General features: G+C 39.5%; 1 protein-coding gene across 2 annotated transcripts; it reads left to right on the top strand.

Annotated features, from left to right (window-relative positions):
• The first annotated feature begins 41,519 nt into the window (after positions 1 to 41,519).
• Positions 41,520 to 121,747, top strand: SMAD1 (SMAD family member 1). 2 transcript variants are annotated; one of them, XM_087437569.1, is made up of 7 exons: positions 41,520 to 41,763; positions 77,983 to 78,554; positions 104,471 to 104,728; positions 107,209 to 107,325; positions 111,045 to 111,266; positions 116,957 to 117,213; positions 120,391 to 121,747. In XM_087437569.1, exons 2-7 carry the CDS (start codon positions 78,155 to 78,157, stop codon positions 120,532 to 120,534), a joined length of 1,398 nt encoding a protein of 465 aa, XP_087293695.1. In that variant the 5' UTR covers positions 41,520 to 41,763; positions 77,983 to 78,154; the 3' UTR covers positions 120,535 to 121,747. The 2 variants fall into 2 exon arrangements, with proteins under 2 accessions (XP_087293695.1, XP_087293696.1); XM_087437570.1 differs by lacking the exon at positions 41,520 to 41,763 and adding an exon at positions 42,687 to 42,928.
• Positions 121,748 to 144,179: the final 22,432 nt, after the last annotated feature.

Genomic DNA, 144,179 nt, shown 5'->3' with positions numbered 1-144,179 from the left:
ATTTCAGACATTGTAGTCTTCACCTCTAGAAGTTCAATTTTTTTTTTTAATAAATCTTCCTTGTCTCTAATTCACTTTTTAAACATATGGAATATAGTCATACTAGCTATTTTAATGTCTTTGTTAATCCTAATATCTGTGTTAGTTCTGGGTTGGTTTGGATTGGTTAATTTTTCTCCTCCATGTGAGTCACATTTTCCAGCTTCTTTGCTGCCTGGTAATTTTTGGTTGGAATGTGAGTTTTACCTTGTTGGGTGTTGGATATTTTTAAAATTTCTATAAGTATACTTGATCTTTTTTCTGGGATGCAGTTACATTACTTGGAGACAGTTTGATTTGGGGCAGGTGGGGGAGAGGGTCTTGCTTTTAAGATTTGTCAGGCAGGTCCAGAGTAGTGTTTAGTCCAGGGATAAGTATTCCTCACTACTCAGGTAAGACCCTTCTGCCCCATGAATTTTGAAGTTTTCCAGTCTGGTTTGTGAGAACAGGCACTTTCCCAGTTCTGTGTGAACACCAGGCACTGTTTCCTCTGATCTTTTCAGGTGGTTCTTTTCCCAGCATTGGATGACTTCTTCCCATGCATTCATGCAGGTCTCTGGAGTTTTCTCTTTGCACTGTTCTCTCTTTTCTGGTTCTCTGCCCTATGAACTCTAACCATCTTGATCTACCTGGACTCTCAATATCTCCCCAGTGCAGAGAGTCTGTGGGGCTCCACATGGGTTTGCCCTTCCTGCACTGCAACCTGCAGTTTCTCTCAAATCAGTAAACCAAGGCAACTGCAGGGCTCACCCTTTTATTTCCCATGTCTCAAGGAACATCTCTGCTGTTTTGAAAAATCATCATTTCATATATTTTGTCTGGTTGCTTCAAGTGGCAGGGTAAATTTGGTCCCGGTTTCTCCATTTTGGTGGAGAGTATAAATACCATTTCATTGTGTTTTAAAGGTACAATATTACAGCAGAACTGCAGGATACTTCACCAAAGTGTGCATATTTATTATTCCAAAGTAACAAAGAGGTACCTAAGATGGATATGTAAACCCCAGCAATTATATCTTATTCACTCTTGCATACTTAAGCATCTATCACAGTTTCTGGCCCATAGCATGAGCAAAATAAAGTGAAAATATATTGGAGGGACATTATATTCAGTTGTTGCCTCACTGACTTCTGGATTCTCTATCTCTCTTTGTGTATGCTTGAGTTTTAGTCTTTCTTACACAGTCAGTCTTTCTCCATATATCAGAGAAGACATTTCCAAGGAGCTACATTTTCACATCTTTCCAGTTATGTGACTCTAGAGATATGACTCCCTGCTCCTCTAGCTCCAAATGGAAAAATCCTAGAGAAGGACTCTAATCAACCCAGATTGGATCATGTGCCCACCCACGTGCTTAGGGAGAGCAGGATACTGTGTTACTTTTTAACAAAGCATTTTTTCCATTAAAACACATGTCATTTATAAAAATTGTGGAAGTTTAGACAAGCAGAAGAAAGAAAATATAAGTATTTCACCATCCATAGAGAGCCAGTATTAACCTTTTGGAACATTTCCTTCCTTTCTATGGATACTTTCTCTTGGAAAACAGGGGAGGGGCCAGCAGGGTCAGCATGTTGTTTAGTATGTTATTTCAGTTTCTGTTTGTGAATGCTTGATTTCACTCTTTCTGAGGAAGGTTAAATGGAATTGGAAACTAATTAGACCCTATAATTTGCCCGTAAACACAATAAGGCTATGTTCTGTTTAGAAAATAAGAAAGGAATGATTCTACCTCTTTGCCTGTATTGAGAAATATTGTCTCTTTAAGAAACTCAGAAACTATTTTGTTCCCATTGCCAGGCTTGACTCACCTGTGTCAAGAAACACCTGTATGCCTTCAGGGTAGTCTCTTTTGAATACTTGTATAAATTAAAACCTATCTTTAGAGTTCCAAAGTTCTGTGTCAAAAGTTACATTAAAGGAGAGAGTCTCAGAAAATCAACAATAGTTCTCAAATGGTGTAGGCCTTATGGTACAAGTTTTTAAAACAAACTCTCTATTTCATCTGTATGAGCCATTAACCAAAGTTTATTGTAGATCTGCTTTGGGCACAACACCATACATGCTGCTTTGGAGATCATAACAGAAGTGGACACATGATTCTCATCCTTAAAAAGCCAACTACTCATCTAGTTGGGGAGGCAGGTAAAATAGATTGATCAACTTTGTTGTAAGCGTACCCTTGGAGGCAGATACCAGGATTTTAAAGCCACAAGTCCCAGTTTGACAAACATTCAGTTCAAGAAACTTGTATTTTATTGCCCATCACCATGTCATTCACTGCACCTGTCATGGAGGGTTAAAATATGAATGGGACAATGTCCCTTCCCGCAGGGCTGCTGCTAGAACATAAAGTGCCTTTTAACAGAGATGGAAACCTTGTCCAAATCCCTCTGGTGGGGCTTTACAAAAATGTGTCCCCTTTTGACTGACCAATTAGAAAAAGGTGCCCCTCTTGTCAGACTAATTAGAAAAATGTGCCCCTTCTCCTGTAGCCTTGGCTGAGCAGATGGGAGGCTGGAATTTGGATACCATTTGTATTCCAGTGGCACGATCTACATGAGGAACGTGCAGTTTATCCTCATTCTTCATCCTTACATTTTCTAATACGAAGCAGTCCTAATTCCCTGAGCCAGGTAAATAAGGGATGCTCTTATAGATGTGGAACTCTGCTGCCTCAAGTTGTTGCTATGACTTCTTGTTAACCTCTTGGATTTCCTTCAGATTCCTCAGTCCTGGTGCTATGCTTGTTATTTCAAGAGATATAGGTATCTCTGTTTTTCCCACATATTGTTAGATATGATGGCAGAAGATCTGAAGGGCTTGTCATAAGAAGCCCTGGGCAGCTAGTGTAGTTTTTGCCAATACATGCATTTCAGTGCTATGACTTATAGGCAAAGACAAGAGGGTTAGAGTACCTTTGAGCAAATACACAATCCTCCAGTGACTTCTCTGGCAATACATCAGAGGTTCTGCAATAAAGCTCCAGGCAACAAATGGAGGCCAGCCAGAATTGATGGAGGAGCCTGCGCAATGCTCAGCTTTTAAAAATACCTGCACTACAGTGCACGACAACTGGCTTCTGCTTAACTGCATTTGATGACTCCAAAGTGGGCCTGATTGTTATTCAGGCTGGACTGATCTCAGGAGTACTTGGGGAATATTATTATTATTGTTTGCAAAACTTTCTTTTGAGTCAGAGTTGTCTCAAGGGTATAACCAGAGTGTTCCCATAATTGACTGAATAAATGGAAGCTTAATGCTAAGAACCTTCAGCCTTTTTACAAGCCTCGCTATAAATTACCTGGGATTCGTTGGGACTACCAATTTTACTAAAGTTTGAATCTTGAAAATAAATATTGTATTGTAGTGTTATCATCCTTGGTTAGAAAATAATTGGATTTCGGGCCAGCCCAGTGGCGCAAGCAGTTAAGTATGTGCACTCCACTGCGGTGGCCCGGGATTCGCTGTTCAGATCCCGGGCGCACACCGATGCACCGCTTGTCACGCCATGCTGTGGCGGTGTCCCGTAAAAAGTAGAGGAAGATGGGCATGGATGTTAGGCCAGGGCCAGTCTTCCTCAGGAAAAAAAAAAAAAAAGAGGAGGATTGGCAGATGTTAGCTCAGGGTTGATCTTCCTCAGAAAGAAAATAATTGGATTTCTAGCCTTCCTTCAGGGCTGGTATCCAACAGCTATTTGAAAAGCATGCGATTTGTCCCTCTTTCATCTATACTTGTTTATTCAAACTTCACCAGGTAAATAATAATCTCACCAAATGAGAAGGATAATTTAGGCTCCTAGAAAGAGAATTAGATTGTTTGTTGTGCAGTATTTGTAGTAGTGGAGAGCTGGAGGTAACCTGAGGATCAATTATTGCTGAGTAGTGAATGCACGGCTAGGAATATTGTGCAGTGGTGAGAAACAATGACTTAAATGTACACATAGCAACATGGAGGGACTTAAAACACATAGTACTTCGTGGAAAAAGTAAGAAACCAAGGTACATATAGCACAAAAACATTTACATAAATTTAAAAATATGTGAATACAAGACAACAATACCTATAATGCAAAAATACATACAAACGAAAAGGCAACATACAACAAACATTAAAATGGATGGACAGGAGAGGAAATGAAATGAGGTATGAAAATGAGAGAGGATAATCAGCATAAGAGTGGGACCTAGCATACACCAAAGATTAGCTGGATCTTCTGTTCCTAAGGGTCAACAACAACAACATAATGAGATTACTACCTTTCTCCCCTGAAGAGTTTCAGAAGATATGTTGGGGTTCCGGGAATTTGTATTTAACAAGAATTCTCGTTAAGTCTCCTGATCAGAAAAGTTTGAGAAACATTGCTCTAAAGTCTAGAGCAATTATTGGAACACTTGATGGCAGCCTGTTATAAAAGGTGAAGATGCTATAGGGGATGGTGACACAAAAAAAGTAAGATCTAGTGGCTTCCCTCAATGAGCTAAGACCAACACACCCCTAAAATTATATGGAATGAGTAAGTAGAAAGAAGTTCATACTAAGTGTAAGGGCAGTTTGGAGAAGGGAGACACTGGAGTGTTCTAGAGCACCTGGGGAAAGCCTCAATAAGGTGCTGGGAGGTCTAATGTTCTTTGTAGGATGGGTAATATGATGAGTTAGAAGGGGCAATGTTGGCATTCTAGGAAAGAGAGTATTGAGCCAAGTTTCAGAAGTGGGAACTGACATAGTGTGGGCAGCACAGAATGAGGCATTCAACATGAAGGGTGCATTTAGGATTCGCATGAGGAAGGCAGTTGAACAGAAAGGCTGAGGAAAGATGATGAAGGATTTTGAAACCTAGGGAGGAGGTTTAGACTGAGCCCAGAAGAACAACACTTAGAGATCAGGTAGAAGAAAGAAATCCTAGGAAAGAGTTTGAGGAAGTGTAGCCAGAGATAGGAGGAAAACCCAGGGGAGGAAATTTCAAGAAGGTGGGTCAACTATTTGGAATGCTGCTGAAATGTCAAGTAGGAGGAGGACTGAAAGGTCTCCATCAGGTCTAAGAGCATGAAGGTCACTGGGGACCTTAGTAAGAGCAGTTGTGTGAGGTGGTAAAGGAAAGCCAAGGTGGAGTGGATGGAGATCAATGAGGCTTTGTACTTGGAGAGCTCTAGGGAAATCTCCCAGTGCAGAACTGCTACCCTACATGGGACACTTTGTCCGAAGCATCACTGGTCTCAAAGGAAGTGGGACAGGTCTCCAAAGTTCATCCTCAAAAAACAAGTGAACTGAGGTAGAGCAACAGGGCACTGGGTCTGGAGAGAAGCTGGCTTGCACTGAGGGCACATGATGGCAGCAACACAGCTATCAGGATCCTGAGCCTAAGGGCCAGCAAAGAGGTAGGGATTAGGGAGACCAGGACTCTCCGGAGGAAAATTTCTCCAATTTAGGCCCTGTGGCAGAGACTACTAGCTATCCTGTTAAAATCCATTCCATCTTTTCTCCCAGACATACAACTAAATTACACTTCCCAGCCTCTTTCAGCTAGTTGTGGTCATGTGGCGAAGCTCTTCTCAATGTGAATGAGAGTTCTGTGGACAACTCTTGCCTCATTTACTTAGGAGAAAACCCCTGGCCCTGGATGTCCACTTTCATGTTCTTCACACTGCCTGAAATGACAATGACTACATTGACTTTGGAAGCAAGATGTTAAAGATGAGAGAGCCACTGTAAGCCCAGACCTCTGAATAATTACAGCAATGACTGGAGCAAAGATGTCCACTAGCTCTAATCATTAACCATGAAATTCTTATGCAGGAGAGAAATAAACTTCTTCCTTCATTAAGGCACGTTGTTGAGTTTCTTGCTACAGCAGAATTGTTAGCCCGTTTTCCTAACAGAAAATTGGTACCCAGAGCATGGTGAGTGTGGTGCAACCAAAACAAAAAACTAAAATTATGTTGCATTGGCTTAGCAGACAGGTTGCCAGTGGTCCAAACATAGATATTGCAGTCCGGAAAGCTGGTGACCCCTTTTATGTCATGGCAAAATATTTAGTAGAATTGTCTCCTGTGATAACTTGGAAGGCAGTCAAAAACTCTAGATGAATGAGATGGTAATGAGCCAGAATGAGAATTTCTATTGCCTGCTTCTCACAGGTGGATTTACCATGAAGCTATTGAAGCTTAAGCTTCAGGACCCCTCCCTGGCATGTGCCCCTTCCAAGGACCTGGGAGCAATATGTTCACATAGGCTTGTTTTGGTAAATTTTTCAGAACTAAGATACTTTATTCACAATCAGTTAAAACTATTCTCTTTCTACTCCAACTTCCCCTACATCACATGTCCCCTCTCTTTAGGTAATGATGGAGTGGCTGCATTTTAGGATCTGGTAAGGGAAAGCTGAGTTGATGATACTCCATTTTGAACAGAGTGAGACACATATATATGGTGTGCTGTTACTTGCATGTATGGGCAGGTTGTAGCTAGCCATTCCCGTGTAAGAATGGCTTCTAGGATTATTACTACTGCTTAGTGGGCCATCTCACCAAGAATCATGAGAGGAAGACTTGGGATTACTTTATGAATGAATGATCCCTACAGCACTCAGCATCATATGTACGTGAATAGTCAAGAAGAAGCAATGTATGAAGCCAGAAGCTAGTCTTTGGGAAATTCTTTCAATCATCAGGCATGTAAAATTGTAAAAACAATACAGCTATGTTTGGTATGGAAAATTTATTACACTTAAAATGTGTGCATTATTCTGTATATATATTATATGTAATTTAAAATTTTAAGTATTTTAAGCAGGAGATTTGATTCTTATTAATGCCTACTCAAAACTGAAGTTCTTTTCTGTTAGGAATATACTTGCTAATACAATTTATATAATTTAAAATGTACTGTACAGTTTTTTTCTTTTTCATTTGGAATCCACATGTCATGGCCATGAAGATACAGTATTCAGATCATCTGCTGCAGAAATCATAACTGACTGATAGCCCCAACTGCTGTTCCACTGGATCTACCACTGCATTCACCAGCCAATGAGTGGGCATGGCAGGGTGCTCAGGGGTGCTAAGGCAGGCCCATTCTGGGAAAGGTAGGACTCCTTCAATGAGTGACTATGGCTTGAGGACTACCATAAGCCTGGACAAACCTTACCTGGAACTGCACTGCAGTCCAAGACTTTTCCCTTCTCTTCCCTCCCTTCCACTCCCTTCCCTTCTCTTCCCTTCCCTTCCCTTCTCTTCCCTCCATCTTCTTCCTACCCTCTCTCCTTCTACAGATGTCATGGTCTGAAGGCTCTCCCTGTCTTCTCCTGCTTCCTCACCTAATAAATCTCTCATACGTCTAATCTCATCTTAGCATCTGCTTCTCAGTGGACCTGAACTAAGGCAAGTGATCATGAAAGTGGTTCAAAAACCAGGCAGTAAGATGGAGATTTGGGACTGGTTTACCCACTTGTCCAGCAGAGAAAGAGGACATATCCTGAATGATAGGTGGGTCACCCTGGCCCAAGGTGGCAGCTCAAATGTTAAAGATTTTAGTGGTGATAACCTGGGAAAATGTCCCAGTGGAAGGAGAGAAACTTGCAGGGCAATGATTCAGACAGGCATGGAATCCAATAGAACATAGCATATAATCAAGAGGCCATCTTCACAGTGAAGAAGATATGAGAGTGGGCCCACGACCCTGGCCGTGAGATCCACTAGTCTTTGCATATCATCATCCAGAAGCAGCCAGCCTCATGGTATACTGGAAGAACATTTTAAAGGTATAACTTCAATGCCAGCTCTGAGATAACACTCAGGCAGGATTAGGTACCATTCTCCAGGGTATAACATATGCATTTAATAAGAGAGCTGTGCTGCCCCCATTAGGAAGAAGACATGGTCCTAGAAACCAAAGGGCAGAACATAATGGCCCCACTTACCGTTATTCCCAATGACTCACTTGAGATTTTGTCTTTCTCATCCCACAACTCTGGGCTCTGCAAGGTTGGAAATCCCAAAAGAGACCATTCTTGGGGTCCCAATCTTGCAGAGGAAAAAGCAAGGGTCCTATTGAACTACGAACTTTGGCTACCTCCAGTACACTTTGGATTCCTTGTGACTAGGGACAGGCGGGTGATAATTCAATAACATGGCAGGGGTAATTGACTCTGATCAGGAGGAGGAGGAAGGCTGCTCTCACACAACAAGGACAGAAAGGAACACATGTGGAATCGAGGTGGTCCATTTGGTGTCTCCTGGTATTACCTTACCCTTTTGTAACTGTGATCAGATAGGTGCAGCAATTCCAGGCTGGGAAGGGTGTGATTGCCAAGAGCTCACACTCCTCAGGAATGAAGGTTTAGATGACATCATCAAGGAAGCCACAAATACCTGCTGAAGTCATAGTGGAGAGTGAGGGGAATTGGGAATGGATGATAGAGGAGGGTGAGGATGAGCCCAGTTATGGCCCTGAGTCCCACTGCAGCGATGGAGGCTGTAGTTCATCCCACTAACCTATCACTTCTAAGTTTGCCCCAAAGAGGCCCATGGAAACCATGGAGGAGTTCCTCTCTGAACCTGCATGGAGAAGTGGATCTGTGTGGCACAAGAGGTGATGGTGGCAGCCCTGAGAATTTTGCTGCAAGGAGCATAATTGACTGACATCCCCAGCTCCTGCCCCTCTGGACCCAGCACTGTGTTCGTGCTGAGGCTATACTTACCACAGGCCATTCACAACCAACAACTGACCACAGTGGGCCCTAAGGCAGGCCAATTCTGGTGAGATGTGTGACTCTTCCAATGGACAATTGCGTTTAAGGACTCCCCATCAGCCTGGCTGAACCTCCTTGGAACTGCGCTGGGGTCTGAGAATCTTTCTATCTTCTTTCCTTCCCTCCCTTCCTCCAGACCTACATCACAATCTAAGGCTCCATCCACCTTCTCCTCCTTCCTCCCTAAATAAATCCCTGTCACATCTACCTGGCATCTTTTTCTCAGGGGACCTAGACTACACACAATGAAGTAAAATTTATCAGAATTCCTATTTTTGTAAGCAATGCTACAAACAGCAAATACAACTCTGTGAATCTATACATTTTATGCATCCCATCTTGGTCTTCCTGACACAGCTGGTCCTGTTACAGATCTAGAAGTTACAGATGAAAATTACTACTACAATAGCAAAATGGCCTAAGGATCCAAATATTCCAATAACAAAACATCTTCCCCTATTCACAGTAAATCAACGTATATATTGTAGAAGTAATTTGATTATATAATTATGTAGCTCAACATAGCATGGTAGCAATTTTAAAACACACTTATAATGCACTTATGTGTGCCTTAATTTCTGATTATTACACTTTTCAGAATTATTGATCATACCAAAATGCAAATATGGTGGGAAGTATCCTAGTGAAAACCAAAAATAATCGTTATTTTATTCTCTTATAAATATCATGGCAAAATTAAAGTCTTTGGTAGTCAAAATCACAAGGAGAAAGAAAAGAATCACAACAGCCAAGAATATAGGTAATATATCAAGAATATTGGTAATGAAAATGACAACAAAAGAGATAGATGACTATGAGAATCCGGATGCTCCTAAAGGGAATAAAAAGCGAGAAAGAAGATAAAGGTAATAGTAAAGAAAAACATAATTTCTTTTTTTTTTTTTTTTGTGAGGAAGATCAGCCCTGAGCTAACATCTATGCCAATCCTCCTCTTTTTGCTGAGGAAGATGGGCCCTGAGCTAACATCTATTGCCAGTCCTCCTCCTTTTTCTCCCCAAAGCCCCAGTAGATAGGTGTGTGTCACAGTTGCACATCCTTCTAGTTGCTGTATGTGGGCCGCGGGCTCAGCATGGCCGGAGGAGCGGTGTGTCGGTCAGCGCCCGGATCCGAACCCGGCCCGCAAGTAGCGGAGCGCGCGCACTTAACCGCTAAGCCACGGGGCCGCCCTGAAAAACATAATTTCTTAGTTAACAGAGCATCCACAAAAGTCAGCAACAGTTTTATTTTGGTGAAATCATTGACTTTAATGAGAACTGTGGTCTTTCATATGGTGATATGGTGAGCAATAATTTCATTCACTATTTTTTTTTTTTGGTGATCAGCGCTGAGCTAACATCCATGCCAATCCGCCTCTTTTTGCTGAGGAAGACTGGCCCTGAGCTAACATCCATGCCCATCTTCCTCCACTTTTTGTGGGACGCTGCCACAGCATGGCCTGACAAGCAGTGCATCGGTGCGCGCCCAGGATCCAAACCCCTGGGGCACCAGCAGCAGAACATGTGCACTTAACTGCTACGCCAGGGGCCGGCCCCTCATTCACTATCGATTAATGAGAGACAGTGTGGCTTTTTTTTTTTTTTTCAAAATCAGGATCCCAATAACATTTATAATCAAATAGAAGATGCACTGGACAAAAGGGGTGCTTCTCAACAGGTACTTGAAAAAATTTTAGAAATGGTGAAAGTGTTAGGAGATCTAGCTTACTCCAAATCTAAAAGTTACATATATTGTTTTGTTTGCAAACTTTTTCAAGAAAATGGATGTACTTACATCAGACAGATTTTCTGACTGAATGTTATACTGAGAACTCCCTCAAAAGTCATTTGGATTCCACAGAGCAAAAGAAAGCAAGTTTACCTGGATTACACATAAAGCAACTAAAGATGCTCTGGACAGATGAGCAGACCGGGAAGAATATCCAGTTTTATTTTAAAGTAAAAAGAGTAATTGTGGTTATTTAATTTTAAGTGATAGAAGTTTGCCTTTCAGAGATCACAAAGGAACGTGGTGTACTTTGAACAATGGAAATTTCAGGGTCTACGTCAAACCAATTGCTGAATTTGATCTTTTTTTTCCCCATGGGCACATGGAAACATGTCAAAATAAAAACTCAATGCGACTTATTTATATAAAATAATTTAAGAAGAATTAATAAAAACAAGGTGGAAATATGTACAAAATGAAACAGCAAATTCAATAACAGCCAGACAACAGATATTATTCCATTCTTGTAGATGCCACACCAGATGTGACAAATACTAATCAGATGGTAATTATTGTGTCACACAGTTATGATGGGAAACTCTAATAGCTATTTTTAACTTTCTTTGCCAACTGAAAGCCATCTTTCTGTTATTTTATTCAACAAAGTGAAGCTATGGACAATTATAACCTGCCATAGAACAATAGCCATTGTCAGTCTTAGGACAACACTCCTGTTGTGACAGGATGAAGGAGCGCAAGTACAGCTTAACACATTAATATGTTTGCATGTATGCCGTGTAAAGCTCATTCCTTTCATCTCACTCATGTTTTGCAAGGTTATATGTCTTTCCAGGTTGCCCTAAAGATAGACTGTTTTAAATATGTAGGCTGTCGTGGGCTGAATTAGGGACCCCCCATGTTGAAGTGCTTGATTCTCAGTACCTGAGAATGGAACTGTATTTGGAGATAGGGCCTTTAAAGAGGTGATTAAGGTAAAATGAGGCTGTTATAGTGGTCTCTAATCAATTTGACTAGTGTTCTTATAAGAAGAGGAGATTAGGACACAGACACACACAGAAGGAGAATCGTGTGAGGACACAGGGAGAAGATGGCTGCCTGCAAATCAAGGAGAGAGGTCTCCTCAGAAACCAACCCTGCCAACACCTTGATCTTGGACTCCAGAACTGTGAGAAAATAAATTTCTGTTGTCTAAGCTACCTAGTCTGTAGTATTTTATTATGGCAGCCCTAGCAAACTAATGTATATACTAACTTGGATTTTTCTTTAAAGAAACTAAATGTGTTAGAGATCGTATGCCCCCTATAAGGCTGTTCAAGTCTTGCATTGTAAGGATAACCTATATTTTCAAGTATTTAGAAGAGAAACCCAAATCCAAATCTATTTTCCTTTTTGAAAAATGGTTATTCTAAAAATTGATACAGCCAATTATACCATTTTTAACTACAATTTGTACAGACATTTGGAACATTAAAAATGCTTAATTTGGACATATGTGAAGGGTATTTTCATTTGTCATCTATAAATGTATATATTCAACAACAGAAGAAAAACAATTAAAATTACTAGAATGTGAAAGTGATAAATATGATGAAATCAATAGAAATTATTTTGACATAAAGCAAATCATAACAAAAAAATTTTCAGGTCATACCAAAAACCATAATTCATTAAGAAAAATAGATCTGTTTCAAATAGAAATTATGGATAGTTTCTTTGATTGTTTGGTAATGCAATTAATGAAGAGAATGACACATGCAACCACATGGGGAAAAATATAAATTTCTTGCTGATTTGACAAAATTCTTATATCATCTGAGATAACATAAAATTCATAATGCTCTGCTAAACAAGTATATCATCAGTCTTCCATGACTAACTGCTTATCAAGTGTCGTCTATTCAAAGACTATTTAAAATTTGTCCTGCACTAGAAAACTTGAAATGCCCAGAAATCTCAGAGCCCATACATAAAAGAAACTGGATGAAGGTTTTCCCAAATTAGACAACAATCCTAAAAATTTATGAAACAATATTGATAATGAAAAGATAAATAAAATCTACATACAGTTAGCAATTAAAAATAGACTACTAAATCATGGATCAAAAAAAACAAAATTAAATTTTAAAATGCTTAGGAATGAATGAAACTTGAACATATCAAAACTTGTGGAATGATGGGACAAATGGCACTCTGAGGGAGTGTTGTAGAAAAGAGTGGAGATTGAAGATAAATGTGTTCGATGTCTAATAAGTCAGGAAAAATAAAAGTATAAGCCTTCAAGAAGGAAATAATAAAGATAAGAGCAGAAATTAACAAATTAGAAAACAATTACAGAAGAGAAAATCAACCAAATTAAAATTGGCTCCTTAAAAACATTTACTAAAAGGTCAATCTCTTGTGAAATCCATCAAGGAAGAGAGAGCAAGAGAGAGCACACCCAAGTGATCAATACTAGAATTGAAAAGGGAGGCATAACTTATCTCTGTTGTATCCATGGTTATAATATTAAGAGTACTATGAATAAGATTATGTCAATATAAACTTGAAAACAAAGACAAAATGCATAAATTTTTGGAAAAATATATCCCCAAACTAACTCAAAACAAATATGTATCTATTATATACAAGTAATAGGCAAATTGTACCAAACTTTATGAAATGAATAATTCTAGTCTCATACAAACTTACACAGAAATGTAAAAAGAGGAAAAACTCAGGAATGCATTCTCTGCGGCATTTCAACTTTGATACTAAAACTAGAAAAGAATGGTACAAGAAAAGAAAATTATAGGTCAATCTAATCTAGGAACATGATGCAAAAATGTTAAATAAAATAGTAGCAAACTGAATCAAGCATGTGCAGAAAAATAAAATATATCATGACTAAGTTGTGTGTTTATCTCAAGAATGCAAGAGTGATTTAATGTTAGAAAATCTATACTTATCAGTTACCACATAGATATATTAAAGGAGAAAAACCATGTGATCATTTCAACAGATGTAGAATAAAAATTGTATAAATATATCACTCATTTTTTATAAAAATCCCTATTAAATTAGAAACAGAAGAGAATTTTCTCACCCAGATAAAGGATAACTACCAAAAACTTATACAAACTATCATTTTAAATGGGGAACGTTGAAAATGTTCCCTATAAAATCAAGAACAACACAAAATTCCACTGCTACTCAACATTGTCTTAGACATCCTAAGCCAGTGCAATAAGTCAAGAGAAAGAAAAGATACAAGAAACGGAAAGGAAGAAAAAAAACAGTCATTTTTCACAGATAATATATATACATTAAAAAGCCAAAAGAATCTATAGACAATTATTGGAATTATGAGTTTGGCAAGGTGGTTGGCCAAAAGATCAATACACAAAAATAATTTGTATTTATATATACCAGCCACAAAGAGCAAATGGACTCTAAATATTCATTTACAATGGCAACAGCAACAAAAAAGATACTTAATAAATCTCACAAAAAATGTGCAAGACCCTTATGGATAAACTATAAAACGTCTTTATTGAAAGACATTAAAGAAGAACTAACTAAATAAGAAAGATCCCATATTCATGAACAGGAAGACACAGTATTCTAAATATGTCAATACTCCCCAAGTTGATCTATAATTTCAGTGCAGCACAATTAAAATTCCTGCACTGCTTTTGGTGGAACTTGATGAAATGATTCTAAAATGCGTACAGATGAGCAACGTGCTTGGAATCACCAATACTCCTGATGAAGAGGAATAAGGTGGATGTACTTGCCCACCAGATATTAAAACATTATAAAGCTCTAATCATTAAGACAGTATTGTCCTGTAATTTTCCTTTTTTGTGTTGTTCTTGTCTGGTTTTAGTATCAGGGTAATGTTGGCCTCATAAAACTCCTAGAAGAAAATATAGGCAGTACGCTCTTTGACATTGGTCTTAGCAGTATCTTTTCGAATACCAGGTCTACTCAGGCAAGGGGAACAAAAGAAATAATAAACAAATCAGACTAAAAAGCTTCTGCAAGGCAAAGGAAACCATGAACAAAATGAAAAGATAACCCACCAACTGGGAGAAAATATTTGCAAATCATATATCTGACAAGAGGTTAGTTTCCAAAATATATAAAGACCTCATACAACTCAACAACAAAAAAACAAACAACTCAATCAAAAAATGGGCAGAGGTGGGGCCAGCATGGTGGCATAGTGGTTAAGTTTTCGTGCTCCGCTTCTGCGGTGCGAGGTTTGCAGGTTCACAGGTTCACAGGTTCAGATCCCGGGTGCAGACCTTGGCACGGCTTATCAAGCCATGCTGTGGTGGGGTCCCATATAAAGTGGAGGAAGATGGGCATGGATGTTAGCTCAGGGCCAGTCTTCCTCAGCAAAAAGAGGAGGATTGGCAGATGTTAGCTCAGGGCCAATCTTCCTCACAAAAAAAAAAAAAATGAGCAGAGGATATGAACAGACATTTTTCCAAAGAAGATATACAGATGGCCAAGAGGCACATGAAAAGCAGTTCAACATCACTAATTATTAGGGAAATGCAAATCAAAAGTACAATGAGATATCATCTTACACATGTCAGAATGGCTATAATTAACGAGACAAGAAATAATAAATGTTGGAGAAGATGTGGAGAAAAGGGAACCCTCATACACTGCTGGTAGGAATGCAAACTGGTGCAGCCACTATGGAAAACACTGTGGAAATTTCTCAAAAAACTAAAAACAAAAATACCATATGATCCAGCTATCCCACTACTGGATATTTATCCAAAGAACATGAAATCAACAATTCAAAGAGATTTATGAGTTCCTATGTTCATCGCAGCATTATTCACAATAGCCAAGCTGTAGAAGCAACCCAAGTACCCATCAACAGATAAATGAATACATATATATATATATGTGTGTGTGTATATATATATAATGAACTATTACTCAGCCATAAAAAAAAAGACAAAATCATGCCATTTGCGACAACATAGATGGACCTTGAGGGTATTTTGCTAAGCAAAATAAGCCAGACAAAGACAAACACCACATGATTTCACTCATGTAGAAGATAAACAAACACATGGATAAGGAGAACAGCTTAGCGGTTACCAGAGGGGAAGGTGGTAGGGGGAGGGAGAAAGGGATAAAGGGGCAAAAATGTATGGTGACAGATAAAAACTAGACTACTGGTGCATTGGTGTACAGACAGACTGGTACATTGCAGTCTGTACAGAAACTGATATATAATAATATACATCTCAAATTTACACAATGTTATAAGCCAATATGACCTCAATAAAATAATAAAAATTGTGTTAATGTTGTCTCGGTAAAAAAAAGAGAGAGAGAAGACAGCATTGTCTTGGTGCAAGAAAAGACAAATTGACCAGTGGAACAGAATAGAGAATTCAGAAATAGAATATTTGATATATGGCAAAAGTTGTACTGCAGTTCTGTGGGTAGAAGATGAGCCTGTCAACAAACACGTTAGGATAACTGGTCACCTATAAATGAAGTTGGATCCCTACTGCATTTGTCTGCTAGGGCTGCCATAACAAAATACCACTGACTGAGTGGTTAAACAGCAGAAATTTATTTTCCTCACGGTTCTGGAGACTGCAAGGCCAAGATCAAGGTGTCAGCAGAGTTGGTTTCTGATGACTTGCAGATGGCACCTTCCTCCTGTGTCCTCACATGGCCTTTCCTCTGTGTGTGCATGCTCTCCTGGTGTCTCTTCCTCTTCTTATAAGGACATCAGTCCTATCAGATTACAGCCCCACACTTATGACCTCATTTAACCTTAATTATCTCCTTAAAGGCCCTATCTCCAAGTACAGTCACATTGAGGGGCTAGGGCTTCAACATACAAATTTGAAGGGGACACACTTCAGTCTATAACACCTACTATGTATCATTATAAAGAAAAATAGATTCCAGATTGATTGAGGACTTAAATATGAAAGGCAAAATTTTAAAACTTACTAAAAGTGAGCATAGATGCGAAGCAACAGTTTTCAGACATTGGACATCAGGCAGCACAGGTCAGCAATCCCTGAGAGAATGGAAATTAACAAGCAAGCCCTGGAGTTGCCCCAACTTAGTGCTTAAAGAAAGTTTCCAGGCTGCAGTGCGGGAAGGAGGAACCCACACAGAGCCTGGTGGCTCCCAGAGTTAAGGAAACAGAGTTGAGGATTCAGGGAGGCGAAGGCAGCTGGAATTTGTAGGGCAGAGTACCAGAAAGATTGCTGCAAAGAGAGGAGAGACCTGCATAAAGAGAGCTCCAGCGATTTGCAGAGGGTTCCCCATGAATCTTCAGCTGATTATTGATCAGCTCATGTGTGTGCTGAGAGCCACGGAAAGAATCACCAGAAAGGAGCAGTTGGAATAATCCCCAGAGATCACACAGGGCTAATGCAGCCAGAATGGAAATACCTCATATGACATAGGGCAACAGAGTACTCAGAAAAGTATTGCTTCAGTAATGGTGCCAAATTAGCCCTAGACTAAAGGCTGCTCTGGTCCCACCTAAACAAGCTTAAAAGCAAGCTTTGAAAAGATCAAACTGTTTCTAAGGAGCTTAACTGCATCCTAGAACAAAGTTCAAGAATACTTAAAGGAATAAAGATGCATCCAGCATGCACAATATGAAATTCACAATGTCTGGCATCTAATCAAAATTTCCAGGCATGCAAAGAAGAAGAAAAATATGCCAAAGAAAAAGGAAAATACAATCTATAATAAGGGGAAAAATCAATCAATAAAAACAGACCCAATGAAATGAATTATAGAATTAGTGGAAAAGGATATTAAAAGAGCTATCATAAATATACACCATATGTTCTGGAAGGTAGAGGAAATCATAATCATGTTAAGAAAAGACATGAAAGAGATAAAGAAAAAGACCCAAATAAAACTGCTAGAAATGAAAAATACAATATCTGAGATGAAAAATACACTGGATGGGATTAACAGAGAACAGACACTGTTTTAAGAAAAGATTAGTAAATTTGAAGACATAGCAATAGAAACTGTCCAAAACGAAACACAGAGAGAAAAATGGCAAAAAAAACCCACAGAGCATTGTGGGTGTGTGACAAAGTATAATTGTAGTCCCCGCAGGAGAGGAGAGAGGAGGAAAAGGGGAACATAAAAAGGAATTGAAGAAATAATGGCTGAAATTGTTCTAGATTTTATAAAATATATTGGAAATTTATTCCAAATTTAATTAAAACTGTCTGCAAATCAAGAAACTCACTGTGTCCATCGATGGATGAATGGATAAAGAAAAAATATATATATATATACACATACACATACACACACACACACACAATGGAATATTATTCAGTCATGAAAGAGGAAGGAAATCTTGCCATTTGGGACAACATGGATGAACCTTGAGGGCACTATGCTAAGTGGAATAGGTCAGAGAAAGACAAATACTATATGATCTCCCTTGTATGTGGAATCTGAAAAAACAAAAAATGAACTGACAGATACAGAGATCTGGTGGTTGCCAGAGGTGGGGGTTAGGGGGTGGGCAGAATGGGTAAAAGTGGTCAAAAGGTACAAACGTGTTCTAGTTATAAGATAAATAAGTCCTGGGGATGTAATGTACCGCATGGTGACTATAGTTAATAATACTTTATTGTATATTTGAAAGTTGCTAAGAGAGTAAATCTTAAAAGTTTTTATCACAAGAAAAACAAATTTGTAACTATGTGTGGTGATGGATGTTAACTAGACTTATTATGGTAATCATTTCACAACATACACAAATATTGAATCATTATGTTATACACCTGAAACTAATACAATGTTACATGTCAATTATATCTCAATACATATAAAAAAGAAATTCAACACAGGTTCCAGTGGGTTCTTTCTTGAGACTGTTCAACACAGTCATTAGAAACTGCAAACACAGAGACCCTGATTTTTCATGCATTCATAGAAAGACAGCAGTTTGTAGTTAACTGAGACGGGGAGAGGTAGACATAGGATTGAAAGTGGCCGGTGTTTCCTACTGCTTCAGAATAGACTTCAGATGATTTAATTCCAAATCACTGATGATTTTAGAACTGGAACAACTCCCAGAGATCATCTTATCTATTTCCTCTGTTTATAAATGCAAGAACTGAGAACCAAGAAGTTAACCAAATTAAATAACTTGTCCTAGGTGACACAAATGTTAGTTACAGAGTTGTTGCTAGCATTTAAGTTCCTTGATTCCCAGTCTAGCATGCTTTCCAGTAAATCAGAGGAAAAATCTTATCTTTTTTTTTTTCCCACTAAATCTCTGTACCATGGCAAACCATAGGGTACTCCCAATAAACAAAATAAAATTGTTTATCAAAATCCTTATTTAGAGAATAGCCATGAAAATGTGAATATGTTTAGGGGATAAAGAATGGTCTAGTTTAACCGGAGTATGAGGTATGGTTAGGAGCAATGAGAGAGAAGGGCATCACACTACTTCTCAATGCGTGGTCTGGTAACCTGGGACCCTTTCAAAGAGTCTGTGAGGTCAAAGCTATTTCCCCATGCAGACTGAGATGTTATTTGCCTTTTTATTCTCCTTCTCTCTAAGTATACAATGGAATTTTCCAGAGGCTACATGACCTGTGATGTCACAACAGATTGACTGCAGAAGCAGATAGGAAACTACAGCTGTCTTCTATTAAGTCAGACGTTTGAGAGATTTAAAAAAATGTGAAACAATGCCACTCTCCTCACTAATTTTTTTGTTTTAGAAAATAGTTATTTTTTCATAAAATGTGGAATTTTGTTAACATATAATGGGTTTGGTACTGTCACTTTTAAATATATAAATATTTTTAAAATTTCTTCAGTCTTAACTTCTAATACAGAAAATAGTGATAGATATAGCCCATGTAAATTAAAGGTCTTTGGGGTCCTCAACAATTTTTAAGAGTGAAAAGGGATCCTAAAACAAAAACGTTTGAGTATCGCCGTTACAGAAGATTTCTAAAACTATATTGGAGAATTTGTCTTTCACTGAAGAGTTTTGAGAGGGAAGTGCAGGATTAGAGTCAGGCTTTCAGGAAGACCTATCAGGCAACTTGTGGGTAGATAGACAAGGAGCGGGGATGAAGGTAATACAATCAGAAGGCTATAAAAGTGCAGTTGAGAAGCAGTGAGATGGTGAGACTAGATAGGAGAAGTAAGCAAAGAGATATGGCGGCAGAATTCCTGGAAGATACCATCGATGACGCTGAAGGAGCACAGGAGAAGAAAATGACCAATACGTTCTCTAGTTGATCAAGACAGTGGTGGTACCTTTAACAGAAATGAGGAAGTCAGGAGGAGGACATGTTTCTAGGCGATATGACTTTAAGCTTTGACATGTTAACCCTGAGGTAAAATTGTGAATCTGACTAGCAGATAGTTGGAAACGTGGAACTGGAGTTTGCGAGAGGTTAGCTCACATTGGACACGCGGAGTTGAGTGATGTTTGAGATTGTGGGAGGTGAAGACATTCCCCAGGGAGATGCCAGGAGAGACAGAGAATGGGAACAAAAGACCCGAGGGGAAGCAATAGAATGGAGGGGCTCCAATCCTAAAAGCAAAGGAAGATCTCAGATTGTGCAAGGTCTCAGAAGCCAGGGAGGGAGTGCTTTTAAAAGAAAGGAGAGTGAATGGCACCCAGAAGCCCACGGCGGGGGTTGGGGGGAGGCTAAGAGACTTTCTGTGATGAAGCATGTCTCAGGAACCTTCAAATGTAATTTTATTGGAGTGGTGGATGTGAGTCAGATCACAAGGGGCGGAGGAATGAGTGTGGGCTGAGAAAGTCTACAAAGAAATTTGGCAGCAAGAGAGTGAGAGAAGGTGGTAGGCTGCCCAGAGAACAGATAAACTTTGAGGATGAAGATATTCAGAGAAAGAATAGAAATCCCAGATAAACTCACTGTTTGGTGTCAGAGAAAAGAAGCCTGATAAAAGAGGAAAAGGAATGGTTTGTGTCTAGAAAATGGGAGTGGCTAGAATGTGAAAAAAAGAATGGGTAACAGTGTCAAAGATGGCAGAAGTCTAGGAACACGGGGACTGGGGGAGATCAGGATCACAGTGGATGCCAGGATTCTATTTCTGCCAAAACCAAAACCAAAACACAAAAAGCCTATATGTATAGAAACCTTTGGAGGTTTTATGATAGTAAACTTTCCAGAGCAGTTTCCTCTGAAAAGTAGGACTTAGGGAGATTTTATTTTTGTATATTCTTCTGTATAATTGGAAAGTTTTCAATTTTTTAATCATGAGACTGTATTTCTTTTATAATTAAAAACATTCATAATTTTTAACAATCTGTGTCAAGGCCACAATTTTAAACCATCTATCCCTGACGGATAGGAAGGAAAAGAGGATATCTCTCACTTACTACTCTATGTATTTATACTTTAGAGTTTCTTAATGCGCATAAACTTCTTGTATAATTTAAAAAATTTGTGATTTGCAAAATATTGTCACAAAGAGGAAAAACAAATAGTTGGTGTTATAGTCTACCGTGTTCAAAGTTTAGTACCAGGCACAGGGATACAGAGTCCCTGCCCTCGAAGAGGAAAGAGATGGGACATAATGTAAAACAGCTTCTAAGTCCCAACCCAATGCCATGGGACAAATTATGAGGCCATTAGAACTGATAAGAAAAAAGTAATTTGAAACTTTCAAGAACAATGTCAGTCGGCTATTGGGGACACCAGGTTTTAGAAGTCAAGGAAAGACTGGATGGTGATGAAAAGGGGGCATCAAGTGTAGACCACTCATCTGAAATCGTTGCTGGGACGAAAAGCACTTATAGTGAAGTGGTTGGGAGCATGGGCCCTGGAGCTATAATTCTTGGGTATGAGTCCTGGCTATACCTCTTTCATGTTGTGTAGTCTTGGGCAAATTACTTAACCTTAAATGGGGTTAACTATAGTATTTGCCATAAAAAGTTTCATGAGAATTAACTACGATGCTGTATGTAAAGCATTTAGCAGGGTGCCTGGCATATAGTCAGCACTCGATAAATATTAGTTGTTATTATTACTCATCACTACGTTTATATCTATTATATTATAAAATATAATTGTAGTAACTTGGGCCTCTAAGAATTCAATTAATATTTACAGTCTACTTCCAATTATTTATGCTAGCGGTAAAATAACATAACATGAATACATAAATTCATTACCCATAACATTTATTGAGAACACAATGCCTGCTGTTGTGCCAGAAAATGAGATATTATCCTTTCCTTAAATGCTAATTTGCAAACAAAATATATAAAGATACACAGCAATGCAGGTCAGCATACACCACGTTCCAGATATGTGACCCAGACCAAAGTGGTTCTGGAGTTTGAATGTTAGGGAAATCACTGAGGACAGGAACAATTAGGAAAGACATCGCAGATCTAAGATTTGAGTGGACTTAAAGAATAGATAGGACTTAAATAAGTCGGGAGAGGAAAGAGCATCCTCGGGAGAGAAAACGTAATGAACAGAAGCTAGAAACAAGAAATGTGTGTGGTATAAACGCAACATGGTGTCCTGGATTGTATTCTAGAACAGCCAAAGGACATCAGGAGGAAAACTCGTGTTTAATCAACAGTAATATATCAATGTTGTTTTCTCAGTTTTGGCAACTGTACCAAGATAACGTAAGATGTTAACACTAGGGGAAGCTAAGTGAGGAGTATATAGGAACTCTCCGTACCATCTTCTGCAGCTTTCCTGTAAATCTAAAATTATTCCAAATTAAAGTTTATCTTTAAAAATCTGCATGGTAAGTTCATGAAATAGTGTGTAAACAAATATAACTGACACTTAGAATTTGATTAGGAAAATAGTGGTAAATAAAAATGAACAGGTGGATAAGGCCCAGATTGTAGAAGACTTTGAATACCTAGCTAAAGATCTTGGACTTGATTCTGCAGTCCATGTAGTAGCATTGAAAGTAAGAGAATGACAGGGTGTTTGAAGGGCAAAGGAGCAGAGCTGAGCCTTCAGATGGGTGCTCTGTCCCTAGAGAGTCCTGAATGTCATCATCATAGGTTTGTATTTGTTCAACACCGTGCTCCCTAAAAAGCAACAAAAATAATACACTAACATTTCCCCTTTAAAATTTTCTTCAGTTATTAAAATGCCATGCTCAGCTAAAACTACCAGATGTTACAGGGAGATGCAAACAGTCTAGTTGACTCTCCCCCCACGAGCACTCAAGCCCTGAATAACGATCACTTGGCCTCGCTCAACAGCCGTAGTCCTAGAAGCAGATCTTTATGAAAAGTTAGTTTTAGAATGAGGTGCCACTCTTCTACTGTATCTCCAAAACCAGTCCCTTGGAGGATAGTGCTTCGTTGTAGAAAATCATTTAAAAGACCCTCCAAGTTATGAAAATTTAAGGCAAACAGGTAATCCTTGCCTATGAAAGTTTGTGTGTAGGTGTGGGTGTAGGTGTGCAAAATAGGCATGTGTTTGTTGCTTACCGACATCTGCCTTTCCCCTTTATGAGCAACAGGGTGATCCCTTGTTGGGATGTGCCAAGGTGATCCTGTGACAGGAAGAGATGCCATGGTGGACTGAACCAGGCTTCACAGGGAAGACTTACTCCAGTATGACAGGAGGCTGGGGCTGGATTCTTCTCCAGCTGCGGCCCACCTAGCACTGTGCTAAGCATTAGTGGAAAATGGCTGAGCATGTGACTGTGATCTAAAAGAGATGCGGAAGGGGTGGGCCCCATGGCCTAATGGTTAAGTTCGGCACACTCCACTTCAGCAGCCCGGCTTCACTTCCGGGGCGTGGACCTACACCACTCGTCCACGGCCGTGCTATGGCGGCGACCCACATACAAAATAGAAGAAGATTGGCACAGATGTTAGCTCAGGGCAAATCTTCCTCAGCAAAAATAAATTAATTAATTAATTAAATAAATAAAGGAGATGAGGGCTCAGAGCTCAGGGAGACGCTGATGGGAAGAAAAGAGCTGAACCAATAGGAGTATCATAGCAAGCACAAGCAAATTTCCTGATGTCAGAATGTGCAGGACCCACCTGTAACCTCATGTGGCATAGACCCAAGCCACCGCATTAGTGGACTGGTCATAATTCCCGGTTTTCTCTCTCTTCCTGGCTTTTTGCAGCATGACCAATCTTTGAACTAAGTCCCTAGTGTTCCTTCCTAAGTAGGGTGGCTGGGGAGGCCTTGGGAAATAAGTGGACTTCCTGTGACGGAAGGCAGGTGGGTGCTCAAGCAATAAATTGAATAAATAAAAGTAAGGCGATTGTGTTTGTACTCCAAGCTGGTAAAGTGGATCACTTCAGATGCACTATTGACGTGGATTGCTACAAAATGAGTCATTTCCCTTATGGTTTTTCTTAAAATTTCTTAAATGTATTCCCACAACACCTGCGGTTAAGCCCAATGTTTCTGGAAATATAAGAAGCAAAGCACGGAGTCTACCTATGAGAAAAATGGACCCAGAGAACAGGCAATCTGCATGCGCGAGTCTGGTTCTTTATGCTTCTTCCTTACGTACCGGCATGCCCCCTGTTTGCAGCCATCTCACAGGACATTTGCAGGATCCACTAGATTGGCTATTCCACAAAAGCAAGAGTTCTGCATTGGTTATTGCCCAAAAGAGGGCATGCTAGATGCTCAGTAAATATTTATTGAACAAACAAATGAATCTAGTGAGCTAACGGACATGAAAGTATCCAAACACTACCATATAGGATTGAAGATTGATGAGGGTTAATCTCTGTCCATTGAAAACACTGGCAGGGAGGGAGAAGTTTCCTGGGAGAGGGTTGGAGAAAGGAAGGAGCACATTAATACAAATGCACTGGGGAGAAAGCTTGTGTGATGGAGGTTCAGTTTAGGTCCCTTTAAGCTAAAGTAAGCCAAAACACATTTGCTTCCCGATGTGTATCCCTACCTAGAGGAAGTAGAGAGTTTCAAAGAAGAGGAAGTAAATCTCGATTTTCTGGGCCTGTTGCCAGATATCCCAGCACATTAAAGATGACAGACAAAGGAGACAACACCTTAAGACCTATTCCAGATTGTATATTTTCCTCCCTTTGTGGGTTAGCGGCATTGAGTAATGTGTGTCCAGGAAGTAATAGAGAATGTGGGGAAAGAAGTTTTCTCCTGCTCTCTATAATTTTAGGAGCCACACTGTCAGAGAGGCTTGAGGTCTAAGTCATATTGTGATGTCTAGACTAAGAGAGAAGAGATGGGAAGACGGAAAGATGTACCTTATCCAAGGATTCTTGTGACAGAGCATGATTCCCCCAAAGAGTGACTGAAAAGGTCAGGGGAGCTTCTACTTACAGGGAAAGAAGAATATTTTATCTTTGATTTAGAAAAAATTGTTATCCTGTCAGAAAACTCTATTGTTGTAGCTTTTCTGGGACTTTGTACGATCTTATTTTTTCTTATGCTAATACTGAGAATGATCTAGTGAATCAATGTATCTCGCTACTTGTCGTGTAGGAAGAGTTTTGAAAATGTAGAATTTTGAAAAGACATGGGGTCCCTCTGGCCTGAAAAGTTTATATCTAATTCAGACAGAAAGGGGAGGCTTTCTGCAAAAGTGAGAATTTCAAAGCATAGGAGTTTGAAAGACTAGAAGAGCCACAGGCTCCAGAAATCCTGAGTGGGAAAACAAATACATTTAGAAAATTTACTCATGCAGGGCTGGGTCCTCACTGCTGTGAAAGTGGAGGTAAAACTTAGCGGGTAACAACATTTTACAAATTGATGCATTTGCTTGTTGGTGAAAGGACTATTTAAATGTGTGAAAAGCAATTTTGCCAAAAGAATAGACTGTAGTGAGATTGTTTTACACAATTAGCATTACTGACATTAAGAAAACTTAAGTAGAATAAAGTCAACTAAATTACAACATGTATTTGTCATAATTTTCTGTTTTGATTCCGTGTATTACTCTATCAATAAATGTTTCATCAGAAACAATATATTGATCACTTAGCAACAGAAACTTAAAGCCCAACCATTGAGTCTTCCATCTGAATTTAAAGTAACACTTGGGAAATTGATGCCTTTACAAATACGTATTGAGCACCTAATATGTGGCAGATCCTGTGCTAGGTGTTTTGAACCCATTGTTTTTTTTTTTTTTTTTTTTTTTTTTTTTAAAGATTTTATTTATTTTATTTTTCCCCCCAAAGCCCCAGTGGATAGTTGTGTGTCGTAGCTGCACATCCTTCTAGTTGCTGTATGTGGGACTCGGCCTCAGGATGAACGGAGAAGTGGTGCCTCGATGCGCACCCGGGATCCGAACCCGGGCCACCAGCATCGCAGTGCGCGCACTTAACCACCAAGCCACAGGGCCGGCCCGAACCCATTGTTGAATAACGCCCAGGCACTCACCCTGTAGCAGCTCATAATCTAGTGAGGAGATGCACACACAAAGATAATTCATAAAAATAGGTAACGCTGAGCTCTAACCAAGCACCAGGCAGCACTACATGTAATCTCACAATCTGAAAATGTAAGGCCTATTAATCCAATTTACAGATAAAGAAACAAAGAGCGTGAGTTTTTTGCCCAAATTGACACAGCTAATCTGGCTCCAGAGCCCTTGAAACATTCCTCCGCTTATATGTGGCTGTACGATGACGGACATTCAAATGATGCACACACGCACAGTATTAGGAAAACACAGAAGTAGTGCTTTTGACTAGAGTGGAGATAACAATGAGGGAAATCTTCCTAGAGGAAGTCAGGCCAGAAGTAAACCCTAGAAGATGAGTGGGCATTAAGCAGATGGTTGAGATGAAGTAGGCAGAAGCCAGATCGTGGAGGGCCCTGTGTATCTTCTCATGGAGCTTGGCGTTTTTCCTGTATTCAGAGATTCTACTGAAAGGGTGTAAGCTGGGAAACTACATGGCCAGACTTGCATTTTAGATAGATTTCTCGGCTGGTTTTTTAGAGCAGTGGATCTCAAACTTTAGCATGTGCATCAGCATCACCCTGACAGCTTTTAAAACAGATTTCTGGGCCCCACTCCCTGAGTTTCTCATTCAGTAGGTTTGGTGTGAGGCCTGAGAATTTGCATTCCTAGCAAGTTCCAGGTGATGCTGCTGTGGCTGCAGGCACCGTATTTTGAGAACTACTGTTGTGAAGGATGTATTTGAAGGGGGCAAGGCTGGAGACCTCTTAGGAAGCTATACCAGTAATTTAGGAAAGAGAAAAGGAACATCTAAAGGAAAATCTAGAACTAGAATATAAACTCTATGATAGCAGAGATTTTGTCTATTTTATTTAATTCTGTGTTTCCAGCACCTAGGTTAGTGCCTAGCACATAGTAGGTGCTCAATAAACATTCACAAAATGCATAAATGAATAATAGATTGAAGAAATACGCAGGAGACAAAATCAATGCTACCTGAGCATGTGGGAGATGAGAGAGAAAAACAAGACTGACTTCCAGGATTCTAGCTTGGATGACTATGAGTGATGCCACCAATAGTGGCAGACACTACAGGATGAAGGGCAGGTCTGGGGTGAAGATGATAATCTGTTTTGGATATGTTGCATTTGAAGGATGTATGAGAATTTCAAGAGAATTAAATCACTAGACAGTTGGATGTGAGAATCTAAAGCTCAGAGAAAGCTCTGGGCCAGAAGTACCAGTTTGGAACCCACTGGCAAATAGATAGGTGGTAGTTAGAGCCATGGGATTGCTGAATGAAACTGCTCAAGAAGAGCAGTGAGCTACGAATGAAACACCAAATTTTATGGAACAGGCAAAGAAGAAGGAGCACGTGAAAGAAGGAAAAAGGAAATGGTTAGAGAGGTAGGAGAGAGCTGGGGGAGTGCACTGTCACGGAAGCCAAGGGTTTTTATTTGTTTGTTTCACTTTTTATTCTACAAAATTTCAAATGTAAAAAGAGTAGAAAGCATAGTACATATAGTAATTTCCCACAGAGCCATCAACAATGGTCAACTCATGGCCAATCTTATTTTACTTATATCTCCATCCACTCCCTCCTGCCAACTAAATTGTACTATTTTGGAAACAAATAGTAGAAATCATATCAGTGCTTTAGCAAATATTACAGTATACATCTCTCAAAGATAAGGCCTATTTTGAAAAATATCACGACAATATCATTATCTCAACAAAGAAAATTAATAATTCCATGATATCATTAAATTTTCAATCAATATCCAAGTTTTCCCAATCATCTCGTCATTATTTTAGGTTTTACAAATTTCTTTTGTCTTCCTTTTTTTTTTTGGTTGAAGCAGGAGCCACATAAGGTCCAAACGATGCAATTAAGTTGATATGTCTCTTAGGTCTCTTTTAACCTACAGGTTTCCACTCTACCTTCCTACTTGCTTTCTTAGCTTCTTATTTATTGAAGAGCCTGGGTCCTGTACAGTTTTTCACGTTCTGGATTTTGCTGAATATGTTCTCCTTGTGTAATTTAATATGTTCTTTTATCTATATGTTTCCTATGTAATGGTACTTTAGATCTAGAGGTGAGGCTTGACCAATTTAGTTTCCATTTTTTGGGCAAGAATAGCTTCACAGGAGATATTGTGCACCTCTTGTTATCTCTCTTTTTGTGATATGACGGTCATTGATGATCATTATCTAGATCCATTATTTCATTAGAAATCACAATAGTCTGATTCTATCATTCTTTTTCAGTTATTCCTTTTTTTGGTTATTAATTGGAATACTTTTATAAAGAGAAAGTTTCCCAAAATCTATTTGATTCCCCTGAGGTATAGTTATAGAAAGGCAGAATAAATGCTTCATCCTTTATTTTTATTTACCAGTTTTCAGTATAAGTTTGTTCCCTAGCATTTAATGTGACCAAATGAGGGATGTTTTCAAAGTATTATCGTAAAGTCATTTATTTTTGATGTGTTTCAATCTATTGCAATTATTATTATTATTTACATACAAATTGTTCCATCTTTGGCCCCTAAGAGTTTCTTTAAGTTAGTTCCTGAGTTTTCTGAAATAACTCCAGTAGCATTTTCCAGCTTTCTGGTATGACACGAGGATCCATAGTCATCCTGCACATTTGTTGCTCCAGATCTAGATTCAGTTATTTCTTCAAAAAGTTCTAGTTTCTTTTAATGGGAAACAGTATTTAGAGACTATAGCTTGGGTGTTAAAGGTGCTCATTGCCATTGCATTGGTAATTGTTTCTTGGATTTTCCCTCAAAAGAGCCAGGGAATATGTATTTTTAGACAAAATACATCATGAGTTCATAGTGATGTTCCCAATTCAAAAGTAAGATTAAATCATCTTTAGTTAAATTAGCATTTGTATTGTTTTTTTCTTATGCTGAAAATCTTGGTTTGCAACAATGTTAAAATAATTACTTTTTAGTATATATTTTTATGATAATTTTAGGATAAAAATGCCAAATATTAACACTAATAATATAACTACTGAAATAGTTCAAGATTTTGTTTAGTTCTTTTTGTCCTTAAATTATATCCCAGTAGGAATTTACAGTCAGATTATCGTATTTTTTAAGTCATTTGAAATAATTCCTCTCTGTGTGTTTATGTCACAGGCTTGATTTATAGTTAGGTTCATTTGTTTCATTTTGATTTCAGTTTTTATTGATTATTTTTAAAAATTACCTTTGCTTTATAATTACATAAAACATTTCCATGGTTTCCAAGTCAAATCCACAAACATGGCCTATTTAGAGAAATCTAGCTTCCGTCCCTGTTTTCTCCACCTTATTCTCTCTCTCCCCTATATGTAACTTTTTTTTAAGTTTTAGTTTATCCTTCCATTATTGTATTGTTAGGAGCAAATATATATAGACATATATTCATATCCCTCCACTTTCTTTTTTTTTTTTTTATTTTTGTGAGGAAGATCAGCCCTGAGCTAACACCTGCCAATCCTCCTCTTTTTGCTGAGGAAGACTGGCCCTGGGCTAACGTCTGTGCCCATCTTCCTCTACTTTATATGGGACGCCGCCACAGCATGGCTTGCCAAGCAGTGCTTTGGTGCGCGCCCGGGATCCGAACCAGCGAACCCCAGGCCGAACCCCAGGCCACTGAAGCGGAGTGCGCACACTTAACCGCTGTGCCACCGGGCCGGCCCCTCCCTCCACTTTCTTAAAACAGATGATAACGTATTATCATCATACTTTTCTCCACTTTACTTTTTTTACTTAACAGGATATCTTGGAGATGACTCCATGAAGACATAGAAAATAGTCTTGATTCCTTATTACAGCTTCAAAGTTTCCTCCATTATTTTAATTCAACTAGTCCTCTTAGAAAGGATATTTGGGTTGTTTCCAGTTTTTTTGTTGTTGTTGTTGTTGTGAGGAAGATCAGCCCTGAGCTAACATCTACCAATCCTCCATTTTTTGCTGAGGAAGACTGGCCCTGGGCTAACATCCATGCCCATCTTCCTCCACTTTATATGGGACACCACCACAGCGTGGTCTGACAAGCGGTGCGTCAGTGCGGGGTGGGGATCCGAACCTGGGCCGCCAGCAGCGGAGCATGCGCACTTAACTGCTACACCACCAGGGCGGCCTTGTTTCCAGTTTTTTACAAAGCCAAAGTTTTTGAGAAGGAAGGAATGACTAGTAGTGTCCAATGAATCTGAGCCATCCGGTAGAAGACAGAAAAATATTCATTGGATTTGGCAATATGAAGGTCAATGAAATCTTAACCAGGGCCAACTGGTGCAAACTGAAATCAGATTATAGTGGGTCAGGGAGTGAATGTGACATAAAAAAGTAGAGACAGCAGGAAGTATAAACTACTCTTTCAGGAAGTGTGGACGAGAAGGGATACAGAATGGATATAACTAGAGAAATATTTGGGAACAAGAGGGGTTTTTGTTTTTGTGGCTCTGTTTTATATGTTTACAAATGTTTGTGCAGATGTGTTTTTAGGATGAAAGATATTAGAGCATGTTTATTGTTTGGGGAAGGAGCCATAAAGAGAAAGAGTTAAAACGAGAGGAAAAGAAAGTGTTGCTGGTAGAGAAATTCTGTAATTCATTTCTGAAGAGCAGACTCTTGAGGTTGATGAAAGTATTGTTGTAAAATATTAACATGCGACAAGCCTCTTTTAAAGAATACATTTCTGGGACCAGCCCGGTGGTGCAGCGGTTAAGTGCACGCGCTCCGCTGTGGCGGCCTGGGGTATGCAGGATCGGATTTCGTGAGAGCACCCGATGCACCGCTTGTCAAGCCATGCTGTAGCGGTGTCCCATATAAAGTGGAGGAAGATGGGCACAGATGTTAGCCCAGGGCCAGTCTTCCTCAGCAAAAAAGAGGAGGATTGGCATCAGATGTTAGCTCAGGGCTGATCTTCCTCACCAAAAAAAAAAAAAACAAAAAACATTTCCTAAAATTTACAGGAACTCCAGTCACCATGAAAAAGCAACTTTCACTGGCCTGATTCTTATCCTCTTGAAGCTTATAGTAAAGAACTATTTATCCTCACTACATCATTCTATCCTCTTTGGCCCATCACTATCACTAACCCCAAGTCCAAGCCACCATCTTCCCCTCTGACCTCTGTAGCTGCCTCCTAACTGGCCTAACTGCTTTCTTTCTCGAACCTTTGTAGTTCCCACTTTTCTACAGAGAAGCCAGGGAAACGTAACTCAAATTCTGGTCTCTCCCCTGCTTTAAACAATTCAATGACTTCCTATTGCAGTTAGAAAAAACTCTAAAGTCCTCGTGAGGGTCTACATGTGATGATCCGTAACTTCTTCAACCTCCTTCTCATTGTCCACATCTCAGCTCAAAACTCTTCCCTCGGAGAGGCCTTCTCTGGCTGCTCTGTCTATAACAGAACCCTGCCCACTCCATAAAGTCACGATCTATCACATGGCCCTGTTTTATTGTCCTCATAGCTTAAATGATCACATCATAACTTATCCTGTGTTCCTGTGTTCATTGTGTGTCTCCCCAGTTAAAATATGTGCCAACCAAAAGTAAAAGCTCCTGTTCACTGTAGTAACCCCGGGGCCTTCAACTGTGCCCAGCATATAGTAGGCACTCAATATACATTTACTGACTGAATTAACATTGTTCTTTGACTTTTTCCAGGACCTTCTATACTGATCTTCTCATCTTTTTACCTATTATTTTCTCTCCTTTGGTTTTACACAAAACATTCCAATTTCACAGCTATGGCTTTTGGTGTCAATACAACCGCAGAATCTTTGAAATGGACAAAATTTGAGTTTGAACTCCTTAAAAACAAAATGCAAACCTTAGGGAGCTTTATTTAGGCAAAGTGGAGTATCCCTGGGTTAACTGGAGAAAAACCTGATCACCTTGTCTCAAGCGGAAACGTGCTACATCAGCCTTTCTTTTGAAAGATGAGATAACTCAGGGTATATGCTGATGCAGAGTGGAAGAATCCTTCAGGAAACCAGAAGAAGGGCATTGTCTGTGAGGGAGTGACCCTTCTAATCCACACTTGTACAGGTAAACTGCAGCCTGAGGCTGTCCCACTGTGCCAGTGCCTAAGACTTTCTAATTTGAAGATAAAATATTAGCAAGCCAATTTGGCCACAGATCTATGGCTAAACATTCCAATCCACTTTATAGATAATAAAGATCATATTTTGAGTTCCAAGTGCCTCACTTCTCGGTTTGGTCCTTATTTGTCTCCATACTCAGGAGAGGAAGTGGGTATTATTTATTGACCATCCGCGGAAACACCCTGAACAGACAGCACTCAAATGTGGTGGATTCAGTTGGATACCCGGGCCTTAAAGTTTGATCACTATTGATCATTGTTTTTATTTTCGAATAAGATTCTTCATCACAACTGCTACAGTTGGATAACATTAGCTAAAGGAAATCATCCAAAGCAAGATTTTTAAAAGAAAACTCTTTTGGACAAAAAAGAAATTACTATCTTTATTTATACAATGGACTCGAAAGGTGACAAAACAACACTAAAAATTCCTGTCATAAAAAATATTATCCAATGAAATAAAAGAATCAGGAAAGATCATGAAGTGTAAGGAAGTGTCACTCTTGCCAAGGCCAAGATTATCTGCACCATCTTGTTCCCAATTACTACGTATGTGTGCAGAAGCTGGACAGAGAAGAGGCTGAAGGGAAAAAAAAATCTATTCTTCACTAGGCCTGCATCCATTGGCAAGTTCGCCCAAGTTAAAAGACTGGCTTTGGATGCCTTAACATCCAAGGAGAGCTCTACGGATTGGAGGAGAGCTCTACAGATACCCTGGCCTTCCAGACAGATGAACAAGTCAGTCTTAGAGCAAATTAAACCTAAACTATCGTTGGAGGAAGAAATGATAAAACTGAGGCTGTCCTACTTTGGGAACATCATGAGGAGGCAGGATTCTTTGGAAAAGACAATAATGCTGGGAAAAGTAGAAGGCAGTAGGAAAAGAGGAAGACCAAATATGAGATGGATTGAATCCACAAAGGAAACCATAGGCATGAGTCTACAGGAGGTGAGCAGGGCTGTTGAGGACAGGACATTGTGGACATCACTCATTCACAGGGTCGCCAGGAGTCAGAGCCGACTCGACTGCAGGTAACACACACACAAAGATATTAAAAGTTAAAGGAAAGCTTACTGCAAAATTTCAGTCTTCTTTTTGTCAGTCCTGACCATTTATCACAAAGAATGAAAAAGAAAAAAAATCTAAGGTACATTTTACAAGTCTAATTTATATGTGACTTTGTTTCTGGTGCTCATTTCTAAATACCCTAAATTCTATTTTGGAGGCAAAATCCCTTATACGGGGTCATGTTCACAAGCCCTTGAGATTAACTTCTCGGTTTCAGGCTCAGCTCCTGAAATCATTCTTCCTACCTCCCTTCATACCAAAGGGAAGGCATTCTTGTCCCGACCAGAGCTGTGTTTTTAAGTGCCTGTTTATGTTCAAAAGAAAAGTGAGAAAGACCTACCTAGGGAGCCTCCTCCATAAGAGCAAAACCATTGATTCCTCCTTAGAACCAAGAGGGAAAACTCTTTTTCCAGGAATAAATTTTGAAAGAAGAATTATTTTAAAGGATTTTTTTTATACCTCAGTAAAGTTATGCCTTAACATAGAAGAGCTGGGCTGTGTTAGCAACAACTGGATATGACAATTACCTCAAATGTAAAACGCAGAGGCTGTTTCTGCACGTCTGAATCTTACCAGAACAGAATATTTTTATGTAAAATTTTTCAAGTTCCTGAACAGAAGTTTGTAATAATTTCATGACATCCCTAACCTAATACCAAAGAACTTGTACATTCTCTGAGAAAAGACTAAAACCCCATATAAATGGATATGCCTAACAGCTTTATGGAATAAAGAGAGAGGGATTATTAACATACCAAGGACTTCAAAAAATTACCTGCTTATGTGTTCACAAGTCTCAACTACTATAGTCAGAGATAAATGACACATGTAATAAGGAAAATGAAAAGCCTTCTGTGGCCAAGACTCCTAGTTACCTATCCAATATTCACTGGCGTGCTGGTAAATGTTTAACAGCTGGCTCTCAAAAAAAAAAGGTCTTAATTTGTGGTGTTTGCCAATTTTTGTGGTGTAAATACTCCCACTGTGACCAATTTCAGGCTACCAATGTGTTTAACAACAACCTTGTAAAAAACCTGAAAATTTAACCATCGGCTCTCACAAGCCAGAGTGAGCCATTTGGAACACATCACTGCCCTCATCTTCCCCTTCTTCATCACCAGCAGAAATTCCATTTTGTTGCACTGGCAATTTTCTAAGATTGAAAACAAAAAAATGACATTTCCCAGCCATCCTTGCAAATAGGTGAGACCATAAGACAGCATTTACTGATGAGAAGTAGGCAGATGTCATGGTAATGGTGATGGCCTACATAGATGGCAGTGGTAGTGGTGTGTTCCTTAAAGAGGCTTCAGACTCAGTTCACTCCTTTTGTCTTTATCCTTTTCTTTTTCCTAGCTGAAGTGCAGGCATGATGGCTGGAGCTGCAGCAGCCATTTTATAATCAACAATGAGGGAGAGGACAAGGAAATCACAGAGACCTTCGCCTTGACACCTTTGGTTTGCCTCACCACCCCTGGAATTCCTGTTCCTGATCTTTTTACAAGAGATAAATTCCTATATTGCTTAAGCCACTATCATTTAGGTTTTGCATTCAAGTCAGCCAAAGCCAGTCTTTCAGCTTGGGCAAACTTGCCAGCAGATGCAGGCCTAGTGAAGAGAAATTGCTACAAGGAGAAAAACTGTTTAAGAATTTTTTTCTGGAAATCATATAGTTGTTAAAACTTTTAAAAACTGACCCATCCACTCAATATTTTGTCGGTATGAGTCTACCTAAAATACTTGACTTTGGAGGCAGAAATTGTATTCTCAGCACAGTGCTATGAACATTCAGTGAAAAGAATATTGGCTACTTTTATTGAACACATACAGTATATCAGATACCATGTTAAGCACTTTAGAGGCATCAGCATACTTGCTGTGTGACCTTGGGCAAGTCGCTTAACATCTTGGTGCTTCATTCTTCTCATCTATAAAACGGAGGTAACATAATAGCTATATCATAGGGCTGTTTTGAAGGACAAAGGAGTTCATAACATGTATGTAAGGTACTCAAAACAATGGCTAGCAAATAGTAAACACTAAATGTTAGCTATTATTATCAGGATTATTATTCCCCGCAAACTCTATTAAATAGGCACTGATATTACCAGCAGATGAGGACAATGGTGTCTGTCTCATAGGGAGGTTCTGAGACTATAAGGAGATGAGGCCTCTCAAGTGTTTAGATTGTCCCAGGTAAATGCTCAGTAAACTCTACCTATTATGAGTTTGATACATAACTGCACTTGAATGAGGCTCTTTTAGTGAGATTTGTGTCAAAATATTGTGTCAGTGAAGAGGAAAAAACCAGCTTTTTGTGGGAGAGAAGTCTAGTCACTATTCATCCGTCTCTATGATGTGCTTATGGGGCCTCGTGATGTATAATTAATGAGTCAAAGGATGAGTGATATGTGACATGAAATGACACAAACCAAGTGCATGGGGCACAGTAAGAGGAAGGGAGCAGAGAAGGCCCCGGGATGAGGCTTTGGTCTAGAGGAGACCTGGATAACTCTGGATTAGGAGACCTGGAACTGGGCCTGATTCTGCCATTTACTAGTTTTTTAACCTTGGGCAAAGTACTTTACTTTTCTAGACCTCATTTCCCTCACTTGTTGAAAGGAGAATTTTGAGCTCAACAAAACCATTCATCCTTTAAATAGCTTTAAAAAGTATTTTTGTTTGCTTGTTTAATATCTAAGAGATGATGTTGGACCTTAAAGAATAGGTAAAATTTTGAAAATTGGAGATGCTGGGATCATACACCAAGTGTGAACAAAGATATAATAGTTACATGCTTTGAGAGAATAACATTGCAAATTTGCCAGCGTTTGTGTGGGAATATGAAGGAGACCAGGTGGGAGATGTGAGTTGGGGACATACTTTGAGGGACCTTGGGTACCAGGCCTTGAGGTTAGAAGTTTATTGGGAAGCACTGCTAAACCATTGAACTTTTCTGAGCAGGGGAATGATGTGACCAAACCACAACACTTGGGAGATTATTTCAGGAAACAGAACAATCTGAGGGTCACCCGAGGCAAGGAGGAGAATAGGGGAGCCATCCTGGAGGTCTAGGCATGAAATCAAAGTAACTGGGGCAGGTGAAAGGAAGGACATGAGAGAGTTTGAAGAAGGATGTGAGTATCTTATGGAAGGAATGGACCCACGGAAACTTCTCCCCATATGATTTGACTGGCAAGGAGCAGATGTGACAGTCCAGCAGTTCAGTACAGGGCCATTCTTGGCACAATCTAGGAGTCTGAACATTTGTTAGGTGAATTGGAAACGATAGTTTGAAAAATAGGTAGTAAACTCATAAAATTAGGGGTCAGCCTTTGTTAATAGTAGTTGAATTAATAGATGTCAGATAAGCAAAGAGAACGTTGTCAATATATTATTAGGAGTTCAGTAGTGTTAATATTACTCACTGTGAGGTTTTTGGGAATAACACTGAAGTCGTGTGTGGCAGGAAAATGGAGGAAGGAATTGTCCTCCAAGGCCTGTGTCTAGATGCTGCAAATACTGCCTGCCCCTGACTGGAAATGTGGTCCCAGAGAAGAATTCTGTTAAGCAAAGATTAAAGAATGCCCCCCAAACTTCAGAAACTGTGGAAATTCAGATAAAATTCTACTGTCACTGTAATATTTACCATAAAAATTTCACATAGAACTTGTAGTATACAAACTGTTATGAAACTCTTAGAAAAAGGGCTAAACACATTTTGCAAATGCCCAGAATTTATAATTAGATCTGAAATTCAGGCCTGAGAGTGAGGGCAATCACGAGAAAGAACCATTACTGTGAAGTATGCTTTACTTTAATGAAAACACCAATTGGAATTTTCCCAGCAGTTCTATTAGAGATTTATTCCTTCAGTAAATATTTGAGCGTCAACTGTGATAGGTCTGTGCAAACTCTGGGCATGCAGGAGGGAACAAACCAGATATAGCTCCCATCCCCATACTACTCAGAAGGCTGGTAGGGTCTTCCCATGGATATTCAACCACATGCCTAAATATGTTTATAATTACAAACAGCTAAAAGTTTTCTGGAGGAAAGGGTGTGACGAGAGAATAAGGATTTCAACATCAAAAATTCATAATTTATACCTTTCCCCCCACCATAGTTATCACTGGAACATTCCTTTTTAAGGCGAAGAATGCCACATCAGTGATCCTTGGCAGGATTCTTCCAGGGAAACTGATTCACTTAAATTCACTTAAGGAGCTGATGCACAAACCTGACATTACATTTATTTTTCCATTGAGTAGAACCATCTCTCAAAATAAATTTTGGGGTTCACATTTTGCACCTATAAAATTTGCAGCCAATTTTAAGGGTTCTCCTTATTGTAAATGATTAGTAGTTAATTTTTTTGACAAATGGTTAATTTGTCAAATTAATTTGAAGCGTAATTAATTCGCCTTCGGTTCCTTGATACCCTCTTTTCTCTGAGGATCTTGTCCTCCTCCCTACCTCAGCCATCCACTTTATCTGGTCACACTGCTAGATCTTGGCATTACGCAAAATTGTCCCAGTTCCATGATTTCAATTTCAAGCATCCCGTTCTCAGACTGTTCCCCAGCTTTTGGGAGTGGTTCCCAACTGAAGCAATTCTTGGATCCCACTGGGACCTTCTATCCATCGATCTTATCACCTTTCCATCACCCCCCACTTCTTTATGTCCTCACCTCCCTCCTTATCCCAGTCCCCCCACAGTCACTCCCTTGCCTACACCCTCCGCTCTCTGACCCTCTTTCCTTCCATCACACCCACTTGCAAAACCCCAGCTCTGCCCCCTTAGGCTGACCGAGGCTAGAGAAAAATCCACAGCCGTGCTGACTGGTCTTGCTTTAAATTCATAACCACTAACCTCAAATGGGCACTTAATAGCACTGCCTGGCTATCCTACTACATTTCCGTAGCTCATGTGCTCTCAAACTCTCCCAGAAGATAACTGTTTGATATCCACTCCTTTCTCTTCCAACCTGCAACGTCTCTTCTACACTCACCATTCTCAGGAAGTAGGGTCCGTGGCTATTTCACCAAGCTAACAGAAGCAGAGAGAAGACAATGTCCCTCTGTTCCCACCTCTGCAGCCACCAGCCTGTGCGCACCTGGGCCCACACACTGCCTTCCCTCCTGCAGTCGGCTCCTCCCTGCGTCAGTGCACTGGCCTTCTGGCTCTTCTGTGAATGGGTGAAGACGACTCAACTTCAAGGTCCTTGCACTTGTTCTTCCCTCTGCTTGGGAGGTTGGAAATCCTCCCCTGATCATGTGGCATGCTCTCTGTCTTCCTTCAGGATCTCTTCTCAGTGACGTTTTCCCTACCCCTATAGAAATAGCAGCCTCTCCCATTCGCAATCCCTCTTACTTTGCTGTTTCCATCCCGTGTACACCACCTAGCATACTTGTGTATTTATTCATTATTCGTCTTCCTTGATGAGAGTGGGGACTTTTATCTGTTTTGTTTGCCACCATATCCCCTGTGACTTGAACAGTGTTTGATTCATTCATTCACTCATTCATTCATTCAACAGGTGTTTAGTGAGCTATTAGGTGCCAGACACTGCTCTAGGCACTGAGAGGTTAGCAATGAACAGAACAGACCTACACTTTTGGCTAAGTAGAAAAAGAATAATAGAACAGAATAATAGAATTAATAGAAATAATAAAATAATAATAGAAATAATAGAAAATATAAAAATCCTGCACTTTTGGCTAAGTAGTTAGGTAGTGATAAGTGAAACATCCATACAACACAGGGGAAGAGGATATAAAATGTATGTGTTTGGGAGTGGTATGGGCGGGGGGTGTTAGATTTTAGGTAGAGTGGCCAGGGTAGGCCTCATCCAGAGGGGAACCCTGAGGGAAGACCTGAGGGAGGTTAGGCAGAGGGCCATGTGCACATCTTGGGAAGGGCTTTCCAGGGAGGAACAGCTGGTGCAGAGGTCCTGAAGTGAGAGTATGCCCAGGTTGTTCCAGGATTTGTGAGGAGGCCAGGGTGACTTAAGGAAGTGAGCAAGAGAGAGAGTACGTCAGAGTGGTAACGGAGGGCAGGGAGGAAGGATCGTGTAGACTCTTGTCCACATTGTGAGAACTTTTATTTTGAGTGAAATGGGAAGTCAAGGGAAAAATTTTTTTTGATATAATGATAATAATATACAACCCAAGGCCGGCCCAGTGGCTTAGCGGTTAAGTGAGCGTGCTCCGCTATTGGTGGCCCGGGTTCGGATCCTGGGCGTGCACCGACGCACCGCTTCTCCGGCCATGCTGAGGCCGCGTCCCACATACAGCAACTAGAAGGCTGTGCAACTACGACATACAACTACCTACTGGGCATTGGGGGAAAAAAAAAAGGAGGAGGATTGGCAATAGATGTTAGCCCAGAGCCGGTCTTCCTCAGCAAAAAGAGGAGGATTAGCATGGATGTTAGCTCAGGGCTGATCTTCCTCACACACACACACAAAAAAATACAACCCACATTCCAGTTTTCACAATTGTCCCAATAATGTCCTCTTTTAAAAAGTCCAATTTTTTTATTACTATTTAAAGAAATAATTTGCACAAGGGGCAAAATCAAATTTCATAGCTTGCATAGTATTAATAATGATCATTTGGAGCTACGAGGACTGCACTAAGAAAGGTCATCTATAGGTTAAAAAAAATTAACAGTTTTATAATGTCATTTTATAGCTTTTCCACTCAATCCTGGATCCAATCAAGGATAGTACACTACATTTAGTTGTCATACCTTTTTTTAACAGCTTTATTGAAATAAAATTCACAGACCATATATTCACCCATTTAAAGTGTACGATTCAATGGCTTTTAGTATATCCACAGAGTTGTGCAACAATCACCACAAACTAATTTCAGAACATTTTCGTCACCCCAAAAAAGAAACCCCATAACCTTTAGCTATCCCCCTAACCTCCCCATTCTCCCAAACATAGGCAACCACCATTCTACTTTCTATCTCTACAGATTTGCCTATTCTGGATATTTTATATAAATGGAAGCATACAATTTGTGGTCTTTTGTGTCTGGCTTCTTTCTCTAAGCATTGTGATTTCAAGGTTCATCCATGTAGCATGTGTCAGTACTTCTTTTCTTTTTATGACTGAATGATGTTCCCTTGTATGGATAGAGCACATTCCACTTACCAAGGGAAGGTTTTGAGCAGAAGAATGACCTGATCTGAGTGGCATTTAACAAGGCTTACTCCAGCTGTCGGGAGCAGAGAATGATGAACTGTGTCAATGCTGCTTTTAGGGAAAACAAGATGAGGCTCAACAATTGACCAGGAAGTGCTCAAATAGCTTAACAAAGAAATTAGCAGAAATACTCTGATCTATAATTGGTATTTCATGTGTTTTATGGGATTTGTTGCATTTCCTTTGAATAATTAAACATGGAATGCAGAAATAAAATAATTAATAAACAAGAATTTAAATGGAATGTGGACATGTAAACATACAGGAACAATTGGAGAGTACCATTAGTTTACAGAGGTGTTTGATGTTTTCTTTATATTAGTGGTAATGATTCTTTTGGTTCACGTGAAATTTATTCCTCAGAATAATTATTTGTCTCTAAACATAACTCAACATTATGGTAGTTATCCAAGATTTCATGCCAGGTTCCAGGGAGCTGGCCAGGAGAAAATGTAATTCTTACAAAAATATATTTTCAACGTCTATGCAGATCAGGTAGAGAAGAGCTAGTCTGTTTTTAATTTGAGGGGTTGGTGTCATCTAAAAGATTGCAGAAATTGGATAAGAAATTTAGAGTTCTATTGTGGCATCTGTCATTATTTTGAGCAACGAAGTTACCTACTCAACTCAGATCCCGAATTGGCGCAAAACCCATGTATTGATTCAGGGTTTGGTATAAGCACATGCAATAGTTACTAGCTATTCAATTCTGGGTACGTGCAACTTCTGGGGCTTGCAAATCACTGGGGAGTGAGTGAGGGGCAATGAAAACGAGACATAAAAAGGCGAGGCTCGAAAGACAATTGTCAAAAATGCGCTCCACGTTTGCAGTACGGTTCGGTGGGCGCGGTGGACGTGTTGATGAACATTTCAGATAATAAACACTGAGCACAGAACTTCCCTCGCAGATAATGCACCAAGTCCGCTCCACCGGGACTAAAGGAGGCAGGGGGAGGAAAGTCGGAACGCGCGGAGTTGTTTTTGCTCCTTGGAATAAATTGGGTGTGGGGCTGGGGGCGGGGGAGGTGGCTCGGGCCGCTCCCCCGCGCCGTCCTCAGGCCCCGCTGCGCTGGCCGGGCCGGGAATTTGGAGAGGATCCCTGGTCGCGCGGCGGCGGCGGCGGCGCGCGGGTGCGCGTGTGAGTGAGCGGGCGGGCGGGCGAGTGCGCCGGGTATTGGCAGCCGAGGAGTGGAGGCTGGGCGGCTCCGACTCCCTGACGCCAGCGCGACCAGATCAATCCAGGCTCCGGGAGCGAGCGGGCTGGCGGAGGAAGGAGAGGCCGAGCGGCTCAGCCCGGGCCGAGGCGCAGGGAGGGACCCTGCGAGCGCAGCGCGGCGCAGCGCCCGGCGGGCCAGCCCGGGGCCGCGGGACCCCGCTCGCCCCGCCACTCGTGCCCCTGCGCGGACGGGCGCGCCGCCAACCCGGTAAAACGAAACAGACCCGAAACCAACTTTCCTTCTGCCGCGTCCCCGCGCTCCCCTCGGCGCCCCCGGCTTCCCAGCGCCGCCGCCTCCGCTGGGGCGGGCGCGGGCCCGCAGGGCTGCCGCTGCCGTGCGGGGCCGGGGGCGCGGGCTGCGGCCGGGAGGGGGCTCTTCCCCGCGCGGGGCGGACCGGGACCCCCCCCCCCCATGATGGCGCCTCCGCCCGCTCGGATGAGCGAACCTGCCACCTTCTCCACCCCTCGCGCCCAGCCCGCCCGGCAGGGCTCGGCCGGGGTTCCCCGCGCGTCTTTGTTGGGTCTGCGGTGGGGAAGCCGCGTTCCTCGGCCCCGGCCCTGTCCGCGGCGGGACCTCCTGGGTCCCCTCCCCCTCCGCCCGCGCCCCGTTTCTCTTTCCGTTTCTGCAGCCGGCCCGAGGCCCGTCCGCGCGGCTCGCGGGCCCATTGTGTCCCGCGCCGGCCCGGGCCACTCTTGCGGGAGCCGGAGGGCGGCTGCCGGCGCGGCTCGGGACGCGCTCGGCGCCGCGCGGAGCGGGTCCCGCACGAGCTGGACACCTGGTGCCCTGGGCCCCTCCGCGTCCCCGACGGGTCCCCTTCTCTGCCCCAACGAGCCTCTTGGGGGTCGAGGTCAAGGAGAGTTCGCACTGAAATTCCCTCTAATTTATTCAAAGGTTTGGCGGCGGCGGCGCGTAATTTTTTTTTTTTTTCCTCTTCCGCCTACACCCCCCTCCGTCTCCAAGTGTCGTCTCATTCCTTTCCCTTGACCGGATTCGATTGCCTCACTGCATGTGCATTTGTGAGTTCGCGGTTGAACAAGTGTTCCTTGACTCGGCTCCCTGTCTTTGTTAGTGTTTCTCGGGGTTGTTTCTGTAGGGAGGTGGGGGTGGTGGGTGTGAGCGAGACAGACGTGGGCTTGTTTTTCTGGTTGCTTGATATATATGAAGGCTTCCTGGGAAAGCGTTTCCTTGATGGACTTTAGGAGGGAGGAGGAACAAATGCCTGCCGGATCGTACAACTACAGTAGCTGCGGCTTTTGTTTATTTTGAGGCGCAGACGATTTTTAAATACACGGTGCAAGATAACCAGTAAGGCACTTCCCTTCTGAAAATCGAGGCGCATCTCAGAACCATCTCCTGAGAAAGCATCGTTTTCGTGAGTGCTGGGACAACGAGCCTTTTTCTTTCCCCATATGTCCTCTTCTTTCCATTGTATCTGAAGTTTCAACGTCTGTGAAATGATACAGAAGTTGCATGATTTCTGTATGTCTTCCTCTTGCTGAAACTTAGCAGCTAAATCACAGAATGCCTTAATTTCAGAACATTTCTCGCTCTAATTGCCTGTCGTGGAGAGCATGCCTGCGTTCAGAAACACAATGAGAAAACTGTTCTCTGCCTGTGTTGATTTTTCATCTTGTTCATAATTACCACTTTACGTTTTATTGGAGGTAGGTGAGGTGTGTTGGAACCACTGTTTAAAAAGAATGGAGGCAGAATCACTGTTCACTGCCCCAGCGTTTTCAATTAGTGTAAATATTTTGCATCAGTGTTATTCTGATGTAGGTGCCAGGCCTAAATATGCTGTACTGATTAAAGTACTTTTCCTCCCCCCTCCCTTCCACCCTCTTTTCCATTTGCAGTTATTTGCTATTTCTGTGCAGGTGGTGCACATTTGTGTAATATTGCAATTCTTAGGAAACTGTAACCAGGGTTGTGAGAGATGATTTTTCTAGAGGTGGGTGATGCCAAAGCCTCTGGAGGATCCAGGCAGGATCAGGTTTCTTCTGAGGGTAGGGATTTGTCCTTCATTTAGTTCTGACTCCTCCAACCATAGGTATGTAACTAAATACATTTTTCCTTTTTGCAGTATCTTTTGGTTTTATACCCTTGATGAGCTGATGACCTTTGCATTTTAGAGAAATGACAGTTTTCAGGCAATTAAAAATGTTAACCTCTTACACCTCTTGGAATTTAATTAATTTTTGCTACCTAAGTTCATTAAAGCATTTAAAAGGAAGTAAGTCTCATTTTCCCAAATACATCTGTTAGTTAAAAACTAAATTTCAGTTTGTAATTTTGATTTCTAGTAATCCTGGGTTAAAGGTAAAATTTAATAACAGATTGTAAAAAGAATAAACTTGAGTGTAATTAGACGAGTATATTTTAGCTGCAGTCGCCTACACAATCAAGGCCAAGTTGTGTGTGTATAAAAGATCTCATTTGTATAGTCTTACAAGGCTAATGGAGGCATCATTGGGGTTTATAAATAATGTAAGTTGTGTATAATGTAGAGTCTCCAGAGACGGCAGAGAAAGCATCATTACCAGCCTTTTCAACCTGCTTGAGATCTTAAATTGATTTACAGCACTGAACTGGTGCAAAATGATACATCAGGATGACATGGGGTCAGCCTGTAAAAGTCTATGATGTCAGCCTATTAGTTCAGTCATCATAATTAAACCATATTACAGGGGCAGCTAAGCAGGAGTCTGGCGTTATACTTCAGATATGGGTGGTACATAGTTTTTGTTTATAGTGGAAAAGCTGAACTCCCTAGGAATGATAGTGTTTCTAAAAGAGGAAAAGGCTTACAGAACTCTGAATTTTTCAAAAAAAATTGAAGATAAACTCAGAGATGTTCAGTCTGCATTGTCTAAATAGCTTTCCATTTGGTAGTGGAGAAACATGCTCTGGGGGTGCTGGTAAGGACCTTTGCAGCTCTGATGCGTGTCCTGAACCATGTTTCATGTGAGCTTGAATTTAACTTGGCCTTAGGGACCTTCCAAAATATCAGAGGACCATATACTTCTTATCTCTGATCCTTTTATTAGCACTGAGTTGCACTGTATTGATGTATCTGCTGACATGTTATTTTTTTAACTAGTTATAGTTAACCAGATCTCCACTGAAAACAAAGATGTGTGAATTGAACATAGGAACAAGTCAGGAAAAGAAGACCTTGGTTTCTTGCTTAAATTTCTGGCAATCCTTATTCAGTTTATGGGTCATCACGGGCTGTGCTGTCCAATAAGGTAGCCATAGCCACATGTGAGTATTTAAATTGGACTTAATTAAAATTAAATAAAAATGAAAATTCATCTTCTCTGCACTAGCCACTTTGGAGGTGCTCAAGCCGCATGTGGCTAGTGACTACCACATTGGACAGTGTATATATATAGAACATCTCCATCATCGCGGAAGGTTCTGTTGGACAGTGCTGCTCTAAGACCTTTACCTCTCCTCGTCTTCCCACTCATCTTTCAGCTCCTTCTCTGCTTGTTACCTCTACTGATGAATTGGTGGGGTCAAAGAGAGAAAGAGATATATCAATTAATTTTGCTGCTTACTAGTTTGCTCTCGTTAAAATAAAAAACAGTTTGGAAGTACCAATTGAAGCTATTGGCTAAAATGAGGTTGACTTTTCTGTGGATCATATTTATCATTGGTGTCATGGATTCTAATTTGATTTAGAGCTTTGGGTAGGAGAAATGATTGTAGCTAATTTTTTCTGAGTTTTTACTCTTTTTAATACTCATATCTCATGTAAGCCTCAAAACCTTGCAAAGCACTATTGTTGTCACATTTTACAGGTAAAGAAACTGAGTTCAGAGTGATTCAGTGTCTTGCCTCAGGCTACATAACTAGTGATTATGATTTATAATCTTAGCTGATGAGATATGAACAAGGCCGTCTGACTAGAGCCTCACTCTTAACTGTATTTTTTTTTGTCTAGAATACCCAAATAATCATTGTTCTGCTGGGCTTTATTATTCTACTATAGACATGACTTTGCTTTTATTTTTTAGGCCTTTAGACAAATTTGCCCCATATTGTGCTTCTCTGGGCTGTCTTCTCTTCTTGTGCTGTTTTAAGTGCTTAAGAAAGGAAACATATTGTTAATACGTATCTAAGCAGACATAGTTGGAAGAATAAATCTCACATAAAAGTAATGCATTTCAAAGCCAAATTAGTTTTGTCTTTGCTTTTCTGGGTACTTCTTACTACTTTCCCCTTGTGTTTTTCTAGTGTAATCACAAACTGGTGGTACTGAAGAGGAAAGTTCTAGTAGTTCAGTTTATCTCATCAAAATTAGACTTCCCCTAGCTGTTGAACACTGCACTTTGAGATACGAATATTCATTGCAAATTCCTTGGAATCTTTTTTGTTTTTTTTACATTTAATGTCTACTTCTGTGTAGTCTTACAGTTCATTTGTTCTTAGCATTTTTGGGGGGGTCAGGACTGTTTAAGATCTGATGAAATCGTGGATCCTATGTCGTCTTCTCACTCTCATCCTCCTATCTAAAGATACTTGTATGCCCTGGTAAGCTTGTGTGTACACCTAAGAACCCAAGTTGCATGACATTTCAGTTGAAGGACATCCAGGGGACTGCCTTGCCAAATGCATTCATAAACATTTGTAATTTCCTTTCCAGAGAATAGAGATATTTAGTGTTAAAAGCTGCGTTGAAGATTTTTCTAATCCAGTTGGTTAGTATCATGTTGAGCAGTCTGAGGCCCAGAGAAGATACCAGCTTGCCTGAAGTCACCTATCTAGTGACTGGGAGAAGGAAAGCTAGAACCTGGATCATTGTTATTGTTTTTAAGTTCTTATTGGTTTATGTGTTTTTTCCTCCCCTGCTGGCTGTGTTCCTGAAGCTTTGGTCTGAGTGCATCCACTGTAGTGTGGGGAGGGGAGGAAAGAATTTTTTGACATGGTATTGACTTTTTATACCTAACATCGTTTGAGCCAAGTAGGAATCAAGTCTGACAACCTCAAGAGATGTTTTTTACAGATTAAAATTTATTGTTTTTTCATTTCAGAGATGGAAAAGAAAAGCCCCCCTGTCTAATTTAATCAATGAGACCTTACTAGAAAATGGGAGATCCAGGATTGTACCAAGTTCAAATCAAATCAGTCAGTTCTGCTATATGAATCTCCTCTCTTGACTCTCAAAAATAAATCACATTCCTAACCAAAAGCTAAAGTTTGGGGTAGTTAGGGAAGGGGCTAGGGGGTACTAGGGAGAAAGTTGGAAAGGTCTGAAGAAAAAAAGGATAATTTAAATATAAAAAGGTAGAGAAATTCAATATTAAATCATCAAGTGATGTTGAGGCTGATAAAGTGTTCTCTGTAATTGTACTTCTATGTGTGGTTTTTCTTTCTTTTTTTAAACTTAATATTACCAGTTTATTATAAAGGATGCAACTCAGGAACAGCCAGATGGAAGAAATGCATAAGGCAGTGTATGGGGGAAGGGGGGCAGCGCTTCCATCCCCTTTGCTGGCACACCACCCTCCCAGCACCTCCACCTTCCAACCTGGAAGTTCTGGTTTTAGTTTTTGGTACCAAGGTTAGCGGAGTGTGCTTGGATAATAAATAAAGACATCTCCATTTTGCCCCAAATTAAAATCTCTTGACTCTTTAAGTTCCTTTTCTACTATTTTCTAGTAGTGCAACTATTCAGTCTAATCTGGTGATCTGTCATCTGATTTGCTGCAAAAATACCTGAAGTATTTTTAACGCTTATTCGGGGGTAACTTCCTTAAAAAAAAAACAGCTAGGCTAAGTAGCATGAATGTACTTACTCAAAATCTAAATTAAAATCTTCATTTTCGTGTGTATTATTGAGATGGTGTCAGTTTTAGAGATGTGCAACTAGACCTTCAGGGAAAAAAGTAACATTTACAGCTTTTGCTGGCTGACTTGCAGAAATGAGCAGGCTCTGGAGAACGTTCATTTGCATAAGGGAAGCTGTCCTTTAGATGAGAAAAGCCAAAACTTTTATAAACTGCTCGAGTGACTATGTCAGATTTTTCAGAAGGTACTAGGAACTGCAGTGTTTAAGCAGTTTAACATCTTTATAACTTTGGTTATAAGCTAAAATCAGAACTTTAGGAAAGACTCCCTCTTGAATATAAAGCATCAAACCCTCTAAGGTTTGAGGGATCCTTACCTAGCGACTCTGCCAAATCTCTTCTCTGCTCAGTTCCTAGTGTTCGAATAAGGAGACTTATTCCCTTGTAAGAACCCAGGTCTATGGTGTGGTGGATTGGTTTCTTAATTAATTTTCTTGAGACAACCAGCCTGAATTTAAAGGGACACATACACAACAGTTAATTATGCGTCTACATGCTTTTGAGCTCAGAATTAAATAAATATTCACTGTCTTGTTTGCGAAGAGGATAGAAGGGCCTAGCTTTTAATTCAAAAGTATACTTATATACATAATTTTTTAATGCTTTATTTGTAGTTTCCCCTTAATTTTAGGGCAGCTATACTATAGATATTTTTTCCTACAATCTCAGGTAGTTAGGGTATAGTTACTCAAACTATTCATTCATTTTCCTCTCCTTGTCTGTCTTGTGTGGTTTCTTTGTGGTGTGCTTATGCAAAGTGAAGTATTTCAGACCTTCATAGATTTTTTCTTTCATTTTCAAACACCACAAGAAAAAGAAAGGGAACTAATTATCTTTCAAGCATTATAATTAGACAGTAGATTAAATCATTAGTTAGCTAAATGCAAGATCTTTGTTTAGATTGAAAGAAAACATATCTTTAATGGAGGAGGGGTGTTACATATCCCTTATTTGATAATTTTGATGCAGTATTGTAATGAGTATATGCTTCACTTATTCAGTGACTGTTTATTCTGAGTGGCTCAATAATTAGTGAGAACACACATAAAAATGAAAAAATGAAATGCAACAACATTGCAAGAGTTGTTGCAAGGTAGTGTAGGAATAAGTTGTACAGACAGCTCACATGAGGACCACTGTGGTATGGAAGGACATGTGAGTTTGCATAGGTAGACGGGAGAGACGTTCTGGGCAGAGTAGTGGCGTGGAAGACTCAGGAGGTAAGCATAAGTGTTGAGGATCTCTAGAGCAGCACTGTCCAATAGAACTTTCTGCAAAGATGGAAATGTTCTGTACGCTGTCCCATACTATAGCCGTTAGCCGCAAGTGGCTATTGAGCGCTTAAAATGTGCCTAGTGCAACTGAGAACTGCATTTTTAATTTTAATTAATTTATGTTTAAATAGTCATTGTGGCTAACATTTTGGACAGCACAGATCTAGAGGCTAGTTAGCAGCTCTGCCTGACCACAGTGGGGATTCCTGATGGGGCCCAGTATGGTGAGGTGGGAGAAGTGGGAGAGATGTTTAGAAAGTTTAAGTTGGGTGGGAATTTGGGGACCTTAGAGTGCCAGAATAAGGAAGCACTGAGAAGTCACTAAAGGTGTTTGAACATCCAGTTTGGATTGGAGGGGCTAGAGCATGTATACCAGGAGATTAATAAGAAAGCCATTTGGGTTATCTATCTGATGAGGTGGGTTTTGTGAGCAAAAAACCACTAGGTGGTTATTTGGCTATAGAGTAAAGAGAGAGAGAGGTGTCAGCCAACCTTAGAAAATTAATAGACCCTTTCCTTAAGAATAGGGAAGAACTGGTTGCAAAAGGAATAAAGATTGTGCAAGTGATAAATTAGAATTGACAGGGTGAAATTAAGGTGGGGTGTCTAATCCTACAGGCAAGTTGGAGATAACGTAAGGAAGCTAAAGCTTAGGGAAGGGCTCAGAGGCTTACATGTAGATTTCCGGCAGTGATCTACTAGAAATGATAAGTGGACTTCCAAGAGTGGATGGGTAGTCTGAGAGGATCATGAACAGAGAAAGAGCTGGTGGGTTGAATCTTCGATTGAAGCCCACAGTTAGGCATTAGTAGAAGGGAGATGCAGTTGAAGTAGACAAAAGAAGGAGTTAGAAGAAAGGTGTGGAGTCAGAGGGGCAGTTAAACCAGGAAGTGAAGGGAAGAGAGATTCAGAGTAGGTGGAGAGGGGGAGATGTTGTATGGTTCAGGGTGAAGGAGAAAAGGTCAGGGTAATCAAGTGAATGCAGTTGAGGCGAAGAGACTGAGTATATTAAGAAATGAGAAATAGATTCTTAAATGCCCTTTGAGTGACTTAAACGGTTCAAAATAGATGAGACCTCTTCCTATTTGAGGGTTGAGGGAAAGAAGTTAATGGACAGGGAGCAAGTAAACATGAAGAGTTAGTGATCTGGAGCACAGGTGACAAAATATTAGCCATGGTAAGGAGAGAGAGTTGTCTGAGAAAGAAGCAGAATGGAGTCCAAGTTAGGGAGGAAAGTAGATAGCAGAGCTTATATCGGCTTGTGCTGATTTTACCAGTCGTGTAGGAGGCAAGTCCCTTCATTGGGGTGGTGAGATGGGAGAATCAGCAGATGGTATTGGAAGTTTAAGAATAATGGAGATGTTTTGGAAGAACCATTATAGGTAGTGTGCTAGCAAATCTGTGGAGAATTCAAAGTTTAAACAGCAGAGGGGAAGCCCGGGGTGAAGTTTGATGTGGCTGTAGACTACACAAGGTAATTGTTGCTTTCTGCTATAACTTGGTGGCCTGATAGTAAGAATGGGCAGAAATGTCGGTAACAGATGATTCTGGCCTACGGATAGCAAATCGGTTAAGAAATGAGGCCCTAGAGTCAGGTTGCCTGGGTTTAAGTCCAAGCTCCAACACGTACTTGCTTTTTATAACTTTGGGAAAGCTACCGTTAACTTTTGTACCTCACTTTTCCTCATCTGAAAAATAAAGACAATAGTCTCAGCCTCAGGATTGATAGTAAGATGAAATGAGTTCTGCTTCCATATTTCGTCTAATCTAAGATGCTGCTGATTGTAAGACATGATTTCATGTCCTACTGAGGAAAAAACCATTAATTAGACATGACATACCATCGATTGTACGTGGTTTCAGGTGTTAAAATGGGGGAGGGGGTGCATCTTACAGTCGGTGAAGTACAGAATACAGAAAGGACTTAGCATAGGACCTGGCACATAATAAGCATTCAGAAAATGTTGGCTATTTATAAAAATTAATGTGATTTTAGAGAATCTAGAATGTTAATGAGAGAGAATGTTATCTATCCAATCTAGATAAGGGGTCACAGCTTATAAAGAATCTAATGGACTAAATGAATTGAGAAGAGTGAAGCAGTGGGAATCCTGGTAATGAAATTGTGAAATCTCAAGTTTGGGAATTTGTGGATGGAGCATTTCCCCGACAATTCTAGATAAAGGTTCTTAAGAAAAGTATAGTAATTGAACTAAGAGAAGAATGCCCTTTAATGATTTTAAAAAGTCATTTAAGTTGCTCAGAGCTATTAAAAGTATTCTGAATTTATCTATGGCTTTTCTTATAGCATTCATTAGTATAATATTTTTTTTCATTAGAGTAATACATGGTCAGTGCAGAAAGATTCTGGCATGGATTCCTCTATTGTCAGAAGGAAAGGGGGAGATTGATTTGTGCCATTTAAAGAGATGGGAGTATTAATAGCAGCTGTAAGAGTGTTTCTACATGTGGCTCCAAAGGCAAAAATCATAAAGGAAAAATTTATAGATTTGACAGCATTTATGTGACCAAACACACACTCACCAACACAACCTTTCAGGTAACAAATTTGTGGTAAGTTACCATTCTTTGTAAGGAACTTTTAAAATCAGTAGGGGAGGGGGAAGTCAAGATGGAGGCATAAGCAGACTCTGAACTCACCTCCTCCCGTGGACACAGCCAATTTACAACTACTCGTGGAAAAATTACCCCTGAGACAGAATTGAAAACTGGATGAGAGGAACTCCTGCAACAACGGACAATCCTAAGTGAGGTGGAAGAGGCAGAGACTCCCTTCTGGAGAGAAGAAACGCCGCCTTTACAAGCCGCCAGCTTCACCGCCGCTGGGAGCAGCGCACAGGTACGCAGCCTCCCTGGAGGCCGGGGCCCTGAGCCGGGGAGCGCCCCCGCTGTGGGCATTTTGTGGACCCAGCACAATCGAGACCAGCGGCAGAATATCTGACTTTGCCTGCTACTAAAACATTGGGGAGTACGCTCAGAAAAGCTGGTTCACAAAGAAACTAAAACCGGCTCTTAAAGGGCCCACGGGCAAACTCACCCATTTCAGAAAGCATCCTAAAATCACCAGAAAGAAAAGTGCACAGTGCTGTGGTGAAAAGAGAAACACCTAATAGGCCCTGAGTGCATCTCGGTGAGGGGTGAGACCTCTCCAGGGACTGGGACATTGGTGGCGGCCATTGTCGTGGCCTGGTGTGGGCATGCTGACACAGACGCCATTGGAGTTCTCCCTGAGGCCTGCTAGCCCAGGGTCTGCCCCACCCGCTAGAGCACCGATTTAATCCAGCTCAGCCAGGGCAGGCAGCCCACCCTAGAGACTGGCCCCACCCAACAACAAGCCCTCAGGCAACTTGTGGGCCTGCATAGATTGGTGACTGGATTCTCTGCAGCCTGGCAACTGAGCCGACTTGAGCAGGGCAGGGTGTGCACAAGGAGCAGGTAGAGAGTGTGGGGCGGTGGTGGAGTGTGTGGGACTCCCGCTGTGGAGAGACTGGGTCCGCTTGGGGAGGTCGGGGCGCTCACACAGGGCAGGACTGTGTCGACTGTGTCTGTGGACCTGTGGGAGGCAGGGCTTGTCAGCTGCAGAAGACTTGTGCTTCTCAAAGACCCACATAGGGGGTTTGCCCCACCTTCCAAAGACTGAAACAATTGGGTGCTCCTGTGCCTGAGGCCAGCCCCACCCAGCTGCAATCCTCAGAGAGCTGACAAGAGACCTAATAGGCTAGAGGCTTACAGCAATTGTAAGGCCCTGAGCCTAACAACCTGCCACGGTGGGAGCCTACTCACTCAAAAGAAATACTGCAACACAAATGTGGTATTACAACTTGTAGCCAACTGTGCTGGGGCTCCCCACACCTGATAAAGAGACAGAAGGGCCCACAACAACTACAAGCAGCTGAGCATTACAACAGCTGGCCAGCAGCATAACTGGGCCTCCCTGGGAACCTACAGGGAGAGCAAACAGGCCACAACAGAAGGACACACGTAACCCACATAGGGGCCACCCCTGGAACATTGAGAACTGAGGGAAGCACACTGGAAGCCTCCTAAGCCATCACTTACATAAGGTCACCTATCCAAGAGCAGGAGACGTAGCTGACGTACCTAATACGTAGACACAAGCACAGGGAAAGAGGCAAAATGAGGAGGCAAAAGAATACATTCCAAGTAAGGGAACAGGACAAAACCCCAGAAAAGGAACTAAGTGAAACAGAAATGAGCAACCTACCCGACAGAGAGTTCAAACCAAGAGTGTTAAGGATGTTCACTGATCTGGGGAGAAGAATAGATGAACTCAGTGAGAATGTCAGCAAAGAAATGGAAGATATAAAAAAGAACCAATCAGAAATGAAGAATACAATACTGGAAATGAAAAGTTCACTAGAGGGACTCAAAAGCAGAGTAGAGGATACAGAAGAATGGATCTGTGAGCTGGACGAAAGACTAGAAGAAATTACCCAAGGTGAACAGGTAAAAGAGAAAAGAGTTAAAAAGAGTGAGGACAGTCTAAGGGAGCTCTGGGACAACATCAAGTGCACTAACATCCGTGTTATAGGTGTCCCGGAAGGAGTAGAGCGAGACAAGGGGGCATAGAATCTATTTCAAGAAATAATAGATGAAAACTTCCCTAACCTAAGGAAGGAAACAGACATCCAGATACAGGAAGCACAGAGCCCCCAAACAAGGTAAACCCAAAGAGGCCCACACCAAGACACATCATAATCAAAATGTCCAGAATTAAAGATAAAGAGAGAATCCTAAAAGCCACAAGAGAATGTCAAGTTACATACAAAGGAAACCCCATAAGGCTATCAGCTGACTTCTCAGCAGAAACCTTACAGGCTAGAAGAGAATAGCACGATATATTTAAAGTGCTAAAAGGAAAAAACTTACAGCCAAGAATACTCTACCCAGCAAGGTTATCATTCAAAATGGAAGGAGAGATCAAAAATTTCCCAGAGAAGCAAAAATTAAAGGAGTTTGTCACCAAGAAACCAGTGCTACAAGAAATGTTAAAGGGACTGATTTAAGGGGAAAAGAGAAGACCACAAATAGGAAAAATTATCTATTTCCATGATAAGAACGTAATGGATACAAATGCACAAAAAAGAGGTTAGATATGATATCAAAAACATAAAAGGAGGGAGGAGGGGAGTTAAAGAGTACAGGTTTCAGACAGAGGTAAAACTAAAGTGACCATCAATTCTGTATAGAAGAAGAAAGGAACAGAGAAGGACTACTAAAACACTGAGAAAAAAAAGAAGTTAAAAAATGGCAGTAAGTACATACTTATCAATAGCTACTTTAAATGTCAATGGACTAAATGCTCCAATTAAAAGGCATAGGGTGGCTGACTGGATATAAAAACAAGACCCATATATATGCTGCATGCAAGAGACACACTTCAGCCTAAAGACACTCACAAACTGAAAGTGAAGGGATGGAAAAAGATACTCCACGCAAATGGCAATGAAAAGAAAGCTGGGGTAGCAGTACACATATCAGACAAAATAGACTTTAAAACAAAAACTGTAAAAAGAGACAAAGAAGGCCATTACATAATGATCAAGGGAACAATCCAACGAGAGGATACAACACTTGTAAATATCTACGCACCCAATGTAGGTGCACCTAAATATATAAAGCAATTATTAACAGACATAAAAACAGAAATAGACAGCAACACAATAATAGTAGGGGACTTTAACACTCCACTTACACCAACGGATAGATCATCCAAACAGAAGATCAATAAGGAAACATTGGCCTTAAACGACACACTAGAACAGATGGACCTAGTAGATATATACAGAGCATTCCATCCAAAAACCGAAGAATACATGTTCTTTTCAAATGCACATGGAACATTATCCAGGATTGATCGCATATTAGGCCACAAAACAAGTCTCCATAAATTTAAGAAGATTGAAATAATACCAAGCATCTTTTCTGACCACAACGGTATGAAACTAGAAATCAGCTATAGGAGGAAAATCAGAAAAGCCACAAATACGTGGAGATTAAACAAAATGCTACTGAACAACGACTGGGTTAACGAAGAAATCAAAGAAGAAATCAAAAAATACCTGGAGACAAATGAAAATGAAAATACGACATGCCAGAATTTATGGGATACAGCAAAAGCGGTTCTAAGAGGGAAGTTTATAGCGATACGGGCCTATCTCAACAAACAAGAAAAATCTCAAATAAACAATCTAACAATGCACCTAAAGGAACTGGAAAAAGAAGAACAAACCAAGCCCAAAATCAGTAGAAGAAGGGAAATAATAAAAATCAGAGCAGAAATAAATGAAATAGAGACCAAAAAAACAATAGAAAAAATTAATAAAACCAAGAGCTGGTTCTTTGAAAAGATAAACAAAATTGACAAATCTTTAGCTAGACTCACCAAGAAAAAAAGAGAGAAGGCACAAATAAGTAAAATCAGAAAAGAAAGAGGAGAAATTACAACGGACACCTCACAAATACAAAAGATTATAAGAGAATACTATGAAAAGCTATATGCCAACCAATTCAACAATCTGGAAGAAATGGATAAATTCTTAGAATCATACAACCTTCCAAAACTGGATCAAGAAGAAGAGAATTTGAATAGACCAATCACCAGTAAGGAGATTGAAACAGTAATCACAAACCTCCCCAAAAATAAAAGTCCAGGACCAGACGGCTTCCCTGGGGAATTCTACCAAACATTCAAAGAAGACTTAATACCTATCCTTCTCAAACTTTTCCAAAAATTTGAGGGGGGGGAAGCTCCCTAACTCATTCTACAAAGCTGACATTACCCTGATACCAAAACCAGACAAGGACAACACAAAAAAAGAAAATTAGAGGCCAATATCACTGATGAACTTCGATGCAAAAATCCTCAATAAAATACTAGCAAATCGCATACAACAATATGTTAAAGAGATTATACACCATGATCAAGTGGGATTTATTCCAGGTATGCAGGGATGGTTTAACATTCGCAAATCAATCAACGTGATACACCACATTAATAAAATGAAGAATAAAAATCACATGATCATCTCAATAGATGCAGAGAAAGCATTTGACAAGATACAGCATCCATTTATGATAAAAACTCTGAATAAAATGGGTATAGAAGGAAAGTACCTCAACATAATAAAGACCATATATGAGAAACCCACAGCTAATATCATCCTCAATGGTGAAAAACTGAAAGCCATCCCTCTAAGAACAGGAACCAGACAAGGATGCCCACTGTCACCACTCCTATTTAACATAGTACTGAAGTCCTAGCCAGAGCAATCAGGCAAGAGAAAGAAATAAAAGGGATCCAAATTGGAAAGGAAGAAGTGAAACTGTCACTATTTGCAGATGACATGATTTTATATATAGAAAACCCTAAAGAATCCACCAGAAAACTTTTAGAAGTAATAAAAGAATATGGTAAAGTTGCAGGATACAAAATCAACATAGAAAAATCAGTTGCATTTCTGTACACTAACAACGAAGTAGCAGAAAGAGAAATTAAGAATACCATCCCATTTACAATTGCAACAAAAAGAATAAAATATCTAGGAATAAACTTAACCAAAGAGGTGAAAGATCTGTACACCGAAAACTATAAAACATTTCTGAAAGAAATTGAAGAAGACACAAAGAAATGGAAAGATATTCCGTGCTCTTGGATTGGAAGAATTAACATAGTTAAGATGTCCATACTTCGTAAAGCCATCTATAGATTCAGTGCAATCCCTATCAAAGTTCCAACAACATTTTTCACAGAAATAGAACAAAGAATCCTAAAATTTATATGGAACAACAAAAGACCCCAAATAGCTAAAGGAATCATGAGAAAAAAGAACAAAGCTGAAGATATCACACTCCCTGATTTCAAAATATACTACAAAGCTATAGTAACCAAAACAGTGTGGTACTGGCACAAAAACAGACACACAGATCAATGGAATAGAATCAAAAGCCCAGAAATAAACCCACACATCTATGGACAGCTAATCTTTGACAAAGGAGCCAAGAACATACAATGGGGAAAAGAAAGTCTCTTCAACAAATGGTGTTGGGAAAACTGGATAGCCACATGCAAAAAAATGAAAGTAGACCCTTACCTTACACCATACACAAAAATTAACTCCAAATGGATTAAAGACTTGAATGTAAGACCTGAAACTGTGAAACTGTGAAGAAAGCATAGGCAGTACGCTCTTCGACATCGGTCTTAGCAACATCTTTTCAAAAACCATGTCTGACCGGGCAAGAGAAACAATAGAAGAAATAAACAAATGGGACTACATCAAACTAAAAAGCTTGTGCACAGCAAAGGAAACCATCAACAAAACGAAAAGACAACCTAACAATTGGAAGAAGATATTTGCAAACCATACATCTGATAAGGGCCTAATATCCAAAATATATAAAGAACTCATGCATCTCAACAACAAAAAACTACCAACCCAATTAAAGAATGGGCAAAAGACCTGAACAGACATTTCTCCAAAGAAGATATACACATGGCCAACAGACACATGAAAAGATGTTCAAAATCACTAACTAACAGGGAAATGCAGATCAAAACTACAATGAGATATCACCTCACGCCCGTCAGAATGGCTATAATTAACAAGATAGGAAACAACATGTGTTGGAGAGGATGTGGAGAGAAGGGAACTCTCATACACTGCTGGTGGAAGTGCAAACTGGTGCAGCCACTATGGAAAACAGTATGGAGATTCCTCAAAAAATCAAGGATAGAACTACCATATGATCCAGCTATTCCACTGCTGGGTATTTATCCAAAGAACTTGAAAACACCAATTTGTAAAGGTACATGCACCCCTGTGTTCATTGCAGCGTTATTCACAATAGCCAAGACTTGGAAGCAACCTAAGTGCACATCAAGGGACGAATGGATAAAGAAGCTGTGGTACATATACACAATGGAATACTACTCAGCCATAAGAAACGATGAAACCCAGCCATTTGTGACAACATGGATGGACATTGAGGGTATAATGCAAAGTGAAATAAGTCAGAGGGAGAAGGTCAAATACCGTATGATTTCCTTCATTAAGTAGTAGATAATAACGACAATAAACACACACATAGGGACAGAGATTGGATTGGTGGTTACCAGAGGGGAAGGGGGGAGGGAGGAGGGTGAAAGGGATAATGTGTGTGGTGATGGGTTGTAATTAGTATTTTGGTGGTGAACATGATGTAATCTATGCAGAAATAGAAGTATAATGATGTACACCTGAAATTTTTACAATGTTATAAACCAATGTTACTGCAATAAACAAAAAATTAAAAAAAAAAAAAAGTAAAAAAAAAATCAGTAGGAAACACCACCCCTATAGAAAAATTGGTAAAGGACGTGAACAGGCAATTCACAGACAAATGAAATGCAAACCACTGATAAACATAAAATGTTCTGCTGTGTCCTGGATCTGCCCGGCCCTTCACTGGAATGGAGACGATGTCTTCTCTTTTACTTTATTGTATTGCTCTGTGGACCAGGAAGTATCAGTCTGGGAAAACTGGGCTTTTCTCATTAATTCAAATTTCCCTGCCTCCTAAGAGAAGCCAGAGTTACAAGAGGCAGGCCTTGTGCATCCCATTTCCTTGATATTAACTTACTATCCTGCATGATGTGATTTTGGGCTAGGCGTCCCCTCATTAGGATGTGAGGTGTTCCCGGCCACTTGAGGGGCTATCAGTTATATGCCATTTCTCAATCAACTGCCGTGATCAGTGAACCTTAAAGACACCAGTGCTTCATAGAGCACATCAAATGGGCCTCTTTCTCTCCTACCTGAGTTGCAGTATTAGATTTTATTTATGGTGGCATTTCCTTATTCATGTGAGACACAGTGATAATCTTGGAATATGGTTTTGATTATTGAGATGGACTAGTTTATAAGGTATTAAAATAGAGTAAGAAAAGTTGTCCCATGTAGTAAAACCTCTTATAAAGTGAAAAAAAATTATAGGCATCAGCATTTCATTTCCCAGCTTCTCTTAAGGATAATAGGGTTGTGGGTGTAAAAAAGGCTTTTCATATGCCACCTGTGAGGGAACGGTCTCTGGTTATTGGTGGCATCCTTACCTAACTGAAGTATACTCAGTGTCACCTCAGCATTGAGTGAGTTGTTACCTAGCCACTAGAGAGAATAGAATTTGTCAGCATCTTTTGCTTCACCATCTCATTTCTTTTAAATGATCTGCAAATATTTTACAGTCAGAAAAAAAAAGGCTTTTAAATCTCACTCACAGGCTCACCACTTGGCCTGTTAACATCCCCTCCCAGTTCTTTTCATTTTTTTTTTTCATGCTGGGAAAGATTGGCTCTGAGCTAACATCTGTTGCCAATCTTCCTCTCTCTCTTTTTTTCCCTTCCCAAAGCCCCAGTACTTGTTGTAGATTCTAATTGTCTTTCTAGTTCTTCTTTGTGAGCTGCTGCCACAGCATGGCTACTGACAGATGAATGGTATGGTTCTCCATCAGGGAACTGAACTCAGGCCACTGAAGCTGAGGGCACTAGACTTTAACTGCTCCCATTCTTTTTTTTTTTGAGGAAGATTGGCCCTGAGCTAACTAACATCTGTTGCCAATCCTCCTCTTTTTGCTGAGGAAGATTGGCTCTGAGTTAACATCTGTGCCCATCTTCCTCTTTTTTATTTTTTGTATATGGGACGCCACCACAACATGGCTTGATGAGTGGTGCGTTAAGTCCACACCTGGGATCCGAATCCATGAACCTCGGGCCGTTGAAGCCAAGCACACGAACTTAACCACTATGCCACCGTGCTAGCCCTCCCATTCTTAAGTCCTTTCTGAGTGACAGTGACTGGGAGTAGGGGCCCTGAACTGGTACACAGTGGTCAGACCTGTCCCTCAAACTCTTGAAGCTAAGTTGGAGAGGGAGGATGAACGCTGGGAAAATGGGTCTTCATTTTATCAAGGAGAGTAGCTTTTCATGAACGGGAATAATGATGCAGTGAATGTTGCTTTAGAAGCTATTCATTTAGCCCTGTGAAAGCTCAGGATGGCTGATCGTATACAGTTTGCCATCGTATATAGTTTGCCATCTCATCTGTTGCAGCTTCCTGTTTTGCTTTTTGCCTGTTGCTGGCTTTGCAGTCTGGCATAATTAGTAACAACCTCTTTATTTTCCCTGTGTTCGTGTTTGTGTGCTCAGGACTTCCATTTAGTTTGTTCAAGCTTGAGGGAATGTTTCATTGATTTTAAATGTTTTCCTGTTAACTGTGAACAAAATTAACTTGAGCACTATTTAAATGATTGGCACCCAAGCTGTATTTATAACATTTATTTGCATTTAAACACAAGAGTTTTGTCTTGTCAAATTGTGCAGGCTGAGATGTGGATGTGTATTCCAGGAAGGCCCCCTGTGTAAAAGGTGCACGTCACTGTGGAGTTCTGCCTTTTGTTATGCTGATGTTAATCAATTCAGCTTGTGTTTCATGCATTCCTACTGTGCGTCCAGCACTGGGTTGTTTGGGGAGGGATGGAGAAATGGATCAGTCAGTTTCTGCCCTGAAGAAACAATCTTACTGGTAAGAGGAGACTACGATAATATGAAAAGCCATCGTTATTCATGTTACATCATCTTAATTTGAAGGTGTTTCTCTTATATTTGGGATAGTCTTTCAAAGTCAACGGATTAGGAAAGAAATATGATGCAGTTGGTAGAGCTCTTGCTTCCTGCCCACGTCTCCCTTCCTGGATTCTTTCAGCAAGTTTCTGAGTGTCTGTTTTTATATTTATACTTCTGTTCATAGTGTATCTCTTATACAGCTTGATAAAGTTGGGATAAGGGGTCATAAACAGAGGACTTGCACTGAGGATCTTGTTAACTTTGAGGAACAATACAAACCTGCTTGTCTAGTCTAGCTTCTGCTTGAAAAGCTTTTGTTACGGTTATCTTATTAATTCTTTAGACTGAGTTCCTTGAGGGGTCTGGACAGTGTCCTTATGATCTTTGTGTTAGCACAGCGCTTCTCACCTTGTCTGCACATCAGAATCACGTGAACAACCACCACCACAAAAATGCCTGGGGGTCCTGTTCAGGGGTTACGATGGGCAGCTTTAAAAAAGTGCCTCAGGTAAGTCTAATGTACCACAGTATTAAGAACTATTGGCTTGACACACAGTAGGTACTTAATGAGTGAATTTTTTCATTTGGCTGTTTTTTAAAATATGTCAGGAAACATGACCTGTGGTGTGTTGTAGGTTCATTGTGGGTATGAACTGTCTTGTATACCCAGCAGCACTTGGTGCCTGGTGATAGCTGTTGTATGTGCGCCAGACATACCAGTTAATTCTGAGGATTAACTGTTTTTGCTCCCCCTTTTTTTCTTTGAGGAGAAAAGAGATAGGAAGAAAGGGTATGTGTGTTTGACATCTTTCTCTTTTCCCTGCGTTAAGGAATGAGCAATTCTTTGTGTCCTAGATCTAGAAGTGGAAGTAGATAAAGCTGTTGAGTCCTGAGGCGCTTAGATTATGAGGAGAAAAGGAGAGGAAAAGTGTGGTGGAATGAAGCAGTGGTTCATCTGGCAATGTCTGGAGAAATTTTTGGCTGTCACAACTGGGGGGAGGTATTTCTATTGGCATCTAGTGGGTAGAGGCCAGGGATGCTGCTGAATATCCTGTATGCCAAGATCAAGAAACCCTGGAATAGAGGAGGAGAAAGAGGGTCAGGAGGCAGATAGGATAGTGAAGGGGTAGTGTCACCGACAGTTTTTTCTGCCACACCAGTACACAGTTTGCTTTATCATCCCCTCACCCAAATCCTCTAGATACGAATAGTACCATTGAGAGTACTGTTTTTCGCCTTTATCTGTAGATAGCATTGTGACTGCCAGCTGTGTATGAGCCATTAAAATGAATATTTTACCTATAATAAAATATGATACTTGAAAGAGCCCTCTGGTTAAATTTTCTCCATCTCTACATTTGCTTGAATGGAAAAGTATGACCTCAAGAAAAAAAATGAGCTAGTAATTTTTCTTCCATTTTGTTTATGTTTCAGTAAAGGACTCGAAGATAATCAGTGGGAATGTAAAGAAAATGAATTTCTCAAGAGGAGTTTAATGTTCCAAGACTCATCATAAGAAAAGTATATTGAGTTGACCAAAAACTGAGCTGTTGGTGTAAAGTAGTGGTGCCAATTTCCTTATGTCTTGTTGAGTTAGAGCTTATAATTTCTTATCCCATTCTAGGCTCTTTAGATTAAAATGAATTTAGTTTTGTCATTGCTGCCCTCATAAAACTCTTGGTTTTTCCATGTTCTAGGAAAGTGGGAAGATATCAAGAAGGAAAACAACAATGAAAACAAAAACAAGTTAGGAAAGGAAGGAGTTGGCAGATAGAATACAGAAGGGGTAGTGTCACCGACAGTTTTTTCTGCCATTTTTCTGGCATTAAAATAAAACCATAAGCAAATCTTTGCTTCTCATTCCCTCTACTTTATGCACGAGACAAAGGAAGAGGTTATGTAAGAGAAACTGGGTGGTAGAAGGGTTACCTTGGCAAGCTCCTTAATCTTTCTATCCCTCAGTTTCATCTCTAAAATAATCTTGACAGGATTTTCATAAGGATTAAGAGAGCTAATAGGTATAAAGTGCTCAGAACAGTGTTTGGTGCTTCATTATGGTGGTGGTGGTGGTGGTGAGGATGATGAGGATGAGGATGATGATGATATGAGAATGACTTTTTATTCTTTCTGAATACTTGAGCTGTATTGAAAATTGATGGAGACCACTGATGCACTCTTATGTGATGTCTCCCGTGAAACCACCTGCATGACAGCTCTCTCCCTTTGAAGGTGGTGGTGATGGTGATGAGAGTTTGAGTCCTCAAACTGGGATGTTTCAGATGTTCTGTAAAGGCTGTTTCTTGCCTATGGTATGAATTTTGAGAGGATAGAGTGATTTGTATGATGAAATATGTTTGTAAGTTTTTATAATGTAATAAAACCATTGTAGTTAACTGTCTGTCATCCACTTATGGGTTTGCCACAGTAGTAGTTAAATCTTGAACAGGCATTTCTTTAGAATTTACTATATTCTCCATAGTGTATATTAGTTTTATTATTACTGTAAGCAAAATGTGATAAGGAATTAAAAACTTTCTTTGATAAAGCATAATACATTCCAAAAGAAGTGGTTAATTTTTATTAAGGCTGCTTTGGATTATCCATTCCATCGATCATACCCGTTGATGTAACTCCAATAGTTGCATATCCCAGTGGATAGTCAGTTGAGCTCATTTGGATTTCTGTGGCACGGTAGGTAACACAAAGCCCAGGATGCACAGGAGATGTAGTTGTGGCAAAGATAATGGCACGGATTGTTGGTCACTCTCTCTGCACGTATGTTCCTCAGAAAAACAGCCTGAACGTATTGTACGACTCTTATCACAGTCAACCTTGTAATGTGGTTCTCCCATTCCTCCCCCACACACTTAATAAGCTTGGTGGTGGTGGGAACTGTATCAGATTCATTTTCTTTCTACTGCACCTTCATGTTGGTGGTAAATGCTTAAAGGATTGTTCAATTAAATAGTGTATTAGTGGAGACTAAAGCTCTTTTAGTAGTTAAACGTATAAAGGAGAACTTGGGTTCTGAAGCCTTCTAAGAGCACTCTAATAGGTTTTTCCATTCTGATTGGTAAATAAGTCACTGTGGGAGGTTAATGGATAGGACTGGATCTGAGGCAGAAAAGGTCTAGATTTATGCTACAGGTCTCACCTAATTCTGTAGGTGATGCTTGCTTATGTCCACAGCATATAACCCAGTGAAAGATGTTGCATTTGCTTCTTTTCACTCTTAGCTGGAGGGAACACCTACTGTTCTGGAAGGGGACTGCTACCCTTTGTTCAGTCTCTCCTCTGAGTTGGCCAAGTGAACGTTTGTTAGTCCAGTTTGGTTTTGGCAGATTGAAAACAGGATGTCATTGATTCTCATGTGGAGGAGAGTGAAATCTGATCTCAACGTTTGTTTCAGTGGTTATGTAAACTTTGATTTTTAGAAGTTATTTTATTCTTCCAAGTAACAGATTTATATACTGGAAAAGGGACAGGACCAAATCGCTCCTGAGATATTGGAGTAATACAAAACATTTTTTTTTGGTAAAAAATTCATGCATTAAAAAATTTGAAGGATATTTGAATCCTTAATGGAAAGGGGACTAGGGGACTAGAATGGGAAGGGAACTTACTTTTTGTTATAATATGCCATTTTGTAAAGTTAAATTTTTTTATCATGTGGTTGAATTGCTTAATAAAAAAGTACATTCCCACCCCTATCATGTTCACCCAGAATTAGGCTATATATTCCAACCCTGTACATAGAAATAATTTTCTGAAAACCCTATGATATTCCATCATATGCAGAAACACTTTCGATTATTTTTTCCATTATAGAAAGATAAATCTTGCCATCTCTTGGTCATAATACTGTCTTATGGAGCCGTGTAGACTAAATCTCTTCTGATTTCCAGTTTTTATTTACTTTTATTATTGGGGTTTCAAAATGGAAAACAGTATAGTTGATTATAAGTAAAAATGGTCTGCTCACTTGCACTCCCCTCCTCCCAGCTCACTCCTAAAGATAACCAATTGTTCAGGTTTGTGTATTTCCTTCTAGGCCTTTAAAGATGCACGTATATTATCCACGTACAGGTTTTGTTTCTATTTGTATTTTTAAAATAGGATCCTACTGTATGTGTTGTTCTGTAACTCTTTTTAACTGAACAATTATGGTATGGTTTTCTTTCAATTATGGTATGGTTGGACATGAAAGTCTGGTTTTTTTTCTTTATTAACAGTTACATAATTATCGGATGTACCATAATTTATTTAATCATTCCATTATTATTAGACATCTGGGTTATTGGAACATGAATACAGATCAAGCTCATCTGAGGATGCTGCTTCCCTTGTAGCTCTCTCAAGTCCTGGCTGTTTTGTTTTCTCTTATAACCCTCATACCACATGGTCTGGAGGTGCAGCTCCTCTTCATTGCTGCCTCCAGACCATTCTCCCACCATCCTCCGTGAAACACCCAGCTTTGAAGATCGTGTCAGGTTATACTGCTCACTTCCCTTCCTTGTTAGTCACTTACTCCCTCACTCCGCATAATTCGCCCTAATTCCTACAAGATTGTAGCTTCTTGTCGTTATTCCCTCCGTACTGTTCCTGTGTGATGTATGTGGGACGCGGCCTCAGCATGGCCGGAGAAGCGGCGCATCGGTGCGCACCCGGGATCCCAACCCGGGCCGCCAGCAGCGGAGCGCGCACACTTAACCGCTAAGCTACGGGGCCGGCCCTCTCCAGTGACCTTTGACCCCACTTCAGATACTCAATCTCAGTCCCATAATATGGGATTTTGCACATCTAAAAATTAAACAGATTTCTCCAACTTTATGGTTAATTATTTTCATTATTGGCTTAAGCAATAAAGTATATTTGTTCACGGCCGTACCTTCAGAGTGTATCCAGAATCTGATCACTTCTGCCACGCTGATCCAAACCTTCATCATCTTGAACCATAACAATTGCCATAGTTTCCTAACTGGTCTCCCTACTACTTCCTTCTATTACTACTACTACTACTGTTGCTGCTACTGCTACTACTAGTAATTCCTGCTTCCATCCTTTCAGTCTGTTCTCAGCCCAGCAAGCCGTAGTAATTCTGTTATTGTGGTTTACATTTCTGCTCAAGTCTGCCAATGGTTCTCATCTCTGTTTAGAGTGAAAGCTCTAACGTCCCTACCGGTTCCCTGTATGTCTGCTCCCCTCATCTCTCCGACCCCGTCTCTCGCTGCTCTCCCCTCACTGCATTCCAGCTGCATTGGACTCATTGCTGTTCCTTGGACACTTCAGGCACATTCCTGCCTCATGGCCTTTGCACTCGCTCTTCCCTCTGGTGCAGGGTGCTTCCCCAGATAGACGTGGCTCAGTCCCTCACCTCTTCAGGCTTCTGTTCGAATATCACCTCCTCAGTGAGGCCTTCCCTCGCACTAGAATGCAGGTCTGGTGAAGGCATGGACTTGGAAAAAAACACTGTTTTTGTCTCTTTTATTCAGTGCTGTGTCCCTAGTGCTTAGAATAGTGTCTGGCACATTATTGGTGTTTGTCAAATGAATTGAATGACTGTAGTGGTTTTCGGCTTTTCTTTTTATTGTTTTCTTTTCTTTTCTTTTTGTATAAAGTTAGAACTTCGCTGAACAGACAAAAACTAAGACAGACACTTTTTTTGTATATACAAAATACTAAAATTAGCTTTCTTATTTGTGAAACTGCTCTGTTAATAAAATACGTTACATTTTTCAGTATAATTTTCGAATCAGTTTACCTATTCATATTTAAGCCTCATAACAACCCAGCAGGGTAGGTGGTGGAATCAAAATTTTGTGGAAAAGCAGATTGAGGCTCAGAGTGTTGTTTGTTCAAAGCACAGCTATTAAGTGGAAAGCTGCCATTCAAACCTACTGCCTTGCATTCCAAGTGAAGGGCTCTTGTTTTCTCATTTTGAAACGTCTTAAAATGACAGAAAAATGGTAGGGGTTTTATTTGAAAGTCTGAGAATGTGCCCTGACTTCTCATTCTGGATTCAGTCTGCTTTTGTTTCCATTTTGAAAGTACATAAAATAAATGGTTAACTTTAAAATTCCTGACAATGACAGATCAACAAGTTTTATTTCTCTCACCTGTGGAGGAAGTGGCCTCCACCCAGTTTTACTGAATTAGGAGGGAAGTGATTTTTTCAAGTGATAAAAAGAAATAAAATTCCATGCTCTTCCCAGAGGAGGAGTTCAACAATTGGGAGAATGGCGTGAGACCATATGTGGGTTTGTAAAAGGATATAACTTGTAAAGATGTTTCCTTTGATGCCTGTGATGAATATGGATGTGTTTCCCTTCTAGAGGGTCCTGATTAAATTATTCAATTAAGAGCTGAGCTGAAGGATCTAAATATAGGGAGAGGGTTCAGGCTGTCCTGCCTTGTGTATGTCAGCACACCCCTACAGATGTGCGTGTTTGTTGTCATATAAACAGCACCTGTGAGATCAGTGGAGAAAGAGAAATACGTTCCAAAAAATGAAATACAGCAGGATTTTTCTTTTAATAAAAGGGATAGTTTTTTCCTCCTCTAGCCTATTCCATTTTCATCTGTGAATCTGGCATTTGAATTACTTAAATTTTTTTAACCTGATTTATAGACTTTAGTATCTGTTCTGGTTTAAAATTTAGATCTACCAGTTACTAGAATATGGTCTTGAGAAAGTTACTTAACCTCTGACTCTCAGGTTTGTTAGTAAAATTGAGATAATGATAAATACCTTGAAGGATTGCTGGAAGAATCCATAAGATAATGTTTGTAAAAACAACTAGTATGATGCTTGCATATAAACTCAATTAAAATAATGTAGCTTATTTGTTAATGATGAGTCATTCATAACTGGGACTTATGGAAATTTATCACATTTAGCATTCTTTGCAATCTGTAAAATTGCTGTCCTGTGATAGCAGTGACTCAAAGAGAATAGTTTTTTCTGAAAGACAACTACTGTAGACTTTTTCCTTTTGTAGTCAGTAAAATTAAATTTTAAAATGCCTCTGGTCTTCAGTCTCCTTTGTTTGAGGAGTGAGCACTTGCAGGCCAGATGACTCTACAGTTTTTGAGTTGAGGTGAATACGGATGAAATTTATCAGGGCGAGGTAATTAGGACCTGGATTTCTTGAAAGGCTACGGTATACTGAAGGACAGTTTTCCATCACAAGCATGAATTTGAAAATGGGATTCAGTGGGATTGAGGAATGTTGTCCAACTTTTAGAGGAAGTGGCAAGGAGATGTAGAAATAAACCAAGGTTGGTTGTTGGAGTTGAGGACATAAGGAATCTTCTAAGTACCTCCAGTCTTCTTAACTAAACAAGTAATCATCTAATGAAACAAAACAGAACTAACACTCGCTATTCTGTAGGGAATCTCTGTGACTAAGAAAAATTGACCCATTGCCTTATAAGCAGCTTAGATTTGTCAGGATGGAAGGATTTGTGTATGCAGAGTAGAACCAGAAGGAGTTCTTGTCTTAAAGAATTTTCTGACACAATGAAGATATATTGAATAACATACTTGGCATGCCTAAAAATATAAACTACGGTTCTGTCCTTGGAAACTCATGTAATTGTGACATCCATAAATTCCTTGTTTCATTTTCATCAAGGGGACACTACTTTTGAAATCATTTGGCCGAAATGTCACAGCTTGCAATGAACTTACAAGTGGTAAGCAGTAAGCCGGAATTCAAAGTCTATGTGTTATTCATTTTCATTTTGATTCCTAAGATTCCCACTCACTTAACACTCTATTGAGAGACCACATCCCAGCTCTTGCGAGCATGTCACTTAAGTCACACCTGAGAGATCGGAAGCCTGGCTGTGAGGGCTTGTGTTTTCAAGGCAGCAGTACCTGCATAATTGCATTACTAAAAACAGGCTTTCAAGAGCTTATCTTTCTCCCACCTTCACCCCCCTAGTTTCTCCAGATTTGGAAATTTAATCTCTGAAAAAAATTTTTAAATGAAAAAATAACAAACTGGCTATTCTGTCATCAATCACACATTTAGAAAGTTGGGTAATGTTTGGAAGTAATCAAAACAAGGCTTAATAGTAAGAGGCTCAGTAAGGTGAAACCTGACTGCTGGGTGTTTGTGATAGCAGGACTGTGGCTGCTTTGATCTAAGACGGGCAGAATTCTTCTGTCATCTCCACAGCATCTGCATATTGCTTTCTTGTATCGGAAGTTTTTTTTCTTAAATACATTTTCTTTTTCTGAGGACTCAGTCGAAGTAGAGTTCTGTTTAGCCCAACTTCCTAGCAGTGAAGTAGGTAGTTTAAAAAGTGCTTTTGAATCTGTAAAAGTAATGGAGAGAAGTGTTTTTTTTTTTTTTTTTTTTATGATGAGGAACACTAGCCCTGAGCTAACATCTGTTGCCAGTCCTCCTCTTTTTGCTGAGGAAGATTGGCCCTGGGCTAACATCCATGCCCATCTTCGTCTACTTTATATGCGGGACGCCTGCCACAGCATGGCTTGATAAGTGGTGTATATGTCCATGCCCAGGATCCGAACTTACAAACCCCAGGCTGCTGAAGCGGAGTGTGCAGACTTAACCACTAAGCCACCAGGCTGGCCCCTGGAGAGAAGTTTTATCCATCCTCACTTCCTTCTTCTTCTAGGATTTTTTTTTTTCCTTGTTTTGGTTAGTGGTAAGTTTTATTTAGCTGCTTTTGACCTGTTTGAGAATGTTGAAAGTTGAGGGCTAACTGCTATTTAAAAATGGGGAAAAAAATGCAGAGCCTCTTCACCTGTTTTCTACTACAATACAAATATCCCAAAACCGAGTTTATTACTAATTGGAGTAACTGGGGAAAAGAAACATTTGAACTGATTATTTGTTGAAACCAAATCACAGAGCATTGTTACTTTGGGGTATTTTCTGAGACTGAAATAGCTAGAAAAAAACCCATCTCTGTTTTTATGTTCATTGTTAATGGCATTATACTCGTGTAGCAAATTTTAACTTTTTTTTCCTCTGTCTGCCTTAGGAGTAGATAAAGATATATCATTTTCCTTAAGGAGCTGTACAGTAAATACTCTTTCCTGCTTTTATTAGGCACTGTTTAGAGTTGGTACCACTTAGGGTTGTGTTCTGCTTGTTCCAGAGTACCGTCTCCACCTGTCTTCATTACTGGTGTTCACAGGTGGTGTTCATAGGATTGTTGCTCCCTCTGGAAATGTGAGTGTATGTGCTGCTTCTGCTGCAGCCCTCCTGCTAAGCCAGTGTGTGGGTTGTCTGCTGTTCCAGTTTTAAGTGGTAGGTATTTTAGCTTTATCAGAAGTTGGGAAGTTCCCAATTCTTCAGGGCTTTTGATTAATTCTGTAGCCTAATTTTATTTAGGTCCAGTGCATATGGTTATGATTTTCCCCCCATTTCGTGAATTCTCCATCTTACTCTTAGCAGCAAAGCTCATTGCAATTCTTGGTTTAATGATGTATTGCTTTTTATGTTTTAAAATATTTACTGGTATTGAATCTCTGAAATATTTTTCTTTGCGGCCCTCATCTTTTAAAGCATTTCTAACCCTCATCTGTAGTGTCTAGTCTTCCGTGATTCTTTGGTTTCTAAGAGTGTCAGGAATTGCTAGGGTATCTTTGTTTTATCCTTCTTGGGAATCGTGATCTGTATTGACGATTCTACTTTTGGTAGAAGTATACAGTTGCCTTAGGTACCTAAATGAAATCAAGTAGGTTAAAAAAAAATAGTCCATTTGGAGTATGAAAAGTTACATTACAGATCCCCTGGCATGTTCACGTTTTGACATTTTAATTAGCTAAACATCTCAGAGGAGGCAAGAGTTCTCATCAGGCCTTGAATGCTATCTAAAATTGGATGTTAGCATAGATGACACATACCTTTCCATTTACTAGTTAATATCGCCACCAATCACTATACAACACACCTCTGAGGTATTTTTCATCTCCATGGCGTTCTAGTGAGGTATATGGTGAAATGTTTTAGATACAAAAACGACTAAGTTACAAAAATTATACAGTGTGCTTGCGATTTCTCTGAAGCCCCACTGTTAGCTCTTTTTTGGGAGCTCAGGTCTTACTTTTTCTGTTTCTTCAAAGATCATCTGGTTCAGAAGAAAGCTAGTGGTATAAGTCGGGAAGTATGCACACAGCTTATTTAGTTACTTGGAAGTACTTGTTTCCCCAAAAAAATGGACCAAACATTTTTATAGAAAGATAATTTTTGTAAAGTTGTCTTTTTTCTTAAACAACTTATCCAGCTTTCAAACAGTTTCAAAGTGAAGTTAATCAAAAACCTGTGCTTTTAGTTCCTTGATTCTTTTGATCTTTATGCCATGATGTTTTACCATTAGAGTTAATGAACCAAAGAACAAGTGGGGAAAAAAAATGCAAGTTGCTTGCTTCATTGACAATAGACTGTTTATCTTCTGTCAGTTACTTTTTTTAAGGTACTAGAAGTCTTTTTCTTCCTCAGTTACTTTTTGGAGCATATACTTTATTTTATTGAATCATTTAATTATTCTCTCAATATTTAGTGGGATAATTTCTCTAGTTCATTGAATTCCATGCCAGTGCAAGAATTGTAAAACAGAGCTAGTCTGAAGCTAAGGAGGACGTTTGGTGCTTATCTATCTCCTCTCCTCCTCTTATTAAAGATACTTGGTGTGTAACACTTGGCAGCTACCCTCCCCTCCCCCCTTTTTTTGTTGTATCTTCAGATACAAATTAGAATAATTTTCTTTTAAAACTTTCTATGGGAATCTGGGATCTGAAAGTTATTGAATGGCAGACAGTGTATTTTGTTGATATTCACACAGTTAGATAATTACATGTTTCTTTACTAGATGAGGCCAAGATAAAGAAAAATGCCCATTGTTGTGCAATTGGCTAATTAGGTTTCCTTTAAGTATAAAGCGAGTTACACAGCAGTTAAAGGTATTTTAAAATTTTTTTGCTTTTTTCCTTTTAACGTTAAGGAGTACCACATAAGTTGCAAAATTAAATAGCCAGGTCAAAAGGAGTATTGTAAGAGAATTTTTCTCATTTGGCTTCTGGCAGTACTAGTAGAAATCCTTCCCGTGGGTGACACTCCATAGGGAAAGGTTCTGGATTTAGCACCCTGTTTTAAACTGCATTTTTATTAACTTCTGCAATCAGATCACGCCATAAGTCCAGCCTGACTTATGAGTTTGTAAGTGGCTTGAGCTCGTGAAATTGAGTTTTGTTTTTTTGTAATTAGCAAATATTTGCATAGTCTTTTAAAAAAATTCAAAAGTTACAGTTTTTCATTAAAGAATGTTTGAAAAGTTTAGAAAAGTAGGAGAGAGATTACTAACCTTCCAAATCCAGCCACTATTAATATTTTGGTATATTTACATAGTTGTTCATGTTATATATACCATTTTATGTTCTGCCTAAGGTTTTTCCAAGTTATTATATAGTTTTTATGAACATAATTTCTCAAGGGTGACATAATATTCTATTGAGTGGATTGTACTGTAGCTTACTTATTTTCCAATTAATAGATATTTCTTTTTTTCCCTATAACAGATAATGCTCTGATGAAAATCTTTGTGCAGAAACTTTACCTTTCCAGTTTCGCATATTTCCTTAGAGTACGTTTCTAGAAGTGAAGTTGCTGGAACAATGATCTCAATATTTTTAAGGCGTCAAGGGGGTTCTTTACTAGATGGATGCTTTTTTTTTGGGGTCAGTGTGAAATGTTTGTATTTGGAGAAGAGGGAAGGAAATCTCTGTTTGCTGAGTCATGTTTTTATTTTGCACTTGAAACTGATAAGACCACTTAGCGTTTGACATAAACTAAAACAGGAAGTACAAAAAGAGGCAGAAAAAAAATGAGTTGTCTCGCCAAGGCCATAGTATCATGGACTCATCTGAGTCCCTGATGGGAGGTGAGTGACTTGTTTGATATGTATATTAAAAACTGCTTAACTCAAGTAGGCAAAAATTAGTCATCAGCCTGCATTTTGTTTCATCTATGCACATTTATATGTAAGGGTTTGTGATCTTGTCACTTTAGTTTTTGTGAGTGGCATGAAGAGATTCACCGTCTACCTGGCCCCTGCAGTGTTTGGAGGCAGTTTTTTGTTTTGTTTTTTGTTCTCTGCATGGAGAAGTCTTCCTGTATTGAGGACATCACCGTAGCTGTCTTTCTGAAACATAGATGTAATCACGTCAATGCTCTGATTTGAAACCTTCCCCTTGTGCACAGGATAAGATGTATCACAGGCCCTTCCGTTTTGCCCCTGACCTTCTTATCAGCCTGGTATTGTCTCCAGCCACCTTGAACCCTAGCATTTCTGTTATGTGTCTGTTAGAATTAGCCATTTAGAAAAGTGGTCGAAAAATTGAGGCTCTAGAGCCAGACAACATGGGTTCAAATCCTGGCTCTGCCAGTTACAACTGTGTACGTGAACTTTGGACAAGTTATTTAACTTTTCTATATTTCACTTTCCTTACCTGTAAAATGAGGACAATGATAGCATTTACTTCTGAGGGTTTGTTGCAAAGATTAAACTAGTTAATAGGTGTAAAGTGCTTGGAAGTGTCTGTCGTGTAATGATCACTCATAGTCCTAGCACTATTGTTGCACAGAATTCTCTCATCCTTTCAGGCTTCTCTGATATTTCCTCTTTGGCAAAACTTCCTGAAATCTCTGGAATTAAATGTTCTCTCCTTTTCTGTTTTTATATATTATTGTTTATACCTGTTTTAGAGCTTTTATCACACGGTATTATAGTTAGTTTGTGGTGGGAAGATGCACAGGGCATGGGCCGCCTCCTCTGTGCTCATGGTCGACCTTGGTGCAGTCACGCTTCCTTCTGGCTGAGGCCCTGGAGAAGGCCTGAGACTTTTCAGTGCAATCCTTTAGCGTTAGCACGCAGGGAAACCAACTTTCCCCAGTGAGAGTTAGTTATTTACAGGCTGTGAGCTCCTTCAGGATGTAGACATCTTTCCCTCTGTCCCTTTTGTATAGCACAGTGCTGGGCACTTGGTCCAGTTTTGTTGAGTGAATGTCAATTTGAATAGTTAAAGGTCTGAAACAGTGGTTCTTAATCTCACCCCCTTACCCCCAACATACATGCCTTCTATAACTCACCCATCAGTGAATAGTTTGAAACAGCCCCAAGTGATTTTGATATAAACTCACCCCCTCAATTTGAAAATCATTGGCTAAAATATAAGAAAGCAATTTTTGGAGTAGAAGAAAAGGACATATTTCTTCTTCCTAAGAAAGAAGAAATTCCTAAGAAGAAATATATTCCCTGTGTAAATTGTTACCAGAAGACCAGAAAGAAGTTGTCTGTCTTGTTCTTTTGCAAAACTAACCTTTAGTAAAAGTAAATGATTGTTTCAGTAGGTACACTCTGACCAGTGTGACTTTTGATGATAGCATAATTCTGTTTTCTCTTTCTGTTAAATGAAAATAATACCAGCTTCAAAGGAAAATTTTTGCTAAATTTGGGTAAACCTCTTTACTTTAAAAAAGGGAACAACTTATTCCCTGCAGCCTATTGAATAATATTTATATTTATTCATATTTAATTGAATAAAATTGAAGCCCCACACTTGGCGTTCTCATTTCTTCAGGGAGCTAAATCATTCGTTAAAGAATCTGCTGTATGCCAGGTACAGTGCTGGGCTCCAAAGACAGGAAGATTGGATGCCTCAGCCATTTTCCTACGGTGAGGAAGACAGATGTGCAGATTGCCACATAGTAGCTATAGATGTGCACAGTTTGCTGTGACAGCTGTTCATAATCATTATCTTTTTAATTTCTGAAGATCAGTAATGATTTTCTCCTTTTATCCCTGTTATTGGTAATTTGTGCCTTCTCTTTTATTGATCAGTTTTGCTAGAAGTTTATCCAATTTTATTAGTATTTTCAAAGAACCAACTTTGATTTTATAGGTTTTCTCTGTTATGCTTTTTTTTTTTTTTTAATTTCTGCTCTCATTTCCTTCTACCTTCTTTAGGTTTACTGTTCCACTTTTTCTTTTTTCTTGTGGTGGATACGTAGAACATTAGTTTTCAGCCTGTTTTTCTTCTCTAATATATGCATTGAGGACTATAAATTTCCCTCTAAGCATGGCTTGAGCCACATCCTACAGGTTTTGATGTGTAGTATTATAATCATTAAGTTAAAAATGTTTTCTAATTTCCACTCAAGTTTCTTCTTTGACCCATGGGTTATTGAAAAGTGTAGTTATTTTCAATAACGATATTTTTGTTATTGATTTCTTAGTTATACTATGATCAAAGGACATATTCTGTATGGTTTTGATGTGTGTAGAGATTTGCTTTATGGCTCATTATATGGTCCATTTGGGTAAGTATTCCATGTCTACTTGAAAGTATTATGTATTCTACAATTGTTGGGTGCAGTGTCTAGGTACATGAATTGGATCAAGTTTTTAAACATGCTCTTAATCTTCTATATCTATTGGTTTTGGTTTGCTTGTTATATCAGTTACTGTGTTAATCTCCCACTAAGATTGTGGGTTTGTCTATTTGTCATTTTAATTCTGTCAGTTTCTGCTTTATATATTTTGAGACTGTTATTGCATAAAAATTTGGGATCGTAGTACATTCACGGTGGGGATTGACATTCCTGGTGGATCAACTCTTTTAACATTATGAAATGTTCTTTTTTAGATGCTTATTTTAAAGTCTATTTTGTCTGATTGGATAGCTCTGGCAGCTTTTTTGTTAGAGTATTCATAGAATAGCTTTTTCCATTCTTTTTCTTTCATCCTTCTCTGTCCTTGTATTTCATGTGTCTCTTGTAAGTACAATATAGTTAAGTGGTGCTCCCCATCCCCACCCCTGTCTTTTACTTGCATATTTAATTTGTTTATATTTAAGTAATTGCTAATATTTCAGGGATTAGATCTAAATCTTACTGTTTTCTATTTGTGCCATCTATTATTTGCTCCTTTTTTCCCTTTCTTATATTCTTTGCACTAACTGTATTTTAAAAAATAATTCCATATTTTTTAACTCCTCTATTACCTTTTTATAAAAAGTTTAAATTATTCTTTTAGTGGTTACTTTATTATGACATGACTTTAAAACTTATTGTAGCAATAATAATTTAATGCTTTACTACAGCCTGGGTAATACAGGGACCTTAGAACACTAACTTCATTTACCCCTTTCTTCTTTTTTTGCCATACATTTTTTTTTTTAATTATTTTTTTTTTTTTTTTTAAGGTATTTATTTATTTTTTGGTAAGATCAGCTCTGAGCTAACATCCATGCTGATCCTTCTCTTTTTGCTGAGGAAAACTAGCCCTGGGCTAGCATCCATGCCCATCTTCCTTTACTTTATATGGGACGCCGCCACAGCTTGGCGTGACAAGTGGTGCCTCGGTGCGCTCCCGGGATCCGAACCCCGGGCCGCCAGCAGCGGAGCACACACACTTAACCGCTACGCCACGGGGCCGGCCCCGTTTGCCATACATTTTAATTCTGTATTTTAAACACCACAGAGATTCCTATTATTGTTTTGTAAAATCAGTATTCACTGAGACTTACCTTTATTTACCCTTCTGGAGCTCTTCATTCTTTCTTGCAGTTCCTTGCTTCTTTCTGGGATCTTTTTCCTCTGGCTGATGAATGCTTGCTGGAAGCCAGTTCTCTCAGATTTTGTTTGGTGGAAAGCAGCTTTATTTCATAGTCATCTCCACATGATTTTTCCACTGAGTATAGAATTCTAAGTTGCCAGCTATTTATTTACATTTTGCTTGTTAAAGATGTCATTCCATTGTCTTCTTGTTTCCATTGTTTCTGTTGAAATGTCAGCTGTCAGCCTTATTGTACTTATTTGAAAGTAATGTATCTTTTTGAAGAGTTTGGTTGTAGGTTTTCAGCAATTTTACTGTGATGTGACATATCAAAACTTGTGGATTTATTTGTATTTATCCTTCTTGGAACTTTTAGGGCTTCATGAATCTGTGGCTGGATGTCTGTTGTCAGTTTTGGAAAATCCGTTGGCACTATCTACAAATATTGCCTCTGACAGTTTTTTCTCCTCTTCTCCCATCACCTTGGTTCAGTCCAGTATTAAGATGATTGTAGGCTGTGTTTCAGTGTAAAAACTGGTCCCATTTCATTTTTGCTCTTATGCTGGGGCATATTTCTTCAGGGGTCTCAACCGAACTCCTCATGAATTTAACAGGGCCTCTTTCTTGTCAGGCCCTCAACTCCAATTTTTTTGTCTCCTTAATACTATGAGACTACTGAAATCTCTGCTTAGTTCTTGAGCCTCTTTCTGCTTGGCTACTAGGTCTCTTGCTACTTATAGCATAGGCATTGGCAGATGCCTTGAGAAGAAAAGCAGTGAAGAATGATCAGCTCACTTCATTACTTTTCCCTTCTCTCCAGCATTTTGGCCCCTCGTGTCCTAAGTACCTTGGTTGCTCTTTGGTTCCTTTAAAAAGCTAGGCTTTTTTTTTTTCTTCTGTTTTGTTTGTTTTATTTAGCTTTTATAGTTATTTTTGGGAGGCAGTTGGTTTGATACATGCTACTGCTTAAGTTTGTGCAAAGTTATCCTCTTTAATCTATTTCACCTTTTGTGTTTTCATTGGTGAAGGGTAACTAGAAAAGTTTAAATGGGACAACTTCATTCAAGAATTTGGTACAGTATGTGTTCATGTGCTTCATTCCTTTCATGTCAATAAAAAGCAAATTTGAAAAAGGGGGAAATTTCCTACTTTACTTGCCCTGTTGCCCATAGATAAATGAATAAATACCCATAAATTGCTACATTTATATAGTAGAAATATAACTGCCCTTTTTTTTTAGCATGAAATACTTGAGAAACAAACTAAAAACAGATGTTAAGACTATTGTATTTTTATTTTTCCTGTTGCTTTCAGTTTTTGTTGATTGAGATGCCTTGACATATATTTTTGGATCCTATAAATGAATCTAAATATAAAACATTGCAATATCTGTTGAAAACTTGGATTTTTTTGTACCACGTCTATTGCTTGTCTCAGAACTCATATAAACAGTTACATACTACTGTTTAAACTATCTCAGTTTATTCATCTGTAAGATGGTAGTGGTTGTATTACTTAGCTGAGAGGATTATTTAAAGGATTAAATACTGTGTATTAGTCTGCTATAATACTGTGTATTGGGCTGCCGTAACAAAATACCATAGATTGGGTAGGTTAAACAACAGAAATTTCTCATAGTTCTGGAGGCTGGAAAATCCAAGATTAAGGTTCCAGTTTGGTTTCTGATTAGAGCTCGCTTCCAGGCTTGTAGAGGGCTGGCTTCTCTCTGTGTCCTCACGTGGCCTTTTCTCAGTGTGTGCCCATGGAGGGAGAGAGAGATCTCCTTTCCTCTTCTTATGAAGCCACCAATCCTATCAGATTATGGCCCCACCCTCCTGACCTCGTTTAACCTTAATTACTTCCTTAGAGGCCCCATCTCCAGAGATGGTCACCTTGGGGCTAGGGCTTCAACATGAGTTTTAGTGGGGGGACATAATTCAGTCCATAGCATACTGTAATACATAAAAGCACTTAAGATAGCACCTGGCCCATAGTAATTGTTTAATAAATTGTGGTTTTGTGGTACAGGTGATTTTAAACATTTTGTCCCTTTTTTCTTTTCTAGGTGCTGACTTTGGGTTACTTTTTGAAACGCTAGGAATGGTAATTTCTGCTTTCCTGGACCTCAAAACGAAGAAGCTAAAGAGAACCCTATGTAAATAAAGCGAAGTCTCTTCTGCATTTGGAGACTCCTTTATTTCACCAAATACCAGGATTATATAACTAGTGCAGTCATTATGAACGTGACAAGTTTATTTTCCTTCACAAGTCCAGCTGTGAAGAGACTTCTTGGGTGGAAACAGGGCGATGAAGAAGAAAAATGGGCAGAGAAAGCTGTTGACGCTTTGGTGAAAAAACTGAAGAAGAAGAAAGGTGCCATGGAGGAACTGGAAAAGGCCTTGAGCTGCCCGGGGCAGCCAAGTAACTGTGTCACCATTCCCCGCTCTCTGGATGGCAGGCTGCAGGTTTCCCACCGGAAGGGACTGCCTCACGTCATTTACTGCCGTGTTTGGCGCTGGCCCGACCTTCAGAGCCACCATGAACTAAAACCACTGGAATGCTGTGAGTTCCCTTTTGGTTCCAAGCAGAAGGAGGTGTGCATCAATCCGTACCACTATAAGCGGGTAGAAAGCCCTGGTAAGTGAGTCCTTTCGTATTGATGCATTGAGCAGATGCAGGTTATTTAAAATATCAGAATAATCCCTCCCCATGTTGTTAGTTGTCATTTTTAAATGTTATGGGAAAATAGGTAGGTTTGTCAGCCCTTGAATGTTCTGACAACTTAGTCCTCTCTTCTTAACTTTATTTCTTAGGAGCAGGGCTGTAAAAATTGTCCTAGCAGTACTAATACCTCGAACTTTTAATAAATTATTTTCTTTCTAAATTTGTTTTTTATATTTCCCATTGGTTCTGTGCACTTCTAGACAAATTTAGCTATGATTTTGTTTCAAGGGAGGAAAATTAGGAAAGGAAAGAAGCATGGTGTTGCCATCTACATACTTGAGGGAAGTACATCTTGAGGGTGGTTGCCAGTGTGACTTGTTCCATTTTATTCCTAAGAATAGCACCTTTTATCATCTCCGGTGGAATTTTGCTGTGGCATTTTATTCCCTATGGAGGGTAGGACGGAATTGTGTTCTGCCATGGAGTCATTTGATACTATTACTGTATTAGATATTCCTAATTTTTATATGTATGACCTTTTTGGGGGGTATAGTAAAGAATATACTTTAAAATTTGTATGGTTTTGCCCTCAAATTAGAATCCACATTTTAGACAGTTACATCAATTGGAGAGTGATTAGGCAGTCTTAAGCACTTAAATATCTTGTCAGATTGGAACCAGTTTTGTTGGTAGATTAGTTATTAATCGCTAGTGATTACAAGGATGCGCAAATGAGGCTGGGCGTTAGAATCACATGGCTCCCCTCCCGGAGATTCTGATTCTGGCATCGCCTGGTCATCTGTGTGTTTAACGAGTGCTTCAGGTGGTGCTGGTGTAGCTGTTGGATTGGTGTTTGCGAACTACTAAGCTAGATCGTGTAATAACATGGTTCTCAAATAAAAGGCTTCTGGGTTTTCTATGGAATATTTAAGACATACAAAAAGAGTTTAAAGACTAGGGAACAATGTAATGAACATCTTTGTATCCACCACCCAGTTTAAGAAATAAAAGATTACAAATAAAACTGAAACTCCAGTCTATGCGTCTCTGATCCCGTTCCCTTCAGTAACTGCTATTCTGAATTTGATGGTTAGAATTTGATGTTTACCATTCCCATGCATGCTTTTATACTGTTATTGCATATCTATGAATCCATGACAATATGTAGTGTTATTTTGTATATTTAAAAGTATTATATAATGATATTGGAGTATCCTTTTACAACTTGTTATACTCATTCAACATTATGTTTTTGTCATTTCTATATTATTTACTTTAGGATTACCTGTGAAGTTCTGTAAAAAATCTTCTGGAGATTTTATTGGAATTTCATTGATTGCATTTGAGGAAGGATTGACATAGTTATGCTCTAGAGCATGATATTTTTCTAAATTTATTTAGTTCTTTTCCTTTAAGTTTCCTCCATGAAGTTCTTGCACGTCTTTTGTTAGATTTATTTCTAGATAATGGTTTGGTTTTTATTGTATCCTTTTTAAAGTTACATTTTGTTACAGTTCTTGTTCTTGACTGGGACTGGGTTTGCTTTTTTCCGACAACTGCTGAATTCTCTTTATTCTAATATAGACGTTCTTTGTTGCTTGTTCCTGCTGTGATATAAATTTAAAAAAAAAAAAAGAAGCTCAACAAAGATACATGGTCTTCTTTTAGCCAGGAATCTAGATGGAGCTAAGAGTTTTGGAGAATAAAAAGTAGTGTATAAGTAATACGTACAAACAAGATTATTTAGATACATGATTTTTTGATCCCCATGGTAATTTTAAAAGGTATGTAAGGAAGATTCTAATCCTGCCTCACAAACGATGAAACTGAGGTCCCTATAAAGTGACTTGTGTGTCAGACAACTAAGATCACTATTTGGAAAACACTGTAGATATATTTTCTCCGCCCAGCCTCCCCCAACTCTACTCCCCGCTCCCAACGTTTCATCCTGTGCTGCAGCATTTGCCTCCTAGTCACCCCCTTCAGGCCATGACCTATGCTACGGAGAGGGTTGTTTTAAGATGCATGTTATGGTCATGTTATCTTCCTGCTTCTCATTGCTCTTACACAGAGCTCTGCACGCTTTGGTCCTTGCCTGCCTTTCTAGCTTCTTTTCCCACTCCTCCATGCTGTGTGTGCTTGAGTCATATGGAAACACTCCTTGCACTCTTCCTCTGTCTGTAGCTCGTTTCTCCTCCCTCTTTGCCTAGCTCACTCTTGTTTATCCTTCAGTTCTAGGCTTAATGGAGGGCAGCTTTGCTGAGACGCCTTTCTTGATGCGTTTTCCACCCCCCAGGGAGGCTAGGCTCTGTTTCCCGTAGCAACCTGAATTTCTTCATAATGTTCTTCACACTTAGAATTATCATTCCGTTGGTCTTCCTTGCAAGATAGTAAATAAAGTTCCACGAGGACAGAGATTATGTGTATTGTTAACATCTCTACTTTTAGCAGCTAGCCCAGTTCAATAAGTTTTTGCTGTTAAATGATAATACTGGTTTTAATTTCCCCGTATGGTCATTTGTCCATTTTTTAGAGATGAGTTTTCAGTCTCTACCCTTTGACCATCATCTTCCCTTCTTTGTTCATTTCATTGCTATTACTAAGACCTCTGACACAAGATGAAAAAATTTTTTTAAAAGTTAATACTGAGATGATTTTGTTACTCTTAATAACTTACATGTAAAAGATTTGATATGGAGTAGGTGGAGAACCAGCTAAAATAAGACGTTTTGAGACTCCACACACGTCATTTTATCCTCCCCTTTAGCCAAGAATCTGTTGAGCCACGCATTGAGCAGTTTTAGAAAACTTTGAGGCTGAGACCAAGATCTGTTGAATTTGAACATACCAGGATTTTACTTGTATTTTTCATATTGCGAAGTGGCTGACGTGGGAAGAAGAACAAATGGACTTTTTCCAGAGACCACTGTGAAGCAGCCCCTGCCCCGCATGGGGATAAACCTCACTAAATCAAAGCTCAAGGGGGCCTCAGCCCCCTACACTCCCAGAGTTGAATGGACATTTCGCCTCTGTAATGCAGCATGGAGCACACCTGGTTATTGTTTCTGTGAAATAGGAAAAAAGGGGTCTGGAGTTCTAAGCTGCAGATACACATCTCAGCACTGAATGACTTTGAACTATGGAACTATTTTACCTTAGGTAAATTATTTCAAAGAGCAATTGAGCAGTTCAAGCGTCAGACGGTTAGGTCTCACAAATTTGGTGTTTTCTGCTGAGGTCCCTGTTGAGACCTCTAGAGAAAAATTCAACAAAAATTGAGAGTCTCTAGAAGGTTTCCAGTTGCAGTTTTCAAAGTGTGTGGTCCCCAGACGAGCAGCAGCAGCATCACCTGGGAGCTTATTAGAAATGCAAATTTTTAGACCCTCCCACAGGCCTACTGAATCAAACTCTGGGCACGGAGCCAGCAGTCTGTGGTTTGAGGAGCTCTCCAAACGAGTCTGATGCAGGCTGAAGTTTGAGAACCACTGGTTTAAGGAAGGTATCCAGGCAAGTCATCAAGTCCAACTGACTAGATGAAGTTGTCTCTTATGGAAAAGAGATGCTAATGAGTTAGTCTTTGAAAATCGCTCATCATTTTGAACTTTGCATGTGTTCTGTTATGGGTATAAAATTGACTTTTTCCAGAATTTCCCTTCTTGCTGATATTCATTAAGATTAGCACTCTGATAAAATGTGATATAATAATTCTTTTGGGTATCTTTTAGTATCTCTGTTTCTTTGGCCAAAAACAATTTTATGGATTAAAATAATTGTAGTTTTTCTTTAACCTGTCCCATTTATTTTTTTAGAAGTAACAGAGTCTGAAAATTGTAGTGGGGAAAACCTGAAAGTTATAGAAACACTTTGAGACAACTTGTATTCGTCATAATTAACAATGGTGAAGAGTGTGATGGGGGAAGAACCTTCCTTTTGGTGACAGGTTGTACCTGACCGTTATAGAAAAATGCATCTTTAGGAAAGTAGAAAATGTTAAGAATTTCTTTTTCTGCAAATGTGTGGACAGTTACAGGAAAGAGAAAGTTCGTGCAGCTTCTGAAGACTATGACCCTGCTGATGATGTAACAGGTGACTGTTTACTTGGACTTTTAGTAGCCTTCAGAATCAAGGCTACTTATTAGTGGTTGGGTTAAGTGTAGGTTTTCTTTTTCTTTACCAAAGTAAATGCTGACGGTGGTAAAGTCAGTCATCTCGCTGTGGTATTGAGAAGAGCGTTCAGTTGCTATCTGCTGCTATTAAAATGCCTTCATGGAGACTTCTTGTCATTTGGCCGTTTTTTTTGTTATGTTTTTCAGATGGTTCTTGAAAATTATCTTCTGTACTTTGAACTTAATCAATTTAAAAGGCCATATTGAACTTGAGCTTGAAATTCTGAGCTTTCAATTTTGATCTTGAAAGTAAACACCCTTCCAGGTGCTTTCATTTTCAGCATGATGGCTTCCAGCTGTTTAAAATTAAAATACACCTAAAATCCTCTTCACCTGTTGACTGAATGCGAGTTTTGACTCTCTGGCTGCCTCAGTCACTGTGTAATTCGTGGCTTATAAATTTTACCTTAAAAAAGAAAGTCTTAGAATTATAGAAATGGAGAATGAATTGGTGGTTGCCAGAGGCTTGAGGAGAGGATGGGGCAGGAGGGGAGCGGGTGTAGCTATAAAAGGGATCCTTGGGTTGATGGAAAGTTTCCATATCTTGGCTGTATCAATGTCAATATTCTGATTCTGATGTTCTATAGTTTTGCAAGATGTTACCATTGGAGGAAACTAGGTAAAAGGTAGGCAGAATTTCTCTGTATTTTTTCTTACAGCTGCATGTGAATCTACAATTTAAAAAAATAGTGATCTGTGGGGGCCGGCCCAGTGGCACAAGCGGGTAAGTTGCGAGCGCTTCGCTGCGGTGGCCCAGGATTCGCCGGTTCAGATCCTGGGCAGCCACCAACGCACTGCTTGTTAAGCCCTGCTGTTGCGGCGTCTCATATAAAGTGGAGGAAGATGGGCACGGATGTTAGCTCAGGGCCAGTCTTCCTCAGCAAAAAAAAGGAGGATTGGCATCAGATGTTAGCTCAGGGCTGGTCTTCCTCACAAAAAAAAAAAAAAATAGTGATCTGTGAAAAGGCACCTAGATCAGCTCACAGCTCAAACAATCAGGCTAGTGCTTTTCCTCAGGAAAAGCTACTACTGTAGCTTTTGTACTTTGGAATGCAGCAGAGGTGCTCTATGCGAACTTCTTATTTTATCACAGAACATTAAAAAGACATACACTTCAGGATTGAGATTTAATAAAATTAATATATTTTTTTGTGTGTGAGGAAGATTAGCCCTAAGCTAATATCCGATGCCAGTCCTCCTCTACTTTATACGGGACGCTGCCAGAGCATGGCTTGACAAGTGATACGTCGGTCTGTGCTCGGGATCCAAACCTGCGAACCCCACGCCGCTGAAGCAGAGCACGTGAACTTGACAGCTACGCCACCTGGCTGGCCCCCTAAAATTAATAGTTTTAAAAACAAAAATCAAATCTTTTTTGTTTTTTGAGGAAGATTGGCCCTGTGCTAATATCTGTTGCCAATCTTCCTCCTTTTTTTTTTTTTCTTTTTTACCCTGAAAGCCCCAGTACATAGTTGTATATCATAGTTGTAGAGTTGTAGCTCCTCTGTGTGGGACACTGCCTCAGCATGGCTTGATGAGCGGTGAGTAGGTCCACGCCCAGGATCCAAACTGGTGAACCCTGGGCCACCGAAGTGGAGCCCGCGAACTTAACTGCTACACCACTGGGCTGGCCCCAAGTCTTTTTTTTTTTTTTAATGTGTTTCTTCATACTGTGAATGTGTTTTGACTTACGCCAATGATGCCAAAAACTTCTATCTAATTAAAGGTTCCTTTTTTTTTTTTAAGTTTTGTGTTAGTATATCCATTTGGAGGATATAATTTTCCTTCAAGTTTATCTGAGTGGTGATATGTAGGAGTCTGATAACTGAAGTTGTAAGCCAAATGTCAAGATATGATCATTATAAGCGTTTTGAAGATTTGGGATTAATTGGCAATAATATTAATTATAAAAATTAAAGCATTATGACCTATATATTCGAGTTCTCCAGAGAAACAGAACCAATAGGGTATATATATATATATATATATATATATACACACACACACCCTGATATATATATATCAGGAGATTTATTATAGGAATTGGCTCACAAGAGTATGAAGGCTGAGAAGTCCCAGAATCTACTGTCTGTAGGTTGGAGAACCAGGAAAGCTGCTGGTGTGGGTCCCAGTCCTAGTCCAAAGGCCTGAGAACCAGGAGCACCAATGTCTGAGGGCGGGAGAAGAGAGAAGCCCCAACTCAAGTAAAAAGAGCAAATATGTCCTTCCTCTGCCTTTTTGTTCTATTCAGGCTCTCAACAGATTGGATGATGCCCACCTTACGTTCGTGAGGGCAATCTTCTTGATTCAGTCTGCTGATTGAGATGGAGACACCCCCACAGACACAGCCAGAAATCATGTTTTGCCAGCTATCTGGGCATCCGTTAGCCCAGTCAAGTCGACACATAAAATTAACCACCACATCCTGTGTTCATCTACATCTAAATTTCTCTTCATTCAGACGTTTACAGCACATATACAACTCCTCAGGAACTGTGTCTATCCAAGAAGGACTGGCATTTAATTACAGCACAGTGTGCTCGATTGAATAGTAGAAGTATGGACCAGGGATGAGTCTGAGTGTGGCCACAAAAAAGCTCACTCAACTCTAACACTGGACATTGTGTTCCAGTCTGTGGTGGCGCAGATATATGCATATATGTATATTTCATTGTACAAAGGATTTAAATCAGTTTATAAGAAGACATGCAGTAAAATAGAAAGTATTACTAATAAAGTAGACCAGAGAAAACGAATTAGAATGGAAAGTCAAGACTAAGGAAAATTAGCATGTATGTTCCGTCAGAGTTACTAAGATACAGATACAGTGCTCTATAGAGTTACTCTGTTGGTAATCCTAGTCTGGATGGTTCCCTAATACTTTTGGTGTGGGGGAGAAATGTGTTATGACATTGAGATGAAGGAAGAATGCTTTAAAAGCTGTAAAAGGTACCTTTTGAAGCATTTGTGCCTGAAGGGTGAGTGGTGGAGAAGAGCCATTGAGGCAGTTTGCAGAGGCTTCCTGCAGAAGGGACGCCTCGGGGCGAGGAGCGTGTCCCCAGCCTTTGCAGTTGGCCTTCCACAGTCCACTTGGGGCTCCATTCTTCTGTCCACGTGGAAGTTCTGTTTTGAAAAAGCTTTTGGTCACTAGTTCTGCTTCAGTCCAAGCTCAACACACAGCCAACTGGACCTGGAGTTTAGATGGTGAATTTTTCTCCAAGGTATTATTGGCATTTGGCTTGTGTTTGATAATTTCATCATTGCTGTCTACAATATTAACTAGAAACAGATGAAGTAATATAATCATGAGTAGGATTTTATACCTAAATCTTTTAGTGGATTCCATATTCTTAAATCCAAGGCAAAATGTGAAGTTTATTATTCTGATTTTTTTTTTTCCTGAGCAGCTGTTCCTAGAGCATTATTTGGGGCATTGGTTTTGTGTATTTATTAATTGATGAACATATGGAAAGTTAGCAGTTACTAGTTGTGTTACTTTTACATAAATTGTAAAAGTAAGTAAATTGAAGCAGACATCTAGACAATTATGTGATTCATTTCTGGGTGGAATTTTTCTGTTGCCAAATCTATTCCAATTTGAAATTTTAGGTGCTCTACAGATTATACAAAGTATCTTTCTTAGACTTTTGCTTTCCTGTCTGTTATTCTCCATTTCATTCTTTTTCTATCTCTGCAGTATTAGGTGGGAAGAGAAGATATTTTCAGGTCTCACTGATTTATTTCAAGTTCAGCATTCTTCCACCCACCACTGCTGAACACTAGCCAGCTAGCAGCTGTTAAAAACAAAGCACAAAAAAACATGGCTGATGGAAAAAGAGCAATTTTGAAAACCATAAAAAAAGTTTGTCATAAAAATGAAAGAAGTAGTGTATACAATGATTGCAGTTGTGTGAAAATAATATTTTAAATTAAAAGGAAAACTCTGGCTAAAAATACTTCCAAGACTAGCTTTGGGTGAAGCAATATTGAGACCAGTGAGTTGTACTTTTTGGTTTATTATCCCCACATGTGGATCATCCTCAGACAGTGATTTGTGGTAGGTCTGAGAATGTTTTGTCTGGTTGGGGTGAGGGAATCACAGATGATTTGCCCCCGATGTTGGGAGTACCCTATACTCTCTACGGACACTTGGAAAAGTGAGAGAAACCAAAGGGAAGGTGGGCTTATATAATGATCTCAGGCTGATTATCTCCGTTTTACTTTTAGCCTCCTTGGTACTAAATATCAAAAGGCCCAAAGAAAAGACTGGAAATTCTGTCCCCACAATGTGTGCCCCATCCCCTTGTCTTTTTCTGCTTCAAAATGCAGATGATCTCGAGACTCAGCATCATGCATAATGATCATGAATTAGCCAAAAAATCAGACTTCTGCCCTGACATTTGGGAAAATGAGATTTGTTTGGGGAGAAAATAGAGAAGCAAAGAGAGAATATTTATTTTAAAGAGCAGAGCTGGGGGACTTGGGCAGCTGTAGGCTATCAAGAGCGCTGTGTTCAAAATCTGAGGGCCTGAAGAATGGGAAAACTAAAAAGAAAAACCCAGATTTTGTTAATTGGCCAGCTTGGCTGGGGTTAATGTAGTTCTTAGATACTGGTCTTAGGACAAGTTTGAAAGGCAGCAGACTTCTGTTTCCCCTGCCTTGAGTCTGGTCTGGGCTTCCACTGTGTCAACAGCAGTTCCTTCCCAGGGTGAGAAATGGGAGATAAACCCTTGCCGCTTACCGTTCCTAATTATCAGTGCCCTCAGCGGGATTTCTCCATCCCCATGACCTCTAGCACTGAAGCCTGCCTGTAATACTCTATTGCAAGTCAGCTCTTCATAAAACTGCTACAAGCCACATGGGTTATGTAACTAGAAGTAACTGTAACTTCCCTGATAAAAGATCCAGAGTCTGGAAACATGGCCTATATTTAAATAAAAAGATTTAGGTCAACAAAGGAGTGTTTGGCAAATTTTTTCCCCAGTTCTTTGAAGCGTCATTTTTATGCTCTGGAATCGTAGCAGACCCTACAAGAGAAGATCAGGTTTACGTTCTACTGCGTCACTCGCTCAGTTCTAAAACAGCTCTCCAGATGCTGCTGTTCTTAGATCTTCACTCTGTCACACAAAGGAGCCACTTTTATCTAAGTAGTGGTCTGGCTTATGTAGTCACACATCACCTTTGCTGGACCACCTGCCTGCTTGCCTATCTGGGATCTTCAGTCACAATAAGGCAAAAGGAGAGCCTGTGATTTTTTGTGTGTGTGAGGAACATCAGCCCTGAGCCTAACATCTGATGCCAGTCCTCCTCTTTTTGCTGAGGAAGATTGGCCCTGGGCTAACATCCGTGCCCATCCTCCTCTACTATATATGGGACGCCGCCACAGCATGGCTTGACAAGCGGTGCGTTGGTGCACGCCCAGGATCCGAACCTGCGATCCCTCAGGCTGCCGCAGCAGAGGGCGCGCATTTAACTGCTATGCCACCGGGCCGGCCCAAGAGCCTGTGATTTTTAGAAGTGGTATTTGGGCAGCTCTTGGTGAACATGAATATGACAACAGAGTGGCATTGCCTTGTATGTTTTTTCCTATATGTTTCCCTGTAATTTCCCTGACAGATGTATCTAGCTAGCTCTGTGGCGGATTCAGCAGTATTTTTTCTGTGACAGTATCTTTCTTTGAGCGTCTGTAGAGTGTATCCGGGGTATGGTAGTACACAGGTATAATTTAAGTAAGATGGTCAAGTTAGGAAATAGTTGTGGGGAAATGCTTTTGAAACATATAAACTACAGCTTTTAAATAGGAAAAAGAACAGCTCATTTTAACGTGAGTTGTTTTAAAAAAAGATAAGAGCATGTCACAAGGACACGGGTCAGCTTGAAGGGGCTGTCCCTGGCTAAATCAGACAACTTCATCAACAAAATAAGGACAGAAATGAATTATAAACTGTTAGGGGATAAAAACAAGAATCCATGCTGATAATAAATGGGGAGAAGGGAGGGGCTCTTGCTCACAGTAGATTATCTACTGTTGACTCGTAAATGTGGAGTTTTTTGGGGAAATTTAGGACAAATAAGATCATTTAAAGGAGATACGTATTTTTCTTTAGTTGTAAGATTAGCATGTCGTTGGGGAGCATCTGGGGTCAGAGGACCTGGACTAAAATGTTGGCACTTGGTATCTTTGACCTTCGGCCACTTGTCCTGTGTGAGCTTGTGTTTGCTAACCTGTGAAATGGGGAGTGATTAGATCCACTTTCCAGAGTTGTGGCAAGGATTAAACTAAATAATGCACAGGAAAAGCCTTTATGCATTCTTGAAATATAATGGGGCTGAAAATTGAAATAAGGAACATAAACTTCTGTGCACATCTTTAGAATAAAAACAAAATTTGTAGTAAGTTTTCACTAAACAAATCTTCAGAAAACTAATAATAATAACAAAAATTAAAATAGTACCTTTTTATGCTTACTATGTGCCAAGCACTGTGCTTATCACTTTCCATGCATTCCCATTTAATCCTGACCACAGCTGTAAGAGGACAGGGCCACTGAGATGCAGTTTTGAGTGAGCTGTCACACGTTTTGTTACTGGAGAGCTGGAATTCAAATTGAAGTCTAACTCCAAAACCTCTGCTCCTAACTACCACGCCGTACTGCTTCCCAAAGTAGTTTTTTTCCCCTTTAATCAATTTTCTCTCTCTCGCAAAAGGGAAGAGTATCCAGAGTTTTCAGTAGTAGAGCATGTGATCTGAAATGCATATGTGCACCAGCTGCATGAATTTTGGGTTGATAATGGTAAATTGAGAGAGTTCACACCTGTGCTTCAAGTGTTTCTGGAGGCTTTATTTGTGTTTATTTCCCATTGGTCAATAATCTTCATCACTAGGTAACAAGTGTCAGTTTTATGGAATGTATTTAATGGAATCAAATGTGAACTCAGAATGAGAATTAATTACATTCAGCTGCAATTACAGATTAAGCCACGCTGCCTGGTGTGACACCTGGAGATGGTCATTTACATATCAGTAGTGTAATAGCTGATTAGGCATGCCAGGCCAACTGCTTTTTATGTGTAATAGTAACTATCCTTCACTGAGTGCTTACCCTAGCCCAGGAGCGTGTCAGCACTAACCTGTACAACAGTGAGAGACACCATAGCACCGTGGTTAAGAGGCCAGACTCTGGAGGCAGACTGCCTAGGTTTGAATCCTGTCTCCACTGGTTACTGGTTATATATTCATAGGCAAGTTACTTAATCTCTCTACACCTCGATATCCACTTTTATGAAGTACAGGTAATGATAGTGCCTAGGTCAGAGTGGTTATAAGAATTAAGTGAGTTCCTATTTTGTACAGCCTGGTACAGCACTTGGCATATATAAGCACTATAAAATGTTAAATAAAAAGGCAATCCGAGAGAAGTACTGTTATTTCCATTTTACTGGTAAGAAGTGAGGTTTAGAGAGTAAATTGCCCCTGTTAATTGGCTAGTAAATAATTGAGCAGGGCTTCCAGTTCCAGTGGTGTGGTTCCCCAAAAACACTGAACAGAAGAATGGAAAGAGAATTGTAAAAATAACTTCCACGGTCTCTTTCCAGTTTTCTAATACTGAGTAACGTAGTTTGGTGGTTATGAGCAGACCTCAATTCGAACCCCGGCAGCTGTGTGACCTTGGGTGTGTTACTGAGGTCAGCTGAGCCGGCTTCCCCGTCTGTACAGTGGAGCGGGGACAGGGGCTGTCCTGTGGACTTCCGCACCTGCAGTGCCCCCGCAGGGGCTCGCCCCGAGCCAGTGTTCCACGGGTGTGTGTGTGGTGCTCGCTGAGCGTTAGCTAATGTTGCCTCAAACCCTCCCTAGCGTCACCTCACCACCAATAAGCAAATAAAAAGCCACCACTCCGGGTTTTTTGCTATATTTTCATTGAAATTTAACCTCAATTTAAGGTTCTGAGAATCTTTTCTTCAGCGTAAAGTTTCCCTGACATAGCCTGAGGTAAGGAATTTTATTTCATAAATGCACGTACTGTTAACTTTTAAGTGGTCTTACCCTCTCCACCACTTTCTACTTGATTGTTTCTATTTGGAAGGTCACTGAACACACTGTATCTAGGGACATCTGTCTAGTATAGATGTGATACTGGGCACAGCTGCTTTGGCAGTGTGGTCCTCCCCCCCACCTGTTTTCAAAAGAGAATTACAGCAGCTGGAGCGGCTCTCGGGCCATTCTTCCGTTAGCCCTGGGCCACCTTCCTGCTTTTAGGTGACCTCGCCAAAGTGTCCTGAGACCCAGCTGCGATGCGGTCTGGCACAGGACTTTGTACGCTGTGAGGCTCTGGATGTACATGAGGCAGCATTATCCTCAGTCAGAAGACATGCGGAATTTACGGCGGGAAGGCCCCTTGGAGTTCCAGTCTCTTGCCGTGCAGTGAGGAAATGGAGACCCTGAGAAGTGCAGTGCTTTGCTAAAGTCACACAGGTAGTTATTATGGCCAGGGCCAGAACGCGGTGTCTTCATGCTTACCTGACTGCCTTTTCCAAGTCTTCAGAACTAAAAAGTATTTATGTAGTGCTGGGTAGCAGCTCCCTCATTTGCCATGTCTGTGTGGGTATAGGCAGGGCCCTGCCCAGTTTGTTATCAGAACACTCGTGTGTGTGTGTGAAAGAAAAGCTTGTCCACAAGCCATTGGTGGGTCACAGCCCAGGGGGGATTTGTCAGCCTCAGTCTCGTGACTGGACTACCTTTCCACTGACCACTTGGCGATACAATTTCAAAGTACTTCAAAATCCTGGAAAAGCTCACAAATCTAGAGGGTGTACAGGAATGCTTTCCAGAGCTCAGCCTCTCTTTCCCATTTTAGCTTTTTCTTTTTCATTCCTTTTCTTGTGCCCTGGCAATGCAGAAAAGCTGAGTCCAGTAGCAGACTCACAAATGTCTCCTGAAACTCGCTTCCTGCGACTTGCTTAGTTTGGTTTGTTTCCCTGTTGACTGGCAAGGGGATTTTATTTTTTTTTTAACTGAAAGAGATGCGTAAATACTTTGAAAAACAGAGGTACACCCTGCGAAAAGACAGAAATCTGACTTTTTTTCCTCCTGAGAGGTCAGGAAAAGAAGGGAAGATAGCTTCCTCATTTAAAGATGTAGCAGTTAGAGATTTTCGAGTGGGTGGAGGGAGGTGTGGTGAAATCACCTAGGAGCCTTTGTTTTTTTCCAGAATACACCTGAGGAGGTGGTGGAAGACCAGCACAGGGTTAGAACTCCTAGAATATAGGAATGACACAATACAGTCTGATTTTTAAATGATTCAAATCAAAAAGAAATTTATGTGTGTAAAGAAACATGTGTTAACATTGGGCTCCTCTTTCAAACCAGATTCTTGTAATTCAAATTAACGGGTAGGAGCAGCCGTTAAAGGGAAGCCAAAAACTTGAGTCATTGTTTGGAGTTGCCAAGTAGGAATAACCTTATCAATGTGCTGAGGAAAAAGGTTCCCCAGAGGAGTCAGTGCTCCCATATTTCTGTTCCATAAAATCAAAATGGCCTGAAACATGGAAAGAAATATTAAAAGAAAGGATTCCGCACTCACTCTCCCTTCCTATTTCTGACCTGAGTCAGGCCTAGAGTTTGCAGGTCCTATTTCTTTCAGCTGGGTAATCAACCTCTCACCCAAGAAATAAGAATTGCACGTGGAAAACGTGTTTAAACATGGATAACTAGTCTGGATGTTTATTCTTCCCTTTTCCCCCAATAGAAAACAGGTACCCTAATTATTCCTTACCTGAAATATTGCTGAAATGAAAGGAACAAGAACGGGGGGAGAGGGGTGTGCACATGTGGGAGAGAGCAGCAGCACTGTCCTTAGGATTCCACGAAGGCAAGAGGTGCCCGGGCCTTGTTCCTTTAGAGCGGCTTGTGTGTATAGGCTTAACCCTGCCTAACTGGCTTCCTCGTGTCTCGTCTCTTCCACATTAATACCATCTTCTAGGGCTCGCAGCTGTTCCAGACCCCAGACTCATCTCTTTCCTCTCCTGAATTTAATTCGTTATTGTTTATAGTTTGAACGACCATATAGTTTATTGCCCAGACCAGGACACTTTTGACAATGACACGGGTCACCTGTTAATAATTCCATCGGACAACAGGTGAAAATTGGGACTGTCCCAGGGAAGCCAGAACATACAGACATCCTTCTTATAAGTCTTCAGACTGCACAAATCAGATTTGGTAATGATTCATCTATTATGCATCATTAGGGAGTTATGTACTTCTCGTAACTGAACTTATTAGATTAGACTGGAGTTTTCTCCTTTAGATTGAGTGACCTGAACTTTAATTTGTCCAGAAACACTTCTGGAATTTATTCTACTCATCCATCTCTTAAACTGTATAGAACATAATTTCACATTCTTGGAGACTTAGAGTCCCTGAGGCAGTAGAATATCATGGTTGAGAGTGCTCATTGCCTTCCCAACTCTTGACGCTTCCTAAATGAGCTTAGGTACGTTACCCCTCAGAGAACTCTTACTTGCAAATTGTTAAAATGTGCTCAGCATGGTTCCAGGCTTACAGTAAACGTTTGCGGTGGTAGTGGTGTTAATGTGAATTTGTGGCGATCACCTGAAAATCAGTTTGCTGAGTGTCTCCTTGCTTCTACAGAAATGGTCTTAGTTCTAGAGTCTAGTTTTATATCTTACCTATCTCCCTCCCTGCTGTTGCCAGTCACTTTTTACTGTAATTTTCTGAGAAATTAATAACTTACTAGAATTGTGACACTGAGTAAATAGGAAATCTAGACATTCAAACTAGGTACTACCACCCATCCCACCCCAGTGTGCCATACTGGGTACTCAGAGCCATAGACAACATGGCACGTCTTTCTGGAGTATCAGTTTTACTTGATTGTAAGTTATTCAAAATACCATTTTTATGTTTGATAAGTAATAATGAATAGACTATAAAATGTATAATAATTTGGTGAGATAAAGCAAAATTTCAGTGTAATTTCACAATCTCAGTGGAGTTGCTGGGACCCCAGATGAGTTCACTCTGCTCTGTCACTGACATTGACTTTGGTGGAAAATGTTGAGAAATATTGGGAAAATGTTCCTCAGAAAGATTGTGAGGGTAATTTGAGAGGCTTTAAAGTACTGGGTGCAGCTGTTAGAGGGTTAAATTGAACATTAGGTAAATTTGACAGAAAAGTCCTCTTCCAAGAGTGTTTAGGATATCCATTTATTTTTTTACCTTGCAGTTCTGCATATTAACTTTTGACAGCCCACACAAGACATTGTATGTCCTAAATGTTATCACCACTTTAGCACGAGACTTCCTTGCAGCTCTTTACTTTTGATATCTTCAGTTGGTTTTCACTGTTAAGGGTTGGTGTATCAGTGATAGTAAAGTGGAATTCCTTTCCTGGGTGGGGATTCTGAATTGGGAGATGTACATTGTATAGCCCTGGAAGTAGAGATAGTAGGATAAAACTGTTAATTGGGAATATAGTGCTATTGAGAGTTCAGAGTAGTGGTTCCCACACCTCGAAGATGAGATTGGAAAAGGAATAGGTAATAGAAAATTTTAGCCAGTTTTTAAAAGTAGTAAAAGATAATTTTAAATTGCCTCTTCACGTTTATTTTTTGAACAACTTCATTGAGGAATAATTAGCATAGAATAAACTGCACATGTTTAAAATGTACAATGTGATTAGTTTTGACATATATCTGTGAAAGCATCACCAGAATCAAGATAATGAACATACTCATCACCCCTAAAAGTTTACTCCTGCACCTTTGCAATTCCTGCCTCCAGCTCCTACCCTCATCCCCAGGCAACTTCTTTGTTTTTTGGGTTTTGTTTGTTTGTTTGTTGGTTTATTTTTCCCCCAGAGCCCCAGTAGATAGTTGTAGGTCATAGTTGCACATCCTTCTAGTTGCTGTATGTGGGACGCGGCCTCAGCAGGCCGGAGAAGCAGTGCATCGGTGAGCGCCCGGGATCCGAACCCCGGGCCGCCAGTAGCGGAGTGCGCACACTTAACCGCTAAGCCACGGGGCCGGCCCCCCAGGCAACTTCTGATCTGCTTTCTGTCACCATACATTGGTTTGCACAGTCTAGATTTTATATGCATGGAATCATACAGTATACACTCTTTTCTTGTCTGCCTTCTCTTAGCATATTATTTTGAGATTTATCCATGTTGTTGTGTGAATCAATATTTCATTCCTTTGTATTGCTGAGTAGTATTCCATTGTATGGATATACCATAATTTATTTATTCTTTCATTTGTTGATGGAACATTTGGTTTGTTTCTGGTTTTTGGCTATCACAAATAAAATATACACATCTGTGTGTATATATGTTTTCATTTCACTTGGGTAAATACCTAGAAGTTAGAATGGTTAGGTAGTGTGGTAGGTGCATGTTTAACTTTGTAAGAAACTGCCAAAATGTTGTCCAAAGTTGTACTGTTTTACATTCCAGCCAGCAGTGTATGAGAATCCCTGTTGCCAACACTTGGTATGGCCAGTCCTTTCAATTAAAAATTTTTATTGTGGGGGGCCAGCGCGGTGGTGCAAGCAGTTAAGTGCGCGCGCTCCACTGTGGCAGCCCAGGGTTTGTCGGTTTGGATCCCGGGTGCCCACTGACACACGGCTTGTTAAGCCATGCTGTGGTGGCATCCCATATAAAGTGGAGGAAGATGGGCACAAATGTTAGCCCAGGGCAAGTCTTCCTCAACAAAAAAGAGGAGGGTTGGCATTGGATGTTAGCTTAGGGCTGGTCCTCCTCACCAAAAAAAAAATTATTATTGTGGTAAAATATATATAACATAATACTTATCATTTTAGCATTTGTAAGTGTGCATTCCATGTCATTAAATACATTCACAGTATTGTATAACCATTACCACCATCCGTACGCAAAACTTTCTCATCATCCCCAACAAAAACTGTACCCGTTAAACAATAACCCCTCCTTTCCCCTTTCCCCCAGCCCCTAGTAACCACTATTCTACTTTTTGTCTCTATGAGTTTGCCTACTCTAAGTCCCTCATGTAAGTAGAATCATAAAATATTTGTCCTTCTGTGTCTGCCTTATTTCCTTAAGCATAGTGTTGTTAAGGTTCATATTCTTCGGTGAAGAGTGTATTCAGATCTTTTGCCTAATTTTTAATTGGATTGTTTGATTTTTTTGTTAATGAGTTTTGAGGTTCTTTATATGTTCAGGATACAAGTCCTTTATCAGATCTGTGATTTGCAACTATTTCCTTTGAATCCATGGCTTGAATGTGTTAAGTGTAAGGCAACACTTCAAAATAAATTAAATATCCTCAGACAAGCATTTCGGGGGAAAAATCAGAAATTCAGAAAGTAAGTACAGAAATGGACAAAAATTGGAAGAACATCAATAAGAGTTGATGAAAGTCCAAAAATAAATTTAAAAGACAAAAACATTTCATAAATAAAGAATAAATTACAATGTGCCAAAGGGAGAATAGATTCATATTAAAACATAATAAGGTTCATTGAAGAAAGGTAGGAAAACAGCTAAAAGAATGAATGGGAGATTTAAAAAGAGATAAAAAGGGTCCAAGAGAAAGCGATTGGAGTAGATGACAAAGAAGAACCAACATATGTATAATTGGAGCTCCCAAATTCCCAGAGACAGTGGAACGGGACTAATGTTTAAAACTATAATTCAAGAAAACTTTCAGGAATTAGGAAAAACCTAAATCTGTATGTTGAAAAGACTCACCATGCACTTGGGAAAGTTCACCTAGAATGAATAAGTTAGAGATATATGCTAGTAAAACTATTAGAACTTTGTAAAGTAAAGTCCTCAGGGCCTCCAGCAAAAGGAGCACATTACTTGTAAAGACAAGAAAATAAGGCTGAAATCAGACTTCTCAAAAGCTTCGTACGGAAATAGGCAACAATGAAAAAAGCATTTTTAAGAAGCTTAAGGAAATCAAGGGCAAGCCAAGCTCTCCTTCAAGTATCAAGGCTGTAGAAAAAGTTTTAAATGTACAAGAACTCATGGAATGTTGTTACAATGAGCTATTCCTCAGGAATCTGCCAGGGTAGCTTTACTCAACTAAGAGATGATTGGGGAAAATTTGGCAAAAGGACTGGTGGTGAGCATTTAATATATTTAATTGTAGAGATAAGGCTAAAATAAGAGCGTGATATGGGTGAAAGAATAGTATATAAACCTTAGATGTTCTGACAAAATAGAAAGAGTACAACTTTAAAAATAGAATAGAAGAACAGAGAAAGAGGAAAGTAGAATAAGATGATTGACTGTTTATAGATAATCAGTGAGAGTCAAAAGCTACCATTTAAAACTGACCAACTAGACAGTATAAGGTTAAGTAAGGAAAAAATGGAGAGTGAAGACGCTGAAAGATACAAAACCCAAAATAACCATACAACAGAAATACAAAGCTATCTTTAGAGCTTCCTTTAAAAAAATATAGAAGACAGAGAATTACATCACATAGAGAAATATGGTAAATAAATACAATAACTATAATGTAAAATAACATGACAGAATTAAGACCAAATGTATCTGTCATGTCAATAAATGTAAATGGACTTAACTCACCTATTATAATAAAAAGGTTTTTAAATTGGTTCATAAAGCAAAACTCAACTCCACGCTGCGTTCAAGAGACCCATCCCTCCAAAAAAAAAAAAAAAGTGATTTAAAAGGTAAAAATAGGGCCCGCCCCGTGGCTTAGCCGGCTCCTTAAGTGCAGGCGCTCCACTACTGGCGGCCCGGGTTTGGATCCTGGGCGCGCACCGACGCACCGCTTCTCCGGCCATGCTGAGGCCGTGTCCCACATACAGCAACTAGAAGGATGTGCAGCTATGACATACAGCTATCTACTGGGGCTTTGGGGGAAAAATAAATAAATAAAATTAAAAAAATAAAAAATAAATAAAAGGTAAAAATAGAGGAATTAGCAAAGGTGTATCAGACAAATGGAAACAAAAGAAGTAGGAGTTTTGATTCTGATATCAGACAAAAGAATTTAGACCAAAAAGCATTGACACAAAGGACACTTTATAATGAACTTGTATGTACCAAATACCACAGCAACCTCCTGTATAAAGGAAATGGCGGGAAAAACAAATAGAAACACACTAATAATAGGAACTTTAACACATCAGTCTAAAACAAGACCAGTCATGTAGAAAAAAACATAAGTAATGATTTCAGACAGAGGTTGGCAAACTGTGCCCACAGACCAAATCCATTCTGATACCTGTTTTTGTAAATAAAGCTTTTTTTTTTTTTGTGAGGAACATCAGCCCTGAGCTAACATCCGATGCCAATCGTCCTCTTTTTGCTGAGGAAAACTGGCCCTGAGCTAACATCTGTGCCCATCTTCCTCCACTTTATATGGGACGCCACCACAGCATGGCCTGACAAGCGGTGCCTCAGTGTGCGCCCAGGATCTGAACCCGGGCCGCCAGCAGTGTAGCGCGCGCACTTAACCGCTACGCCATGGGGCCGGCCCCTAAATAAAGCTTTTTAACGCACCCACATCCATTTGTTTACATATTTTCTGTGGCTTTCTTACTAAAACAGCAGAGTTGAATAGTTGTGACAGAGTCCATATAACCCACAAAGCCTAAACTATTGTCTCTCTGATCCTTTACAGAAAGGTTTGCTGACCCCTGATGTGGAAGACCTATACAGTGTTGTTGATAAGGTAGCTCGTATGGATGCCTGTTGAACACTGCATCCTTATAATAGAAAACACACCTTCTCTTCAAGTGTGCAAGGAACACCCACAAAAATGTAACATATTGTAGGTCACAAAGAAAATGTCAAGTTCTGTAAGTTAGAAATACTGCAGTCAACATTGTTATCACAACGCCGCAAACCTAGAGATTTAGAGCAAATAAGTTCTTCCACCTGGAAATTTTAACATTATTCTGTTAAATGACCTGGAGGTGAATGGGGAAATACAAAGGAAAGTTACATAATTTCTGGGAAAGAATGCTCACAAAAACACCTACATATCAGAATCTACGGGATACATTTAAACCAGTGATCAGAGGAAAGTTCATAGCCTTGAACGCCTATATCAGTAAAAATGAAAGAATAAAAATAAATTAATTTTAAATTCCCAATCAGAAAGCTAGGAAAAGAACAACAAAGTAAACCAAAGTAAGTATGAGGAAAGAGTTAATAAAGATAAAAGCAAAAAAAAGAATGAGGTAGAGAGTGAAAAACAGACCAAATCAACAAATCCAAATCCTGGCTTGGAAAAAAAAAAAATAGACCAAGGATGAGGTAATTTAATCAAGAAAAAAGATGGATTGGAGAGAAAAAAATATAAAAAATAAGAAGGGGGAAATGGCTATTGATATAGGGATACAAAATTTAATTGTAAGATTACTTTGATGCAAGTAAATTTGAAAACATAGAGGAAATGGATAATTTTCTAAAAAAAATATAATTTACCAAAATTAGCCTTAGTAGATGGAGAAAGCTTAAATTTATTTCCGTAGAACAAATACAGAAAGTTATCAAGGAACCGCTCCACGGGAAAGCACCAAGTCCCGAGAGTTCAACAGGAAGTCTACCAAACGTTTAGAGACTAGAAACATCAGCTGTTTCTGAGCACAGAAACATTTATGAAGCAAGTACAACACTGACACCAAAACCTGATAAAAACGGCACACACACACGCAAAGAAACTTATAGACCTGTATCACTTATGAATATTGATATAAAAATCCTAAATAAAACCTCAGTTATTAGACTCTAACACCCCATATTAAGAAAATAATACATCATGACCAAGCAGGTTTTCTGACAGGAATGCAAAGATAATTCACAATATTAATAGGTCAAAGAAGACAAATCATAATAGTATCTCCAGAAATGTTGAAAAATCCTCTGACAAAAATTCAAAACTTACTCCTAATAAAAACACTCAATTATAGGAATGGATGGATACTTCCTTATAATATATATACGTCAGTCCTGAAGTCAACATCTTACTTAATGGGGAAACACTAGAGGCATTCCCACCAAGGTCAAGAATCAGTCAAGGAAGTTCACTGTCTCCGCCACTTTTTAACATTATGTTGGCATTATTAGCCAATGCAGTTAGACAAGAGAAAACAATCGGACAGGAAAAAGTAAAACTGTATCTATTGGTTGGTGATATGATCATTTATCTGGAGAACTCTATGTAAAATCAGTGATAAAACTAACTCAGACAACAAAAGAATTCAGCTAGGTAGTAGTATATAAAAGTAACATAGAAATATCAATAACCTTTATATATATAAACAATTACCAGAGGACATAATGGAAGAGAAAACTGCATTTAAAATAGCACCAGAAAAGATAAAATACTTAAGAATAAATTTAATAAGAAATATATAAAACCTAATGCAATGTTATTGATTGAATTGTGTACCCCCAAAATTCATATGTTGAAGCCCTAATCCTAAGTTCCTCAGAAGGTGACTGTATTTGGAGATAGGACCTTTAAAAAGTTAAAATGAGGCCTTTGGGATGGGCCCTAATCCAATCTGACTGGTGTCCTTATAAGAAGAGGCGACTAGGACAGGGGAATAAGCCATGTAAGGGCACAGTGAGAAAGTGGCCATCTGCAAGCCAGGAAAAGAGGCCTCAGGAGAAACCAACCTGCCAACACCTTGATCTCACACTTCCAGCCATCAGAACTTTGAGTAAATAAATTTCTGTTGTTTAAGCCACCCAGTCTGTGGTATTTTGTTATGGCAGCCCTAGCAAACTAATACAGTAACTATAGAACACTCCTGGAAGGTGCAAAAGTAGACTTGAACAGACTTTCTTAGTTCTTGAATAGGACATTTCAATATCATCAAGATATTAATTCTTATTAAGTTCATTTATAAATATAATGCGATCCCAATAAAAGTACCAATAATCTTATTTTCTGGAGATCGACAAGGTGATAACTAAAGTTCGTATGGAAAAGTAAGCATATAAGCAAAACATTGAAAAGAACTGTGAGAGGGGACTAGCCCTATCATATATTAAAACATACTATAAAACCTCTATAATTAAAACAGAATGGTACTGGGCTGGGGCACAGACTAGAATAGAATGGAATGGAATGTCTAAAAATAGACCCTAACATATATGGAACTTTATGAGAAAAGTGGTATCTCTGATCACTGGGACAAAGATGGGCTTCTTAATAAATGGTGTTGGCAACTGGCTAACCATTTGGAAAAAGATAAAATTAGATCTATTCCTCATACTATAAATAAGACAACTACAAATGGATCAGAGACCTAAATAAAATATGAAACTTTATATGCATTAGGAGAATGCATGGATGAATTCTTCCTTCCAATTTGGGTGCAGGAGAAGGCTTTCTATGACTCAAAATCCGTATGCAATAAAAGAAAATATTGATAAATGTGACTACCAAAAAATAAACTTTTGCACATAAGCAAAGTCAAAAGACAAATGACAGATTGTGATAAATATTTGTAATATATATCATGGGCTAATATCTCTAATATGTATATTTTTTAATGAAAAATGAAAAGACCATTCAGGGCAAAAAGCACAGCAGACAGTTCACAAAAAAAGATATAAAAATGTCCTCTAAAATACATGAGAAGATGATTGACTTTCACCATAAGAGAAATTTAAATTAAAATTGCATTGGAATACCACTTCTCACCCATCAGATTGTCAAAAAAATTAGCAACTTGACTAAATAGTCTGTTCTGGAGGCTGTGGGGAAAAGCTACTCTCATACGTTGCTTGTGGCAATGCTAAATGGCACAGCCCCTATGAAGGGGTACTTGACAATAACAAAATTATATCTGCATTTTTACCCTTTCACCTAGTATTTCCACTTCTAGAAATTTACCCTGAAGATATCTGTTTAACAATACCACAATATTTACACACACAGTTATTCATTGTGGTGTTATATATAATGGTAAAATATTGTAAACTACCTAAATTCCCAGACATTGGGAGATTGGGTGAATTCACCCAGATTGGGTGAATAAACTATGTTTATTCACTAGCTGTAAAAACAAAGGAGGAAGATCTCTATAAACTAATATGAAGTTAATTCTAGGATATAAGTGAAAAAAGCCAAGTGCAAAAGAGTATATACAGTAGGCTGCCTTTCTTTTTAGTAATAAAGACAAAATAAGAAGGCATACATTTATCTGCATATTTTTTCAAGAAGAAACACAGGAAGGATAAACTAGAAAAAAATGAAATTGATTATTCTCTGAGGAGGTTAGATGGGGGGACTGAGTAAATAATATATATATATATAATAAGATGCGACAGACGACATGGGATGAATCTTACAGACATACTGTTGAACCAAAGAAGCCAGATGCAAGAGTATGTATGATCCCATTTATGTGAAGATATGTGCATTTTACTATAGAGGTGATACTTCAATACATTTTTTAAGACTATTAAAAGATGCCGTATACCTATATCAGTGTTGCAAAAATCATGTTAATAATCAGCAGTGAGGAAAAAAAAGTTGTTTCTTGTCAAGTTCATCTATAGAGTGTGCTTTGTTGTAGTTGGCTGCTCACTTCCCAGGTCAGCTAGAAAAGCTCATTGATCTCACCTGTGACAGCACTGTGCTTTTTAGAGCTAGACCACTGCACCACACACCAGAGTGACTGTAGACATGTGTATGCAGAGTGTCAACTCGGGGTGCAGAAATACATTGCTTCCACTGCCACTGTCATCTGCAGGCAATGAGAAGTCAATTCCCAGGTCTAAAACTCTATTAGGCAACAGGAGTCTCTAAAAGACAGGGGCTCCAATAAGTAGAATGTGTGTGGTGTGTGTGTGTGTTGGGGGGAGGTTCCTCTGAAGGGTTGAGATGGAGGATTGATTCAAGTTGCTATGTGGTGCTGCATTTGGGGGAAGAGGTTTAGAGGCCAGTATTTGCCCCCTTTTAAAGGTCCGAATCAGAATTGAGGCTGTGGCTAGATGACCATAAAAGGCAAGTTGGAAAGTGGTGACTCAAAGCTGCAGCAGCTAAAAGAAAAAGAATATTTGATTGCATAGGTAATTGTAAGGTATTGGACTATTTCATAGCATGTGTTTATTTTGGAATATAGATTTCAGTTGGCATTGGGGGAGCCTTTATGACTATCAGGAATTTTTTTCTTCGGCATAACAAAGTAGTTTACATTTCAGATGACTATTGAAAGGTAGAAGGAGGAATTATGCTTTTCATGACTTGTTTTGGGCAGATTCCGTCACTGTGCTAAAAAGAAAATACATTTATTGTACTACAAAGATTTGTTTCTAAGGAATCAAATAGTAGGGAAATCAGCAAATGTTATTGCCACAGGATTATGTAGAAATTTAAGATAGCATATGAAAAACTTTAATGCCTTCAATACCTATTTTTACTTAAAGGGAAAACAATTTTCAGCTCAGGAGTAAGTGATAATCTAAGTATTAAGTGCACTTTTTCCTGTAGAAATGATATAAGTTATGGATAGACTCCCTGGAAAGCCCTCAAAAACCTGTGTAATTCCTAATACTGCTAAATATTGCTTCTCTGGGAAATATTCTGAGTCCTAACTCCCAACAACAACAGATTTTAAATCTCTTCCTCTGTCCTGCCATGCAGTTACCAAATGGGTTATTTTTCTCTTTCCAGCCAAGGCCACAAGAGCAGTAGGGATTCCAAGGGCCTTTATTATTGGGGAGCAGCCAAGTGGTGACCCTGGTGGGAAGCTTAGAATCTAACCCTGGTTAGGGCTCTGTTAGCCAGCTCTTCCCTTTGATTATCATTATATTTATAGTGGCTCTGCCTCTTGGAGGTTTCTGGAGGTTCATGACCATGCTAATGATTAACTCCTTAGGTTCCTAACGTATGGAGCTTTTAGGAATGACTTGAGTTGATTTCCTTCCTCCTCTACTGGTGCCCGTGTTTTTGGCCCTTATACCTTGAGTATTCATTTAGCAAAATGTGGATCATATGACCTGTTTCTTCCTTTGTCTATCAGTGATAGGCATTACTTACTACTAGTTACTTATCAGTGATAAGGATTACTGAGAAGAGGGTAAATACCTTAAGATCCTTAGAGAAAAGATGTTCATAAAGTTTGACTACTAGGGCACAACGTAAAGTCTGTCCCACAAAACATCCTATTTTGTCTGTTTGCATTGGCTTTTGGATTTTATACAGTTCACTGTATTTACCCTCTCAGCTTTATTTACTGTGCTTCCTTTTGTTTTAAAATGAGTTAATGTGTCAATTTAAAACATTTGTGGTGAATAATTCATCTCATTGAATAAATATTAACTCTTAAGTGTAAAATCTTATCAGCCAAGGGCTGTAAAGTAGAATTGTCAGTGGTGATATATATTCTTAATTGTGCTTTGGTTTTTAGTGAAAAAATTAAGAATGGGGGAACCTTAACATTTTTAACCTAAAAGAATGTATTTCACAGACTTTCCTTGGGCAGTTTGTCAATGCTGCAGGTCTCTGGCATAAGTCATCTGTGATTCTAAAGAGATTGTGTTTCTTACTGCATTTGTTCTGAGTGAAAAATGGCTTTTCATTTGAATGGTGCTTTTGAGTTGGCAGCAGGGCAGGGTTCAGATAATTTGTTGGTACTTAACAGATTATGTTTCAACTTTATTATGATGTTATTATAGATTTTCATCATTTTTGTCTCTCTTTTTTTCCTTTCCCTTTCTCCAGTTCTTCCTCCAGTGCTGGTTCCAAGACACAGCGAATATAATCCCCAGCACAGCCTCTTAGCTCAGTTCCGTAACTTAGGACAAAATGAGCCTCACATGCCACTCAACGCCACTTTTCCGGATTCCTTCCAGCAACCCAACAGCCACCCGTTTCCTCACTCACCCAATAGCAGTTACCCTAACTCTCCTGGAAGCAGCAGTAGCACCTACCCTCACTCGCCCACCAGCTCAGACCCAGGAAGCCCTTTTCAGATGCCAGGTAGGTTGGAATGTTCAGTGATGTTCTGTGGTCAGATCAGGTGTTATAATAGTGTCGAGGAGAAGCTCGGTATACCTGGCATGGAGAGAGCTCTTCAGCTCTGGGGTCTGGCGCTGTGCTTTGGAACTCAGGATATGACTTTGGGTGAAAGGAGACCTCGTAGCCAAGTAAGCAAATGTCTTGTTTTATTTGTCAGGCACAGATGCTTGAATAAGTTTTATTTTTGATTTTGAAACGCTTTGAAACAGCTGCATCCTTCTGGGAGTGGCATAATTGTTACAGCCTTTGCTTTTGATAAAAGAGAGAAAGAGAAAAATAATGTGTTGCACACATTTGCTGTTAGGAGAAACACAGCCTCAGTCAACATCATTTCCATAGAAAAACCTGGTTATGAATGCAACCTCAGAAAAGATACTTCCTGAAGGATCACACCCCTCTACTTAATTAAATTCATTTAAATGGTGATGTAATCCCAAGAAATATATACTTTAAGAATGAAGATATTGCAACAGAAGTACCGAAAGCCATCTGCTTGTTTAATTTAGCAAAGATGAAAAACAGTTATCCTCCTTTTTTAAACTTAACTGATGGTTTTTAAACTTAACTGTTTATCAAAATAAATGATTAATTAAGACCTTATATTTTTCAGATTGTAGGTTAATAAGCAAGCGTCTCAGAAAAAAAATGGTTAGTGCCAAATTTCTAAACAAAGATATACTTGACATCTATTAACATTTCAAGAAGGGAAAATGAGCAGGCAGGAATGTTTACTGGGCCACTTGAAATGTTTTCGAGTAAATTTGAATTCTACAACAGTGCTGGTGTGTCCTCAAAAAGTGAAAAGTGGTCCATGCTTGATAGTGCTTTCTTTTGTTTATATATTTATTGCTTCCTTTTATTTTAAACCTGTTTATTTTGCATTGTTTGTTTTTCAAACGAAAACTGTTCAGGATGAGGGTGAGAGATAGATTAGTTTAAAAATCAAACTAATATAATCTGGTGATTTCCTAACCAGCCCACTCCCTCCCAGAACCATTGGTTTGACAAACAGGTTAGTGCTGAGGAAATCGTTTCAGAAGGCTTTTGAGCATTTGGCAAAACCAAGGTGGGCCCAAGAGTGAAAACATAGATGATTTATTGCTTGCATTTACACTTCGTCCCCGACTGTTAGAGACTAAGGCACAGGCCAAGTAGAGGAAGTGTGGGGAAGAGAAAGTTGCAAGGCGTGGAGGAGGTGCTTGTGGGAAGAGTGGAGTCCCTGGCCAATGGTGCAGTGCCACAGGTTGCCGATGAAATCGTCACAATCTTGTATGCAGAAATTTATTCGATGTCGTCTTAGAGGAGGCTCTTTGTCTTCATTCCTGCCTGGAAGTAAAGCAGACTCAGTGTTATAGCTGCAGGGAAGAAGCTGAATTAAAAGAAGCTGTAGAAAGGGTGAAAAAGGCATCCACATAAGGACCCCATAGTCCTGTCTTTGTGCTCCGAGTCCTTGCTTGTTAGCAGCTGGACAGTGGAAGTGACTGGGTTGTGATTCAGCTGGAGAGTCAGTCTTGGAAATCGCTGAGAAACTCTAAGGAGCGGTATTAGCTATTTGCATTCGACAGTTGCCCTGAGTGTTCTAGAGCACTTACCCAAGTTATTCATGGTTCCCTAAGGTAAGACTTTGTTCCCTGCTCTGTCATATGTGCTAGATGGGCTCATGATGGGCATTGAGGAACTTGTTTTTCAATCACAAAGGATTGTTTGTGGGAAACCTATACCCTTTATTTTATTTAAGAAAACACAAGACCGGTGTTAGTATTTTTTGTTTCAAAAATCATGTTTGCCTCTTACTTGCTGACTGGCTATGAGCTTTCCCAAAGGAACATATATGTAAATTCTGAAATAGAAGATAGCTGTGATACAGTGATTTATTTCCTATTATTCTGCTACTAGGGATTTTAAAACCAGTGACTACTTAAGTGGGCAGGGAGAAGTGGCAAGTCATGGGAAATGAACAGTTTAAATCAGTAAGTTGGCTGTAATGAAACTCAGTTGGTAAATTTCTAAGAGCCCATAGGTTTAATGCAAGAAACCCCGAAGCTCCTTTTTTTAAGAAGCCCTATGTAGCTTTCATAGGTTTTCCATCCACCAGTGAAACTACGAAATGCAGAGGTCCTCTCAAAGTGAATTATATGAAAGCATGTTTAAATGCTCTTCTGATTACTTTTAAATGGCATGATCCTGGATAGACAGACAACTTGTGGAACTGGCATATAGTGCTTTTCTTCACATTGAATTTTCACTAAAATTGTATAAGATTATGAGATAGTAGTAATTTTCAGAAAGTGTACCTCCAGTCCAGTGTCTGTAGCATCCAGTCTTCTGATGGGGAGGTTGAAAAGGCAACTTAATTTCTTAAGAATTACAGTACAGAGGAGACTGTTTTAAGTGTGTGTGTTTATTAAAGATAAAGAAATCATTTTTTTAAAACTTTGTAGCCGATACGCCCCCACCTGCTTACCTGCCTCCTGAAGACCCCATGACCCAGGATGGCTCGCAGCCAATGGACACAAATATGATGGCACCTTCACTGCCCCCGGAAATCAACAGAGGAGGTAAAATGAATTGCTGCTTATTCCCTTTTTAGAGTCTAAAGTTAATCTGTCCAAATGTTACTTTCTCTCGTAAATTTGTATTAGTCTTTAAAAAAACAGCTATTGGAGAAAGATAAAGCGTAATAAGAGAAGCTGGATAGAAAGAATTTTTTGGATTACAAATAAGTCTTTGATATGAAGAACAAACACACCTATTTAACTAATGAAGGCCTAAGTATAATTGTGCAGTCATCTGTTGAGAGCTTGAATACTTCATAATTTTGAATTGGTGATAAAAGAATATTTTTAAGTGAAGGATAAGGGATATTGAGAAACAATGAGCATAACAATACTGAAGTAGGGGCCGGCCTGGTGGTGCAAGCAGTTAAGTGCGCGCACTCTGCTGCGGCGGCCCGGGGTTCGCCAGTTCGAATCCTGGGCGCGCACCGACTCACTGCTTGTCCAGCCATGCTATGGCGGCATCCCATATAAAGTGGAGGAAGATGGGCACGGATGTTAGCCCAGGGCCAGTCTTCCTCAGCAAAAAAGAGGAGGATTGGCAGATGTTAGCTCAGGGCCAATCTTCCTCACACACACACACACACAAAAAAACAAGGGGCCAGCCCGGTGGCACAAGAGGTTGGGTGCTCGCGCTCCGCTGCAGCGGCCTGGGGTTCACTGGTTCGCATCCCAGGCGTGCACCGATGCACCACTTGCAAGCCATGCTGTGGCGGCATCCCATATAAAGTGGAGGAAGATGGGCACAGATGTTAGCCCAGGGCCAGTCTTCCTCAGCAAAAAGAGGTGGATTGGCAGATGTTAGCTCAGGGCTGAACTTCCTCACCAAAAAAAAAAAAACACAATACTGAAGTAGCATTTCACTGGTGATTTCCAAAAGTAGAAATTCATAGAACACGGCTTTCCAAAGGTTCTTTTGTAATGAAGATTGATATTCATAAACCCCGTCCATTTTCTGGCTCTCATCTACATATAGCTGCAACTGGAACAAACTGATGGTGTTTGTTTTTTTCTTGCTATATTTATTTGTCTTTTTTTTTCGTGAGAAGATTAACCCTGAGCCAACATCTGTTGCCAATCCTCTTTTTGCTGAGGAAGATTGGCCCTGGGCTAACATCCATGCCCATCTTCCTCTACTTTATATGTGGGACGCCTGCCACAGCGTGGCTTGATAAGTGGCGTGTAGGTCCGCACCTGGGATCCAAACCTGCAAATCCTTGGCCACCAAAGCAGAGCACATGAACTTAACCACTATGCCGCTGGGTCGGCCCCTCTTATTTGTTTCTAACCTTGTTACAAAGGAATGGAGGCACGTGTTTTTCCTGTTCTCACCGGGAAGAACTTATAAGCAGAACTGAACATTTCTCTCCCTGTAGTAGAGGCTGGGTCTGTTTCCAGCTCTGTGTTATCCCTGGCGGTGACTGAGGGGAGGGTTGTTCTTCCACGTCTACAGTGGCAGGTTGAATAGGCTTAAGTGAGCTGTTAAGTGTTGGAAGAATCCCTGAGCACCTGTAGGATCATGCCCACACTGTTGAACTGTTCTCTAATAACCTCATGGAGGAGAGCGCCTCGCTGGTACACTCAGCATGTGGCAGGGATCATTCAGTTCATGTAAATTCAAGCTGAAATGCACTTTGATTATTAGGTATGTCTTATTTCATTCTTATCACTCTTTTATTAAAATTAGAGATACCTCAGTCTTGGTCAGAGGTGCTTGTATTTTTAAAATTTGATGATGAACTCAAAAAACCTTTCTTAGATGTGTAGTGTAATAAATTGCAATGTATACCTTTCTAATCCGTAAAAATTTTGTATATCTTTTTTATTGGCTCTGTATTTTCTGGCTCCTGATAATCTCTAGAACATCCTCTCAAACATATAATTATGAGCCAACAAAGAAAGATTCAGGTTAGAGAAAAATAACCCCTCTCTCACACGTGTTGGGAATTTGTGTTTGGAGAACAGGATGGCGAGAGAGAATGGGCAGAGCACTGCTATTCAGTTACGAGCAGATGGACGCTGTAGCTATTGTTGTTAAGCCTGAAATGTCTGATTTCAGGAAGTGAATCTTCAAATTGCTTTAAAATTTTTCCCCATTAGAATAAGTTTACAGTTCATATTTTCATGAGGAAGGAATGTTGGCCTTTTTGTTGTTGTTTTACCTGTGGTGGTTTCCTAGAGCAGGGGTCAGCAAACTACAGTGCATAGGCCAATTCTGCCTGCTGCCTTTCTGTGTCAATAAAGACAGGTTCTTTGTTGAAACAGAGCTATGTTCATCCATTACATATTATCCGTGGCTGCTTTTGCACTACTAGGGCACAGTTCAGTAGTTGCAATGGAGACTGTGTGGCCCAAAAAACCTTTCTGGCCTTTTATAGAAAAAATTTGTCCATCTCTGACCTACATGAATAGTATTTTGAACAATCCTAATAGCTGATAAAAGCCTTCCATTAATGATGTTGCAGCCTTCTTTAAGATTTGACACTTGTAAATCGCTAAAATTTTGCTCTTTGAAATACAGCAAATTGACATGGGATAGTTGCCTTAGCAAACAGGGAAGGTAGTGTATGTTTTTGGCTCCCCTGCTTAAGTATATAAAGCAGTTGATGTACGTGTAGATTTTTTTAATGTTCATTTTTCTTGTTTTCTTTACTGAATTCTAAAGTAAAGTGCATTCTGATATTTGCAGAGGTCGATGTTAAGAACACAGAAGTGCTTTTCCCTTAACAGTTACAGTTCATGCTTCCGACGTGGATTTTCTTTTTTACAATTGTACACTGAAGATTTCATAAACCTCAGATGATTACGTATTGGCATACTGGACATGTATGGTTTGTATTCCTGGAATCTCTAACGCAGCGGTATAAGAGATTTTACTACAGACGGAGCTTATCTTTAGAACCTTTTAGTTGCAAATGTTAGAAGCATGTTCTGTTTGGAGATTTGTTAGTCTTAAGAGATTTGACTTAACAAGCTGCATCCTGTCAGTAAAGTTGGGTAATTTCCATTGTTGGCCCATTCTGGGAATGGAGAGACAAAACACACCTGCTCTGCATGACTTAAAGCAAATATAAGGAAGTTAGCATGAAATCTGGATGCGAGAGATATGATTCATTCTGTAAGAATGGCCAGCTGGCAAGATTTCTTCCTGAGTTTGAGGGCTGGAGCAGAGCTGTAACTGGGATCGTTATTGGCAACTGAACGTGAAGTGAAGGAACTTCTTATTGATAATTAGAAACTGATTTTCATTGCTTTGAAAAAGCATAGGCATACTAAGGCTTTGTTGAAAGTAATTCCTGTTTGTGCCAGCACCTTTGGCATGTTTCCTATCCCCTATTGTTCTCTTCCCACTTGTTTTTTCACTTGCCACTTGTTCATCCTTTAGATGGTGAGCCAGGGACTGTGGTGTGGTAATTTCCATTTTGGCATATTACGGAGCAAGTAGCATAGTGTGAGTGTTCAGCAGATGCTGCTGGTATGCTTGCTTAGCTGGCGTTTTGGTTATCTGATAGCAATGGAGAAAATTATTTTCCAATTAAAGGAGAATGGCACACTTAGTAAGGAGTCCCTCTAGATATCATAGATAAACTGTATACTTTATAATAGCAAGTGCTTTTCCATCTCTTCGTTCCATGATGCTGAGCCAGTTTTACGACACAGTTTCAGTTTTTGAGAGCCCGAGGCACTAACCACGGTTCACTATAAGCTCTTCTTTCTTACAGACGTTCAGGCGGTTGCTTATGAGGAACCCAAACACTGGTGCTCTATTGTCTACTATGAGCTCAATAACCGCGTGGGTGAAGCCTTCCATGCCTCCTCCACAAGTGTGTTGGTGGATGGTTTCACTGATCCTTCCAACAATAAGAACCGTTTCTGCCTTGGACTGCTATCTAATGTTAACAGGAATTCCACTATTGAAAACACTAGGCGGCATATCGGAAAAGGTGAGTTTTCACTTTAACCTCTTTCGAATGTTTATCTGTTGTATCCCTGTTCCCCCAGATCTGCCTTAGTTGTTTCTGCTGCAAACTGGTGTGGGAAACACCAGGTAATATACACTTGCTACAGTTTGTAAATATTTTTCCAATTTGTATTATTAAGAAGTTCTTCACTTTCCAATCAGCGATTTTTGTGGTCTACCAACTCATAATAATTGATATTGATTAGCTGAAACAGTTGATTTGCTATTTGGGGACACTATTCTATCTTATGTTTTGCTGCAGAATAAAATAGCTATTAAAAAAATCACTTACGGAGCCAGCCCTGATGACCTAGTGGTTAAAGTTTGGCATGCTCCACGTCGGTGGCCCAGGTTCGGTTCCCAGCAGCAGAACCACATCACTTGTCTGTCAGTAGCCGTGCTGTGGCAGTGGTGGCTCACATAGAAGAACTAGAAGGACTTACAACTAGAATATACTACTATGTACTGGGGCTTTGGGGAGGAAAAAAATTACAGCCTAAAACTAAAAGCAAATTAAAATAAGTAAACGTAAGGTATTTCAAATACCATAATTCACTGGACAAAACAAAAAAGAAAGAACTAATCCAAAACAACTTATGAATATGGTATTTGGCTATGTATCTTAGTCTGGGCCAGGTAGGGAAGAGTGATTGCAAACAAATCCTGAAGTCTCTTTAGTAGACTTGATTATTTAGTAGCTGTATGGATGAAACAGTTATGAAACTTTTAGATGTACTATTAGATTAAACAAATGACTAAATGTGTGGATGTTGTTGGGATTCCACTGAGTTTTCACTATGGAGTAAGAGACGTACAAGTGTGGAGGAGGGCAAAAAATAAACCCCGTGGAGGTATCAGTGTGAAATCATGATTTTATTAATGTGTATATACATGTTTGTGTTGTCATGTACATGTATGTGTGTACATATGTATGTATGCATATGTAGATGTGTCTGTACATGCATATAGTTTCTGATCTGTCTGCTGAAAGGGCCAAGAGACATAGATAACCCAGTAGCAATAAGCACATCTAGTGCTCAGATGATCATCTCTAACACCCTTTCCCACTAAGAAGAACCAGGGCTCCTTGGAGAAAGGGCTGACTCCAAGGCTGGGACAGGCTGGCACAAGATGAGCCTGGAACATTTTGTTATATCAGAAAGTAAAGAAATGTGTATGAAAATGATGGGGGCATGTCACAGGAGCCAACTTGGAGAGGCTTCCACTGGCCAACTCTGGGACAATTTGAGCACCAAAATAATTAAGTACAGTGATAAATTTTAAACTACTGGAAAACAATAGTAATTCCTAAGTCCATGCCAATAATAAATTGATAAATGAATGGGGAAAGCTGATTGGTAAATATAGAGTGAGTGCTACAGTTGGCAAGTCATCATTTTGTAGCCATCAGACAAGAATCATCTATGGATGCTAAGTAGAGAATTTTTTATGAGAATCAGGATATTTGCATGGTCTTAAAGTATCTCCTCACAGACTGCCTATTAGTTACAAGGAAGAATAAAAATCATAATTATACAGTGGAGAAATTGGACAGCATCTTGAGTAGGAGATCATAATTATCATCACCAGTGAGAGACAGATGGATACCATATACCCCCAGATGTGATACCCAGAGAAGGAAATAGCATCCCCTGTGCAGAATTCCAGTTGAGAATGCAAATCTGAATCTAATCATGAGGAAACTTCAGACAGACCCCAGATGAGGAACATTCTATTAAAAAGGTTGAGGAGGACTGTATTTTTCCAAAATATCAATGTGAAAAGTCAAACAAAGCTGTGAGAGTGTTCCAAATTGAAAGCAGTTAAAGAGATATGACAGCTCTATGTAATAACCTGGCCCTGGACATGATCCTGTACCATACAGGGGAAAAAGTACTATCAGGGACATTATTGAGGTCAGCAGGCTAAATGAGTCTGAATGGTGGATTAGACAAAAGTATTATATCAGTGTTAAATGTACTGGCATTGCTAACTGTACTGTGGCTGTGTAAGAGAATATCCCTATTCTTAGAAAGTACACACTTAAGTATTTAGGGGTAAAGGGCCATGATGAAATATTTCAGGAAGAAATGAGTTGTGTGTGTATATATATATATATATAAATAAAGATATTTATCCATCTAAAACAATCCTGTGTCAGTATATATATATGCATATGCTTATATGTATGTATATATATATGTTTGTGTGTATACATGAGTGTATGTATTTATGCATGTATATATGTGTGTATGTGGATGTATATGAGGGTGTTTGTGGAAGAATCGGGGGAGGGAGGTGCAAATTATAAAGCATATGAAGTAAATTGTTACAGTAGAGGAATCTGGATAACGGTTATATGGATGTTCTTCGTTCTGTTTTTCTTTCTTGTTCTGTTTCTATAAGTTTGAAATTAATTTCAGAGTAAAAGTTTTAAAAAATGACCTACTATGAAATTTAGAACAGCGGACCATATTAAAAGGTTATTTAATAGATGCTTAAAAAACATTCAAGATAAAATTTAACATTTAATCATGGGGGAAAAAAAAAACCCAACAACTCTTAAGGCAGGAATTGATAGATAGTTCCTTAATACGATTAAGGAAAAAAAAAAACTAAACTACACATTTAATGATGAAATGCTAGAACTTAGGTTTATAACACAGACTTCTTTCTATGGTCTGTAAACCCCTGAAATTGTATATAAACACAATTTTACATATGCTTGGGATGAAGGGACATATTTTTCATTAAGTTCTAAAGTTGACCATTTACTCCAAAGTAGTAAAAAGCCATTATACTCTGGAACATTCCTATTAAATATTAGGGAGAAAATAAGGATTCTGGGAATGCTGTTATTTAAAATTGTTCCAGATGCCTTGACTAGAGTACTCAAATGTAGAATTATAGATAATGGAAATAAGCCAAAATTGTCATTATTTGCAGATGATATGATTAACTAATTGATAATATTCTTGGGATAGATTCTTGAAGTGAAATTAGTAGGTCAAGAGCTCTTAATATATTTTTCCAAATTTCTTTCCAGAAAGCTTTTATTAATTACCACTCATACCAGAAGCCTGAGTGCCTTTCCTCCTTCACCCATGGTGGCATTACTTATGGTCATCGCGTCTATTGAAATGATAAGATTTCGTATCTAGAAAGATCTCTAAAGAATCAAACCTTTAGAAATGATACTGCAGGTTTTTATTTTTAATCTGGCAATAACCAGTTAGAAAATATAATGGAGGGGAAAAATCACATTCCCAATAGCAACAGAAAACATAAATTTCTTAGAAATAATCTGAACCTATAATATATGAGAATTATGTAAAGAAAATCAAATTTTACTGAGAGAAAAAGAAAATTGGAGTAAGTAAATATGCAGTCTGTGTTCCTTAAAGAGAAGGCTTAATATCGTGAGAACATTTTAAGGATATTCTTCTAATTTAATCTGTAGTTTAAAACAGTCTATGTCAGAGTCACAATGTGATGTTTTTTGAAAGTTGGAAAATGTATTCTGAATATTACCTGCAAGGATAAATAAATGAAAATAGGTGAATTTTTTTAATGGAAGAGTAAAGAAAAAATTCTTGATGTTAGGGTTAATAAAACATTATGAAACTACAATTACTTAATTGTGTAGACAAAACAGTAGAACAGTTAACCTCAGACTGTACTGTATTTAAAAAATTAATGTATGTTCAGTGAAGCATAACAAATCAGTAGTCTGCTAATGGTCCTGTAGTCACAAAGTTAGCTTTTGGATTGGGGAGGGGGGGGTGGCGGGGGGCCCTGACCTCATTCCATAGATGCAAATAGATTAATGAGTTGAATTTTTTTTAAAGGGCAAGCTATTGAAAAGCTAGAAGAAAATATATTTGATCAGAGAGGTAGAAATTTTCTAAGCATAAAAAGCAACAGAAAAGATCACAAAAGATTTGACTGCTTAAAGATTTCAAACTTCTGTAGGTTAAAAAAAAATACCATGAACAAAATGAAAAGACAAAGGACTAATGGGGAAACAAATAGGAAATACGTTATTTGTATCTTTCGTATGTGCACAGCTCATACATAATAAAAATACTAGAACCGCAGTGGGATAAATAGGTAGGAAATATGAACAGTAGATTCGTAAGAGAAACACAGATGGCTAATAAACATATGAAAGTGTGTCCAGCCTCACCTGCAAATTAAAACAATATTGTTTTCCAGCTATAAGTTAGGGAAATTTTGTTTTAAACTCAGACCCATTACTGGCACAGGTGAAATGAGAAAGACACTCATACACGCTGGTGAGGGTGTAAATTGATAGAAGCATTCTGGAAAGTCGTTTGGCAAAGTGAATCAAGAGCCCTCAATCCAATGATTTAACTTCCAGGAATCTCTCCAAAGTATGTTATAAAAAATCATCCAGAGACATTTATCATGGCATTCTTATAATAGCAGAAAATTTGTATCAACGCAGTGGACCAGTAGTGGGAGAATCGTCAAATAAATTGTTGTATCCATACAGTCATGTAGATATTTTAAATGTTTGCACAGACTGTTTAGTGATACTCAAAACTGAATAGTGTGTGTCAAACTATTAACAGTTATTGCCTCTAGGTCGCTAAAGGAGTAATACTTTCTGCTTCTTTATATTTTGTTTTACTTTCTAAATTTTCTAAAATGAAAATTTCTGATTTTGATAATTGGGGAAAAAAGTAAAAAATAAAAACACACATATACACTCATAAGTTGTTTTCTCTACATCAGACAGGAAAATGGGCTTCTGCTCTAGCAGCTGCTCAATTGTTAACAGAAGTCTTAGCCATTGCGTGTATGTATAAGCACAACACGTAATATTTAGTATGAGACAATAGTTTAAGCATCCACTAAGCCATGCCAAAATTACCTGCGAGGTAGATTGTTTAAAGCCACTTGGGATGTGCCTCTGTTTGCTGGGTGGCCTGTAATAAAGTAATCTCCCTTGATGGTCTGGCGCTTTGTCAGAATGGTTTTTTTCACCCTTTCCTTTTTTTTAAAGGCTGGGTAAGATCAATTTCCTACACTCCTGGCACTGTAGATCTCACAGGAAGAAGTTTGGAGCAGATGGTAGTTCACTGAGATCAGATTCCATGCAGTATGAATTATTTTTCTAGTTTTTTTTTCTTTTTCCTGGACCTTACATCTTACAGCTCTTAGCAATACTTCCTCCACCTGTGGTTTTCTAGTTTTTTTATTTCTCTCAATCCTCCCTTCTCCTACCCTAAAATTTTCAAACAACTTAGCTGTAAAATAAATGCAAGAGAGCTTGAATGATGAATACGTGTAGAATCCCATAATAATAAAGTCCAGCTTTATTGTGCTAGATTTTTAAGGAATATGCTTTTAATCCGTGGCCAAATTGGTCATTAAACACTTATCAAAATGAAATTGCTGCACTTTGTTACTGAGTTTTAGAAGACTTTGCTATATTATTTCCTAGAAACCTCCTAGACATACATGTTGACATACAGACATTGTATTATACAGTTAACTCAGATTTTATCAGTTGTGCAAGACTTGGAGAATATCTGTATCTAATTAGCCAAAGTTTAAATCTATATAAATTTATATATTGAAGCTACACAGATGCTTTTCTGCTGTAAAAAAATGATAGACTGAATTCTGTGCTTTGTCTTCCCACAGGAGTTCATCTTTATTATGTTGGAGGCGAGGTATATGCCGAATGCCTCAGTGACAGCAGCATCTTTGTGCAAAGTCGGAACTGCAACTACCATCACGGATTTCATCCCACTACTGTTTGCAAGATCCCTAGTGGGTGTAGTTTGAAAATTTTTAATAACCAAGAATTTGCTCAGTTATTGGCACAGTCTGTGAACCATGGCTTCGAGACGGTCTATGAGCTCACAAAAATGTGTACTATACGCATGAGTTTCGTGAAGGTAAGTCAGCTCTGATACCTCTGGTCAGGGTTTAACACAGTTTTGCTGTGCTTTCTCCCAGTATATAAATCTATATCCTCTTGATATGTGTCCATAGAAACCAACTTATTATCTGGGCATTTTTAAACTTTAACAAGGATGTCACTAATTAGGAGAATGTCATTGAAATATAGGAGTGTTTTGTGTTAAATGTCATCAGTAATAGGTTTTAATAACTTATTTGAATAGCACTATTTTAGCTATTGTAACACCATCAGAATATATTATGTAATTTAAATGCATGCTTGTTTTATAAGATCAATTCAGTAAATACACCCTCTTCCCTTTTCTTTTCATTCTATGTTTTAGTACTTTTATGATAGTAACTCTTGTTGCTTTTGTTTCAACAATAAGTAAGTGATCTTTTTGTAAAAATAAAAGTTCATCACACTGGGATTTATTTTTGATTGGTCAGTTTTTTTAGTGGTTCCAGTAAACCTCTTGATTTTCTTGTAATTCAAAACTTAATAAGGCCCTTGCCCAAAGATAAGTAGATGCCTTAGCTCTAAGACTATTCTAAGGTTTGAGGAGGGAGAAGGTTAAAGTCATTGCTCACCACAATTGATCTCTTTGCTGCCTCCTCTTCTGCCTCAGAGAAATAAAAATTATTAAGATGCCATTGAAATATAAAAAAATTTAAATATCTCATTAGATTTCATGAGTCAGTAACTTATTCTAGTGACTGACTGACTTGTCGCTGAATTCTCAAAGATAAATTTTCATCCTCTGTTACCTTGAGAAATAAAATTAATTATGTATTTGGGTGAAGCAGTCACCTTTTATGTCCTCTCCTCAGAAGCTCACCTAATTTGTTGTGCAACCTGTTTTGTAATATATTTATTACAGAGGGTGATTTTGGAACCTTACTTCATTAATTGTCCTTTAGACCAAATGTCTTTTCCTGAATATCATTTTTTTCCTACTCCTTTGAATCATATTAGCATATTTTCAGTGTGCTCTCTTAAGTGTTTTTTTCTCGAAACGTAATTCAACGTTCTTTGTAGCTGAGTCTGGTACCTTTTTAGTATTAAAGGAGGTTTTCTACCTTTTAAAGAGGTTTACCTATGTGCTGTGTCCCTTAGGAAACTACAAAGACCTTTCTCATCCGTTATTAACATTCACTGTTTAAATTTTGACTTAACATTTTGACTAAAATGAATTTTAAAATGAAGACAGTGACTTGCCAGCAGGTTTTTTTTTTGTTTGTTTTTATTGGTATGGAGGAAAGAATACCTCTTGAGAGTCAAGAGATCCAGGTTCTAGTTCTGTCTGCCATTTTAACCGTGTCATTAAGGCACAGGCATTCTTTTCTGATCCTCGTGTTCGTCATCTTTAAAATGGGTGGATGGAGTTGGGAACTGGGAATCATTACTGAGGTCTCCTGATGAGTCTGTTAGTATTGAAGGACTACTCTAGAAGAATTTATGACTCTAATGCTTCAATTGGCTTTCTCCTCCAACTCATTTTATATTGATTACCCAATCAATTTTAATGATTTTACCTTTACACATTTTTAATTATTTAGTTTTACACAAGTAAAAACAACCTTTACGCTAATAAAAAGTGTTTATAACACAAGGGTATGCATTAAAAATGTATTCTATTTCATTCATTTCAGCAAATATTTTTATCACTGTTCCAGAGAATTAATATAAAGATGAAAAAGACCTCAAGTCTCTAGCTTCAAGATGCTTATTGGCCTAGCATATGTTTAATTATAATATTATGTGATAAGTACTGGAATGGAGGGTTACACAAGATATAAGGGACATAGCTGGGAAGCTGGATTTGGAGAGTTAAGGATAAACAAATCTTATTTTAAAACTCCTGCTGACATGATCAACGGCAGCTGCTTAGCATACGTTAGTGGCAAAAAATTTGCACACAGTTTGTTCAGTACTGTTTTTTATTATCCTAAGGACTGCATACTTTGCCCTCTCACACTTAGCATCTTAGAGAAATGATATAGAACATTTTACTAACATTAATAACCAATCTTGTACTATTTTTAAATAATCATTTTTGGACTTTAATATAAAACATGTATTTTATAAATTATTTGCTCAGTAAACTCACTATATCTGAGAAATCCAAGTCAGTTCAGCTGAACAAGAATTTCTAAAGCTTCTGCTTTGTGCCAGTTACTGTGCTGGATCAAAGATAAATAAGATCTGATCCCTACCTTCAAAGAACTTACTGTCTATTGGAGGAAACATGCACATAAACAAACCTTTAAATTAAACCCAGCAGTTTGCCAATAGATGTACAAATGCGTGGGTGTATATACATATGTAGTTCACATATCACAACTTTCTTCTGACAGTTCTGATATTCAGATGTATTTCTTAAAATTCCTGGAGTAGGTAGGTAGCAGAGATGAATAGAACCCAACCTTCTCTGATATTCCTCATGAAACAAGGGCTTACCAGAATTTCATGTTCCATTGTCCAGCACACCAGTGAGTTTTTGGTCTTTGCAGTAGCAAAATTACTTTTCTCTTTTGCATAGTGACTTTCTTCTATGCAACTTTAGTGTTCTAATTCAGTAATTCTAAAGATGTCTGGCAAGCTACCTTCTTGTACAAATGAATAATAGAATCTGTTGATTCAAGGCAATGGTAGGTGTCAGTAATAGATTTTTGGATACTTAGGTGCTCCTGCCCATTTTGCTTAGAGTTTGAAAGATCAAGAACTCTGTGTTGATAGGAGGACCTTCAGTGGCTGCATAGAGAAGAAACAGAATGTTGGTTTGTCTAACGTACTTTTTTCCTTATTTTCTTGATGATAAAATGAGAATTTAATAATATCTATTACAATGCTATCAGTAACATAATGGGCAGTGAAAATGCAAGTTGAAAAGTGTCTTTATTAAAACAGCCTTATAATGTATTTTAAAACGTTCGCTCCCCAAGACCAATGCTTCGTAATCTGAAATCCATGGATGGACTTTGGGAGTGGTGAACATACCCGTCTCCTGAAATTGCCTGCTGCATTGTGTGTGCGTTTGTGTGCGGAAGCATTTGTCTTGTGGAAAGCATCCTTATCTTTAATCAGAGTGTCTGATTATGTGAACTCTTTACTGAATAAGTTTAACCACTGAGTTAAGCAAGTTCAGTGACCTCCAGTATGCTGTTTCTAGGGTTGGGGAGCAGAATACCACCGCCAGGATGTTACCAGCACCCCCTGCTGGATTGAGATCCATCTGCATGGCCCCCTCCAGTGGCTGGATAAAGTTCTTACTCAGATGGGGTCACCTCATAATCCTATTTCGTCTGTGTCTTAAACGGCGTCAGGCTTCTGCCTCTTGAAAACTATTGAGCCTTGCATGTACTTGAAGGATGGATGAGTCAGACACGATCGAGAACTGACAAAGGAGCCTTGATAATACTTGACCTCTGTGACCAACCGTTGGATTCAGAAATAAAAAAACCTTGGTAACATATTGTTGATATCAAGAACCCGTTTAGTTTACATTGTAACATTCTATTGTAAAATCAACTAAAATGCATACTTTTAGCAGGACTTTGTGTATAGTTAAAGGAGAGATGGCCAAGCCAGGGACAAATTATCTGTTGGAAAAATGGTCCTAAGAGATTCTTTTGTGTTTGGCACTTTAAGGTCATCGTTTGGCAGAAATTTAGCATTAATAGTCTTTCTGAAGTGTGTTTTTATCAGGTTTAGAGCCCCATGTTGAGTCGTCTTTTCATGGGTTTTCATAATATTTTAAAACTATTTGTTTAGTAATGGTTTTTGTTTGTTTTTTAAATAACGGTTAATCTTGATGATATACATAGTAATCTTTTTAAAATTGTATGCTGACCATACTGCTGTCAGAATAATGTTAGGCATATGCTCTTTGCTAAATATATATGTACAGAATATTTGGAAGTTAAGAATTGTTTAGACTAGTGGATTTAGGAGTATTTGAGGGGGTGGGGGAGGGAAATGACAACTGCAAATGTAGAGTATACTGTAAAAATTCAGTTTGTTGCTTTAAAGAAACAAACTGATGTCTGAATTTTGCTGTGTTTCGATTTTTTAGAGATTTCATTCTACCTTTTTCTTTTTGTTTTTGGCATCTTCTATCCCATCCTCTCCAGAAAGCAGATATGCAGCTGGTTAATTCATATAACTGTGAGAGCAAATGAATAATTCCTGCTATTCTGAAATTGACTGCCTGTATGTTTCAATACCAATTGTATGGAGTGCTTGAATTTTAATAAGCAGTTTTTATGGAGTTTACAGAAATAGGCTATAATTTTCAAGTGAATTGTTTGCCAAACCTAGTAACTCTGTTCCATATTTGGAGGATTTAAAGAACATCCCTGTTTAAATCCATTTCAAACTTTTTTAATTTTTTTGTACTATGTTTGGTTTTATTTTTCTTCTGCTAATCTTTTATATTCACTTATGCTCTCGTACATTGAGTACTTTTATTCCAAAACTAGTGGGTTTTCTCTACTGGAAATTTTAAATAAACCTGTCATTATTGCTTACTTTGATTAAAAATGTGTTGTTTCCTTTCTTCACACACTAGATTTTAGGATCAATAAGATTTGCTACTCTTTTGAGAGATTTTTCTCAAATGTTCTTTGCCAAACATAACAAACGAAATTACTAACACAGAGACAGGGAGACTGCATCATGAAGAGAGCAGAGTCACTTTAAATCAAAAAAGAAAGGACTTGTGGAATTTTAAAAATTTAGAAAAAAATAGTATAATCTGGAATTCCAGATCTAAATATATAAACTTTTTTACATGAAGAATTATAGCAGCAGCAAATATTGGTGGATACCACTCAGTCACCCAAAAGTACCAATTTCTAAACTTCAGATGAGGATGCAAGAGTGACTATGAAAGGATGTGCTGTTGGGGGAGGAAGGAGAACTAAAACTGAACAAGACGAAATGATGACTTTTGTGACCTCCTTCGGACTGGGATGATCCCATCCTCTCTCTCCCATCCCCTCCCGCACGAAACAAAGTTTGCCCATGAGGGACATGGATATGAGGAGATTGAGATTCTTCCTTGGCCAAATAGATGCCACTCTTTCTCCTTCACATTTTTATACCTCTTGCCCAGCATTATTTACCAGCTCCATTTATTCCCCAAACTATGACCAAGGAGAAATTTCTGCTGCATCTTGCTGTGTCCAAAAACATCATGGTGCAAGTGGGGAAAGCCCTGGATAGAAGACCTAGTTATAACACGAATTCATGTGTGTCTTTGATGGGTCACTTAACTTCTGTGAACCTCTGTTTCCTCATCTGTAACATGGAGATAATGTTGTGTCCTTATCACAAAGTTGTAGGTGAGGATCCATTGGAAGAAAAATATGTGTGAACATGCCTTGGAAATATAACTGCCGTGCAAGTATAGGGGTCGCTATTTTCTTGAGCCCTACCCCGTCCTGGTTTCCCACTTACCTGCTAAGTCATTCCTGGCATAGGTGATTTGGATTGATGATGGTGATTGGTGAGATATAATAAAAGAAGATTAATAAATTAAAACTATTGGGCTTCAACAGTGGAGTGTTAGCTGGAAATTGTCTAAAAATAAAGAGCTCCGGTCAGGATTTCTCACCCTTTTCCTAGCGGACAGCTATTTTTTGCTTTTCCTGAGTTCCCATGGCTGCCTGCTGGGACAGTCATGCAAGCTGTTAATTGGGTGTAGCCATGCTGGTAGCCAGCATGGAGATCTACCAGATAAAACTCCAAGATCATCCAGGAGATTGAAACCTATTGGATTGGGGACCCTAGGAGTTTGCAGGATGGTGCATAAATGGGCCCTTCATAAGACCATTGTCATCAGCCATGGGAGGCTAAGTCTTCTTAGAAGTTTTTAATTAAAGAAATGAAAAAGTCAAAGCAACTATTTGTTTGGATTACTAGAAAAACATTAAGCTAGTTCAAACAAAAAAAAGCAACGTGAACTGTTACATAGTAGACGTATTTTCTACCACTAAGAACCCACTAGCTGGGATGGTTAGAAGTGGAGGGCCCTGGAGCTACTGCCTCACTCCATCACCTAAGAGTATTTGACTTCCAGCAAGTGTCTTAACTTTCCTCATCTGTAAAGTAGAGGCAATAAAGCCTATCTCCTGGGTTATGGAGATTGTCAATACATGCAAAGCACTTAGAACCTCTCAATAAATACTAATACTACTAATTAAATCTGGCTGGAAGACAATGAGAAAGGAGTTTAATTCAACAACCGTTTGATGCAGACCTACTTACCTTTAAAGCATTTAATAAGCACAGTGGGAAATCCTGACCTCAAGGAGCTTATTATAGTCTAGTGAGAGAAACTGGAAGGAAAAAAACTAGCGATTTGTGAGTGCCTGCTGTGCCGCACGATGTGTGTGTCCGCACATTGTCTCTTTTATACTCACAAGAACATATGAGATACTACTCTGCCCTTTACTCCCTATGTCATTTTTTTTAATGAGGAAACTAGCTCGGAAACTAGCTCAGAAACTAGCTTGTCTGAAGTCACCTAGCTAGTTAGTATGGGAATCAGAATTTCAATTCATGTCTGACTTAAAAATCTAGAGTTAATTCCGCTATATCCTTCTCTCATTAGTTTGCAGACATATAAACTTACTATAAAATAAGGCAGAATGAAAGACACAGAGGAGCACAGAGGAAAGAAGAAAGAAAAGGACGTAGCTGAGTAGAGATCAACAAAGAATTTACAGAGAAATGGTATTGAAGGTTGAGCCTTGAAGAATGGGAAGCGTTTTGATAACTGGAGAAACCTCTGGGCAAGACAACAGTCTGCATAAAAGTATGTGTGACAGATACCTATTGTTTGGTACACCCCAACATCTGCCCACCAGTTTCTAAAGACGCCTCCAACCCACAGGGTTACTGTGGGATTTATCATACAGTATAACATGGTGTCCCCTCTGGCCACCATTGGGCGGTCTGGGCCAGGGCCTGTTCTTTGTGAATTCTGGGACTGGAAGTAAGGAAGAGAGTTCTTCTGTGCCTAGCTGAAGCTATAGTCAATCTTGGGAATTGTCCCCTGCCATTTCTTCTGCTATTTGGGCTGGAGACAAGAAGATGAGAGAGGTGAGAGAGACAGGGTTCTCAGGGCATCTGGGTTCCTGGGTCTATGATTTACTACTAAGCACTGCCACATTCCTGTTCTTGGCTCCCCTGGGACACACCAGAACCTTTATGAATAATCCTCTGTTTTGTTTCCTGTAGTTTGATTTGTGTTCTTGTGACGTGCAAGCAAATATAGTTTAAGCATTGCAGTATGAACATGTTTGACCTTTTAAAGATAGATCATTTTTATAATTTCTTTTAACCAAAACAATACTTGTTCACTAAAAATCTTGAAAGTCCAAGAAAAACAAAAAGAAAGTAAAAGTCACCTGTACTAACCTTGATAATTAATTTATCCTTAACTAAGTGATTATGACAACCTGGCATAGATATTCAGTATGCTGTAGGAAATTCAGGTCTTAAGGTCAATCTTAGTAGCATAGAGATGATGACTGGCTCCATTCGTTAAGCAGTTATTGGCACCAATCCTGTGCTGGGCAAAAAGTGAACAAATCAGGGCCGGCCTGGTGGCGCAAGCAGTTAAGTGCGCGCACTCTGCTGCGGCGGCCCAGGGTTCGCCGGTTTGGTTCCCGGGCGCACACCGACACACTGCTAGTCAAGGCATGCTGAGGCGGCGTCCCATATAAAGTGGAGGAAAATGGGCACGGATGTTAGCCCAGGGCCGGTCTTCCTCACAAAAAAAAAAAAAAAAGTGAACAAATCCTTGGCCCTGCCCTCAAGGAGCCTGCATTCTAATGAGAATGGCAGACAAGTGAATGGACAATGACATAGTGCTATGACAGCAAGAGTTTCAGAAGGGAGCATAAACTGGACCAGAAGAGGAAGGGAAGACTTCTCAGAGGAGATGGTGCCTCAGAACTAAGACTTAGTGTGCTAACTAGGAATTATACAGGCAAGGGATGGGTAGGGGAAGATGTGTACCAAGCAGAAGGGACAGAAGGTGGGAGAGCCTGGCACATTTGGGAACCATAATACAGCTGGTGCGTAGGGCAATTAGTGATGGTAAATCAAAGAATGGAGAGGTAGGAAGGGGCCAGGTCATTAAAGATCTTGTGTTATACTAAGGAATGGGATTTTTTTTTCCCCTCGGATTGTAGCTCCTTTAGAGCTCAACCTAGAAATGGTTGTGATCGTCTGGGGATCAAACAGTCCAGGGTCCAGGAGGGAACCTACGGTGCAGCATATACATAAGGAGCAGAGAGGAGCTAACAAAGTAGGAAAGAATCAGAGAAGCCAAGAGGAAAGTTTCAACAAGGGGGGCTTGATTAACAACGTGAATAGTACAGAGTTAAGAAGGATGAGAACTTAGAAAAGGTTAGGAAGTCTTTGGTGACCTTCGAAGTTTTTTGGGGGGGTGGTACATAAAGCTGTAAGGGTTAGACAGTCTGGACTGAAAAAGTGGAGGCAAAGAGCATTTGATTCTAGAAATGTTTATTGGTGAAGAGAAGGAGACAAAGAGAGGGAATTGAGTATGGTGGCTGGAGAGAGGAGTAGATGTGAAGGAAGGCTATGTTAGATCAAAGAGCTGTAGCATGCCTGGAAGATGACGTCTGCCTCCTTGGTGAGGTCGTCCACTAAAAGGGGGTGAAGGCTGGGCTGAAGAAGAATGGAAAGGTCAAAGCAGTTGTTGTGAAGAGGGGAGTCAACTAGCAACAAGCTCAAGCATTGTGGCGAGTATCAACAGCACAGCTGAGGTTGAGGACATGGCCCTGAAGTTGATCCAATCTGCATGATTTATAAAGGCTCTGGAATCGGGGACAAGATTAGAGAAAAAGAATGTCGTAAAAATTCCTAAAGTTGAGGTCTGACAAAGCAGTCCTGGGGAAATTCAGGGGGATTAATGACCATCATTGGAATGATGGCCTATGTGGTCCAGGCTAAGAAGTGAACTAGGGACACAATGCCAAAAGGGAGTTGCTAGGGAACTGAGACCAGAAAAAAGAGCACATTCAGTGTGAATGACCACAGCCTTCCCTCATTACTTCACTCAGAGCAGTTTGAGAATGCAGCATCTCAAAATTCTAAGACAATAAATCCTGAACCAAGGCCCTTCATAAAGGGTGCTGATATGGAGTAGAGTTACGGAAGTCATTGGAGGAGAGAAAATCAAGGAACCAAGAAGTAGGGAGAGAGTTGAGTGATTTTGCCCATCATTGTATCACCAGATAGTGCCTAACCCATAGTAGGCACTCTGTAAAGAATGAATGAATGAATGATATGGTCTAGCAGCATGGACATTGAAGTCATTTAGTATGATGTAGGAGACACTGTGGAAGGGTATAGTGGAATTAAGGCAAGGAAGAAGCAGAGTCACAGTAGCAAAGAAACAAAAACTAAACCATCAAGAATCCAGAAGAACATCCAGAATCCACTAGAATCCAGAAAGAACAAAAGGAAGACAAGTGGGAAAGAAAGCCAGAGAGAATCAGGAACATCCACCAATTCATCCTGGGGTCAAAAAGGAGTAATTTGGAAGATGAAGAGCTTCCTTCTCCCCAGTGCTTGGCAGAGGACGGTATCGTACCAGAACTTGGTATTTTTCATTGACATTAATCTTATGTCATCTGTGTCTTTTAACGATTCTCTATGCCTAAGGTTTTGGAAGCGTTTCCGAAAAATTTCCAGCTCAGTTCATAGGGTTTGTGATATAGTTAAATAAAGTAGGAACTCAAGAAAGAGGAAACAGGAGTGGGGAGAAGAGAATGCAGGTGATGAAGCACACTGGATAGAACTTCAGGCTCCCAAGAGTCTTCTTTCTCATATTTCAGGTCATGGACCAGTTGCTTCCCCAGGTATTACCGTGTCAATATCAATGTCCAGAATACGTGCATACCCAGCAAGCAGAATGAATGGAAGGCAGGGAGACGGTCACAGAAAGAATACCAGGACAGGCATATGGTGATCCTAGCTGCTCGAGGATGTGGAGGGCAGACTCCTCCCCTTCCCAAAGCACACCAGATTTCTAGCAGGTGAAAAAAGAGTGAATCTCTGAAAAGCTACTTGCACACTGCCAGCGCTAGGGACAATGGATGTGGAACATCTGTGTGTTTTCTGGGCTGATACGATGCTAGCTGAGTCATTTAGGATAGTAGGTATTTCTTAAAAGAATATGTTTCATTTACTGCCTGCATTGGGTGTACAGCATTTTCTTACACTAGCAGGACTTATTAAAAAGAAATAATGTGCCAAATTCCTTGCAAATGACTGTACCAGATTTAGATTTCATTGCTATGAGATTTCACCCAACATAGAAGATGAGCTGTTGGCCTCAATGTTAGTTGATTTCTTTGTTATGTATACATTTCTTTTTCTTCTGGGCAAATTGGGATTACACAAATTGTAGGCAGTTTACTGAAAAGTCTATTTTTTATTGAGTCTGGCAACTGTGTAACAGTTAGATCTTAAGTGGTGTTTAAGGCAGTGGTTCCCAAAGAGGGTAGGGAATCCTTAAGTCTGCAATTTCCAAGCAATGGCACTGAAAATCTCTTCAATAGATCTAGAAGCTCAGTGCTAGCAACTGAAAGGCCATAATCCATTCCAGTTGAAATGTAGCATGATATTTAAAAGGCAGGGCCCTATTATATTTAAAAGCTCAGAAGTAACTTCTCTAAGGAAGACTTTGTGAAAAGCTGACAATTTGTCAATTCCCCCCTTGATCCAAAAAACAAAAAAAATCAAAGTAACACAGCTCTCTTTGTCTCTAAACATAGAGTAAATTTTAAAAAGGAAAAGAAAAAATTGAAATTGGACTGCTGTTACTCTTTAGGAGTAGACACCCTGTGAGAACATGAGAAGGGAGATTTTCTTGAGCCAGCCCTGATGGCCTAGTGGTTCAAGTTCAGCACGCTCCATTTCAGCAACCAGGGCTGGTTCCCAGGTGTGGAACCACACCACTCATCTGTCAGTAGCCATGCTATGGCGGCAGCTCACATAGAAGAACTAGAAGGACCTACAACTAGAATATATAACTGTGTACTGGGGCTTTGGGGAGGGAAAAAAAAAATTTTGCTTTAAAAAAAAAAAACGAAAATTTTCTTCTTTCCCTTGGTCTTGGGTAAGATGGAGACTAGAGAATAGAGGCACCTCTACCACATTTCCATCCTGTGGATGTATAATTATGTTGCAGATGTGATAGTTAAGATTTTGGGTACATGAGTTATTTGGACTTGTTTTTTAATGCCAACTCCATCACTTTCCAGCTGTGTCATCTCAGGCAAGTGAATTAATATCTGAGCTTCAGTCTCGTTATCTGTAAAATGGAAAAATAATAGTCATGCTCTCTTGGGTTATGTGATGGTATGGTGCACGCTAAATGTTTGGCACAGAGCCAGGCACACAGTAAGCACTTAACAGTAGCTTAGCTGCAATGATGATGATGACCTAGGGGGCTTCATAATACAGGCCTAGGCAGCTCTCAGTAAATGGAAGTGGTGGGGTTCTCAGAATCTTTGGGATATGGCAGATGATTTGAAACCCAGGAAAAATTTTTTAAACCCCTACAACAATAGTAAGCATTGTAGTAAAGAAAAATGCAGTGAGTTCTGGCAAAGCAAAAAATAAAAGCAGTTCCCAGTGTGTAGCATAGCTAATGTTAATAAAACATAAGTCTTTTTGGTTTTCCCATGATGCTTCCAACAAGAGTCCCGTATGTGGATTCTTGACTGAAGAATCTCGATGTGGCTATATCGCAAGTTTTATCCTATTTACTAAATAACTGTGCTTTCAGGGTGCTTATAAATATTGATTTTCATTTACTCCCTATGCTACCCCTAATTTATAGACTAGCTGCTTGTTAGGACATCTCTTACACTTGTGATTTCCAATATTAAAATAATTTCTTTATTCCTGGTTCCATCCTGGGTTACTCTACCTTGAATGTTTGCTGCACCTGATCTTGGACCCATAACTCCCACCACCAATCTTAGAGTGCTGCTGACCCCAAAGGATTCAGGCTGCTCTGCAGTTCTTCCTTTCACCCATTTCAGCCAGATTCAACTCCATCTGCTGAAAGGATGCCCCACTGGGAATTCCCAGCCAGTATATGCCTTCGCCACAATTTTAGCCATTCTCTTTCTGTAGTTCCACACTCCAGACTCTTGTTTATCCCTCTGTAGGCAAGGACTTATTTTGGTAGTGTAATTTTGTCTCCTCTGGTCAGGACATGGAAGGCTCCTCTTCTACTTCTGGAAGTGTGTGATTCCTAACTGGGTGAACTGGCAGCCACTCTGCCCTGGGTGTCTGCCTAAATACACAGCAGATTCCACGTTACCAGTCACCAGATATTAATAACTCATTTGTATCCAGTAAAATCCATTAACTCACATCCTTACCAATTTTCCTACTGCACTTACATACTTGCCTAAATATATTTAGAAACTTCAATTAGCATAGGTCCTTTTGAGAGAAAGAGATAAGATAAGCCAATTTAACCTTTATAAGATATATAATTCTACTTAAGCAAGGCATTAAATGTAACACCACTAAGAAATGTCCCTGAAACTAATCCCCAAATGACAGTAAAATGCTTTAAAATTCAAACCATCGAGACGCCAATCCCAATGGGTTGAGACATCAATCTGTCTTTGAAATGGGTGGAGGGTTTCTCTACATATTCCAGACTCTAGCTTCTCTCTTTCAGGAGACTGGGAGCCAGATGAAGTAAGGGAGAGAGGAAGGCTTTGAGTCAGAGACCTGCGTTCCAATCCTGGCCTCTGAACTCCCTCCTAGGGATCTCTGGGAAGTTCTCTAGATCCTTTGAGGCCGGATTTTCTCTCTGTAAAATGGGAGACGTACCCTTTGGGGATGATGTGAAGATTAGGAATGATTATGTAAAGTGCTGCTTGTTATATCTGTCACCTGAGTTGACGCCCAATAAACAGCAGTTGCCATTGTTGTGTTTGGTTAAGTTGGCAGAGTGATATATTCTTTAATTTACGTATGTCTATTTGAAAATTCACCAGAACTGCCTTCAAATTCAAAAACATTAAGGTTGCATGGTATGAAAGTTATATCTCAATAAAGCTGTTAAAAAGAAAGGTTTTTAGGGAGCTGGCCTGGCGGCATAGTGGTTCAGTTTGCATGATCTGCTTTGGCGGCCAGGGTTCACGGGTTCAGATCCCAGGCATGGACCTCACCACTCCTCAAGCCATGCTGTGGCAGTGACCCACATACAAAATAAAAGAAGATTAGCACAGATGTTAGCTCAGAGTGAATCTTCCTCAAGCATAAGGAGGAAGATTGGCAATGGATGTTAGCTTAGAGTGAATCTTCCTCAGCAAAGAGAGGAAGATTGACAATGGATGTTAGCTCAAGGCCATCTTCCTCAGCAAAAACAGGAAGATTGGCAATGGATGTTAGCTCAGGACAAATCTTACTCAGCAAAAAAGAAAGATTTTTAAAATTTAGAATACGGAGGGCCAGCCCGGGGCATAGCGGTTAAGTGCACGTGCTCCACTGCTGGTGGCCAGGGCTCGGATCCCTGGCGCGCACCAATGCACCACTTGTCAGGCCATGCTGTGGCAGAGTCCCATACAAAGTGGAGGAGAACGTTAGCCCAGGGCCAGTCTTCCTCAGCAAAAAGAGCAGAATTAGCATGGATGTTAGCTCAGGGCTAATCTTCCTCACTAAATAAATAAATAAGTAAATAAATAAATAAATAAAATGAAATTTAGAATACGGAATCTATCAAATTCCCTTAGAAAATATAAAAGTGATTTTTAAACTGAAAAATCTCAGTGCCGATTCTGTAGGTGACCAATAAATATTGATTAATGGACTACATCTGTAGTTTTTCAGGAGACTATGAGCCCAGTTCTCCCTTATGCAGCCTGCTCTTAATCCAAACATTAATTACTACTTTTGTAATGTAAGATTGTTAGGATAATCATACTCTGTGCATTGGGAAATAATTTGAAATTCATGAAGTACATCTTCATGCTTTGATAAATGAGTATAATTAGTTCCAAAATTTTTGTTCATAAACCAAAACTGGTGTCATCAATCATTAAATATTCCCATTAAAATTAACGTAAAAACTTGAGTGTTTCTCTTAATGGAATAATTAATAGAGTAAAGTGCCTCGTTTAATGGTGTTGGAGGGCCTCAAGGCTCTGTCCTGGCTGCCCTTCTCTCCTCCGTCCACCCCCTCTCCCAAGGTGATCTCCTCCACTCTCCAATCCCATGGCTTTGGTTGCCTTCTATGTACCATTGACTCACAGATGTGTCTCTAGACAGGGCGTCTCTTGGGAACCCATACATCTAACCGCCTGCTTGACATCTCCACATGGGTGTCACCTCAAACTTAACATGGCCAAAACTGAACTCATGATTCCATGCCACTCCCCCACCACCCATGTGTTCTTCCCCTTCAAGGTAAATACCACCATCATTCATCCAGTTGCTAAAGCCAAAAATCTTTTCTCATCCCACGTCAATTCCATCAGTAGATCCATCAGTCACTTATTCTCCCTTCTTCCAATGCTCCTTCCCCTGCTGTTTGCATGATGGGTCTCCCTTGAGTATTACCTCCTCGATCCTTGCTAACCTCTCCGACAGTAGTGGCCCCGAGGCACTCTCCATCACATCACCTACTTGAATTCTCTTTAGCACTTGTCACCACCTGATCAGGGACCTTTTCTGTCTTATACAACAGTGTATCCTCTGTGCCTCAAATATTGCCTAGAATATGTTAGGAGCCCAGTAAATATTTGTGAAATTAAAGAATGAATAAGGTGAGGCAAAGCAAAGCATCTTGGTGGTAATAGATAAATAGCATTCATAATTCTATAACATATAAAACTGTAAAATTTTACATTATGAAGTAAAATGTTAAGACATTTGAACCAATATGGTGGCATAGATAGCACCTACACTCACCATTTCAGAGACTGCAAATTAGTGCTAACTGAAAGTAACACTCACAATAGATTTGCAAGCTCTTTAATTCCAATTAGGCGTGGTGTTTCTTAGTTAAAATATATTTATCTAAGGCATATTTAACTAAGGCAGGCATGGTGGAGGGCGGGGTATAAAAGCTCATATAAGTGATATCTTATTCAAACTGGGGTTAAAAACATAATCATAATGGATGAACAGGAACTCAGATGACGCCCAGCAAATACTGATCACTAATAAGCAAATTATCAGCATCAAAAATTGGCATATAAGCATAGGGTTTAGGTGAGTAAAACTTAAGAGAGTATACGAAGAGAGATGTGTGTAAAGAGTGTTAACTTACCTCCAGCCTCCCTCACCTCCAATCCATCCTCAACACCTTCTTTCTAAATACCAATGTTATCACTCTGCTCTGATGAAAATCCTTCAGTAAGTCCTTGTCACTGTGTATGACATGTATAATAATGAAATCAATAAAGTGCCACCTACTTGCAGAGCACATGGAGATCCTTCAGAGTCTGGCTCCTACCGTCTCCCAGTGTGTCCCCACACAAGCCCTCAGCTCAAGTCACACTGGAAATCTTCTCATCCTCTCCCATGACAGCCTCTTGCCCTTACACAGCCTCTGTCTGAGAGGTCTTTCTCCTGCTGCCTAGAAAATTCTAACTCATCATCAAGAAATATTTCAGGCATCACCCTCTCTGTATAGCCTCCCTGACACCTGTCTCAGGCAGTGTTGTGTCCCCCCTCCATGAGGCTCCCATAGCACTCTTGACATACCCGCATTTTAAGCAATAAGCATTTCTAGTGTAATGTTCTCATCATAGTGTTCCACTTGGCTAGCTGCTGTTTGAATACAGGACTGTATCTCATCTATCTTAGGATCTCCAGTGCTGCCCCCACTCGGGATATAACAGGCACTCAATAAATGCTCGTCCGAATGAAAGAATGAATTCACCTAAAGCCTCATAACTCTTCTTGCTGGAGTAAACTGATATCTCAGAAACTGCTATTTTATTTTATTTACTTATTTTTTTTGTGAGGAAGATCAGCTCTGAGCTAACATCCATGCTAATCCTCCTCTTTTTGCTGAGGAAGACCGGCTCTGAGCTAACATCTATTGCCAATCCTCCTCCTTTTTTTCCCCCCAAAGCCCCAGTAGATAGTTGTATGTCATAGTTGCACATCCTTCTAGTTGCTGTATGTGGGACGCGGCCTCAGCATGGCCGGAGAAGCGGTGCGTTGGTGCGCGCCCGGGATCCGAACCCGGGCCGCCAGTAGCAGAGCGCGTGCACTTAACTGCTAAGCCACCGGGCCGGCCCCTCTCAGAAACTGCTATTTTAAATACGATTTTTGTCCTTGTAGAGTTGAACATGATTCACTTTTTCCATAGGGAAGGCTCACTCTGAGTCTGAACGTGCAATCTGAACTTTCTTTCCTTGGAATTCTTATGTTCCAACTCTTTAGAATATTGTTCAGTAAAAACACAGAGGATGCGTGAAGGCAGGTGAATATTTACATACATTGAATTCAACAAGCTTTTAGTGATGGTAGTTGTGACCATAACACTATAATAGGGTTTCCAAGAGTGGGAGATGTGGCCCACCCTGGTTTACAACCAAGCTGAGGCGTCCCAGCAGACAGTCATGGAGGAGAGAGCTTGAGGTACCAGGAAGATCATGTAGCGCACAGGCCCTTAGATGGTCCATATGTGGGCTTTAGGGGTTGGTGGATGAGCCCCTGAAACTGCATGTAAAATGTCTTCTGTATATACCAAGGTGTATTTTCCCCAGAAGGGTGTATTTTCCTTGGGGGTAGATGGACTCATGACTTTCATTAAATTCTCAAAACCATCTGTGACCAATAAAATATTAAGACATAGCCTGATATCAACACCTCTCCCTTTATGAAGAAATCGGAGGCCTGAGCACTTGGGTGATTGGTCCAAGGCCTCACAGCGCCTTGGTGTCATAGCTGTGTCTAGAACCCAGTCTCCAGGGATCTTGCTCGGCCATGTTGCCATCCCATCAGAGAAGCCTGAGGCTTCTGGTGGTTATTCCACTTGTCCTAAATTAAATATAACATCAAAGGTTACCACTTTAAAACTGGGGGGTAAATAATATGCTTACTACATTTGATCTCTGTTTTATGCCAGATGATATAACTGTACTAAGATTAAGTGCTATTTGATACTTCCATTTTTTTCCCCACACGTACTTTGGAGGCACTTTTAAATTTCATTTAAATTTGTACTACAGGTCAGAATGCAAATTTTATAATAAAATTACTGAGCTGTGTTTGAGCTTTTAAAATTGCAGTTTTTATGGGCTCTTAGTTTCTCAAATTGTGATGACTTGCTTCATTTATACATGAGCCAAGTTATTTAACTCTTTTAAAGAGACTATGCATTTTATTGCTTCATTTTCTCTGTAGGAAATGACAGAAGTTCCCAGGAAAATTTTTGCTTGAACTCCATTTTTATGCTTTTAGAAAGAGAAGCAACACGGTTCTTTGGTTTGGAATAGTAAAAAAGAGGTTCTGTGTTTCTGTTTCCCATGGAATGTGCCCCTCTTTAGAATTACTGCCTTGATATTGCTGTCGAAAGTGACAAGAACAGTCTACCATTGGGTGTCCATTTAGTTGGCTTTTAAATAATACTAAAGGAGAACAGAAGGTTCTTCCCAGGTTACCCAACTGCCTACAGTGATTCTACTTAAAGCTTGGAATTATTGCTGAAAAAATCTCATTCAGAGTGCTCGAATGGGGGGAGAGAGGGGAAAAAGCTCACAATTACAGAAGAGCTCAATGGGATATGTCACCGTCATTGAAACAGCTAGCTGGGGAGGGAAATGTGGACACCTGTCCTCCTTCTCTAGGAGTTCCTAAAAAAGACTAGATAGTACAGAGGAGGAAAGGCCAGAAGGAAAGCAATAGGAATATTATGTAAATATGGAGAAATGAAGCATTAGCGTTATGTACAGAGTGGGGACAACTGCATGTGCATTGCAAATGCAGAACAGAACCCAGTGGAGCAGGAGAGGTGGCCTGAGGCCAGGGGCAAAGAGGCAGGAGAGAAACAAGAGGAGAGTTCAGAGCTGACAGCAAGAAGAGGAAAAGGAAGACTAAAAGGCGAAGCCAGCCCTCTGTTGTCTGCCCCCCCACTCCCATTTCCTCCAAGTACCTGCCTCATGTACCCACCCTGCTTATTTCCAAGCTCCTCTTGGAAGCTTATTCCTCCAGCTTCTAATCATTCATTCATGTATGCAAGCATTTATTCAGCAAATGTTTATTGAGAATGGCTTCTGGTAAGAGGCAAGATTTCATCCAGCCTTGGAGCAGGGCTGCCAGGAAATTGCAATGAGGAAGTAAAACCTGGGACAGTTCCAACAAGAGCCCTCATCACCTGCAGTGGGTGGGTACACTCTAATACAATTGAGGTCACTGGCAAGATGGCCTTCTCTCTCCAGGTTCCTTCACAAGATAGTCAAGTCGCTGTTTCATCTGAGCTGACTGGACATGTGAGTGGCCAAAAGGCAGATGACCTGAGAAGCCGGGCAATTGGAGAAATGCCTCCTGATACTGATTGGGGGTGGATATTGTGTTATTACCACAATACATGACTTGGTCTCTAGTACTCTTTCCCAATCTCCAGGCCGGCTGTGTGCACTACCACGCTTAACGATGGCCCCCAAACACAAATCTCAGGGAGGCTTCATTGAGGACATAGGCAGTAGAAGACTGGGTGGTAATCCTGGATTCCCATTGTAAATAACATGTTATTAAAGTGCTCTCTTTTGTCTAACTTTCATTTTTTACATATCTCACACGGCCCTTTGTTTTTATTTGAGATTTTTTTTACAAATACAATTGTTCAAATTTTTTATAAAGGTAACATGCACATGATTAATTAACAATCAAATAGTACAGAAGGATTAACAATAGCAAAGCAACAATCCTGGACTCTGCTCTCCCTTTTTTAATTTTGCTGCCCTGAGGCAACAATTGTTACATCTGTTGTTTTTCTTTTGGTTGCCATCTTCACAGCTCTAAATAATAAGCTTGTGCTTCTATTTCTTGACTTATCGATTCTAGACCTCGTTTATTGATTCCCTCCTGTGATAGAGGACTTAGCTAACACATATGGCTCCCACATCCCCTTCCCACCTCCTCCCAGTATAGCAATTTCATGATTCTTGCTTCCTTCGCTTTGCCCTCAGCTTCTCCTCCCAACCTTGTAACCTGAACCTCTATTTGTACAGTGTCAACATTGATGGCGTTTACACTGTGTTCCTTAAACAGAATCAAGTCTCCTGTGATTTGCCCACAGGTTGATTCTAAATGTTCAAGCCAATAAACAGCATTTACATTATCACAACTATGTAAATAGTATCCATCTAGAGCCAAGTGCTGAGTTCTGATTACCCACCCTCCTCGATGGTTTCAGTATCACAATTGTGCCCCTCAGTGGAAAATGTTTCTAGAGTCAAGCTCAAATGGATTCCCCTTTTGTGTGTTCTACCATGTAATCAGAATAACATTAATTTTAGTTTGCTTTTTATTTGGACCATAACTTTCTGATGAGGGGAATTTGTTTTGTTTTTCTTGTAGTTTCTGATTCTTTTCTTTTCTTTTGCCTGCATATGGTGAGTTTTTTAATATGTCAACTTGGCTAGGAGGAGTCTTGTTATTCAAACTCTTATCTAGGTGGTGTTGTGAAGGGATTTTGAAGATGTAATTCAAGTCCCCAATCAGTTGATTCTAAGCAAGGGAGATTAAGGTGAGTGGGCTGAAGTTTCCCTTAGAGAAAAAGAAGAAATTCCATCTGTGGATGACAGCTTCAACCTGGGTCCATAGTTTCAAGCCTGCCGTGATCTTCACCTCCTGATAACCTGGACCACGGATTTTGGACTTGTGTAGCCAGCCCCCACAATAATGTGAGCCAATTCCTTGTAATAAATCTACCTAATCTACCATCTATCTATCATCTCTAACTCCTTTTGCTCCCTTTCTCCTTGAACTCTTCTGTTCCTTTATCACATCTTCAAGTTTTACCAATGTCTTCATCATACTATTTAGTCTACTAAATCCTCCTTTTTCTGGAACCTTCCCTCCTGGAGCTGTTTCCGCTCCTCCCCACCCCCCCCCAGCCCCCACCAATCCACATAAGTCCCTCTCTAGGCCTGACCAGCCACTTTCCCAGGACTTCCATTCACTGCACTCCCAGGTTGAACTTTTGTTTCCTGGATTCTGTATCATCCTCTTTGTTGGTTTACTTCCTTATTTTGTTGGAGTTCAGCTAAAAGGTATTTCCTTTTAAAAAAAATGAAGGTAAACTTTGAGAAAATGTTTTAGATTTTGCTCTCCCCTTTGATGGAATAGTTTGGTTACAGAATTCCAGGTTGAAAACAATTTCCCCCTAAGAACTTTGAAGGCATTGATAGAGATTTTCCTTGCTATCTAGGATTGCCGGTGAGAAACTGATGCCGGTGTGATTATCAACGTTTTTTAGATGACCTGTTATTTTTTCCCACCAAAAGCTTTTAGGATCTTTTCTCATCTTTGCCATGCTGAAATTCACAATGATAGTTCTGGGTGTTATTAAAATTATTTCATCAGTTTTGCTAGGCACATCCTAATCCTTAGAACCTGTGAATACATTACCTTACATGGCAAAAGGGACTTTGCAGATGTGACTAAGTTAAAGATATTAGGATGGAGAAATTATCCAGATAAGCCCAATGTAATCACGATGGTTCTTATAAGGGAAAGAGAGAGGCTGGAGGGTCAGAATCAGAGAAGGAGATGTGGCTACAGAAGCAGAGGTAAGAGAGAGAGAGCTGAAGACACTATGCTGCTGGCTTTGAAAATAGAGGAAGAGGCCACAAGCCAAGGAAAGCAGACAGCCTCTGAAAGTCTCTGAAAGCTGAAAAAATCAAGGAAATAGGTTCTACCCAGAACCTCCAGAAGGAACATGGGCCTACCAACTCCTTGATTGTAGCCCAGTAAGACCCATTTTTGACTTTGACCTCTAGAATTTTAAGATAACAAATTTGTGTTGTTTTAAGCCACTAAGTTTGTGGAAATTTGTTATAGCAGCAATATGAAACCAATACAGATTTTTGTGAGATTTACTCATCTTTATCACTCAACCCTTCAGTTGAATGCTTTATTTCAGATATCATGTTCCAATTTCCAAGAACTATTGTTCCTTGTTTCTTTTTTATAGAATCCTATTCTTATCTTATGATATCCTATTCTCATCTTATACTATCTTCCTTCAGATAGTATATCTTAGAGTGAATCTGAAATATCTTTTATTTCTTTAATTCTTTTCTTCCTCTGCTATAAAATTTTCTGGGTTTTTGTTGTTGTTTATTTCTAAACTTGGACTTTCTACATCGTGTGAGCTGAACTCTTGTTGTCCATTCCTCCTGAGGAATGAGGCAATAGAAAGGCTGATTAGAAGCTCTGCATGTGGGTGAGGGGCTTGTGGACCAGCGGGTTTCCCTTCACAGCCATTATGTTAGGGGACCCCTAAATGCCAAAATGAGCAGGGTTTTACTCTGGGGTCCCAAGACCCACAGTGGCTGCTCCAGTTCTTCCCAGAGAGTTGGTTGGGGAAAGAATCCTCCAATTTCTTTGTCTTGGAGTAATTGCCGGCTGCAGCAGTTCTGCAAACAGGGAGTGGGAGAGAGATGAAAGAACTCTTCTAAATATTAGTCCTTCTGTTCTCTGCCTCACTTCTCACTCCTGTGCTATGGTAGCTGTCATTTCCAGCCCCCTCCTGCAGCTGTAGCCCTCTCCTCTTATGTTCTAGGTGGCTGCCGCCTCCCATCTGCTTCATGGTCAACACCCATCATCCTCTTCCTGAATTCCAGAAATGTGTTGAGCTCTCTTATCTGCTGATGGTTCCCTTGCTATTTTTTTTTGTGTGTGTGTGAGGAAGATCAGCCCTGAGCTAATATCCGATGCCAATCCTCCTCTTTTTTTGCTGAGGGAGATCGGCCCTGAGCTAACATCCATGCCCATCTTCCTCCACTTTATATGGGACGCCATCGCAGCATGGCTTGTCAAGCAGTGCGTTGGTGCGTGCCCGGGATCCGAACCTGTGAACCCCGGGCCACCACAGCAGAGCACGCACACTTAACGGCTGCGCCACCGGACCGACCCCGCTATTTTTGTTTTTTAATTGCTGAGACATTCTTTACATTTTAAGTTATTTTACTATAGTATTAATGGGATCTCAGGGGAGAATGGAGTTCAACGTGTAAGTGCTTTGGTCTGCCATCTTGAGTAAAGTCTTCTGTGCAATTCTGACAAACCAAAGCCAGGCCAGAATGTGGGCAAAAGAAAATCCACAAAAACACAACTTGAGGCAAATGGACTTGATTGTGCCTTGAAGAACAGGAAGCACAGCCACAGACAAAATAACATGATTCCTATCGTTATATATATATTAACTATTAAGAACAGTCTTAAGTGGACCATGAATGAAAGAGGCAGTCATAAGCACCCCCAGTGTTGACATGCATCATTGTGATGGTTAATTTTATGTGTCAACTTGACTGGGCTAATGCCCAGAGAGCTCGTAATAAACTGTTTCTGGGTGTGTCTGTGAGTGTGTCTGGGTGTGTCTTTCTGGAAGAGATGAGCACTTGAATCCATAGAGCTGGTAAAGAAGATCGTCCTCACCATTGTGGGTGGACATCATCCGATCTCTTGAGGGCCTGAGTACAACAAAAAGGCAGAGGAAGAGTGAATTTGCTGTTTTTGCTTGAGCTGGGACATCCATCTTCTCCTGTCCTTGGACATTGGCCCTTCTGGTTCTCAGACCTTTGAATTCGGACCAAATTATACCACCGGCTTTCCTCATTCTCCATCTTGCACAGATCATGGGACTTCTCGACCTCCATAATGTGTGAGCCAATTCCTATAATAAATCTCCCTATATAGATAGCTATAAATATAGATATATAAGTGTGCGTGTATTAACTCAACATTAATTTTTTTTCAGTCATCAGCACAAGTGATCACCATTCATTCAATAAATAGTTAATTAAGCATCTATTTTGTGCCAGATACTGTGCTGGATGCTTGGGATACAATGGTGAGCAAAAATAGATGTATTTCCTGCCTTCATAGAGTTTACAGTCTTGTGATCACACAAGTAAATGTGAAATTACATCTGCGGTTAGTGCTTTGAAAGAGTGGTACATTAGTCTATGAGAGTAAATAAAGGCTTGCTCACCACTTCTGAAGAGTAGGTGACAATTTCTGTGAGGAACTGACATAAATAGCATAATTTTCAATAAATGCTATTGTATATTTTATAAGCATGTATGTATATTATTATTGCATATATAGATTTCATCAAACATACACCACATGAGAGATGGTAAAGTAGGAGTGAAAATTGTTCAGCCTACATGTCAGAAGACCTGGGGGGCCCGGGATCTTTTAGTTTTAGCTTTGCTGATGTTGCTGTACTACGATTTCTTTGGGTGATATTGAGGCAGTAAAAAAAGAGGAGATGTGACTGACAAAGTGGGGAGGAGCCGCATGAGGTCATTGAAAAAGGTTAAAGGAAAAATATCTCCCTTTCACCAACACATTCTTTCCCTCCTGAGAAACAGTGGTTCTGCCAGCAGAACGCAGTCCTCAATCCCTTTTGATCTCTGAGGGCCTTTGAAATACGAACACTATTACAAATAGGGTTTTGAGTGGCACATGGAAATACTTAGGTAGTATCATCTTTGGAAAAGTAGTAGTGCTCTTTAAAGATTTCAACTCAAAAGCCAAATTCCTTTCCTGGAAGAAGTTTTGTAGTTTTCCCATTTTCTATATCGAACTTTGCATTTCAATTGCTAACCACCATTTATAGTCCAGAGTACACAATGAGATGACAATCAATGCACACATACATGTGAACTGCTAACAGGGGTCTCTAGAAATTATAGTCATTTTTCAGGATTTATCTAAGAACTATATTATAGGCAAATATGTTAGCGACACACGTAACCTTGGTCAGCTGTGGCTATATCTAAATAGTTAAAATGCAGCTGTGGAGGGATTAGGAAAGGCTGACCAAATCCTTTCTTTAAAATTTTATTAAAGTGCAACACAGAAGAGATGAAATGAATGAAGGCATTTGTGTATTTCCTGAACCTACAAAGTTTGTGCCAGTAGTTCAGAACTGCATTATAATATTATATGTATATACTTATAAATATGGAATTTTTTAGCCATGAAAAATTATACTGTGGATGAATATTTATTGGCATGTGAAGAAGTTTGTGGTAGACTGCTAATTTAAAAATCAGGTTAAAAAACAATGTGTACTGAATGATCTCTTTGTAGTAAATAAATGTGGATATATTTATAATAAGAAGAGAGAAGAATTGATATCTAGAAGTTGTTAACAGTGATTACCCCTAGACAGTGGGATCATGGGTGTTTTATTTTACTCTTTTTGCTGATCTGTGTTTTCCAAGTTTTTCTTCAATAAGATTACATTGCTTTTCTAATGAGAAAAAATAATAAATGTTACTTTAAACATACTGTGTAACAAAAAATGTTAAGATCATTTGACAGCAACTGAGCCACTGATAACCTGCAGTGGTCACATAAAACAGGGGTGAGGAACAAAGAAATAACAATGTAAGTGATTCCTTTAATTCTGACACCAATTCCAATGTGTGGGTTTTTCCCCATCACCAAGCAATTCTCTGGTACCAGCTGGCTATCCTACAATTTAACTCAATTCTGACACTATCTACCTGGAGACGGCATCATATCCCACAGGTTAAGGGCTTAGTCCCTCAAAATTTCGGCCCCCCCCATACACACACACACACACACACACACACACACACACATACACACACACTTCAGACACAATTGCAAATCCAGGTTGTCACTTGTGTTTCTGACCAACCAGCTATAGATTAAAGGTTCCAATGACCCTCTCCTTGGGTTCAATTAATTTACTAGAGCGACCCTCAGTCCTCAGAGAAACATTTCACTTATTAAATTACTGGTTTATTACAAAAGGATATAACTCAGGAAGAGCCAGATGGAAAAGATGCATAGGGCAAGGTATGGGGAAGGACATGGAGCTTTCAAGCTCTCTGAGTGCCTCAGTCTCCCCAAATCTCTACATGTTCACCAACCAGGAAGCTCTCCTAACCCAGTCCTTTGGGTTTTTAAGGAGGCTTCATTACATAGGCATGATTGATTAAGTCATTGGCCATTGGCAATTGATTCAACCTCGAGCTCATCTGCTCTTCCTGGAGGGGAGGTAGGTAAGACTGAAAGTTCCAACCCTTTAATCACATGGCTGGTTCCCCTGGCCACCAGCCCCATCCTTAGGTGCTTTCCAAAAGTCATTCATTAACATAAACTCTGGTATGATTGAAAGGGGTTTGTTATGAATATCTAGACACCTTTATCACTCTTATCACTTAGGAAATTCCAAGGGTTTTAGAAGCTCTGTGGCAGAAACCAGGAGGAAGACCAAATATATATTTTTTATCATAAATCACAATATCACAATTCCTTAGGGTCAATGTTCCCCAAAGTGTGCTCCTGAGAACACACGTACAACAAAACACGCTGTGAAAAATAAAAAGGTCGATTTTTAAGACCTATCACAATGTCAGCAACATTTAAAAAAGGACTACCCCTTTTGTAGATTCAAAATGCGCCTTGGAAAGTTCTGCAGTGAAGAAACCTGTGGTAGCAATTACTTACTTGACCACAGATATGCTTTTTCATGGAACACAGAACATTCCACTGCCCACTTCAGGAAACACCATCTTCCAGCAAAGTCCAAGAAGATGCTCTTCTTTGTTTTAAGTCCCAGAGGGCTCTTATTTTGATTACTTTGTCTAAGGAAGGAATTCCACAACCAAAGACTTTCAGGTTAATATGCCTAATGAGTTAAAGTGCAAAATAAATACTGAACTCAAACAGCAGCAAAGGTCCTTCTGTTGCCTGACACTGGACAGAATTCTTCTCGGTGGGAAGGAAACCACTGTTAAATTTCTCTTTGGATGCTATCTCCACAGATAACAGGAGAGCAGTTTCTCCCACAGTGAACTATAAGGAGCTCCAACTTTCACCTCCCAGGCTTAATTCTTCAAGACCTCCTCTTGGCCTTTTCCAAGCGGTTCTCACTTACTCCATTCTGTAGAAATGATGCTTCAAAAAGTCTCTAATGAGAATTTCCAGAACTGGCTTCCAGCATGCACAGACCACTTGTTGTTGGTTGTTTGGTACACACAAGACTAACAATTTGGAGCATATTTAAATACGTTTTTATTACAATTTTAAAATAGTAATAAAACAATTTTTTACTATGGTAAAATATACATATTTACCATTTTAATAATTTTTAAGTGTACATTTCAGTGGTATTAAGTACATTCACATTGTTATGCAACCGTGGTCACCATCCATTTCTAGAACTTTTTGATCACCCCAAACAGAAACTCTGTACCGATTAAACACCAACTCCCCAGTGTGCCTCCCCAGCCCCCCCCATATCCATGGTAACTTCTATTTTACATTCTGACTTTATGAATTTTATAATTCTAGATACTTCATACAAGTAGAATCATACATATTTGTTGTTTTGTGTCTGGCTTATTTCACTTATCATGTTTTCAAGGTTCATCCAAAACAAAATAGTTATCAATTAGTAATAATTATCATCTCATATCAGTAAAATGGATGATCCTGTTTATAATCTTTGCCCAAGGCTTCTGTAACCCTCTAAAAGATGGAGAGCTTGAGGCACAGGTTCGAGCCCACATCCAGTCAGTTTCTTTTCTTACTCTAGTTCTACCGAAATAGAAAGTCCTGATCATAATTATTGGTCATCAGGATTAGAAAAATCGTTCAGGACCTCTGTCTTATAATAATAAATATATAGCTCAAACAGAAAGTATGTTGTGATTTCTC

Source organism: Ceratotherium simum, chromosome 12, assembly GCF_057802395.1.
Source record: "Ceratotherium simum simum isolate JZ-2026a chromosome 12, ASM5780239v1, whole genome shotgun sequence".
Classification (NCBI taxonomy): domain Eukaryota; kingdom Metazoa; phylum Chordata; class Mammalia; order Perissodactyla; family Rhinocerotidae; genus Ceratotherium; species Ceratotherium simum.
This window is presented reverse-complemented; position numbering and strand designations above follow the sequence as displayed.

Bases quoted from the DNA above. Each gene is read 5' to 3' on its own strand.
- SMAD1 (XM_087437569.1), top strand. From the start codon at position 78,155: ATGAACGTGACAAGTTTATTTTCCTTCACAAGTCCAGCTGTGAAGAGA. The intron at 78,555-104,470 runs GTAAGTGAGTCC...CCCTTTCTCCAG, and splicing joins TAAGCGGGTAGAAAGCCCTG to TTCTTCCTCCAGTGCTGGTT. The intron at 107,326-111,044 runs GTAAAATGAATT...TCTTTCTTACAG, and splicing joins CCCGGAAATCAACAGAGGAG to ACGTTCAGGCGGTTGCTTAT.